We start from the raw sequence: 132,500 nt of genomic DNA on the forward strand, positions 1-132,500 counted from the left end.
AAAAAAAAAGATTCCAAAATATTCAAACTTTGAATTAAATGAAGATTTTCTACACAAGAATGTTTTAATACGAACGAAGAAAACAGGACACAAATAATTACTACGTGAAAAATTGGGGAGGAATTTTATTTGTGACGTTAATTGTAATTGTGAATGGATCTCTTTTGCTATTGGCAATATTTTTTGACCTAATCTTTGTGTACATACATTAATCCTAATCCAATAACATATAATAAGAGTTTTATATATTATTAGATGTTTTTTATACTCTAAATTTGTTATCATATTTTAACAGAAAAACAACTTTTATTCCATTTTGAAAAAAAAATTAATGCTTATTACATATGATTTTTTAAAAATTTTATTCTATTTTGAAAAAAGATTAATGCTTATTACATATGATTTTTTTAAAAATGTTATTCCATTTTGAAAAAAAAATTAATGCTTATTACATATGATTTTTTTATTTTAAATTGCTTTAAAAAATTTTATCCAAAAGTTATTTTCTAGTAAAACAAAAATAAATAAAATTACAAATAAAAAAAAATCCTGCATATTTTTCAAGTGATAACGGCGGATGATGGTAACTAAATAGTTAATGACACGGACTGTAAACCTGGGTGTGCCAAGTTCGAATCCAGTTCATTCCACAGAAACATTTTTATCAAACCCATGCTTAACCTTGTGTTGCACTTCCGGGAAAGGAGGTAAATAAAATTACTCCCAACATTCACACCTTTTTAAACTATTTGTAAAGCAAAAATTCTTGAAATATTTTTTATGAAACTTTTATGTGTCTTTGCATTTAAAAAAAATTATCATAATTATCTTAATTGCTTCAAAAAATAATCAAAGAAACATATTTATTTACGATCCAAAAGTTCAGGTACAATTGCCTAGCATGCAATTGTCAGAGGTGCAGCTGTCCAGTAAACAATTGTGTGATAATATTTCCGATTTTTTTTCTCTTTTTAGAACTTTAATTTCTGGCTTTTAAATTAAATATGTCAGCCATTTTTCAGACAAATTTTTAACTTGCATTACACTTATTTAAATTTCATGTTTTAGTTGTCATAATTTTTTTTTTTTTTTAATTCAAACGGTTGTGAAATTTAAATATCTATATTGGATAATAACTATTGGTATTGTTCAAATCTTTTATTTTTTTTACCAAATTATTATTTTTCATACAAATTATTATTTTTCATAGGATATTGAAAGTTAAATTTAATTGTAATATCATTGGTTATTAAGTTATTAATTGAAGTAAATAAAAAACTTTGTTTTTAACATATAAATCGATTTATAAATTAATAACACATAAAAAAAACAAAAAAACATTCAAACTTTGAATAAAATGAGAATTTATTACACTTTTTTTTTTGTAAAAATAAAATAAACAGCTTAAATGATTTTCTATTCGACAGTTTAAAGTTCTTTTGAATGGTCACAATATTTTTTTCCAACTTAATAAAAAGTTCAAATTGTTGGCTGACTTATTTATGAAGAAACCAAAATACATTCCTGCGTATTTAATTTCATAATCAATTTTTTTTTTTTTTTGTTTAAATTTTCAAAAAACTTGTTTTAGTATTTTACTCTATATTATTTTTGATTCAATAATTAGTGTCTGCATTGAGTAATCCCAAAAGGGTTGATATGCCATTAAAACCCAATCCAACCCTAATCTTAACCCTGCCCCGACCAAATTCTTTGTTTAATTCTATGTCCGTCCACCATAAACTTTTGCTTACGGTAATAATATTGTCAATCTAATTTATGATTTATTATTAAAAAAAAAAAAAAAAAAAAAGGTTATTGTGTCATTTGAACTTTGATCGTGAAATATTATTTTGAGGGCAACTTGGTTGAACAAGTTTTCTTTGTTTAATTTTTATATATATATATATATCTTTGTTTTCTAATCCAAATAAAATCAACAGAATAAAAAAATTTTTTTTTTAAAACTGTTCATCCGCATTTACTTTTCAGGTTGTCTGCATCAAAGCCAAAATTCATGCAAATTATAAATTTTCAAACCCTGAAAATAGTTAATAGCGAAAAAAAAAAAAATCATTACATTGATCGATTTTTTTTTTTTTCTAAATCTATACACTAGAACAAGATTTTAAGACGAATCGAGAGCAAGGAAAATAATTTTAGCATGAAAATTTATTTCCATTTCTCATAAAAAAAAAAAAATCATCAGTTTAAGCAACATTGGGCCTGGTCAGCACCAGATGGGCGACTATTTAGGAATAGCAGGTGATATATGTTGGAGAACATCAATACCTTTCTGCAATAACTGCAAAAACCTAATGTCGTCGTACGCCAACTGGGATATACATGCGACTGGGGACTGATTGTGAATTTAATATTTTCTTGACACTTCATCCTTTGGAGGAATTTTGTTCAAGTCACTTAAGGTGAATGTTGCTCACATACATAGATTAAATAATTTCAAAAGATTTGATATGTCATTAAACACACAACCAAATTCTTTGTTTCGTTTGATGTTAGTTGTAGTTTTTTTCCAATTTAAACACTGGAATCTGACTTTGAGACTAATCAAGAGTAAAAAGGAAAACATTTTATAATTTTAACAAGTGATATGAAAAATCTGTTTCCATTTCTCATACACTTGCCCCCGCCCCCTACCCAAATGTTACTCTTTTTATGGAGATTTTTTTTTTTTTTTTTGTGTAAAAACTTGAATTGTTTGATTTAAAATAAAATTCCACTCAGTTAACGACACAGATTGAAAACCTGGATGTGCCAAGTTCGAACCCAGTTCATTCCATAAAAATCTTTTCATCAAACCTGTGCTTGATCTTGTGTCCAACTTGGTGCAGATAAGATAAATAATAAAACTTACAGCATTCACACATTTTTTAATTTATAAATGAAATGAAAAATATTCACACATTTTTTAATTTATAAATGAAATTAAAAAATATTCACACATTTTTTGATTTATAAATGAAATTAAAAAATATTCACACATTTTTTAATTTATAAATGAAATTAAAAAATATTCACACATTTTTTGATTTATAAATGAAATTAAAAAATATTCACACATTTTTTAATTTATAAATGAAATTAAAAAATATTCACACATTTTTTGATTTATAAATGAAATTTAAAAATATTCACACATTTTTTAATTTAGAAATGAAATTAAAAAATATTCACACATTTTTTAATTTATAAATGAAATTTAAAAATATTCACACATTTTTTAATTTATAAATGAAATTAAAAAATATTCACACATTTTTTAATTTATAAATGAAATAAAAAAATATTCACACATTTTTTAATTTATAAATGAAATTAAAAAATATTCACACATTTTTTAATTTATAAATGAAATTTAAAAATATTCACACATTTTTTAATTTATAAATGAAATTAAAAAATATTCACACATTTTTTAATTTATAAATGAAATAAAAAAATATTCACACATTTTTTAATTTAGAAATGAAATTAAAAAATATTCACACATTTTTTAATTTATAAATGAAATTTAAAAATATTCACACATTTTTTAATTTATAAATGAAATAAAAAAATATTCACACATTTTTTAATTTATAAATGAAATAAAAAAATATTCACACATTTTTTAATTTATAAATGAAATTAAAAAATATTCACACATTTTTTAATTTAGAAATGAAATTAAAAAATATTCACACATTTTTTAATTTAGAAATGAAATGAAAAATATTCACACATTTTTAAATTTATAAATGAAATGAAAAATATTCACACATTTTTAAATTTATAAATGAAATGAAAAATATTCACACATTTTTTAATTTATAAATGAAATAAAAAAATATTCACACATTTTTTAATTTAGAAATGAAATTAAAAAATATTCACACATTTTTTAATTTAGAAATGAAATGAAAAATATTCACACATTTTTTAATTTATAAATGAAATGAAAAATATTCACACATTTTTTAATTTATAAATGAAATAAAAAAATATTCACACATTTTTTAATTTATAAATGAAATAAAAAATATTCACACATTTTTTAATTTAGAAATGAAATTAAAAAATATTCACACATTTTTTAATTTAGAAATGAAATGAAAAATATTCACACATTTTTAAATTTATAAATGAAATGAAAAATATTCACACATTTTTAAATTTATAAATGAAATGAAAAATATTCACACATTTTTTAATTTATAAATGAAATAAAAAAATATTCACACATTTTTTAATTTAGAAATGAAATTAAAAAATATTCACACATTTTTTAATTTAGAAATGAAATGAAAAATATTCACACATTTTTAAATTTATAAATGAAATAAAAAATATTCACACATTTTTAAATTTAGAAATGAAATTAAAAAATATTCACACATTTTTTAATTTATAAATGAAATTAAAAAATATTCACACATTTTTTAATTTAGAAATGAAATTAAAAAATATTCACACATTTTTTAATTTAGAAATGAAATGAAAAATATTCACACATTTTTTAATTTAGAAATGAAATGAAAAATATTCACACATTTTTTAATTTATAAATGAAATTTAAAAATATTCACACATTTTTTAATTTATAAATGAAATTAAAAAATATTCACACATTTTTTAATTTATAAATGAAATTAAAAAATATTCACACATTTTTTAATTTATAAATGAAATGAAAAATATTCACACATTTTTTAATTTATAAATGAAATGAAAAATATTCACACATTTTTTAATTTATAAATGAAATGAAAAATATTCACACATTTTTTTTAAATCTTTGTGAAACAAAAAAATATTTTTATGAAACCTTGTTAATTTGTTAAACAAAAAAACATTTTTTTTTCTTTGAAATTTATGATTACCTTAACAGCTTCAAAAAATGATCAGAATGCAACATATTCATCCATGAAGTAAATGTCGTTTGGGACGCAACTGTTGCATCACCGCGTAGATTTTTTTTCCCCCTTCCATGACAAATTGTAAATTTTTCTGGAAAAAAAATGTTATTTTCTGGAAGAAAGAAGAAAAAAACATTTTTTTTATTTTTTTTATTTACAATTTTTTTAAATTTACATTTTCACCCCAAACAAGGCACAGTGCCACTTTGATGTAGGGGGTTTACTATCTGCAGGGCTACTATGTAGGGAGTTGAGCAGCAAGTCTGTTTACATTACGCTTGAACTTCTGCAGTATGGTCAGGGAAGCAGGAATCCGGAAGTAAATTCAAAAGTCTAGCAGTTCTAAGGAAGAAATTATTAGAGTAGAAGACTTTCTGGCATCTAGGGATCTCTACTGTGTAGGGGTGGGACTTTGCTGGTTTGTCGGAATTTACGTTGAGGGGATACAAGGGCTTGCAGTTCATCAGAACATCCACCATTCAAATACTTGTAAAACAGGCCGAGGGATGCAACATTTAATTCACAGTGCGGATCTATTAGGTTGGCTATTCTCTTTTGAACCCTGTCTAAGAGTGAGAGACTAGTAGCAGATGCACCAGCCCAAATGTGACACCAATACTCCGTGTATAAAAGCGAATAATGGCCTTGTACTTCCAGAGAATTCAAGATGTGATTTCAGTTTCTTTGTGACGATTGTAACCCATTTTGTAATTTAACAAATCAAAAATGTTTTCCTGTCAGACTTTGTAGCTTCAGAAATTTAGCTCCAGAAAAAGAAAAACTTTCTATTTGTATAATCCAATATAAATTCTTGCATGTTTAGCATACACAACTCTTCCATCGCTGTCACGTAAAGTTGTTTAGTTACGGAATCTTCATTTCTTCACATATTTGGTTCAACCAACGGTTAAAGGTGCTTGTTCAGATTCCATCCTTATTAAAAAAAATAAAAATAAAGGAAATATCTGTGATGGAGAGAAAATATTTTATATCCAAAAATGATGTAAATTGATCAAGTAGTTTTATTTTTATAAATAAAGTAATTAATGGGAATTCGTGGGCATTACAAGTTGACAAAAGTTTACAAACTGAACTTTCAAATCGTACTAGTATCACCTCTTGACCCTTTGTAGTTCCTATGTTGTGTACATACATGGACAATATGTCTGTATAATCCGTTCACACCTCCATCGTTCTATCAAAAAAGATGTTTACTATCTTCTTGTCTGCGTGTCACTCCAGACTTCCTGTTCTTACGTTATATCCACACACGTTAGCTCTGATTCTAATCTACATTTGTAGTGTGATTTTGTTTTTGTTTTTTGTTTTTTTCATTTTTACTTAATTATACCTTCAGTGGAAAATTTGATTTTGTAACTCAAAACCAAGTTTTACTGCACATTGAGGGTGACCCCCCCCCCAAAAAAAACGGGGCCCAACTCTAATTAGGCCCTGTTTCTTAGTATTTTGTCCGAATGAAATGAAACTTTGGTCATAACTAGTTTATTATATTCAAAACATCACATCAAAACACTAGGGTCTTTGGCCTTTTTTTTCTCCGTTCTACAGCATATGTTCTAGATGGCCTCCATTTAGCTTTTGTTTTTTTTTGTTTTTTTGGTCACCCTGGAAGTTCTTAGCAAATGACATAAAAATCTTATATTTTTCATATCTCTTAAAAAAAAAAAATTAAAAAAAACTTGTCATTTCTTTTATTGAAATTTAATTATAAACTGTTGGTTTGCAATCACCATAAACGTTATTAGTTTTATTAAAATTTTCATGCCTCCATATTTGTTAAGAATTTATTTTCCATGATTTGAACTGGAAATTTGGGACCATTTATTTTATCTTGAACTACATCTAGTTGTATATGAAAGGTGATACTTATAATAGGACTGGCAACCATGTAACTAGAGTGTACAACAAGCAACAATTATATGAAAATCCAAGTTTCTACTAAACAACAATTACTGAGATCACAAAATAGCTGTCCCTTCCTGGTGCTGCCCGGTACTGTATTTTCAATTTTTGCTATTCTTATTTTTGTCATTTTTTATTTTTTAAATATTTTTGTTCCCATCAAAGGGAAGTAACCCTGCATGAACGAATAAAGTTGCTTTCATTTTTTTTTTCTTTTTTGTAAAAGATGGAGTCCATTTGAAAATACTTCTGGATAATTAAATCAAATTGCATTTTATTCTTTAAAAGAATGTCGTACCAATCCACAAGAAAAACTGACAAACCAGAATCAAATATTGATTTTGTAGGAAGAAAGCTATCAGTGGCAAAGAAATGATAAATAGCTAGAGTAAAGTGTAGTATCACAGATACTACACTTCATCTTTTCTATACTCAGTGGAGGAGAAATCCTTCTAGACCGACATTATTTTTATTCCAAATCAGAGTTCTTTTTTTGATGGAGCTGAATTTCTCCTAAAAAAAAAAAAAAAAACCCCCGACCTCTAACCCTCGCCAGGAGGCAAGTAAACAAAGAAAAAGAAATGAAGAAACTGACTTTATTTTATTTATTAGATTAGCAGGTAATGGCCATCGCAAAAGTGTAACATAACTTCTTCCCCCTCCCCCGTTTTCCTCCTTTTCCTCTTTCTTCTTTTTCCTAGCCTATTCCTCTCTCTGGACATATACACACATACATAACTCAAGTCTGCATAAAGAAAATATTTCTGTGAAAAAAAATCAACGTTACTTCCCTTTACGTGATAACATTAAAAAATCGTTTTTACTTCTTGATAACAATAAATGACATAAAAGATTCATCCTCAAAGAATGAATCTTTTTTTTTTTTTTTTGTTTTTTTCTAAATTTTAGATATTACTTTTCTAAAGTTATACCTGTTTTAAAAAATACCAATTTTATAGGGGTTTGTTGAGTACGTTTCAAGTTTTAGCAAGACGTTTGCTGTCTGTTTTCGAGATTAGTTAATTACCAATTTCACATTCTTGGAAACATGTTTATATAACTGTAACAATTATTGACTTATTTGCATTCATGTAACTGTACGAATCTTTAGCTCTAAAGTTATCTTGTCAGATTTTCAAAGTCAGACCCTAATAGCATTTAGGCCGAGAAATGTTTATTGCTTCTGACTAGCCAATTTTCGTTTGTTATTGTTATACCGTGTTATTGGCAATTTAGTAACATATTTTGATACAAATTATTTCAAATAATAGTCTAGCGAAGAACAACTCATAAAATGAAACCTTTTCTATTATCACGAAAAATCAAATTCATCAAGGAAAGGGAATTAATTCGTGTTTGTTTAATTTATGAAAATATGGATTGTCTCCCTTAGAAGTACAATTTGCATTCTTTTTTTTCTCACCCGCTATTTCATACATTCCAATCAAAATATCTTTTGAAGACTCTAACTGTCCCTTTAATTGCAAATGTTTGTATCTCTCTTACACTTGGTTCACCGGGTATATTTGCCAGATAGTTTTTGAAATTCTTTTTTGTGAGTCCTGTTGCTCCTATAATTACTGGAATGATGGAGATCTTCCTTAGATTCCAATTTCTTTTTATGTTGTATATAAGACATTGATGTTTTGATAACTTTTTTTTTTTCAGATTATTTTAATATAACATTATTGTTGATGCTAACTTCTAAGGTTGCTTCTTTCTTCTTTTTGTCCATATCACTATTTCACGTTTTATAATTTCGTTTTCTATGATACATAGCTGTAGGAATTGCAAAGTCATAATGAATGGTGTATGACTTATTTCCAACTGTTCTTGCTGGTAAACATGTTCCCCAAACTTGTTGCTGCATTTGTATAACTTCAAAAATGTAAAAACAAATGAATTTACTACATCCTGGGTAACGCCGGGCAGTTAGAGCTAGTAAAAAATGTAAATAATATCATCTGCCAAAAAATAATGAAATTTGTTAGAATCGCTTTGTTCGTCACAAATCATGAATAATTTTTTTAATAAAATTGTAGAAATCGATTTGTTTCGATTGATTAAAAAACAGAAACTAAATTTGTATGAATCAACATGGTATGACGTTTTGATGGGCTTGATTGCCGTCTCCCTGATTGTTTCTAGGATCAGGTGAGGCCGCATGAAGGTTGCGAACATCCATAAGTGAAATTGGTGCTATAGATCTGACTAGATTCAAACTTGGCACGCCTAGGTCATTGATCCGAATTGTTATCAACTGCTATCTCGCAGAGAAACCAGAATTGTAGAATACGATTGAAAAGTAAAAAATTGAACGAAATCGTATTTCAACAAAGCTTGAAAAATGTTTTCAGATAAAAAATAATTTGAATTTGAGAAAGTAATTTTTTTTATAATGTTTGCAAATTTTTATTCATTTTTTTTTTTTTTTTTCCGAGGATAAATAAAAAAAATGCATTTCTTTGTGATACTGTATGTTACGGACTTTTCTTGCATGTTTGCAAGGCCTCTTTTAGTTATAGCCTTTTGAAAACTTTTTTTTTTTTTTAGTCGAAAATACATGTTGACTTCAATGAAAGGGTCAGAGTCCCTACTTGCCTCCCCACGAGGGCAGAGTTAGACACAAGGTTGATTTTTAATGTGGGTAAAATCCAGCTCCCCAAAAAGGGGCACTCTAGATAGGAACAAAAATAAAAATTCCTTCAGTCAAGAAGGATTTCTCCTTCATTGACTGTGGGCAGAAGGTGAAGTGTAGAATCAGAACAGATACTACACTTTCTTCAGAGTTGCTGTGACAATGAAATAATAATCATTTATAGTCATTGCATCCACAACAGTAGAACTGTTTCCATCGTGCAATGTGTAACGTGGATGTTGTCATGGAATGGAATTATCTGATCGGATATCGAATTTATAAAAATGTATTTATTTCAAAAAGTTATTTAACCAAGTTTATTTGATAAAAAAAAAAAACTGCTGTTTCTAGTGATGTCACAACATATCGTATTAATAAAAGGTGCCTTTTTATGCTTCGACCACAGTTTCGAGCTGACTGTGGTCGAGGGGTTAATATGAAGCTCTCTATGCGTGTTATTTCTTAGCACCACCATATATCAAGACATATCATTGTATCATAACAAACAATTCTGTGGTTATGACCCAGAAGAGTCCTACCTGCTCCCCACCCCTCGGAGATTTGTCTCCTTTTTAATCAAACTTTTGATTAACCATTCCCATCCCATGATTTTTTTTTTTTTTTTTTTTTCAAATCTGTTTTTGCGTTGCTAGAAATTCTTAGTCATTTTAGTTCTGCTTTTTTTTTCTGAAATTTTCTATTATATGTTTTGGTAATTTTGTAATTTTCATCCAAGATGGCGGACGATTGTGGTGTCAATTAATCGTCTTCTATTTTAAAGAGTTCTATTTTGTTATATTTCGGATCCATTTATTAAAAAACAACAAAAAACCATTGATTTTATTTTCACAAAATTAAAAAAAAAAAAAAACGATTTTCTTATAGTAAATTGTTTTTTCAATAAAATAGATCTGAACTATAACGAAATATAATCTTTTAAAATAACATACAATTTGTTGACGTTACAGTCGTCCGCTATTTTGAAAGGGAAATGAAAATTACCCATTTTTTTTCTTTTTAAAGAGTGGAGAAGGTGTATTTGTAATTTTGTAATTGTATGAAAAAAAAATTTTTTCAAATAAATTGAGTGACCTTTATTAAAAAATTAAAGTGTTCAGTGTTTTTTATTTCCTCAAATTCAACAAATTTGTAGAAAAAAATGTTTACACTTTATTTTGATTATGCAATTGAACAAATAATTTGATGGAACTATTTTCCTGCATCATTTGCTAATTTACCAAAAAGAAAAAAACAAAATGAGATTCTACTATTTTTAGGCGATTACATGTAAAGCCTACATGTAAGCAGTAAAAAGAAATTAAAAACTATAAATATTTTATAATAGAGAACAGTTTCATATATAAATTTAATGTAAAATGATCAGCCACTTCCAGATCAGATAATATTTTTAAGGACTTTGAGTTTTGATGGGGCAGTAGCTTTTGCCTTCCATTCATATTCACACATCTTCCTTTCTCATAATATTTCTCAGTACTAGGATTTATACTTAAATCTTTGAGGCATACCATCAAGGAGTTGACGCTAAAAATATTAAAATACAGTCTTCTCATCAGCAAAACGATTGACACCAAATTAATGATGAACAGTTTTAAAAGTCTTCATCAGATTCTAACATTTTTTTTTGTGAATCATCTTTCCCGTCAAACTAAAACCCCCACGGATTATTATCCACGAGGGATTTTATATATATATGTAAAAAGTTGGTTACATTTCCGACACGTTTCCCAGACCAGCACGATCAACATGCCTCACTTCTAGATCTCTTTCTGACAACGGTTCCCAATGACTGTACAACAAATGCCCACAGCCCACTCGGGAATGCTGATCACGCTGTGATAATGGTAGAAATCAGCCTAAATTCTCGCCCTAAAACTGAAGACCCACTACTCAAAACAACGAGGTATTACAAAAAGGCTGATTGGGAAGCCATCAGGGAGCTCATCAGAGATGCCCCATGGCAAAATATCTTTACTCTTCCAGCGGAACAGTGTGCAAATGAGACAACTGAATGGTTCAAAACTGCTATTGAAGCACATGTTCCCGCACGGAAATTCTATAGCAAGCCCCACTCTCCCCAATGGTTTACTTCTGCTTGTGCAGCTGCCATTTGTCAAAGGCAGCATGCGTTCCGCAGATTCAACCGACATAAGTCCAGCTCAAATAAACAGAAGTTTATAGAAGCTAGAAATAATTGTAAGAGAGTGATAGAGACAGCTAAGGCAGATTACTCTGAAACCACCAGAAAGCGCATCGAAGCACAGAAATTAGGAACCCGGGATTTTTGGAAAATCTACAACAGCGTAGTTAATAATGGACAGTCAATTATTCCCCCACTAACAAACAATCATGAGGTTGCTTGTTAGCAACTGACAAGGCTAATCTGCTTGCCAGTCGGTTTGCCTCAAACTCCACACTGAACTCGGTACACCACTCACTCCCTGATTTTCCTCTGCGAACAGACGCCACACTTGACGATTTGAAAATCACCCCTTCTCAGGTACATGCTATTATAAAAAACCTAGACACCTCAAAAGCATGTGGACCAGATCTCATCCCGGCTGTGCTATTAAAACATGCTCTGCCGAGGTTGCTCCAGTTCTGTCCAAACTTTACAATAAATGCCTTAACGAATCTTGTTTTCCCAACTGCTGGAAAACCGCCTCTGTGGTACCAGTCTTCAAGAATTCTGGTGAAAGAACTGACCCACTAAATTATCGCCCCATTAGCCTCCTCCCGCTTTTCGCCAAAATATTTGAGTCCTTAGTTAATCAAGCCCTAGTCCAGCACCTAACAGCTGCTAAACTCCTGACTGACAAACAATATGGATTCAGGCAAGCCCGTTCAACAGCAGATATCTTAACTGTAGTTTCTGAACGTATATACCGTTCATTGGATAAAACAGGGGAGGGTAGAACGGTGGCCCTTGATATATCTAAGGCTTTTTACAGGGTATGGCACGATGGTCTTCTAAGGAAAATTAGATCATATGGAATCACTGGAAGAATTCATAATGTAATTAAATCCTTCTTAAGTAATAGAAAAATCAAAGTTGTCCTCGACGGACGTACATCCAAACAATATGACATAAATGCGGGAGTACCTCAGGGGTCTATCCTTGGTCCTCTATTATTCCTGATATTCATAAACGACCTCCCTGATAAAATTGTTTCGGAGATGGGTATATTTGCCGATGACACCACTCTCTATAACAGATACAAGGGGAAAACAAATGAACACATATCCAAGGAAATGGCAGAAACACTAGAGGATGACCTCCAATCCATAGTGGAATGGGGACAAAAATGGTTGGTCACATTCAATGCTGCTAAGACTAAGCTTGTTTCCTTCAATAACTACAAGAAACCTTCTCTACCACCAATAGCAATGGCCAAGAACACATTGCCTGAAAGTACTTTAAACTCCTCGGCCTAACGTTTACAGGGAATATGAACTGGAATAGATACATTGAGAGCATTGCCAAGGCTGCTGCAAGGAAGGTTGGCTCCCTCTACCGTGCTAGAGAACTACTTACGCCTGCCAGTATCCTATACCTCTATAAGGCAACCATTCGCCCATGTATGGAGTACTGTTGTCACATCTGGGCTGGTGCATCTGCTGCTTGTCTCTCGCTCCTGGACAGGGTTCAAAACAGAGTCGCCAACCTGATAGGTCCTGAACTGTCATCTAGGCTTCAACCTCTGTCCCATCGACGAGATGTTGCATCCCTCTGCCTGTTCTACAAATACTTTAATGGTGAATGCTCTGACGAACTGCAAACACTTGTACCTCCCCGACGTAACTACCCCCGACAAACCCGACAAGCTACTAAGTCTCATCCCTTTACAGTAGAGATCCCTAGGTGCAAGAAAGCCTTTTACTCCAATAGTTTCTTCCCCAGAACTGCGGATCTTTGGAACTCCCTTCCGGGATTCTGCTTTCCCAACTGCAATGATATGCAGAAGTTCAAGTGTAATGTTAACAAACATCTTTCTACTCATCTCCCTTCATAATGACCCCGCTAATTAAGTCCCTAATAGTAGCCCCCCTGCTTCAAAGTGGCACTGTGCCTTGTTTGGGGTGAAAATTGAAAAAAAAAAAAAAAAATGATTTACAAAATACTTTTTTATAAGTCGAAAACTTGTTTATTCTTTAAGATAAAAAGAAATTGTTTTTGAGAAAAACACTAACATCGTTATTTGGTTTTTTAATTTCTATAATCTAATTATATTTTCAATAAAATAGATCTGAACTATAACAAAATATAACCTTTTAATGAAAATTACCCATTTTTTTTTTTCTTTTTAAAGAGTGGAGACACACACACATACACACGCATACATATACATACAGACCCACACGCATACATATTACACACACATACACACGCATACACACGCACACATACATACATACACACACATGCACATATATATATATGCAAGCAGGGGAGACCAACGTTATCGACGATTGAATGATGATCAACAAATTTTTCACACTTCCATAATTTTTTTTGCCATCAAAATCGATGAAATCACAAATCAATCAAATCGATTGATTACCTGCTCTAGTCAGACTTACTGCGATACACTGGGAGGAAGCTTCACAAGCCTTCCCACAGTGACTTAGTCCACGATACATTGTAGTCTACATTGCACTGTAGAGAACCTACTATTGATTTTAAAAATTATTTTTTATATAATGGCTGGAATTGAAGTTTATAATGCAAAAGTCAAGTAATATAGTTAAATTGTGCTCTAAACAGAAACATCTATTTCAAACACACCCCTATCATATCAAAGAACCTACTGTTCATTTTATAGGCCAAGCCTTTCTGTTTGTGCGGTGATAAAACTTCTCAAATGCACTTGTGATGTTAGGCTGTATAAGGGTGTTAACTTTGGTTACAATCGGACTGTTCCTTCTTTAATCAGAATTTTTTTCGATTATCGAATTACAAAGAGCCATTCCGATACAAAACCTAAAAAACACTCCCAATAAAGAACATATGTGTGATATTTAAAAAAAAATCGGCAAGCTATTTCCGAATCCGTAGGGAACAAACTCATACACATATAGGCACATGCAAAGACAAAGTGCTTTTTATATACACACACACACAATTTGCTACATAGTCACCAGCATTCTCAATGCAATTTTGCCAGGAATTCAATGACGCAACTATTTCTGAAACACGTCCATGACAGAAGTTTGCTTTCTTAGTCTTACACTGTCAATATCTGTAACAGAGAGATTAAATTTTTAGGTTATGAATGCATAAGTTTAGTTATCATAACAATGCAATTTGCGATCCCCTCTGATCCATTCGAGAATAAAAATACGAGGCATTACTTTTAGAATGCCTTTCATATAAACTTTTAGAATGTCTTTCATATAAACTTTTAGAATGTCTTTCATATAAACTTTTAGAATGTCTTTCATATAAACTTTTAGAATGTCTTTCATATAAACTTTTAGAATGTCTTTCATATATATATCAAGAGTGAGTGCTGCAGCATCAGAGTTTAGTTTGGAAGGTGACCATTCTTAACATGATTTTTTGCAGAAATATTTAACGTTACTGTCAGAGAGTTTGGCATCAAATTTTGAATTTCCACACCAGTTGCCGCATGACATGACTTTGATGTTTATCAAATTGACATCTTTTTTTTTTTTTTTTTTTTTTTTTTTTTCAACAAAGATTCACTGATTCACACAAAGCTCAAATTCCATAAACATTTTTTTATTTTTCTATGGCTAAAAAAAAATAAAAATAAAAATTGGATTTCACTTTCCGCAGAGACAACGAGTCTGCAAGTTTTCTGCCTTTGTTTGGAATCGTAAAATCAGACACGTGCAAAAATCAGATCTGATAAATGCACTTTTAGCAGCAGATTTTCATGCAAAGTTTCTGAAATTATCAATGATACATCGATTCTAGTATTTTTTTTTTTTTATTCCAATACAATCACCGATTCTGTTCTAAATTTCTGATTCTGATTCAATTACCTATTCTGATTCTTTAAAAATGTTTGCATATAGAGTGCTTTTTTTTTTTTTTTTTTTTTTTTGAAAAAGAGAGAGGGGCTAGATTACCATAAAAACCCACATATGTACATATATTTTCAAAATCATAAAAATGATTTGTTTTGATATTCATAATGGGTTCTGAATTCTGTAAATAAAAACAAATTATAAATATAAATGGGTTGAAAATTCACCCCCATTGAGAACCTGGGATATAGCAAAATCAAATTCAATAGCAATATTGATTATTTATTAGGTTTTACAATAATGGTTGGGGCACTGAACATCCACAAACAAAACAGATGACGTTTTATTTTATTTTTATTTTTGATTTGAGAATAGGTTGGAATTCACCCTCTGAGAACTCTAAATTCACCATTGGGGTGATTTTTACCTTCATTGTGAATCTATGTCCAAGAAAGAATTCTTAACAGAGAGACATCAGAGAAATGAATGCCAACAAAATCATCATGACTGATGCTCAACAACAATAAGCAACAACAACAACAACAATTCGCTGTTTATGAGTTTGAATCTGTGTTTGGTTAATAAGCTCAGCACTGATTAGTGCAAGTATTCAATTTCCTTTCTGGCTTGACAAATCAAAGGCCATCTTTCAAGTGAGCTGAGCACGTGATATAAGTTGATAAGAAGGGTTAACACACAGGTTACTCCCTCTTTTCCGGTGAGTTGACCCCTTTCACGGCGCTTCTTTCAATCCCAATCGTCTCCCTTGGAGGTATAACCCCCCCCCCCCCACTCCCACATGGGTTGTCTGACTCCGGGATTCAACAAGAAGCACTATGGACTCAATATGGTTACTATAGCCGTAGACACTGTAGCACACACACACATTGATAGATACATACACACACATTCATAAATACATACACACATACCTACATGGGTTTGATTTCATCACTTGTATACAATAACACATTCTTCATAAATGAACACTTTTTCCTTTTCTTACAGAGAATTAATTCTTTTTTCATGTTGCGTGGGGGGAAGGGGTGTCTCTGATCTATCTCTTGCGTGGGGGGAAGGGGTGTCTGTGTTTATATTGTGTAAATGTTCACTTTCACGGCACATCAGCCCTTTTGAGGGGTTTATAAAAAATGAAGCAGAAGTACCTTTTATATCTTCTTCGCATCACTTCCCCATGTCCTCATGGGGTTTGTGTCCTCGACATCAGCTCACCTGGAACAAAAGCTCTCATGCATAACAACAGACACAAGTCTCATTTCTCTGGACAATTGGAACTTTATTCAGATTCACGGTTGAAGTCACATCCCTGTTCTCTGCTCATCCTTAGAAGGAAGGTGGGAATTTTGCTAGCACTTTATCTGCCATCTCTTGCCGTTTCCACAAAAAGTCTTTCATCTGCTCAGAATCATTAACTGTCTACAAATAGCTGTAGACTCTAGATTCTAGAAACGCATGTGCATCCTTATTTAGTTTAAGGTGTATGTGTGGGTTGGTGACCCTCATTAACTGGATTCAAAATGTACTGACCTGCCTCGTGACCTTTACTAGCATACAGGTGCATGCATTGACAATGGAAGTCAATGGGCTTGAAACCTGTCAGCCTCAATCCTTCAACCTCTGTGCATTTAACTTAGAACACAAACCAGTTGCGTTATTGAAGCACAACATTCATAAAAGCACACTTTCCTCTCTGCAACTGACAGTCATTTAACACCAAGTGGAGTTCCTAACCTTTTTATCTTCTTCATCCGTTACGAACACTTGTCTCTTCCATTCTTCTAACATTAACATTTTAACAAAGATAATTCAATAAATGTTAAGATTAGACTTTGTCTTTCGATTCTACAAATTTCCAAAAACAGAATACACACACACACACACACACACATACATACATACATACATACATACATATATATATATATATATATATATATATATATATATATATATACTAGCGAGGGGGAGGGGATGGGCATAAAATATGCTTACATATAATATTTTAATTTGTCCATATTTCTTAAATATTATTATAGAGTCGTAATTTCAAAAAGTAAAAAAAGTATTTAAGTGCCATCAGCTAATATTGAAACCGAAACTGTAGCATTCACAGCTTGTGACGTTACCACTGTACCAATGTGACAGGCATATGAACTGATTAAAAATTAAAAATAAACAGAGATAAATATACAAAATGTTTAACGATTTTTTCAATTTTGACCTTTTTTGGCCCGTTAAAAACTTTTTTAACTTTAGCTAAAGATCCATAAAAGAATGGTCCATAAAAAATCCAATCATTTGAGGTCCCCTAGCTTTGAGCTCTGCGACTTTTAGTTTCAGAGGAGATAAAATTTGAAAACATGGTGACAGACAGACATATAGCCTTTTATATATTAGATTTGGAAAATATGATTTATGTGTGAAAGTCCTGTAATTATGTATTGTTTTTGATCCAAATAATATATACTTAACCAAGTATCGCTAAGTAATGTAGTTTCACAATTTGTATCGTTATTGTGACACAAACTACAACTAACTATCAACTCATTAATTTACAATAAGAAAGAATCGACTGCCAGGTTACTTCTGATTCAATCTATATCTAATATATACAATTAAATCGATCGGATGTTCAGAGTTAGACATCTGACAAATGGATAATTTATTCTGAATCACAATTTGCTCTTGTGATACCACGTTCTTCAAAAAACTAAAGTGTAAAACAATTCAAGAAAACTTTATTGTCTTGATTATTTTTCGGGAGTAAGCCATATTGGTTCTCAAAAATAAATTGAAAACGGAAATCATTTAAATGTTAGAATGAGATTTTGTCATCCTATTCTACATTTTGCTGATCCCGACGTGATTTGAACAATTTTTTGATTTGAATAATTTTTTGATTTGAATAATTTTTTGATTTGAACAATTTTTTGATTTGAACAATTTTTTGATTTGAATGATTTTTTGATTTGAATATTTTTTTGATTTGAACAATTTTTTGATTTGAATAATTTTTTGATTTGAATAATTTTTTGATTTGAATATTTTTGATTTGAATAATTTTTTGATTTGAATAATTTTTTGATTTGAATATTTTTTGATTTGAATATTTTTTTGATTTGAACAATTTTTTGGATTTGAACAATTTTTTGATATGAACAATTTTTTGATTTGAACAATAATATTTCTGTGTTTGAATAATGACCTGAAATTTTTGTATTTATTTCATTTTTTACTGCATTGCTGTGTGGAACTAAAGTCTGCAATAGAATGCACTTTATGTTGTGATTTGATAAGTTGTACAGCCATGCGACGTACAAATAAGTTTACGATAACACACACACATACCTGCATGGCTTTGACTTCATCTTCGGTATACGATATACATTCTTCATAAAATAAAACTGTTCTCTCCCCCATTAACGGGAAATTCATTTGACACCACATGTCTTCACCCATAACATAGCTATATGGAATAAGTCAGAAAAAGTGGCAACCTTGGTTGAAGTCAGTGTCCCTAATGATGGAGGTCTGCTGTTCCCTTAAGTGCAATTGTTTGGATCTCTTTTGCACTTGGTTCACCAGGAATATTGGTTAGGTAGGACTTCAGGTTCTTCTTCATAAGCCCTGTGGCACCTATGTTAACTGGTATGATTGATATCTCTTTAAGATTCCAGTTTCTTTTCATATAATACATGAGACCTTGATATTTGGTCTGTTTCTCCCTTTCAGCTCTGTTCAGGCTTACAAGATGAAAAGCTACTCTACAACCCTTTTTCTTTTACATTTTTATTACTTCCTTCCATTTTTTCCTTCAACTTCTCCCGTGAACTAACCCTTCTACCTCAACTGTTCTACATCTACTAACCCAAGAGCTTTCATCAAAATTATCCCCCCCCCGAATCATCATACGTGATTTTAAATATTTTTCTTAATTCTCATTAAAAAAAAAAAAAAAAAAATGAAAACGTTTTAATCTGTCAAAGAAAGCATAATTTTTCGTCAAAGAAACAAGTCTGGAATATTTGGCGCTATTACCCAATTCCTTGAAGAGCAAAATGAATTTTAAACAAGTATCTGCAAAAGGCTTTTACAGTAATTAAAAAGACACTTCGGTCTTCTCTTTTCTGATTCAAGTGTAGAAATCAATAACTTCCAAATAAGATTTAACGGAAATAAATCCGATAAAAATTAATTAATTATTTTGATTAATTACAATTTGCAGGCTTTTCACAAATGAAATGGATTACAACCTTGTTTTTTTTTCTTTCTACAGATGTTTCGAAGTTCTCAAGTTGAAATCCAATTACTTCGGCTTAATCGGAAGGGCAGCCATTTTGTTTTATAATTTGACACAGACTGTTGTTCACTTCCGGCGAAAATGTCCTCATTCAAATGAAATGAATAAAATGGCGCAATTCCCACTCAATTGTTTTTACTAATGAAGAGACAAAACAGGTGGACGGAAAAGAAACAACCACGTCCGGCCATTATTTGTTGGAGAGATTCAGCTGTTTTGCAGTGATCGACAACTTGATGAAGCAACACCAACTAATAGTGGATGTACACAGAATTGGCAGGGTGTTAAAGATATTAGATAAAAAGTAAATGTGACCCGTTGGATCAACCATTGCATTCCGGTTAGATTGTTTGAATCAAGAAAAGGTTAGGTCACAAAACTAGTGTAACAGAGCGTGTATGAGTGCATGAGAAAATATCAGCAGGAGCTGTAGGATAGCTGATTTGCAAAGATATGAGCAGCAGTAGCTGAAAAAGCACATATGCAAATTAGGAAGTGTTTGTGGGCTTGTGTGACAAAAAAAAGAAAAAAGGACACCCCATGGTTGGGGAGAAGCAAAGCATGCGTCGGGGAAGATGAACGTGTAAAGTTGAAGGCGAGAAATGGCTTGTTATGGCCGGCGTGAGGTCGGAGAAGAAAAGTGTTTCACCAAACAAGATGGACATGTGACTGTGATAGTGACGAGAGACTTTTAAGCTGGTGTTGAAATGGTAGAGTTTTGTTAATCTCATGGCAGACGGAATGAACAGTTAGAAAAAACAAGAAGCAGGTATTGTTTGGAAAGTAACGTTAATAAAAGCCTTTTGCTAAAACAACAAAAAAAAGAAGCAGAGTCAGATTTATTTATTTTTGTTTGTTTCTTCCTTTTTCGACGGCACCAGACAGCGTGTGGGTATAAGAAAGGTTCAAACAGTGTGACGGTGACGTTACACTAGTTAAAAAGAAGAAAATTTTAAACAAAAGAGCAAATTCCAAAATTAGTTTATTTCTGCTTATTATATATACACATACACCAATCAATACTAAGCTTAGAAGTTAAACATGGATTTGAAATTCTAACATGTTGCTGCTCCTCCAGGTGGTTCGATAAGAAGTTACTAAGATTCCAACATGGCCGACACATATAGATTAAATAATGTAATCCACCATAATGCATCACAATGCACTACAATACATAATAATGCACCATAATGCATAATAGTGCACCATAATACATAATAGTACATAATAATGCACCATAATATATAATAATGAACCACAATACATAATAGTGCACCATAATACATAATAGTGCAGCATAATACATAATAATGCACCATAATACATAATAATGCACCATAATACATAATAATGCATCATAATACATAATAATGCACAATAATACATAATAATGCACAATAATACATAATAGTACATCATAATACATAATAATGCACCATAATACATAATAATGCATCATAATACATAATAATGCACCATAATACATAATAATGTACTATAATACATAATAATGCACCACAATACATAATAATGCACAATAAAACATAATAATGCACAATAATACATAATAATGCATCATAATACATAATAATGTACCATAATACATAATAATGCACAATAATACATAATAATGCACCACAATACATAATAATGCACAATAATACACAATAATGCACAATAATACATAATAATGTACCATAATACATAATAATGCACAATAATACATAATAATGCATCATAATACATAATAATGCACAATAATACATAATAATGCACCACAATACATAATAATGCAGAATAATACATAATAATGCATCATAATACATAATAATGCACCATAATACATAATAATGCACAATAATACATAATAATGCACAATAATACATAATAATGCATCATAATACATAATAATGCACAATAATACATAATAATGCACAATAATACATAATAATGCACAATAATACATAATAATGCACCACAATACATAATAATGCACAATAATACATAATAATGCACAATAATACATAATAATGCACCACAATACATAATAATGCACAATAATACATAATAATGCATCATAATACATAATAATGCACCACAATACATAATAATGCACAAAAATACATAATAATGCATCATAATACATAATAATGCACAATAATACATAATAATGCACAATAATACATAATAATGTACCATAATACATAATAATGCACCATAATACATAATAATGCATCATAATACATAATAATGCACCATAATACATAATAATGCACAATAATACATAATAATGCACAATAATACATAATAATGCACCATAATACATAATAATGTACCATAATACACAATAATGCACAATAATACATAATAATGCATCATAATACATAATAATGCACAATAATACATAATAATGTACCATAATACATAATAATGCACAATAATACATAATAATGCATCATAATACATAATAATGCACCATAATACATAATAATGCACAATAATACATAATAATGGACAATAATACATAATAATGCACCATAATACATAATAATGCACAATAATACATAATAATGCATCATAATACATAATAATGCACAATAATACATAATAATGCACCATAATACATAATAATGCACAATAATACATAATCATGCACAATAATACATAATAATGCACCATAATACATAATAATGTACCATAATACATAATAATGCACAATAATACATAATAATGCATCATAATACATAATAATGCACAATAATACATAATAATGCACAATAATACATAATAATGGACAATAATACATAATAATGCATCATAATTCATAATAATGCACAATAATACATAATAATGCACCATAATACATAATAATGCACAATAATACATAATCATGCACAATAATACATAATAATGCACCATAATACATAATAATGTACCATAATACATAATAATGCACAATAATACATAATAATGCATCATAATACATAATAATGCACAATAATACATAATAATGCACAATAATACATAATAATGCACAATAATACATAATAATGCATCATAATACATAATAATGCACAATAATACATAATAATGTACCATAATACATAATAATGCACAATAATACATAATAATGCACCATAATACATAATAATGCACCACAATACATAATAATGCACAATAATACATAATAATGCACAATAATACATAATAATGCATCACAATACATAATAATGCACAATAATACACAATAATGCACAATAATACATAATAATGTACCATAATACATAATAATGCACAATAATACATAATAATGCATCATAATACATAATAATGCACAATAATACATAATAATGCACCACAATACATAATAATGCAGAATAATACATAATAATGCATCATAATACATAATAATGCACCATAATACATAATAATACACAATAATACATAATAATGCACAATAATACATAATAATGCATCATAATACATAATAATGCACAATAATACATAATAATGCACAATAATACATAATAATGCACAATAATACATAATAATGCATCATAATACATAATAATGCACAATAATACATAATAATGCATCATAATACATAATAATGCACAATAATACATAATAATGCACCACAATACATAATAATGCACAATAATACATAATAATGCACAATAATACATAATAATGCATCATAATATATAATAATGCACAATAATACATAATAATGCACAATAATACATAATAATGCACAATAATACATAATAATGTACCATAATACATAATAATGCACCACAATACATAATAATGCACAATAATACATAATAATGCACCACAATACATAATAATGCACAATAATACATAATAATGCATCATAATACATAATAATGCACCACAATACATAATAATGCACAAAAATACATAATAATGCATCATAATACATAATAATGCACAATAATACATAATAATGCACAATAATACATAATAATGTACCATAATACATAATAATGCACCATAATACATAATAATGCATCATAATACATAATAATGCACCATAATACATAATAATGCACAATAATACATAATAATGCACAATAATACATAATAATGCACCATAATACATAATAATGTACCATAATACACAATAATGCACAATAATACATAATAATGCATCATAATACATAATAATGCACAATAATACATAATAATGTACCATAATACATAATAATGCACAATAATACATAATAATGCATCATAATACATAATAATGCACCATAATACATAATAATGCACAATAATACATAATAATGGACAATAATACATAATAATGCACCATAATACATAATAATGCATCATAATACATAATAATGCATCATAATACATAATAATGCACAATAATACATAATAATGCACCATAATACATAATAATGCACAATAATACATAATCATGCACAATAATACATAATAATGCACCATAATACATAATAATGTACCATAATACATAATAATGCACAATAATACATAATAATGCATCATAATACATAATAATGCACAATAATACATAATAATGCACAATAATACATAATAATGCATCATAATATATAATAATGCACAATAATACATAATAATGCACAATAATACATAATAATGCACAATAATACATAATAATGTACCATAATACATAATAATGCACCACAATACATAATAATGCACAATAATACATAATAATGCACCACAATACATAATAATGCACAATAATACATAATAATGCACAATAATACATAATAATGCACCACAATACATAATAATGCACAATAATACATAATAATGCACAATAATACATAATAATGCATCACAATACATAATAATGCACAATAATACACAATAATGCACAATAATACATAATAATGTACCATAATACATAATAATGCACAATAATACATAATAATGCATCATAATACATAATAATGCACAATAATACATAATAATGCACCACAATACATAATAATGCAGAATAATACATAATAATGCATCATAATACATAATAATGCACCATAATACATAATAATGCACAATAATACATAATAATGCACAATAATACATAATAATGCATCATAATACATAATAATGCACAATAATACATAATAATGCACAATAATACATAATAATGCACAATAATACATAATAATGCATCATAATACATAATAATGCACCATAATACATAATAATGCACAATAATACATAATAATGCACCACAATACATAATAATGCACAATAATACATAATAATGCACAATAATACATAATAATGCATCATAATATATAATAATGCACAATAATACATAATAATGCACAATAATACATAATAATGCACAATAATACATAATAATGTACCATAATACATAATAATGCACCACAATACATAATAATGCACAATAATACATAATAATGCACAATAATACATAATAATGCATCATAATACATAATAATGTACCATAATACATAATAATGCATCATAATACATAATAATGCATCATAATACATAATAATGCACCACAATACATAATAATGCACAATAATACATAATAATGCACCATAATACATAATAATGTACCATAATACATAATAATGCACCACAATACATAATAATGCACAATAATACATAATAATGCACAATAATACATAATAATGCATCACAATACATAATAATGCACAATAATACACAATAATGCACAATAATACATAATAATGTACCATAATACATAATAATGCACAATAATACATAATAATGCATCATAATACATAATAATGCACAATAATACATAATAATGCACCACAATACATAATAATGCAGAATAATACATAATAATGCATCATAATACATAATAATGCACCATAATACATAATAATGCACAATAATACATAATAATGCACAATAATACATAATAATGCATCATAATACATAATAATGCACAATAATACATAATAATGCACAATAATACATAATAATGCACAATAATACATAATAATGCATCATAATACATAATAATGCACCATAATACATAATAATGCACAATAATACATAATAATGCACCACAATACATAATAATGCACAATAATACATAATAATGCACAATAATACATAATAATGCATCATAATATATAATAATGCACAATAATACATAATAATGCACAATAATACATAATAATGCACAATAATACATAATAATGTACCATAATACATAATAATGCACCACAATACATAATAATGCACAATAATACATAATAATGCACAATAATACATAATAATGCATCATAATACATAATAATGTACCATAATACATAATAATGCATCATAATACATAATAATGCATCATAATACATAATAATGCACCACAATACATAATAATGCACAATAATACATAATAATGCACCATAATACATAATAATGTACCATAATACATAATAATGCACCACAATACATAATAATGCACAATAATACATAATAATGCACAATAATACATAATAATGCACAATAATACATACTAATGTACCATAATACATAATAATGCATCATAATACATAATAATGCACCATAATACATAATAATGCACAATAATACATAATAATGTACCATAATACATAATAATGCACAATAATACACATTAATGCACCATAATACATTTTTTTTATTTAAACAAAGTTTAAAGTTAAATGTGATTCATCAACATTTTTCTCTTTTTTCATTTTTTTTTTTTAATAGGAATGTTGAATACAAATTTGAATAAAAAACAATGAAAGATTGTCAGATGTGCAGTTAAAAAAAGTTAAATTCGACACTGCTGCCAAAACGCACTACTCCAAATCTCAACATTAAGCTGTCGCATCTCAACTCCAAATCTCGACGTTCTATCAAAACTCAACTCTAGAACACGACACACTGCTAACAACACTTGCTACTCTGGCATTCAAATTAAAAATTCTCGTCTCTGAAAAATCAAGCTTTTTATATCTAACTGGAAGCATCTCATTTGCATGTCATGCGACACGATTGCAAGCATATCATATAAAGAGAAAAGGCGGTCATTTAAAAAAATTTTTAATTCTTTTTGTCTACATGGAACTCACAGACTGCACACAAACATGTTGGTACTAATTTTTAATCACAAGATGTACCCCATGCAGAAATTTTATGCCCACAGCCCACTTGGGAACGCTGATCATGTATTGATAATGGTCGAAATCGCCCTAAACTCTAGGGTCAAAACTGAAGAGCCATTGCTCAAAACAATAAGATATTATAAAAAGGCTGACTGGGAAGCTATCAGGGATCTCATCAGAGACACCCTATGGCGAAATATCTTTTCACTTCCAGCTGAACAGTTTGCAAATGAGACCACTGAGTGGTTCAAAACTGCAATTGAAGCACATGTTCCTATGCGGAAATTTTATAGCAAGTCCCACTCTCCCCAATGGTTTACTTCTACTTGTGCAGCTGCCATTGTGCAAAGGCAGCATGCGTACTGCAGATTTAACCGACATAAGTCCAGTTCAAACAGACAGAAGTATAAAGAAGCTAGAAGTAATTGTAAGAAAGAAATAGTGACAACTAAGAGAGAATTTATTGAAACCACCAAAAAACGCATCGAAGCACAGAAATTAGGAATCCGTGACTTCTGGAAAATCTACAACAGTGTAGTAAATAATGGGCAATCAACAATTCCCCCACTATGCAACAGTCATGAGGTTGTTTGCTCTGCAACTGAGAAGGCTAACATGCTTGCCAGTCGGTTTGCCTCCAACTCCACACTGGACCCTCCTAACCACATTCCTCAGGTGTCAAATATTCTGAAATAATAATAATAATAATAATAATAATAATAATAATAATAATGATAATGAGAAAAAGAAAAAGAAGAAGAATCTGAGGATTCTATCATTGATATTGGTTTCCCCGATATTTTTCTAGTCAGAATTACTTCTAGAAAGATATCACATTTCATGTGAGGGTGCACGTGAAGGTTGCCAACATCCTAAGTGAAAGTATTTTTTTGTGAAACAAATTGGATTCGAACTTGAGACACCCAGGTCATCAGTTCATGTCGTTAACCACTGAACCACTGTTAGCTCCCATTTTCCAAAATATTTTGTTATAATAATTTCTTATCTGCATCATTCGCAAGCGTCTGCGATGGAATGAAAACCCCATACCCATTCAACGGTACAGGTGAACAAGCAAGAAAGAGGAGCAATTACGTACACGGCTCACCAATTTGGTTGTACTTATGGGTCAACTTGCTCCCCATCTTAGCATCGTTTTTACAATTCTGATGTGATTCTCTTTACTCATCACAGCTTGTAAATACATCGAGGACATTGCTAGAGCTGCTGCAAAGAAGGTGGACTCCCTCTACCGTGCTAGAAAATTACTCACACCAAAGAGCATCCCTATAAAATCACAATTCGCTTATGCACAGAGTATTGTTGCCACATCTGTGCTGGTGCATCTACCACTAGTCTCTCCCTTCTGGACCAAAGTCCAAAAAAGAGTCTCTAATCTAATTGGCCCCACACTATCAACTAAGCTCCAACCCCTATCCCATCACCACAATGTTGCATCATTGTAAAGTACTTTAATAGAATGTGCTCTGCTGAACTCACAGCACTTGTGCCTCCCGACCAACCTGATCAAGCAGCAAAATCACACCCCTTCACTGTTGAAGTACCTAGATGCTGGAAAGTCTTCTACTCTAATAGTTTCTTTCCTTGGACTGCTCTCTGTTTCCTGCTTCCTGACTGTATTAACCTGAAGAAGTTTAAATATAATGTGAACAGACATCTCGCTGCTCAACTCCCCACAGTTCCCTGTTAGATACGACCCTAAGTAGTAGCCACTTACATTCTAATATAATATGCTTTGTTTGGAGTGAAGAAGTGTAAAAAAATCGTATTAATTCCTATTTATATGTTTACCCTGGCAATACATGCATTTTCGATTGTGCATAGATAATTAGCATAATCCTTTAATTTAGCTTTTTGTTTTCACAACCTTTATCATGTTGCTTATGTCCCTCATACATAAATCATGAGAAATACACAGAAATACTAAGGGAACGATTCCAAAATATTCCCGATTCTGATACAATTACTGATTCCAATTCTGATTATTTTCAAATTTACAAAGATTGACTTATAGAGTTTTGTTTTCCATATTTTCATGTTACTGCAAAACCCGTGCAATAATGTGTGTGTTTAAAAGTATGCTAGAAATAGGGGATACATCTGTGGAAGATAATACCTTGTAGCTGCTTCTCAGTCTACTACAGCATAATCATTTTCAAGTCCAATGTAATGCAGCAAATGATACAGATGTCAAACTCGTACTCTTGCACTGAAGATCAACGAAAAAATATCAAAATAAATCCTGCATCGAATGAGGAGAACATTGCAGATCTTACTGCAATTTTTTTTTATCGAAATGAACTTAATGCAAAACTGATAACTAATCTTTTTACTATAATTTTTTTTGTTAATCTGTTGAATTTGAATTTTTCTAGTAATTAATCGTTTTACTGTAATTCTTCTGGTGATTCATTTGTTGAAGTGTTTCTCTTTCTCTCCCTTTCTCACTCTCTCTCCCCCCACTCTTTCTCCCTCTTTCTTTTTTTTTCTTTACTATTTTCTCATTATTACCAAAAATGGAAGATTTTGCTTGAAACAAAATCAAATAAAAAAGACAATTAAAAGAATCGTTTTGGTATCAGAAAATAGGCACCAATTTTTTCGATTCCGATGCCAATTCCGATACCTCCAAATTTATTGATTTTCCGATTCCGATTAATCATCCCAACGCTAATATATATATATATATATATATATAAATATATATATATATATATATATATATATATATATATATATATGCTCTCTCTCTCTCTCTCTCTCTCTCTCTCTCTCTCTCTATATATATATATATATATATATATATATATATATATATATATATACTTGCTCTAAGCCAGTCTGACGACCTAGTCCACAAACTCCAAAATTCCATCATGACAAGTTTCAAGAAAAAATACACAATTAAACCCGGATCTCCAACTTCCAACGCAAATCCCCACTACAATGTCTCCTTCTCCAACATCAGGGGTTTACGTTCTAACCTTCCAGAGGTTGAAACCCAATTACAGGAGACTAAACCAGACCTTTTATTTTTAAGCGGAACTGACATTGGACAGCCTAGATGAGTTCGTAATTAAAGGATACTCTAATTTAACTTCTAAATCTGACCCCCAAGATCGCCATAGGCATGGAATATGTGCCTATATTAAAGATGGCTTTCCAGAGAAGATCCCAACTTACCCTATATGTGCTTCCAGGTTGCACTTGCTCACACTACTGCGTTTATATTTACTCTCTATCACCCTCACAACAGCGGAGTTACTATCTTTAAAAGCATATTTGAGAAAATTAACCAAGTCCTATCTGCTTATCCTTCAGCTAACGTTCACATATGTGGAGACTTCAATGTTCACAACGTGGAATGGTTGACTCACTCAAACAAGACAGATGATGAGGGGAGGTTCGGGTTAGGGTTAGGGTTAGGGTTAGGGTTAGGGTTAGGGTTCTGTCATGATTTCTCTATTCCTTATGACCTCACTCAGATTGTTCACGAACCCACCCGTGTGCCCGACGGCCAGTATGCGAGTCTCTTAGACCTTTTTCCCACAACTTGCCCTGAACTATGTTCAGTTTCTGTTCTGTCGCCTCTTGGATCTTCCGACCACTCTGTTGTATCAATTAAGATAAAATTGGAATATGATAAGCCCCCAGACGTACCTCTCCATCGTACAGTATATCGATACACTATGGCTGACTGGGATAGCTTCTGTACATTTATATCGGATCTACTTCTGTGTCCCATGTTTCAAAAGGATGTGTCCTCTATAGTATCAGACCTGACGGAATGGTTAATTGTAGGTATTCATACCCTCGAAAAAGTTTCAGCAAAAACCTAACAGCCAGCTATAGTTCTCTCCAGAATGTGCTGCTGCCATTGCGCACAAAAATCAATTTTTCCACTGCTTCCAACATAATAGATGTATGGAAACTAAAGCCACTTTCAGGACTGCCAGCAACCATTGTAAGAAAGTAATAAAGAACGCAAGAGAGTTGTATGCTCAGTATGTCAAGTCCAAAGTAGCTGAGCAGCGGCTTGGTTCCAACCAGTTTTGGTAAATAGCAAACAGAAGCGTGTGCTCTATTCCAACTATCATCAATGGATCTGAGGTAATCTTATCAGCATCAGACAAAGCCAAACTCTTTGCCAAGAACTTTGCAGTTAATTCTACCCTTTGCGACCAAGGCCACCAACCCCCAATATTTCCTCCTGTGTCAGAAAACACGCTATGTGATATACATATATCTGTACGTGATGTTGCCAAGCTAATCAAAAACCTTGATTGCAGTAAAGCAACCGGCCCCGACGGTATTCCAATTATAGTACTCAAAAAACTTCAACCAGAACTAGCGGCCATACTTACAAAACTGTTTAAACGCTGTCTTAAGGAGAATTGCTTCCCATCACCCTGGAAAATCTCAACAGTATGCCCTGTATTTAAGAATTCAGGTGATCGCTCATCCCCCTCTCAGTACAGGCCAATAAGTCTCCTGTGCGTCATGAGTAAGTTGCTCAAATCTGTGTTAAATAGAGAAGTAATCAACCATCTCAGCAAAAATAACCTTCTTAGTGACACACAATATGGTTTCCGTTCTGCTAGATCTACAGCAGATTTGCTTACAGTTATATCTCATAGGATTACCGAATCTCTCGACGGAGGCAATCTTTCTAGGGCAATTGCTCTTGACATATCTAAGGCCTTTGATAGGGTATGGCATAAAGGTTTACTTCACAAGATCTCTAGCTATGGTATAGCTGGAAATGTCTTATCAGTTATTAAATCATTTCTTTCTGACAGGTTCATAAGAGTAGTAGTTGATGGGCAAAAATCAGAAGCTTAAAGGAAAAGAGTTGGGCCCAGGATGGACCCCTGAGGGACTCCAGCATATTAATGCTGGAGTCCCTTAGGGGTCCATCCTGGGCCCAACTCTTTTCCTGATCTACATTAATGATCTTCCAAATCACATCCTTACATCATTCGTAGACATTTATGCTGATGACACTATCATCTATGGTAGCACATCTAAGTCAGTAAACGACTAAGTTCTCTCCGATTCTCTCTCCTCTGATCTTGAGCACGTGGTACAATGGGGAAAGGAGTGGCTGGTTACTTTTAATGCATCTAAAACCAAGCTTCTCTCCTTACATCATCAATGCTCTGATCCCCATCTGGCATCAGTTGAAATGAACGGTTCTCATCTTGAGGAGGCCTCATGTTTTGACAAGCTTCTGGGCTTAACCTTTACTCCTGATCTTACATGGAACAGGTACATCAAATCTGTTGCCAAGGCCGCTGGAAAAATGGTGGGATTCTTCTATCGATCCAGTAGATATCTCACTGCTGATGCAATTCTCTACCTATATAAGAGCCACCAGGTATGTCCAAGGATGGAATACTGTTGCCACATCTGGGCAGGAGCTGTTAGAAAGGAATTGTCCTGCCTTGATAGAGTTCAAAATAGACTTCGTAGCCTTGTAGGAGATATCCTTTTCTCTTCCCTGCAACCTCTATCTCACAGAAGAGATGTTGCGAGTTTGTCTCTGCTGTATCGTTATTTTCATGGAAAGTGTTCCCCCTCGCTAAACTTTCACAAGAAAGACCCGTCTAACTAAAAACACTATCAATAATTCCCCCCACTCGTTATCTGTGCCTAAACCTAAACTTAAATTTCTGTAATGTCTTATGAAGTTACTGGATCGTTTAATACGATTTTGTAACCGAAACATGTGTAACTAAGCAGATAAAATGGTAATAAAAAAATAAAACATATATATATATATATATATATATATATATATATATATATATACATATATATAAAACGAATTTTGCGTGCCTGTATGTCTATGAGTTCATTCGTATGGGGACCTATCGCAATGCACCAGGAGAAAGCTCACATGCCCCTTGCAGTGACTTAGTCGACAATACATTGTAGTCTACATTGCACTGTAGTGAAGCTACTGATCTTATAAAATTATGTTTGGCGCTTCTACACTATTTGGACGAAATTTTGTAGTCGATAAATGGAGTTTTCAAATAAAAAACAATGGTTTCTACTGATTTTTTTTTTGTCAATTCTAATAAGTTACTTCCAAATTATATAATAATTATAATAAATATAATTATTATAATAATTATAATTATTATAATTATTATAATAATTATTATAATAATTATAATAATTATAATAATTATTGCACGGATTCAAAATACTTCTTCAAAATCCTTGGCTTAATGTTCACGAGGAACATGAGTTGAAACAGATACATTGAGAGCATTGCCAGGCCCGTCGGCTCTCTCTTTCGTGCTAGAAAGTTACTTACCCTGTAAGTATCCTGTACCTCTTTAAGGCCACCATTCGCCCATGTATGGAGTGTTGTTATCATTTTTGGAGTGGTACATCTGCTGCTAGTCTCTCGCTCCTGGACAGGGTTCAAAAGAGAGTCGCCAACCTGATATGTCCTGAACTGTCATCTAAACTTCAACTTCTCACTGACGAAATGTTGAATCTCTCTGCCTTTTCTACAAGTATTTTTATGGTGAATGCTCCAATGAACTATAAGCCCTTGTACCACCTTAACATAAATACCCCCGACAAACCCGACAAGCAGCAAAGTCCCAACCCTACACAGTAGAGATCCCTAGATGTAGGAAAGCCTTCTACTCTAATAGTTTCTTCCTTAGAACTGCTAGACTTTGGAACGCTCTTCCAGGTTCCTGTTTCCCCAACTCTACTGACATACAGAAGTTCAAGTGTAATATGAACAGACATCTTGCTGCACAACTCCCTACATAATATCCCTGCAACTTATGGCCCCGATAGCAGCCCCCTACATCAAACTGTGCCTTGTTTGAGATGAAAATTGAATAAAAAAAAACAACAAAAAAACAAATCTCTCGACATTCAATTTTCAAAAACTTTGACACGAATCGTTTAATATTTCTATCTCTCGATGTTTTTAATTTTCAACGTTCAATTTGAATCGGGTAATATTGTTATGTCGCAGCAAATAACATATCCAAAGATTATAAAAAACAATAAGCTGAAAAATTAATTATTAATGAAAATCAAACTGCTAAAAAATAAACCAGCGAGTTTGAATCGTTACAAGGGAAGTAATTATTTTCTGAAAACTAAAAATCTTAGGCCAATTTAGCAAAACTTAGTTTTCGCTAATTGACTTTGATTTTTTAAGACAATTAGCGAAAACTGAGTTTTTCATTAATAATTAATTTTTTACCTTATAGTTTTTCGTACATTTTGGATATGTTCATTACTGCGACACGACAATTAAGTAGATATCATTGGTTTTATTTAAAATTCAATTTTTTTATTTTAGAGTTTGTAGAGGACTAGGATATATAAATCCTAATCCCGTTACAAAAGAAAAATAATGAAACGAATGGAATTGAAGGAAACAAAAACTCAATTGATGGATAAAATAAACGTGTTGTTTATTTACTGTTGAAAGAATGAATGTTTTATGTGTAACACGTGTTCATGTCCGCGTTCGGGTGTAACCATCGTTTGTTGCGGGACTGGTGGTGTAGAAAGAAAAAGGAAATGTGTGTTCATCTCATGTTCGGGTCACTATCGTTTGTTCGCGCGCCGGAAGAGAAGTGAGTAATGTAATGGAACGAGAAATGGCAGTCCATCGTGTAAACAAAGAAAAGGATAGAGGGTTGACATCAGTTAAACTGTGCGCCATGTTAGAAGTCAGCTACGCGGTGGTGTTCTCTGGCACAAGTAGTAGATAGAGAGAGAAAGAGTGAGAATCTCAATCCAGTTCATGGAGAGAGAAAACGTATAAAGTGTACGTACGGTCTGTTAACTCTTTGTCCCACATAGTAGCAAGTGGTGTGAGGTACGCGCGTGCCTGCCAAAACGGTGGTGGTTGGTGCGCCGACCAACCACCTCGGAAAAACAGGTCGGAAAAGGAAGAAGCTGCTTATTGCTCTTTCTTTTATAGGTTTTCCGGTGGTCTTTTGCGCATGTGTGGATTTCTTTTGAAAGGAAGTGACGTCGTCCTTGTGTGCATACGTGTGCGCGTATGTGAGTACATGTATGTACGTTAGCGTGTGTGTATATACACGTGAATGTGAGTGTATGTACGTGAACGTGAATATATGTACGTGTGTGGACGTGGCCGCGTATGTCTGTGTGCGCGTATGTATATGACAAGTAATATAGCTTGAAATGTGAACGCGTGTTTTTGTGTGAGACTAGAAAAGGCTCGCGCAATTTCGCTCTTAAAATGAAGAAGCACCAATTTACGCAAATCCACGAAGCAATTTTTGTTTTTAATAAAGAAAATCAAATCACCCCCGTACAAATTTGGGAATCTATTTTTAACATGGAAGACGGGGAGGTTTTGTTGACAAAAAAAAAAAAAGAAAAAGGGGGGGGGGCATCTCCAGAATTCATCCTAATTAAAAAACAAAAATACAACAAATCCTTATAACGTATGTACCCGTCACGGAACGAACACGCCATATTCCAAAAATCGCATAAACTGATCCGGTGTTTTTTTTTTTTTTATTAAGAAAATAAAATTTTATTATGAAGCGAGACATTGTTTTGATCCGCCATATTTAATAAAGGGAGATAACTCAATTCGAATTACTGAAATTTAAAAATCAGTCTTGTAATGGCTATAATATATTCCTATTTACTTGCCTCCCCATGAGGGCAGAGTTAGACACAAGGTAGTTTTTTAATGTGGTGAAAATCCATCTCCTTAAAAAGGGGCACTCTGGATAGGAACAAAAATAAAAATTGTCTCAGTCATGAAAGATTTCTTCTCTACTGACCGAGGACAGAAAAGGTGAAGTGTAGTATCAGAACAGATACTACACTTTGTTCCTAGCCAAAAAACTGCTAAAAATCGTAAATAAATAAAATTATTTTTACTTGGTTTCCACCTTTAAAATGGCGACTATAATTGTTTTCGGGTATGCTGAAAATAAATATCGCATTTAAAATTTCCGCAAATAAGTAGTTTTCTGGATATTAAGCAATGTCATGTCTTATGTTATTGCTGGTGGCCATTTTGGTACACGTGAGCGCGCTCGCGCGTGTAAATGCAACCCCCAAGAAATTACGCGCGAGCACGCGCGTACCAAGATGGTCGACTTGAATAACATAAGAAATGACATTGTTTAATATCCGGAAAACTGCTTATTTGCGGAAAATTTAAATGCGATATTCGTTTTTAGCATACCTGAAAACCTCCCCAACATCATTTAAAGGAAAATGTTAAGGTGGAAACCAAGTAAAATTTACTCATTTTTATTTTACTATACAATATATATTAAAAAAAAAAATATATATATATATATATTTGATTAATTAACGTGATGTTATGTTTGGAACATGACATTTTCGTTCTATAACGTTCGGGTTTTATAATTAGGTTGAATTTTGGATGAGAATCCAAAAAAAAAAAAAAAAAGTTTATTTAAAATATTTTGCGTCGTAACTTCCTACTTAGTTTTGCAAAGCACAAGGAGTGTATTTTTTGGATAAAATCCGAGTGGCAAATTGGCTTCCTCTCACAATAAAGGATGGCCCATTTTTATTGTCTTTTTTTTTTTTGTTGCTTTCTTTCGTGTTAAACGTGACTTTTGTTTGGTTGTAAAAAAAGTACACAAAAGTAATTTAATCTTTCAAAACTCAGACTTTGATCGTCTCCCCCCCCCACACACACAAACACACCTTCGAAAAAATTGCGCACATGATTTGCTGCGGCTAAAAAAAAAAGTTCGGTTTTGTTTGGAGTTTGCGCTGCTTGACAACAACAAAAACGAAGAAATAGTAAAAAAACAAAAAATGACCCGACTTTACGAGGAGAATAATGGACCATGTTTACGTTTGAACGGCTTATTCATTTTTGCTTACGTTTAAAAACAAAACAAAAGTAAAAAAACAAAAAAAAATCACTAATGATGAACGAAAAAAACCGTTTTTCAATTCTTCTATTAACAGTTTTCCTGCTTCTTGGATTAAAGGTTAAAGAAATTCTTTCGGATAATCCGTCGCCGCTTTCAACAACTTCAACGGAACCCCGGAGCACTATAATTCCATCGGGTAAGTGTTTATTTATCAGTGTTTCCACGGAGATTAAATAAATATCCGACACAAGGTCGTGAAGAAATTGACTTTTCACGGCCCATAAAAATGTTATTCACCGTTTTTTATTTTCATTTTGTACGGGCCAAATCTTTTCTTTTCTGTGTATACTTACCGGTTATACCTCTAGATAACCCCCCCCCCCAAGACTTCCTTAATCCTCTCATTAACCCTAAGTGCAAGTGGCAGGCCCTCCCCTCTCCAACAAAACTAAACGGATCGCCTAACAAGATTTCTGGTAACCGCACGGTACTAAACTACCGGAAAGTGAATTATGGCGGATAAAGCGTCACACAATCGAAATATGGTATAAAAGCTACAATCTTTTCTGTCGTTCATGTAAATTATTTACTTTTTACGAAGACTTTTTTTTTTTTTTTTTTGATGCTTGTTAAAATAGTCAACAAATCGATTTTTAAAAAAATGTGGCTTAAAGCAAAACCAACGGCACTTTCGTAGACTATTTATTTATAGTTAAAACTAATTTTGGCGGTAGTTGTCGAGAGTGCCCTCCCCCTCTAAATTCCACAATTTTCACTTTTTTTTTTTTTTTTTTTTTTTTAATTTTTTTTTTTACCTTTTTCCTGTAAATATCATCGATTACAGACTTAAGTTTCAGATTATAAAAAAAAAAAAAATTGAAACAAAACCTCATAACTTTTCAGTTTTTAATTAAAACATTGTACTAAATTGAACACGAAATTTGTGACCACGATGAATAGATAGGTAGATTCATACATAGATGAGAGAGAGAGGTAAAGAAATAGGTAAAACTATACAAACACCGTGACAGCGAATTAACCCTAACCCTAAACCCTAACCCTAACCCTAATCCTAACCCTAACGCTGTCACGGTGTTTGTATAATAATACCAAGAAATATCCCCCCCCCCTTTTTAACCCCTCGGTTCTAACCCCTATCTTCCGGTCACATCAAAGAGAGTTGCCATTTGTTTTTCATCGTGATCACAAATTTCGTGTTCGATTTAGTACAACGTTATAATTGAAAACTGAACCCCCACATGAAAAGTTATAGAAATTTTACTGTACACATAGATTCGAAAATGTTGTCAAAACATATATAACAAATAAATGCTATTAAAGGCAAGATAAGTTACTTTTCTACATAACTGGATAATTTTCTAGTGTTTTTATTTAATGTAACATGTATTATTCAGCTCGAAAAACATAGTGTTTACCGATGTATTGGAACATTTAAAATGGCGCCTGACTCTCTCCTTGAGACGGTAAGTTTGGGAAAAGGAGTTATAAATAAAAAAAACTAGGCAAAATACTGTTAGAAACTCGCTCAATATAATTTACTGTAGCATAGACTGACATATATTCGATGGGTTTTTAATAGTATCTTGTATATATTTTTTTATTTTGAACTCCTTTTTCCAAATTTACCTTGTCAGAGTCGGGCGTCATTTTAAATTTTCCAATACATCGGTAAATACTGTTTTTCGGGTTGAATAAACATGTTACATTAAATAAAAACACTAGAAAATTATCCAGTTAGGTAGAAAAGTAACTTATCTTTGATAATATTTATTAGTACTAGTGCAGTGCACTTATTGATCCGTGCTGAAATAACGTTATTTAAAAAACCATTTTTAACATGGGGAGGGTGTTTTGTACCTATTTATACTTTAACCTTACAATTGAATAAAAAAAACACATAAAACTTTAATTAAACTTGGAAATACGATTTAAAAAATAACGCGGCTTAGTAAGTGCACACATTTATTTGTTTTGACAACTTTTTCGAATCTGTGTATAGTAATACAAACCCGAATTTTTTTTTTTTTTTTTTCAAATGTTTTTTTTTTTTTTTTTTCAAATGTTTTTTTTTTTGTACAGTTTAGTCAAAGTTGTCAAAAAACAAATATATAACACATAAATGTTAGGTACTTGTACAGTTTAGTCAAGACATTAAAAAATGAAAATATCGAAAAAAAACTTTAAATTGTATGTATCCGTTATGGAACGAAGTTCTCCGAAAAAAAAAGAAAAAAAAAAAATTCACTTCAAGTAGATTTTTTTTTTTTTTTTTTTTTTTTTTTTTACAGCGAAAAAACAATTTATGATACCGAGCAAAATGTTCGATTTTTAGGAAGAAAAGCTAGTATAACTGGAGTTATCTCCCTTGGGCATTTCTAAAATTCAAACATTTTTTTTTTTTTTTACTCCGAGATGTCTGTCTTCAACGCGCTCTCATTGAAACCTGTTTTTTCCGTTGTAAAAAACAACAAAAAAAAAAACTACTTGATGAAATTAAGTGAAATTTTTTTCGGAGAACTTCGTACTATAACGGATGCATACAATTGAAACTTTTTCGGTATTTTCATTTTTTAATGTCTTGACTAAACTGTACAAGTACCGTTTTTTTCTTTTTTTTTTTAATTTGAAACTAAAGTCTGTAATCGATGATATTAACAGGAAAAAAGTGAAACTTGTGGAATTTAGAGGTTGAGAGATGCAGTGACTCCCAACAACGTCCGCCGTAATTTTTACGAAAAATGGGGTGGAATTGCATTTCTCCAGATGTAAACACCTTGAAGATTGCGAATACGGGTGGCATATCTCCCTTTTCGCTACTTTAATGGCGGACGGGTTTCAGACCATAGTGATAGACTTTTTTTTCTTGTTTTTACTAAAATCTCAAAAGCAGTTGTTCTACTCGACGAATTTTCGTAATTTTAGGATAGATTACGATTGTCGACATGACAATTAAGTTAATGTTGTTGATTAAAAAAAAAAAAAATTAATTTTCATTTAAAATCGACGAGAGTGGAATGCATTAAAAAAAATTCATCTTTTAAGTTAACACCTCCAACAGTAGAATCTCATGGGGGAGAGTAACTTAGCGGATTACCTCTCCCCATTGTTTATTTTTTAAATTTAGAAAAATTATTTAACTACGAAGTGTCGAGAAATTAGTGATGGTCAGGAAGTGGGTAATTATTTTACATTAAAGTCACATAGGAAAGTGATCCTACAGTCTTAGATCTAAAATATTATGTTGAAAAAAAAAGGGGGGGTGCTCTGCTCCGTTGTTATTGGAGCGGACAAAGAGGTAAAACCTGCGGAGAACGCTCTGATTTATGGTTGTTATAAAAATAGAATGGAAATTTAACCCCCCCCCACCAAATAGAAAGTAATCCAAGGAATAACATTCAACCATTGTACTTATATATATATATATATATATATATATATATATATATATATATATAAATGAAAGATTTTTAAATTGTTTTATAAAATTTAACAAAAACAAAAATGTCAATTTGGTATATCTTTTTTTTTTTTTTACATAAATCCAACTCGCCGTTCACATTGGAAATGTCGACTTTCATAGGTTTTCGGGTATGCTTACAACGGATGAAGACCCCCCCACACACACACACACACACCTGTTAAGAACAGCTGTCGGAATAAATACCCCAACTTTGTCAACAGTTACTTCCCCTGATTCATGCTATTTAAGTATACCTAGCCTGGGTGTTTGCAGGTGTGTGTTGAGCAAAAATTTAAAAAAAAAAAAAAAAAGTGGTAGTAGGCAGGCTCGAACCCATACCGCGAAAGAGGAAAAGAATAGGAAAAAAAAAAGGTACTTGTACAGTTTAATGAAGACATTAAAAAATGAAAATATCGAAAAAAGGTTATATTGTACGGATCCGTTTTGAACTGAAGATCTCTGAAAAAAGAAATTCACTTAATTTGATCGAATATTTTTTTTTTTTTTACAGCGGAAAAGCACGTTTTTATAACAGCACGTTGAAGGCAGACATCTTGGGTTAAAAAAAATTGTTTGGAGTTTAGAAACGTCACGGAGATAACTCCAGTTAAAGCGCCGACACCCCCTCCCCATCTTTAATACTAGCTTTTCATCCTAAAAATCGAACCTTTTGTTCGGTATCATAACAAATTGTTTTTTCGCTGTAAAACAAATACTTGATGAAATTAAGTGAAATTTTTTTTCAGAGAACTTCATTCCATAACAGATACATACAATTTAATTTTTTTTCGATATTTTCATTTTTTAATGTCTTGATTAAGCTGTACAAGTACCAAAAAGAAAACATGACGTCTTTGCCGTTTCGTCCATCCATCGCCAAATTGGAAGTGGCGAAGGTTTAAATTAAGGCTAGTCAATCGAAAAGAGGCGATGGCTTTCGAAAGTAGCGGCAAAAAAGTAACCCTTTCCTGTAAAAAAAAGTGCTCAGTTGAGGGTGAAGGAATTAATGTTTTTAGCCAATTTTTCGTCCGAAGCGTCAAAATGATATTGATCTCGTGAAAATCCGTCGCCTCTGTCGAAAGTTATATACATACATACATACATACATACATTTAAACAGACAAGTGAGATTTATATTATAGAAGATGTCCAATTTATTTCGAAAACTATTTTCGGTATTTAAATTTTTATTTTTTTTTTTACATTTACCGTTAAATTGATGACCTGCTCAGGTTTTCGGATATGCTGAAAACGAATATCACATTTAAAATTGGGTCAGACAAGTAGTTTTCTGGATATTAAGACCTTTATTGGCCAATGTAATCCTTTTTCATAAACATTTTATAAACTAGCAGCCATGTTTTTTCACAACTGAACAAGTACTAATCCACATGCATGCTATAAAATACCCCCTCCCCCTCATGTTCAGAATGGCGACGGCCACTGAAATTCATTAAGTAATACATTGGAAAAAATGTCTTAATATTAGAAAACTATTTGTCTGCCCTCGATTTGAATGTGATATTCGTTTCAGCAAACCCGAAAACCCCTAAAAAGTCGTCATTTAAAAGATGAATGTTGAGTTGCCATTAAAGTAAAATTTTATCTGGTCCAGTGGTCCACCATAACATTTTCATTTATAAAGACGACTTAAGAGTTGTCGGGCATGCTGAATATGAATATCGCATTTAAATTTTCCGCAAATAAGTTTTCCGGATATTAAGCAATGTCACTTTATTGTTGCTGATAGCCATCTTGGCACGCACGAGCGTAGTTTCTCGGAGTGGCATTTACACGCAAGAGCAAGCGCGCATTCGCATGTATTAAGATGGCCACCAGCAATAACATAAGTGACATAGTTTAATATCCGGAAAACTACTTATTTGCGGAAAATTTAAATACGATACTCGTTTTCAGCATACTCGAAAACCTAGCGCAGTCTTTTTAAGGGAAAATGTTAAGGTGGAAACCAGGTAAAAATTTACCATTTATCCCTTTTTTTTTATTTTTTATTATTCGGAATTTTTGGATATGTATAATGACATGACAATTAAGTAAATTCCATTGGTTTATAATGAATTTCGATTTTCGCTCTTAGGAGAAACCATCTAACAAAAACAAATTGTCTAGCGACATAATTGGTAACTGGAACAGCAAATAAATACTACGTAAAAATACCAAAAACAAATGGGGGGGGGGGTAACAAAAAAAAACCTCCATAATGTTCCTTATATTGATCACCCCCCCCCCTTTTGTGTGTAGGTCACCATAAATTGGCACCACACCAAAGAAGGGAGGAGGGTTGAGGAGAATGGAAAAACTGAAGAGAGAAAGCACTAGACAGACCTCTGTTGGATGAAAGCAAAGAGAACTGGAACCATGGGGAGGCTTATTGCCAACCCAATTCCAGTGAAAACCAATGGTCGCTGCCAACGAGAAATCAATAGCGGCTGTTGCGATAACGCAAATTTATCTGCAAAGATTATCTGAAGTGGTGAGAGTTCTAGAAATCTGAGGAAACTTGTTGTCACTCAGATCCCAGATAATACTACCAGTTGTTCTCAAAGAACTATCTTTGATGATGGTTTGTATGACGACTTCTCGTAAGTTAATGATAATTTAACATGTAAAAGGCATTATGTCTGTTTCCATATTTTCAAACTTTATCTCTACCGAAACTAAGTCATAGAGCGACACTAGGAGCCTCAAATGATTGGATTTTTATGGACCGTTCTTTAATGGGTTTTTAGTTGGTTAAAATAGTTTTTAAGGGGTCAAAAAGGGATCAAAATTGAAAAAAATCATTATACATTTTGTACGTTCATCTTTATTTTTAATCAGTTCATATGCGTGTCATGTTGGTAGAGTGGTAACGTCACCAGCTTTGAATGCTACAGTTTTGCTTTTGGTTTCGATTCTAGCTGATGGATCCTACTTTTTTTTTTACTTTTAAAATCACAACTCTATAATATATATACGAAATCTGGACAAATTAAAATATCATATTTAAGCGTATTTTACGACCGGGCAAAACCGCCCCCCCCTGCTAGTAATAAATTAAAAGAATTAAAAGAAAGTGGCACTTGTGTATTTTAGTTCTTAACTAGTATGGGTGCCCAGCATTGCCCGGGTGTTTGGAGGTGTGTGTTGAGCAAAAAACAAAAAAAGAAAAGTTGCAGTAGGTAGGTAGGCTTGAACCCGTGACGCAAAATCAGAAAAGAAAATGGTGTTGTGTGTGTAAGGGTGTGTGTGTGTGTGTGTGTAAGGGTGTGTGTGTGTGTAAGGGTGTTGGTTGAGCCAAAAAAAAAAAAGGAAATGAAAATTGCTAGCGTAAAAAAAAAAGTAGAAGTAGTGCGCGCTTGAACTCTTACTGTGAAGGAGAAAAAGAAAGTAAAAAAAGAAAAAGAAAAGAAAACATGATGCGTTAGCTGTTGCGGCCATCACCAAACCGCAAGTGAAATTAAGTTAAATTAAGGCTAGATAATTGAAAAGGGATGACGACTTTCGAAAATATCAGCGAAAAAAGCGACCCCTTCCTGAAGAAAAGTGCTCAGTTGAGGATGAAGGAATTAATGGTTTTCGCCTATGTTGAAAGTTTTAGGCAGACAGACAGACAGGTGAGATTTATATTATAGATGACGTTTTACTTTTTTCATTTTGAAAAACTTCTACTCGAAACAAGGGGAGACCACTCATAAAAGTTCTTGACTGCTCAAATCTATAAATTTTAATGATTATTTTGATGTATTATGAAAATTCATTTTGTAAAAGAAGAGTCGGCGGACCTGAAGAATCTTGCCCTCCTCTCTCTATTTTTTTTTTTTTTTTTTCATCTTTTTCAATTTTTTCAGCGAATTATTATCAAATGGACACTAGTTTACCAGATTATAATAAAAAAAAAATGCAAAAATTAAATATTTAAATATTTGTAGAAGTGCTCAGTTTCTAAGGCAACGTTCTAATAAATCGATCACCCATTTTAAAACCACTTGATGTTTTTAGGCCAAACTTCGCAAATTTAGCCTTATTTAAGTAGTTTAGCTTTTGCTATTTATTTTTTTATTTAAAAATTTTTTTTTACATAGACATCACAGCTTATCAAGGCCCAGAGGTCACTCGAGGATAAGGGATAAAGAGTGTACAGTAGTAAAATTGAACAATATAGTAATCGTTAGTAAAAATTTGGTAAATTTAAGTGGAACGGCTCATCAAGAACTTGTTTACATTGGACTTGAAGACAACCATATTGTAGTCAGCTGGAAAGCAGGAAAAAGGAAGACAGTTCCATAGGCGTACAGTTCTAAGAAAGAAGCTTTGCTCATGGAATCTATGTTAAGGTTTTGGCACAGATAAAGAGTGGGAGAAATTATTGATAGTGTTTTCAGCTAGACGAGTGTTTCTTGTGAAAGTTTGGCGAGGGGGCACCATAGATTGGAGCTCAGTCGAACACTTGCGATGAAAATAATGATAATGCAGAGACATACTCGCAACATCTCTTCTGTGAAGTGGGAAGAGAAAGGACATCTCCTATGAGGCTACGAAGTCTATTTTGAACTCTATCAAGGCAGGATAAGTCCTTTCTAGTAAGTAGCTCCTGCCCAGATGTTGCAACAGTACTCCATCCTTGGGCGTACCTGGCTCTTATATAGATAGAGAATTGCATCAGCAGTGAGATATCTACTGGATCGATAGAAGGATCCCACCATTTTTCCAGCAGCCTTGGCAACGATTTGATGTATGTGTTCCATTTCAGACAGGTGTAAAGGTCAAGCCCAGGAGCTTGTCAAAACATGAGGCCTCTCCAAGACGAAAGCCATTCATTGATACCAGATGGGGATCAGAGCGTTGATGATGTAAAGATAAAAGCTTGGTTTTAGATGCATTAAAAGTAACCAGACACCTCTTTCCCCATTGTACCACTTGCTCAAGATCAGAGGAGAGAGAAAAATTCTAAAAAAGCTAAACTACTTAAAAAAAAAAAAAAAAAAAAAAAAAAAAGGCTAAATTTGCGAAATTTAGCCTGAAAACATCGAGTGGTTCTTAAGTGGGTGATCGATTTTTAAATTGTCAATAGATTTCAGAAAGACTTCTTTTTTTTTTTTTTTAAATTGTTAATAAATTTCAGAAAGACTTCTTTTTTTTTTTTTTTTAAATTGTTAATAAATTTCAGAAAGACTTCTTTTTTTTTTTTTTTTTTAAATTGTTAATAAATTTCAGAAAGACTTTTTTTTTTTTTTTTTTTTAACAAAAATTTGGTTTGCAAATGAGATTGTAAACTTTTTTTTTTAAGTAGAGGTTCCTCAGTACATCACTACAGGGTGTCTCAAAAAATATGCAAATGTACTCACACTTCGAATGACGATAAAACCTTTATAAATGACTTATTTCAGGACAATCTTCCTCTATTCCAAACTAAGTTGATTTTCTGCCATGCAGTGATTAATTTCACCCGCAACACACACACACAAAAGGCAGCATGTTAGCGACAGTTGAAATGTGAGTACATTTTTTTAGACGCTCTGTATTATTGGAAGAGTTCAACAAAGATAAAAAGGTTAGGAAACATTGATATAGAAGATAGAGATCGTTTTTAGTGCATTGAAGAGGCACAAAAATAACGGGAAAGGTTGGAGATGCCGAGTGACGTCACTGGAAAGTACGGCTGAGTACTGTCCCTGGAAAGGATGGAAGAACAGGATGACGTCCCTGAAAACTAGATAGTAGGAAGGTGATGACGTCACTGGACAGCAGGAAGGGTTGGAAGAACAGGAATTATAAGAGCTGATGTTATCAGGGAGGAATTAAAAGCAACTCCTGTAGTGTAAAACCATCGAAAGGAAAAACGAAACATTTTTTATAACAACAAAATGATTTCTTCAATTAACTACACTGTTTGGTATAGGCGGAATAAAGTTGGACAGCGTTTGAGTGTAGAACAGAAAGGCGGAAAATTCTTTAGGCTGTTGAATATCTGTCAGCAGTTATCTTGGAGCAGAGATAGTCAATGCTTGAACGTCCAGTAGACACGGGCAGGAGAGAAAGAGGACGCTTTTCTTTATTGCTTTCAGGGTTCTCTCTGCTAACCGCGAATCCCAACTTGAACAAAAATGAATTTGGAGAGGGGGATTTCAGAGTGGGGAAGAGTCATTTTCACATATGAATCACCCACTTACAGACCACCAGTAATGATCATCTACTTTCGGCTTTGTTAGGACACTAGTTAATACTTGAACATGGAGTGGCCAGAGACAAGAGAGGGAGAGGGAACATCGTTCCTTGTTCCTTTCAGAGTTCTCTCTGCTGAGTGACCATAATTCCTGAAGGGGCTAAAATAGTTCTTCAGGGTCCTGATGGAATCAATGTGCATGCAAGCTGATTGATCTGTGTGTGACCAAATCACCTAGCAGGGATATTGATTTGCAAGGGGAAATAAGTTTTTTTACATTTTTTTACACATAGGCATCACCACTTATCAAGGCCAAGAGGCCACTCGAGGATAAGGGTTAAAGAGTGTACAGTAGAAATTGGACAATATAGTAACCGTTAGTAATGGAGATTGTAAATTTGGAACGGCTCATCAAAAAACTTGTTTACATTAGACTTGAAGACAACCATATTGTAGTCAGTTGGAAAGCAGAAAAACGGAAGACAATTCCATAGGCGTGCAGTTCTAAGAAAGGAGCTTTGCTCATGGAATCTACGTTTAGGTTTCGGCACAGATAAAGAGTGGGGAAAAGTCTTTATTAAATCCCACCTCTACACAATGAAGATCCTTAAATGTAAGAACGCCTTCGACTCTAATAGTTTCTTCCCCAGAACTGCTACACTCTGGAATTATCTTCCGGATTCCTGCTTTCTCAACTATACTGACATGGATGAATAATGACACTGAAGTTCAAGTTTAATGTGAACAGACATCTTGCTGCTCAACTCCCTACATAGTATCCTTGCAATTACAGAATGACGTCACTGGAAATTGGACAGCAAGAAGAATTGGAAGAGTAGAAATGACATAACACAGTTTGATTTGGACATCCTTCAACTGTAATGATGTGCCTCGGGTAGATTTGGTCCGCATAGATGTTGCCAAACACTGAAAAGTGCAACGGATCAAAGGGAAACGCAGAGGGCTGGGGGAGTTTTTTTTTTTATTCTTATTCACTTCAAGCAAGGCAAAGTGCCACTTGGACGCTAGGGGTTACTATTTGTTATTTGGTCCCATATCTAAAGGGACACTATTTAGGGAGTTGAGCAGCGAGATGCCTGTTCACATTATACTTGAACTTGCGCATGTCATTACAATCAGCAGGGATCCAGAAGGGAATTCTAAAGTCTAGAAGTTTGAGCGATAAAACTATTAGACTAGAAGGCTTCCCAGAACTTTTTTATTACATTTTCACCCCAAACAAGGCACATTGCCACTTTGATGTAGGGGGCTATATCAGGGACATAATCTACAGGGGTACTATGTAGGGAGTTGGGCAGCAAGATGTCTGTTCATGTTACACTTGAACTTCTGCACATCAACACTTGAACTTCTGCATGTCAGTACAGTTGGAGAAGCATGAACCTAGAAGAGAATTCCAAAGTCTAGCAGTTCTTGGGAAGAAACTACTGGAGTAGAAGGCTCTCTTACATTTAGGGATTTCTACTGTGAAGCGGTGTGATTTAGCTGCTTGTTGGGTTTGTCTGGGTATTTATGTCGAGGGGGTACAAGTGCTTGCAGTTCATCAGAGCATTGACCGTTAAAGTACTTATAGAACAGGCAGAGGGATGCTACATTTCATCGATGGGCCAGAGGCTGAAGCTTAGATGCCAGTTCAAGACCTATCAAATTGGCGACTCTCTTTTGAACCTTGTCTAGGAGTGAGAGACTAGTAGCAAATGCACCGGCCCAAATATGACAACAATACTCCATACATGGGCGAATGGCGGCCTTATAGAGGTACAAGATACTTTACGGCGTTAGTAGCTTTCTAGCACAGTAGAGAGAACCTACCTTCTTCGCAGCGGTCCTGGCAATGCTCTCAATGTAATTGTTCCAACTCATGTTTCCTGTGAACGTTAGGCTGAGAATCTGAGGATCTTTATAGTAAAGGGGTGGGATTTTGCGGCTTGTCGGTTAGTCAGGGTATTTATTTTAAGGTAAAAATGCAATGAATTGTAAAATAGGTGCAGGAATGCAACGTTGTGTTGATGAGGCAAGGCTGGGGGGTATTAGGACACTGCAACCTATGTGACTACAGTGAACCCCATGTTGATTCGTTTTTTTGTTGATTCGTTTTTTTGTTGATTCGTTTTTTTGTTGATTCGTTTTTTTGATTCATTTTTTTTGTTGATTCGTTTTTTTGTTGATTCGTTTTTTTTTGTTGATTCGTTTTTTTGTTGATTCGTTTTTTTTGTTGATTCGTTTTTTTTTGTTGATTCGTTTTTTTTTGTTGATTCGTTTTTTTGTTGATTCATTTTTTTTTGTTGATTCGTTTTTTTGTTGATTCGTTTTTTTTTGTTGATTCGTTTTTTTGTTGATTCGTTTTTTTTTGTTGATTCGTTTTTTTTTGTTGATTCATTTTTTTTTGTTGATTCGTTTTTTTTTGTTGATTCGTTTTTTTGTTGATTCGTTTTTTTTTGTTGATTCGTTTTTTTGTTGATTCGTTTTTTTTGTTGATTCATTTTTTTGTTGATTCGTTTTTTTTGTTGATTCATTTTTTTTGTTGATTCGTTTTTTTGTTGATTCGTTTTTTTTGTTGATTCGTTTTTTTGTTGATTCGTTTTTTTTGTTGATTCGTTTTTTTTGTTGATTCGTTTTTTTGTTGATTCGTTTTTTTTGTTGATTCGTTTTTTTTGTTGATTCGTTTTTTTTGTTGATTCGTTTTTTTGTTGATTCGTTTTTTTGTTGATTCGTTTTTTTGTTGATTCGTTTTTTTGTTGATTCGTTTTTTTGTTGATTCGTTTTTTTTGTTGATTCGGTTTTTGTTGATTCGTTTTTTTGTTGATTCGTTTTTTTGTTGATTCGTTTTTTTGTTGATTCGTTTTTTTGTTGATTCGTTTTTTTGTTGATTCGTTTTTTTGTTGATTCGTTTTTTTGTTGATTCGTTTTTTTGTTGATTCGTTTTTTTTGTTGATTCGTTTTTTTTGTTGATTCGTTTTTTTTGTTGATTCGTTTTTTTGTTGATTCGTTTTTTTTGTTGATTCGTTTTTTTTGTTGATTCGTTTTTTTGTTGATTCGTTTTTTTTGTTGATTCGTTTTTTTGTTGATTCGTTTTTTTGTTGATTCGTTTTTTTGTTGATTCGTTTTTTTGTTGATTCGTTTTTTTGTTGATTCGTTTTTTTGTTGATTCGTTTTTTTGATTCATTTTTTTTGTTGATTCGTTTTTTTTGTTGATTCGTTTTTTTGTTGATTCGTTTTTTTGTTGATTCATTTTTTTGTTGATTCGTTTTTTTGTTGATTCGTTTTTTTGTTGATTCGTTTTTTTGTTGATTCGTTTTTTTTGTTGATTCGTTTTTTTGTTGATTCGTTTTTTTTTGTTGATTCGTTTTTTTGTTGATTCGTTTTTTTTGTTGATTCGTTTTTTTGTTGATTCGTTTTTTTGTTGATTCGTTTTTTTGATTCATTTTTTTTGTTGATTCGTTTTTTTGTTGATTCGTTTTTTTGATTCATTTTTTTTGTTGATTCGTTTTTTTGATTCATTTTTTTTGTTGATTCGTTTTTTTGTTGATTCGTTTTTTTGTTGATTCGTTTTTTTGTTGATTCGTTTTTTTTGTTGATTCGTTTTTTTGTTGATTCGTTTTTTTGTTGATTCGTTTTTTTGATTCATTTTTTTTGTTGATTCGTTTTTTTGTTTATTCATTTTTTTGATTCATTTTTTTTGTTGATTCGTTTTTTTGTTGATTCGTTTTTTTGATTCATTTTTTTTGTTGATTCGTTTTTTTTGTTGATTCGTTTTTTTGTTGATTCGTTTTTTTGTTGATTCGTTTTTTTGATTCATTTTTTTTGTTGATTCGTTTTTTTGTTGATTCGTTTTTTTGTTGATTCGTTTTTTTGTTGATTCGTTTTTTTGTTGATTCGTTTTTTTGATTCATTTTTTTTGTTGATTCGTTTTTTTGATTCATTTTTTTTGTTGATTCGTTTTTTTTGTTGATTCGTTTTTTTGTTGATTCGTTTTTTTGTTGATTCGTTTTTTTGTTGATTCGTTTTTTTGTTGATTCGTTTTTTTGTTGATTCGTTTTTTTTGTTGATTCGTTTTTTTGTTGATTCGTTTTTTTGTTGATTCGTTTTTTTGTTGATTCGTTTTTTTTGTTGATTCGTTTTTTTGTTGATTCGTTTTTTTGTTGATTCGTTTTTTTGTTGATTCGTTTTTTTGTTGATTCGTTTTTTTGATTCATTTTTTTTGTTGATTCGTTTTTTTGATTCGTTTTTTTGTTGATTCGTTTTTTTGTTGATTCGTTTTTTTGTTGATTCGTTTTTTTGTTGATTCGTTTTTTTGTTGATTCGTTTTTTTGTTGATTCGTTTTTTTTGTTGATTCGTTTTTTTGTTCATTCATTTTTTTTGTTGATTCGTTTTTTTTGTTGATTCGTTTTTTTTTTTGATTCGTTTTTTTGTTGATTCGTTTTTTTGTTGATTCGTTTTTTTGATTCATTTTTTTTGTTGATTCGTTTTTTTGTTGATTCGTTTTTTTGTTGATTCGTTTTTTTGTTGATTCGTTTTTTTTGTTGATTCGTTTTTTTGTTGATTCGTTTTTTTTGTTGATTCGTTTTTTGATTCATTTTTTTTGTTGATTCGTTTTTTTGTTGATTCGTTTTTTTGTTGATTCGTTTTTTTTGTTGATTCGTTTTTTTGTTGATTCGTTTTTTTGTTGATTCGTTTTTTTGTTGATTCGTTTTTTTTGTTGATTCGTTTTTTTGATTCATTTTTTTTGTTGATTCGTTTTTTTGATTCATTTTTTTTGTTGATTCGTTTTTTTTGTTGATTCGTTTTTTTGTTGATTCGTTTTTTTTGTTGATTCGTTTTTTTGATTCATTTTTTTTGTTGATTCGTTTTTTTGTTGAATCGTTTTTTTGTTGATTCGTTTTTTTTGTTGATTCGTTTTTTTGTTGATTCGTTTTTTTGTTGATTCGTTTTTTTGATTCATTTTTTTTGTTGATTCGTTTTTTTGATTCATTTTTTTTGTTGATTCGTTTTTTTGTTGATTCGTTTTTTTGTTGATTCGTTTTTTTGATTCATTTTTTTTGTTGATTCGTTTTTTTGTTGATTCGTTTTTTTGATTCGTTTTTTTTGTTGATTCGTTTTTTTGTTCATTCATTTTTTTTGTTGATTCGTTTTTTTTGTTGATTCGTTTTTTTGTTGATTCGTTTTTTTGTTGATTCGTTTTTTTGATTCATTTTTTTTGTTGATTCGTTTTTTTGTTGATTCGTTTTTTTGTTGATTCGTTTTTTTGTTGATTCGTTTTTTTGTTGATTCGTTTTTTTGTTGATTCGTTTTTTTGTTGATTCGTTTTTTTGTTGATTCATTTTTTTTGTTGATTCGTTTTTTTTGTTGATTCGTTTTTTTGTTGATTCGTTTTTTTGTTGATTCGTTTTTTTTGTTGATTCGTTTTTTTGTTGATTCGTTTTTTTTGTTGATTCGTTTTTTTTGTTGATTCGTTTTTTTGTTGATTCGTTTTTTTGTTGATTCGTTTTTTTGATTCATTTTTTTTGTTGATTCGTTTTTTTGTTGATTCGTTTTTTTGTTGATTCGTTTTTTTGTTGATTCGTTTTTTTGATTCGTTTTTTTTGTTGATTCGTTTTTTTGTTGATTCGTTTTTTTTGTTGATTCGTTTTTTTGTTGATTCGTTTTTTTGTTGATTCGTTTTTTTGTTGATTCGTTTTTTTGTTGATTCGTTTTTTTGTTGATTCGTTTTTTTTGTTGATTCGTTTTTTTTGTTGATTCGTTTTTTTGTTGATTCGTTTTTTTTGTTGATTCGTTTTTTTTTTTATTCATTTTTTTTGTTGATTCGTTTTTTTTGTTGATTCGTTTTTTTGTTGATTCGTTTTTTTGTTGATTCGTTTTTTTGTTGATTCGTTTTTTTGTTGATTCGTTTTTTTTGTTGATTCGTTTTTTTGTTGATTCGTTTTTTTGTTGATTCGTTTTTTTGTTGATTCGTTTTTTTGTTGATTCGTTTTTTTGTTGATTCGTTTTTTTGTTGATTCATTTTTTTTGTTGATTCGTTTTTTTGTTGATTCGTTTTTTTGATTCGTTTTTTTGTTGATTCGTTTTTTTTGTTGATTCGTTTTTTTTTTTTTGATTCGTTTTTTTTTTGTTGATTCGTTTTTTTTTTGTTGATTCGTTTTTTTTGTTGATTCGTTTTTTTGTTGATTCGTTTTTTTTGTTGATCCGTTTTATTTGTTGATTCGTTTTTTTTGTTGATTCGTTTTTTTGTTGATTCGTTTTTTTTGTTGATTCGTTTTTTTTCTTGATTCGTTTTTTTTGTTGATTCGTTTTTTTTGTTGATTCGTTTTTTTTGTTGATTCGTTTTTTTTGTTGATTCGTTTTTTTTGTTGATTCGTTTTTTTGTTGATTCGTTTTTTTTGTTGATTCGTTTTTTTTGTTGATTCGTTTTTTTTGTTGATTCGTTTTTTTTGTTGATTCGTTTTTTGTCTTCAGTCTTGATTCTCAGTTGTTACCGTTATCCCTCTCCACACACCCTAGCCCTGCGCAATCTGCTATACATAAGGCCCTGCAATAGCCAAGGCCGCCTCTGTACAGGGATTAACAAAAACTGGAAAAAGAACAGGACATGCAGAAGAATAGTTACAGGTGAAGGAGGAATGTCAATTACAAGAAATCTTCTCGACCACCAACAACTATGGCTAAAGATACATTAGCTGCAAGTACTTCGTTCAAACTCCTCTGCTTAACGTTCATAGGGAACATGAGTTGGAGCAGATACACCGAGAGCATTGCTAAGGCTGCTGCAAAGAAGGTGGATTCTCTCTACGGTGCTAGAAAGTTACTTACACCTGAAATGAGTGTCCTGTATCTGTAAAAGGCCAACATGTATGGAGTATTGTTGTCACATTTGGTGCATCTGCTACTAGTCATGGGCAGGGTTCAAAAGAGAGTTGCCAACCTAATAGGTCTCAAGCTGTCGTCTAGGCTTCAACCATCGACGAAATATTGCATCCCTCTGCCTGTTTTATAAATATTTATTTTAATGGTGGATGCTCTGACGAACTACAAGCCCTTGTACCCCCTCGACATAAATACTCCCGACAAACCCAACAAGCAGCTAAGTCACACCGCTTCACAGTAAAGATCCCTAGATGTAAGAGAGCTTTCAACTCGAATAGTTTCTTCCTTAGAGCTGCTAGACTTTGGAATTCCCTTCCGGGTTCTTGCTTCCCCAACTGTACTGACATGCGGGGGTTCAAGTGTAATGTGAACAGACACCTTGCTGCTCAACTCCCTACATAGTATCCCTGCAACTTATGTCCCAGATAATAGCCCCCTACATCAAAGTGGCATTGTGCCTTGTTTGAGGTGAAAATGCAAAAAAAAAAAAAAAAAAAAAAAAAAAAAAAAAAAAAAGAAATTATGGCGTCCAATGTAATTCATTTTTAGTAACCACAACATGATACGTTTGTAATTATTTTTGACTTGTCTAAAACCTGCCTCTTTATTATGCACCGTTCAAATTTCTAACGAACTTTGAACGGTCATAATTCAGTAGTTAATTGTGCTACAGAAATAAATTTAATACCATTGTTTATAGTTAAAAACAACAACAAAAAAATGTGATCACATTCGCATTCTTTGTGAACGTATATATATATATATTTTTTTTTTTTACAGTGATCACCACTTATCAAGGCCCGGAAGCCACTCAGGGATAAGGGTTATTGCAAGTACATTACGTTAGTGTGGAGATTTGATGAAGTGTTTACTTAAGGGGGCGATTCATTAGGAATTTGTTAACATAGGACTTGAAGACATCCAAGTTGTAGTCCAGTGGGAAGCAGGCAGACGGAACAGAGTTCCATAGGCGTGCAGTTCTAAGAAAGTATTTAGATATAATGTTATGGATGTTTTTTTTTGTTTTTTTTTTTTCAGATGATATCCTGATTTCATTTTGCTCATTACAAAGGAAAGATATACATCACAATTCCATTGACATATTGGTTCTCGTTAGATCACTGAAGTTAAGCAACATTGAGCCTGGTCAATACCAGATGGTGATCAATTTGGGAATTTAAGGCGCTGTTGCAAGATGTTGAAGCCTCCCTGCAAGAATTGCAAAAAACTAACATTGTCATCTCCCCTGACGGGAATATGCATGCGACTGGAGAGCGCTTGTGAATTTCATAATCCCATGAAACTTCCTCCTATGGAGAAAGCCGGTTAAACCCACCTAGTGTTAGTGCCGCTTTAGTATGGTATTACAAAGGAAATTAAAAATTTTGGTTTGGGTAGTTACTTTAATTGTCAAGAGACAATTTCCTGCTATAACGCAGGAACTTGTGTCTTGACATTTCTTTTCAACGTGTCTGTTACATTTTCTCAAACTCCAGGGGAGAGGGGCACCAACAACCTATTTGTCACAAACGTATCGATTAAATCATGCCGTAGTTTTATTTATATCTAGACACCCACGGTTCTCAAATCCTCCAATGACTGAGGACACTTCATGTTTGTCTCGGGAATCCAAAGTTTGTACAACAAAATAAAAAACAAAAATATCAAATTCAAACTTGAATTTGTAGAAGGACCATTTTAGTTGGCAGATAATGTTGTTTTGTGAGTCACCGTATATCAAGGCCCAAAAACCACTCAAGGATAAGGGTAAATGGGTGTATGGTGGTCATCAGAACATCAGCATAGTAGTAACTTATGGTGGAAATTGGGTATAATTTGATTAAGGGAGCGGCTCAACAAGAACTGGTTTATATTGGACTTGAAGACAACCATATTGTAGTCAGGTGGAAAGCAGGCTAGCAGAACAGAGTTCCAGAGGCAGGCAGTTCTAAGAAAGCTTAGGTCATGGAATCTGCGTTTTGATTTAGGCACAGATTGTGGCGGAAATTGTTGATAGTGGCTGTAGCTAGACAAGTGTTCTTTTGGAAAAGTTGGCTATGGGAAACCATAGATTGAAGCTCAGACGAGCACTTGTCATGAAAATAACGATGGAGCAGAGACAGACTTGCAACATCTCTTCTGTGAGAAAGATAAATACCATGAAAAATGAATTTTTTTTTTCTATGAAATTTGAAACATAAATCCATTTTTGTTATCGAAATACACTGATTATTCAAAACCGTACCCTACCTCACCCGAAATATTTTCTTTTTTGCCAAACTTTATCTTCGGGGGAAATTTTCTTGATGAACCCTGTAATATACATGAAGTAAGAGATAAGTGACAATAAACAACAGATGTTGGCATATTACGATGAAAATATTACAATGAAAATATTACGATGAAAATATTACGATGAAAATAAAACGATTCAAAACCATCTCTGTCCAGATTTTATCTTCCTCTGCTTTTAAATGTCGACATTTATCTAGTAACTTAAAAACTGACTTCCAAAGTAACCTATCTCTGGCCAGGTCTTTATCCTTCGTCTCCCAAATCTATTTTTATCGCTTCCTATAATGTTTTCCTTGGCTGCCACCTGTTAAACTGAACCTACTGCATCTATAGACTCAAGAACTTTTGATTCTTTTAATGTGCTCATATCATCAAAGTCTACTCTTCTGGGTCCTGGATGTGACCTTAAACTATATCTGATGGTGAGGCCCCAGCTTGCGGGCTTTGGGGAGTGTGGAGTCACCCTTTAATTGCCATTGCTCCCAGGCCCACTCTGACCCGGAGTGGTAGGACTTGTTAGAGTCCCAATTATGGGTTAAATAGAAATCGACTTGAAAAAAAATATTCTATTAAAAAAAAATTCTATTAAAAAAATGTTTCTTGAAAATAACTGGATTTGGCATTAAATGACCTGAAAAGGGTCGATATGTCATAAAACAAAAACAACTAACCAACTGCTCTTCTGCCTGCATCTCTCTTTATGCACTCCAGATTTAATCTTCCTCTGAGGTCATCAGAACTAAGTCTGCTCGTCTGAGCTCCAATCTTTGCCCCCCCCCCCTGGCCTGACTTTCACCAAAATCACTCTAGTTGAAACCATTATCAATAATTTCCCCCATTCTTTATCTGTGCCTAAACCTAAACGTAGATTCTATGAACAAAGCTTGTTTCTTAGAACTGCACACCTGTGGAATTCTGTTCGGTTTTCCTGCTTTCCAACTGACTACAATATGGTTGTCTTCAAGCCCAACATGAACAAGTTCTTGATGAGTTCTCCCCTTAATCGTAATCAAATTTACCAAATTTCCACTACTACCGAGCCTTGATAAGTGGTGATTCCTTTGTAAAAAAAAAAAAAAAAAAAAAAAATATTTGTTAGACCTTTTCAGATTCCAGGAGTTGGTCAAAGTTTGGGCGACTGACTTTGCAGACATGATTCTTATAGCTTATTAAATATGGTAAATTTCAAACGTCTTGTAGAGAACCGCTTCTGATGGTGTAGAAATTCTGAACACCACTAAGAATTCCCCATGATAGTGCCTGAAAAGGATCAGAGTATTAATTGTTGTCTGACCATTCCTCTAAGACTCTCAGAAAATGAAGTATTTAAGTACCCTTGTTAAGCAATGTTTCTAACTTAATAGTAGATATATATATTATTTTAATTGGAATTCGTTATTGAGACGAGTATTATTTATTAATTTATTTATTACGGACTATTATCCTCATCTGAGTTGTTATTTCACAACGTTTCGGCCAACTATTCCTCTGGTAGTAATTGTCTGTATTTTTGAGATAAGGTGTTTTCATTGATTGAGATTGTCGGACTGACTTCCTCACCTTGGTTGTTATTGTCACAACATTTCGGCCGTTTTGCCCTCCGGCCTTCATCAGGTGTTTTGTATCGAACTGGGGAACCGTTTGTTAGGAATCTCGAACCCAACCCTTTATTATTATTACGGGGGTACCGTGTTCGGACTCCAGCTAGGCTTTGGGACATAGTTGCTGATTCTCTGTTTTGAATGTTACTTTTTCACTGCCTTCGTTCAGGATTGAACTCAGCACCTTTGGGTAACTGTAAACTTTGTGATAGAGAAAACGTTGAATATTCCTCTGGTCTTCGTCAGGTGGTAATCACGACGGAATAGGAACTCTGAATCTCCTAACTGCATTCTCAGCAATTACTGCCTTCTGTAGTTGTTGTTGTCTTGCCACATTTTTTTGCCCTTGGCGCATTGGATAGAGACATTGAATCGCTACGGTTCCAGGTAAGAATTGTCTGAAGATAGTGTTTTTAATCCAACACAAAGCCGGCCAGAGCTTACTTGGCCAAAAAAAAACAAAAAAAAATGTGGTGAGATGACAACTACCAAAGGCAGTAATTGCTGAGAATGCAGTTAGGAGATTCGGAGTTCCTATCTCGTCACGGTTACCACCTGACGAAGGCCAGAGAAATAGTTGGCGAAAACGTCGTGAAACAACTAAAAAGATGAGGATAACAGTCCACAATCAATAAATTAATAAAATAATACTCATCAATAAATTAATAATGGTTAATAGTTCTTTAGTTTAGCCTTTTATTTTAATGATGGATATATTTTAATGGTGGATTTAATATTTGGAATATGTTTAATACATGAGCTGTGCAATAACGTTTATTATAACTAGTGATGGGACGATTCCGATACAATTAGTGATTCCGTACTAAATTCCCGATTCTGATACAATTACCGATCCCCATTCTTTATAAATCTCTAAACTATATATTTGTTTTTTTTTTTTTTTTCAGATTACCGTAAAAACATATGCTACATGTGCATGTATTTTCGCAAACGCAAAAACGCGTTTGTGAAGGTGATCTATAGATTTTTGTTTAAAATCAAATATTTATTTTATTATTGCAGTGGAAGATTTTTTTATTACAGTGGAAGACAATACAAAAAAGTCGTTTTTGGCATCAGAAAATAGACACAAATTTTCCCAATTCTGATTAATCGTCTTGACATTAACAAAATGCTTCTCAAACTGCTATCTAAACCTCATGAATTTGATGAGACATCTTAACTCCGAGCAACAACATGTATCATCATATTTGGTTTAGCGTCCATTTTGTACGCTGGCATGTGGAATGTCCCATTGAAAGTCCTCTCATATGATCGTGTCGATGACCCTCGTCACAGCCTCTTTCATCTCCTCACTTGTCTCATGACGACCTCTAAGCTTAAAGAATAACCAAAAGTCACAGGAAGCAAGGTTTGGACTATAGGGAGGGCGAGAAACTGTCTTGATGCCCATCTTTGTCAAATAGTTTGATCTTCTCTGAGAACTCTTGGAATAAACTGTGCGCAAAGCTTCCGCATATCCAGTTCCTCATGGATAATTGTGTGTACAGTTCCCACACTGACATCAAACTGTGCACTTATTGTCTCTATCGACACATGATGGTCCTTATCCATGAAATTCTTTATTTGGCCAATCAACTCTGGTGTTTTGACTTCCTTACTCCTCCCACATCTCTCATCATCCCTCACAGACTCCCTTTGAATCTCTTATGCCACTCATGAACTGATGTCCACTTCATATAACGGAATGTGCTTTAATGAACTCATAGTATTTGTGTCCCCTCGACGTACATACTCCCAACTAACCTTTCACTGTTGATGTCTCTGGATGTAAGATTTCTACTGCTTTAATAGTTTCTTTCTTCAGACTATTAGACTTTGGATTTCCCTCCCTGTTTCTTGCTTCCGTGACTGTACTAAATCTACAGAAGTTTAAATGTGAACACGTACAAGGTGCCTTCAATAAGTTTCCTGTTTTTTTTGTATGAACACTTTGCCCTTGTTGTACAGCCCCAACAACTTCCGGAAAGCCCCATGGAAATCTTCCCATGTGATCGTGTCGATGACCCTCGTCACAGCCTCCTTCATCTCCTCACTTGTCTCATCACGGCAGCCTCTAAGGTTTTCCTTGAGCTTAGGAAATAACCAAAAGTCACAGGAAGCAAGGTTTGGACTATAGGGAGGGTGAGGAACTGTCTTGATGCCCATCTTGGTCAAATAGTCTGTGACAAGGACGGAACGCCCTTGGGACAAACTTTGCACAAATCTTCAGCATCTTCAGTTCCTTGAGACTAGTTGTGTGTGCAGTTCTCCACACTGACATCAAACTGTGCACTTATTGTCTCTATAGACGCATGGCGGTCCTTACTAATGAAATTCTTTATCTGGCCAATCAACTCTGGTATTCTGACTTCCTTACTCCTCCCACACCTCACATCATCCCTCCTTCTCTGCTTTCCTTGAATCTCTTATACAATCAATCAAAAACTGATGCTCGATTCATGGAAGATGATGCAAAAGCAGTCTGTAACATTCCATACAGTTCTGTGACATTTTTTCAAGTTTAAAACAGAATTTTATTGCATATCTTTCTTGTAACGTGTCCTCACGTCCAGATTGCATTTTTGAAATTCACCAGCTGTGACAATCAGGCTTTGATAGGGTGTATTCCAATTCCTGCTGTAGCTGTTCATTTGAACCTGAAATCATAAAAATTGGTCAGTCATCTCATAAGATGTGTAGCAATAACATACTAAATTTTCAAGAGTCTATGACAATTTTAAATGCCTGTAGGAAAAAAAAATCTAGAAAATTATTTAAGGCACCTCATATGTTTTAATTTTAAAAAAATTACATTTTCACCCCAAACAAGGCACATTGCCACTTTGGTGTAGGGGACTACTATCAGGCACATGAGCTACTAGGATACTATGGAGGGAGTTGGGCAGCAAGATGTCGGTTCACATTACACTTGAACTTCTGCATGTCAGTAAAGTTGGGGAAGCAGTCTAGCGGTTCTGGGGAAGAAACTACTGGAGTAGAAAGCTCTCTTACATCTAGGGATCTCTACTGTGTAGGGGTGGGATTTAGCTGCTTGTCGAGTTTGTCGAGGGTATTTACGCCATGGGGGCACAAGTGCTTGCAGTTCATCAGAGCATTCACCATTAAAATACTTGTAGAACAGGCAGAGGGATGGAACATTTCGTCGGTGGGACAGAGGCTGAAGTTTAGATGACAGTTCATGACATTAAATACTGAATTTTCAAGAGTCTAAGACAATTTTAAATGCCTTTAAGAAAAACAAAAAAATTTGGAAAATTACTTAGGCAACTTGTATGTTTACTAGATGATCCGTGAATTAAAATAACATGTTCTAACAGTTTCTTTCGTTACATTTCAGGTCAATGCGGCGTATCCCTGACCGTCCATCCATCACCTGCCATTCTTGGATCTTTGATTCGCTTTCACGCACACCTAAATTGCTCTGTAGTTCCTCCGATTGAATACCAATGTTGCTATTATTTCTGGCACGACAACATCTCGGATAATCAAACTGTGACAGCTGGTCTCGTCGCTTCAATCCTTTCGAAGATCTATGATGAGAAGACGGTAAAAAAAAATAAATATATCATGGAGGTTACTGTTTGCTGGCTGAATATTAGTGACACTTTAGCTGTAAACACGAACGATATTACGTGTGATTTTAAAGTGGCAGTGAACACGACAACGTTTGAACTCACGGGTAAGAAGTTTGTTTTTCGCATTTCAAATAATTGAAAGTTGTCATTACATGAAAATGGATGACTTTTTCAAATTGATTAGCAGGTCGCCCGGCGTTGCCTGGTCGTAAGATACGCTTAAACATATTTTCATTCATGCAGATTACATATTTATTATTATAGAGACAATTCTATACCGATTATTATATTGAACCTAATATATGGTAGTGAGATCTAAAATATATATATGATTTGGGTGCCATCAGCTAGAATCGAAACCAAAGCATACAATTCTCCACCCTCATTCCTTAGCATCTGAACCATGCCCATACACATATATTTTTTTTCTTTCTCTCATATATACAGCACAATTACGTTGACACACCGGTTCTCGTCAAATCACCGAAGTTAAACAATGTTGAGCCTGGACAGTATAAGATGAGTGACCATTTGGGAAGTCTAGATGCTGTATGTACTACGCCAAGTCGTAGAAATATCCAGGTTGGTATCTTGGGGTGCATTAATTCATTGGAAGAGATGCACTTCCAGTCTTCATTAGCACATGCATCTAGGAGAAGGAAACTCTGATACAAAAACCTGCAATTTACTGTATGCTCTGTCCCGTGGCAGTCGCTTGCACTGGCAAAGATTAGCAGTAATACCAAAAAGTGTGGTTGGTTCTACACAAAGCCTTCACCACTATACACAAATCATCTGTGTGGATTTCCGAGCAACTTAATTGTTGTGGCGGAAGCTCAGATGTCAAAATCGACAGGAGAGTCCATCATCATAATCATGTATGTATGTGTGTGTATATATATATATATATATCTGTGAAAGTGTCTGTCTGTCTGTGTACATTTCCCTACGCAATAACTCTGTCAAATTTTCAGTCTACAGACTCGAAATTTGATATACAGGGTGCTGAGATTTGGGAAAATCTTTGTAATCCATTTTCGGCCAGAAATTTGACTGTTAAGGGGTCAAAGTTCAACGATTTGACCTTTGAGAACTCTAACAAACTCCTCCGCCAATTTTGGGTATAAACAATTAAAATTTTAGATATAGGTTACTTGGACATGGATCCAACTTAATAACTTGATTTGAGCCCAAAAGAATATATGTTAAGGGGTCATAATAGGGGTCAAAGTTAAAAAAAAAAATTTAGCCTCTGCGGTCTCTACCAAATTACTCAGACAATTTCTGGTCTAAACATTTGAAATTTTACATAAAGTGTATTCAGAGATAAGGCAAGCTTTTTAATCGGTTTGGGTCGAAAATTTGAGTTACCAATATATAAATATATGTTTGCATGTCTGGCTAAAACCTTTGACAGAGGCGACGGATTTTCACAAGATCAGTATCGTTTTGAAGCTCGACCCTTCAGACGACAAATACCGAAAAATTGGCAAAAAACATTAATTTCTTCACCCTCAACTGGGCACTTTTCAACAGGGAGGGGTCGCTTTTTTCGCTGATATTTTCGAAAGTCATCCCCTCTTTTCAATTATCTAGCCTTAATTTAAACGTACGTCACTTCCTGTTTGACGGTGGTCTTAACAGCAAAAACGCCAGGGTTTTTTCCCATTCTTTTCCTCATTCGTGGTATGGGTTCGAGCTTGCCTTCCTACTACTACTTTTTTTTTGCTCAACACACACCTCCAAACACCCGGGCAACGCCGGGCTGAAATGCTAGTGTATATATATTTCTGTGAAAATGATTTTTTTTTTTCAATTATATTTAACAATTTTTTATTTATTTTTACATACTAATCCTTAATTTATGAAGCTTAATATAATTACAGAACATATAACAAATAAATGACAGTCTTTATTCCAAATTTCCTGATGTTGACCATCTTACAATTTATTCCTTTAATTACGTTGACATTTATAATTCTTGACAGTATCTTTTTCGTAGCACAAAATCATTCATTTAATTATTATATGAATCCATGAATCTATTCTGCCTTTAACACATCAGAATAAATATATATATATATATATATATATATATACACACACACACACGCACACACATATATAAATGCATTTGTCATCTCTTTTGTAAGAGATGGAATTGTCCGATCATTGAAGATCAGACGCAAGCAGAAGATCGGACGGTCCACAGTTTTATCATTAAGAACATCTAAAATGTGACTTTTCTTTTTTTTTTCTTTTTTATTTATATTCATTTATTTTCAAAATTTTACTAAACTTAAACTTTCATAATAAATGAAAGCACTTTGAAAATTTTAGTTTCATTTTAATTCAATAAATGTTCAAATTAATGTTTAAATAATTAATGTTCAAATAATTAACGTTTAAATAATTAACGTTCAAATAATTAACGTTTAAATAATTAACGTTCAAATAATTAACGTTTCATTTTGTGTTATTGTATTACATTAGTGTATTTGGATAGATTTTACCTAAAAGTTACTCAAAACTTTGACATTTTCGGATAGGATCTTCTTGATTTGTCCCCCCATCCTGTTCTGAAAGGAGTTGTTCAAAAATTGAAAACAATTAAATTGTCCAAAATAACAGAAATGCACTAGTGCCTTTAATTCCTTCCAACCACAGATGTGACACAAGGTTGGAAGGTCGGAAAAAATCAAGCCAGTGGTGTTTAAAGGAGGAGCAGTCTGGCCTATTAAAAATTGTCAGGACAAATCTGTCGGCATTCTTCAATCAGGTAACCTCAGGCAGTAAGCAATAAATTTACTTTACTCAAAAAAACGGAGGCAAGATCTGGGAAGGTGGACGTCCTAGGACGACAAACAAACAAAAGAAAGAAGGAAAAAAAATATATGGGTCAGCATTTTTTTTTTTTTTTAACAAAAACATTTATTACCATTACTCTCCCGTCTTAGTTCATCTAACTTGACTCGCATTTCTCCTTCCTCCAACCACATGCCGGCCACAGCGAGCCCATTTTTATCCTCGATTATACACATCCATTTTTTTTTTTTTTTTTTTGATACGCACTTTCTTCTCTCTGAGTATGTGGTGCATTTTTTCTCCTTTTTTTTTTTTTTTTCTTCTCGCACTTCCTTATTTGCATCTGCGCCTAGTTCGGCTTTTTTTTTATATGGAGGTCATCACTTATCAAGGCCCGGAGGCCACTCGGGGATAAGGGTTATTGCGTGTACAGTAATCAATGGGATAATATCGTACTAATCGCTAGTAATGGAGATCTGATAAAGTGTCTTAAGGGGGCGAGTCATCAGGAATTTGTTTATGTTGGACTTGAAAACCTCATGTATTGTTTTGAGCTCAAATTAAATTAAAATGTTTGACCCATGTCCAAGTAACCTACATCTAAAATTTCAAGTGTTTAGACCCAAAATTGGTGGAGGAGTTTGGTAGAGTCTGCAAAGGTCAATTCTGTAAACTTTGACCTCTTAGCAGCCAAATTTTCGCTCCAAAACTGATTAAAAAGCTTGTCCTATGTCTGAATACCCTTTATATAAAATTTCAAATGTTTACAGTAAAAATTGGCTGAGTAATTTATAGTAGAGACCGTAGAGATCAATTTTTTTTTACTTTGACCCCAATTTTGACCCTTTAACATTTATTGTTTTGGGTTCAAATCAAATTAAAAAGTTTGATCCATGTTCAAGTAACCTACATCTAAAATTTCAAATGTTTAGACCCAAAATTGGCAGAGGAATTTGGTAGAGTTCTCAAAGATCAAATCGTTGAACTTTGACTCTTTGACAGCTAAATTTCTGGCTGAAAACTGATTAAAAAGATTTTCCCAATCTCAATACTCCTTATGTCAAACCTCGAGTCTGTAGACTGAAAATTGACAGAGTAGTTTGGTAGGGAAATGTACACACACACAATTTCACTTTTCTAGATATATAGATGACATGAATTTGCATAAGAGGGAAATTGTGACTATAAGGAGGACGAATTGGAAAGGACAGGAGTTAAGTTTTTTGACAGTCAAGAGAGTGCAGATGTTGAGAATTACAGTTTCAAAGTTGGTACGAATTGCGGTGTTGGTGACAAGGTTTGAGAATTTTTTTTTTATACATGTTAAATAGGATTTGTCTTGAGTACGGAGCTAAACTACCTTGGACATCCTTAGGCAAGGTGTTTGTCTGCAACGAATTATACCATTTCAAAATCCATTTTCTTAGCCCTTTTTATCCCCTTTTTTATTTACCCAATTTCAAAACTCTGTCACGTATTTGACCCAAAAGAGAGTTTCTTAATGTAGAAGCCCCAGCTCCCCCAAAAGAGTTTCTTAATGTAGAAGCCCCAGCTCCCCCAAAAGAGTTTCTTAATGTAGAAGCCCCAGCTCCCCCAAAAGAGTTTCTTAATGTAGAAGCCCCAGCTCCCCCAAAAGAGTTTCTTCATTGTGCGACAATGCTGATCCTGACTGGATTAATGTAATCCTTTTTTTTTACTTGGAATTCTTTACCATTCAAAGCTTTTCTAATTGGATTGATTTTTGCGTTGGATCAACTACATTTAATATTCGAAATTGGATTGTTCCTAGTTACAATGCCTCCCCACTGGACAGAGTTAGACACCAGGGTCGTTTTGTAATGCGGAGAAAAGGATTATTTTCTTCACGATAGTTGTTTCTTTACCAATTCATTTTTGGATCATTTTCCTATTAAGACAATGGCTTTTCACTCAGGATTCTTTGTAATAGAGCACTTCCGTTTAATGTTGATCTGTGTGCGGATGGGGGTGTTTTATCAATAGAACTATTAGTAAAGAGATATTGTAGATTTGCAATAAAAAAAAAAATAATTCCATTCTCTTTTTTACAGTTTCACAACTTTCTAGACAGCCCCACCCCCCATAAATTACAAAAGTGTGTAGCCAAAGTCGGGTTATTGGGTAAAGGGATGAAGTGGGGCAAAGCAATTTGAGTGGGTAACACTTGGATCTAAGAAGAGGGCCAATTGGCACCTAAGAGCCAGACTCTGCAAATGAAGGAGCATTTTCAAGAACTGATCCTGAAATTAATTTGAGGAATTGACAAATATTTTCATTAGATTTATAAGAAAATATATAATCAGTATTTCACATCATCGTTTGGCATCCGATACCAAATTAATTAAGCAGCTAATTTTCTCATTCTAAAAAGAATATATATAAATAAACAAATGAAAAACTTTATCTGTTCAATTTTTAGCAGGGGGTTCAATTCTCTATTTAAGTTTAACATAAAATGGTCCCTCTATGATTTTTTGACTAGTTTTTAGCCTCCAAAATCATATTTATAAATATGTCGATGCATGTGGATTTTTTTTTTTTTTTTTACACAGTGATCACCACTTATCAAGGCCCAGAAGCCACTCAGGGATAAGGGTTATTGCAAGTACATTACGTTAGTGTGGAGATTTGACGAAGTGTTTACTTAAGGGGGCGGTTCATTAGGAATTTGTTAACGTTGGACTTGAACATATCCAAGTTGTAGTCAGGTGGGAAGCAGGCAGACGGAACAGAGTTCCACAGGCGTGCAGTTCTAAGAAAGAACCTTTGTTCATGGAATTCGCGTTTTGATTTAGGCACAGATATAGAGTGGGGGAAATTTTTCACAGTGGATTCAGCTAGACGGGTGTTTTTCGTGAAAGATTGGTGAGGGGGGACCAGAGATTGGAGTTCAGACGAGCACCTGCCATGGAGGATGGAGGTGTTTTATCAATGGATCTATTGGCAAGGAGATATTGGAGATTTAAAAAAAAAAAAAATGGTCCTAATTCCTTTTTCTTTTTTTTTTTCTTTTTTTTCCTTTTTTTTTTTTAGTTTTACAACTTCTAGATAGACGCCATATGCCTGGAACATGTATATTTAATATTCACAATTAGATAATTTTTTTGTTCTAGAATTATTTCTTTTGCCGTTTTAGATTATGGTTTTTTTTGGGGGGGGGGTTCTTCAAGATTTGGTCACAAAATAAAAATATTTCTACACAATTTAATTGATATCTTGTTAGCTGTTATTGTGCTAATACTGGATTTTTTAAAACCTAAACTAATTTGTACAAACATATTTTCTTAAATTGACCTTGAGATCAATTTTTTTTTTTTTTCATAGGTTAGCAAGTAAATAAATAAGCATTTTTTTGTACTGATCTAGAACCTGACTGAAGGTCATATCAGGATCTTTTGACAGTTACGGTAAACAACGATAAATCTATGCGCTTATACAAATAGATGTCAGCAATTCATGAATAGAAAAAGAGATAACTTTTCTGACACTATTCTTGGGAAAAAATGGTTTTAATTATAGTTGTTTCCATGGGGGGAAAAACAGTTTTTACCGTTACAAAATTAAAAAAAATTTTATTGAAACTTTGTTGAAAAAAAAATTCTTCGATACTTTCCATGAAAATAGCATGTAACTATTGTCGATGTAAAAAAATAAATTTTACGTTTTGCCTTGTTTTTAGCATAACCGATTTACTTCCCTTGTGATTAAATTATGTCTTTCCAAAGAAATATGGCAAGGGTTTTTTACGATAAGGATTGAAAACTCGAGTTTTTTTTTTTTTTTTTAATAATGCAGTAATATCTAAATACTTCTGACATGTCAATTAAGTAACGATTGGTTTTTGTTGAAATGGACACATAAAGTCAATAGATACCTTTTTTTTACAATCGATTTTTTTCGTTTTTCGAATTTTACTATTATAGCGTAGTTGCACTCATATTTTTTTAATGTTTCACTCGTATTTTTTGTTAATATTCTTCCTAAGTCTGAAAGAAAAACTTGTTTATTTTTGACAAAGATTTTTAGTGAAATTGTTAAAAAAAAAAACAACAAAAAAAATCCAGCAAAATCCATTTGTCATGCCTTAAAACATATAAATAGTAGAATCTGAGTGGCTTCCGGGCCTTGATAAGTGGTGATCACTGTGTAAAAAAAAAAAAAAAAAATGTAGAAGAAAAACAAAAAGACTTAACTTTTCTAAATGGCGAAACAAACAAAAACTGATTATATTGTGAAATCATAAAAATGTCTCTCAGACATTGTTAATTATCTGAAAGATGACGAGAAATAATCGCCTCGGGTTTCGTCTGTTTCTGATTTTCGTGTGATTAAATTTCGATTTTTGGTCGCAACAAATACATTTTTTTAGTTTTTCGTTAGGTGAATACGGGAAGTGGGGATTAAGGTTAGACAGGATTCCTTCCAGTTTGTTTTTTTAAAAAAAGCCTTTTATTAGAATTTAACTTTATTATGTTCTTTAAAATTTAGAGTCTATCCCCCCCATTTATAATAAAGACCAATGTGTATTTCTTTTTATATAAATATTAGTGATGGGACGATTCCAATATTTGTTCCGATTCTGATACAATTATCAATTCCGATTCTTTGCAAATCTCTAAATATTTAGAGATAAACTTATTTTATCCGATTACTGTAAAAACGCATGTTAAATGTGTATATATTTTCTCAAAGGTGTAAACACACTTGTAAGGAATGATGAAATCAATATTTATTTTATCATTACTATCAGCAATGGAAGATTTTGCTTGAAATAAAATCAAATAAAAAAGATAATTAAAAGAATCGTTTTTGGTATCAGAAAATAGGCACCATTTTTTTTTAATACCGATTCCAATACCCCCAAAAGTCCTGATTTTTCCAGTTCCGATTAATCATTCCAGCACTAATAAATATATGTACTTTCATCCCATCGTGCATAAAACATATGTCTTTTTTGCGGCCGCCCAGACGAAACCATTTCATGTGGTGAGGGGAAGTGAGAAAGCAAATAGAAAATCAGGCAATCACTGCCAAACTGACGCTGCCACCTGAAATAAATATGGAGAGAAATAATAAAAATCAAAAGGCAGCAGTTTTTTTTTTTTAGTTTTTTAGTTTTATTTATTTATTTATTTATTTTTTTTTTAGGTCATCAGAAATGAAAATAATTAATATATGAAAATAATTAATATATGAAAATAATTAATATATGAAAAAATTAAATTAATGATGTAATTCTATGATTTAGTTTTATTATTATTATGGAGTTGGCAAAGTTACAAAATCCCGGGATGAATTTATTGCAAGAAAAAAATTTCTGTGTAGACATAAAAAAAAACAAAATGAAATATTATTATATGAGGAATCCTTTTGGAGTTGAGAAATACACATTTTGAGAAATTCATGCTTTCAATATTTCTCCCACTCTCTATCTGTGCCTAAATATAAACACAGATTCCATGAACAAAGTTTCTTTCCTAGAACTGCCCGTTTTAAGAAAACTGGAATCTTCAGGAGGCTTGCTGCCACACAAATTTCAATAAAAGCTAATGGCTACTATCGATGAGAACTAAACAGCTGTTGTGAGAACGAAAACTTATTTTCAATGATTATTGAAAGAAACGGAGAGTGTTAGAAATCTGGGAAGATGTATTGTCACTCAGACTCCAGGTAACATAACCAGTTAGTGAACATTGATAAATGACTTGTGTGAAACTTCTTAGTGAGTAAATAATAATGATAAAATAATGATTATAATAACAATGATAAAAATAATAATATTGATAATAACGATAATGATAATGAAAATAATAATGATAAAAATAACAATGATAAATCTAAGTTATCTATATTAATACGATAACCGGTGTGCTATTTTCTGTGTCATGCTTACATCTGGGGTTCTGGATATGACCTTAAACTATATCCGATGGTAAGGCCCCAGCTTGCGGGCTTTGGGGGAGTGTGGAGCCACCCTTTAATTGCCATTGCTCCCAGGTCCACTCTATTAAAAAATTGTTCTTCAAAATCACTGGATTTGGCATTAAATAACCTGAAAAGGGTTGATATGCCATAAAACAACCAACTAACCTTACATCCGGGGTCGTTTAATTGTTATGTACTTCCATTTCTTTACCAAGAATTCTTCATAAGTTTTGGTTTTGGTTTCGATTATGGCTGAAGGAACTCAAGTTATATAAATATATTTTTTTCATAAGTTTTTATTTCGGTTTCGATTCAAGCTAATGCACCCAAGTCATATATATATTTTTTTATTTTTGAAATGGGAACTTTATAGCCTACCCTGCCTTGACAGAGTACAAAATAGACTCCGTGGCTTTGTGGGGGATGCCCTTTTCTCTTCCCTGCAACCTCTCTCCCACAGAAGAGACGTTGCGAGCCTGTCTTTGTTTTATCGTTATTTCCATGGCAAGTGCTCGTCTGAGCTCAAATCTCTGGTCCCCCCTCGCCAATCTTTTACGAAAAACACCCGTCTAGCTGAAGCCACTGTCAAAAAATTTCCCCACTCTATATCTGTGCCTAAATCAAAACGTGGATTCCATGAAAAAAGCTTCTTTCTTAGAACAGCACGCCAGTGGAACTCTGTTCTGTCTGCCTGTTTCCCACCTGACTAAAACTTGGATGTCTTCAAGTCCAACATAAACAAATTCCTAATGAACTGCCCCTTTAAGTAGACACTTTATGAAATCTCAACACTAACGTACAACGTACTGTACACGCAATAACCCTTATCCCTGAGTGGCTTCCGAGCCTTGATAAGTGGTGACCTCCTTGTAAAATAAATAAAAAAAAAAAAACCCCCAAAAAAAAACATTAACTCTATAATAATATATACGAAATCTGTAAGAATTAAAAAAAATATCTAAGCAAACTTTACGACCAGGCTTTGCCGGGCGTTCGTGCTAGCTAAAATAAATACTTTTGCAGTTTTAACAAAAGAGCTACAATAATATCAGAGCGTCTCCATTTACGCTGAACATCTACAGAATGCCAACATCAATATATTACATATTTTTTTTTTTTTTTTTTTTTTTTTTACAAAGGCATCACCACATTATCAAGGCCCAGAGGCCACTCAAGGATAAGGGTTAAAGAGTGTACAGTAGAAATTGGTCAATATAGTAATCATTAGTAATGAAAATTTGGTAAATTTAATAACTTATATGGGACGGCTCATCAAGAACTTATTTACTTTAGACTTGAACGCAACCATATTGTAGTCAGCCGGAAAGCAGGAAAACGGAAGACAATTCCACAGGCGTGCAGTTCTAAGAAAGAATGAGTTTCTTGTGGAATTTCCACAGGTCCCGTTAATTGTTATTAATTTTAGTTTTTACATTGATGCATCAGAAGTTTGGCACACTTGAGCTTGGAGTAACATGTTCCTCAGATTTAGTAAGGCATGAAACAGTATTTTCCTTGAATGTCACACTTAATCGTGAAATAGCATGTTTTTTTGGTCTAATATGCTAAACTTTTATATAAGTTTTTCTTTGGACTGTCACGTCAAAGTTCTAGATAGCTTTCTTTTTTTTTTTTAAGTCTGTCACAGTTGAACTTGAAATAGAATATCTCGTTTGCTATCCACACAGATTCTATGGACGTATCTGAAGAATTAACCCGTCCGCATTTTGTTCCGATCTAAAGAATTTGAAAAAGAATGTCATCGTTTTCAATCCTCATAAAATAACAAATATGAAAAAAGATCAGAATTTGTGAAGTCATAAAAAATTGTCACGTGATCAGACATTGACAGATCAATAATATCAAATTGAAAAAATAATTAAAAAAAATAAACATTAAGAAATAATTTTTTTCCCGTTATTAAAAATAATCTCTATTTTGCCAACGGGGTGGGGGTGCATTTTTAATTTTTTTTTATTTTTGTGATTTTATAATTGAAAAAAAAAAAAAAAAAAAAAAAACTTGTTCTTACTGAACATCTTTAAAAAAAGATTTCAATGAAGTCTGAAAGAAAACCCAAAACAAAGGAATAACAAAAACAAAAAAGCAATTTATTTTTTGCCGAAAACAGATATTTATGAAGAATTAAAAATAGCTTATTTTTTCATATATGCAAATACTTATGGCTGATTTGAGCTCGTATTTCTGTCTTTCTGAATTCTCACTTTTTCTCCATATCCACTTGTCTTTGTACCATAAGTTATAAATATATATATGGCAATTAAGCTACACAGAATATTCCACGTTTCATTCTCGTGCGAATTCGTCAGGCTTATGTGAAGAGTTGTGCTTACCGCGCATTTTTTTATGTACATATACATATTCACGAGAATGGAACGCAGAATATTATGTGTAGCTTAATTGTCATATATATTTTTATAACTTACTACCTAGCTCTACCTATGTATTGAGCACTGGAAGTAAATACTGAAAATGTATGCATAAAATTATATTTTCGTATACTAATTTATGGATTAAATGAAGTAGTCATATATATGTGTGTGTATGTATGTATATATATATATATATATATATATATACACACACACACACACATTACTCGCGTTCACCCCTCCCAAGACATATTGCCACTTGGACGTAAGGGGCTACTATTTGGGACCATGCCTAGAAAAGATTAACAAGATGTTGGTTTACATTACATTTAAACTTGCTATATGAGTACAGTCGGAGAAGCAGGCAGCAGGAAGGGAATTCCAAAGTCTAGCTGTTCGAGGGAAGAAAGTATTAGAGAAGAAAGCTTTCTGGCATTTAGGAACCTCAGCAGAGAAGGGGTGTGATTTTGTTGCTAAGCAGGTTTGTCAGAGATATGTAGTTTAGGGGGCACAAATGCGATAAGTTTATCAGAGCATATTCCATGAAAATATTTGTAAAACAGGCACAGTGATGCAACATTGCGGCGATGGGACAGGGGTTGGAGCTTAGTTACCAAAGTGGGACCTATTAGATTGGAGACTTTTTTTAGACCCTATCCAGAAAGAGGGAGAGTAGTGGCAGATGCACCAGCCCAGATGTGGCAACAATACTCCATGCATGGACGAATGTTGGCTTTGTAGCGGGACAAGATACTCTCGGGTGTGAGTAGTCTTCTAGCTCGATAGAGGGAACCCACTGTCTTTGTAGCAGCCTCAATGTATGTTAAGCCGAGGAGTTTGAAAGAAGAATCCTCAGGTAGGGTGTTATTTATGGATATATATATATATATATATATATATTATAAACATCTATTTTAATTAATTCCCTATTATTTTTTTTCGGTTTTCTAATGGGATAATCATCTTTAGTTAACTACTACCATGGGTGCCCGGGTGTGAGATGTACGCTGAGCAAAAAAAAAAAAAAAAAACGGTAAATGTTTTTAATTTGGACCCCTATTATGGCCCCTTAACATTTATTGTTTTGGGCTTAAATCAAGTAAAGTTAGATCCATGTCCAAGGAACCTATATCTAAAATTTCAAGTGTTTAGACCCAAAATTGCCAGAGAAGTTTGGCAGAGTTCTCAAAGATCAAATCGTTGAACTTTGACCCCTTAACAGCCAAATTTCTGGCCGAAAACCGATCACATAGATTTTCCCAAATCTCAGTACTCTGTATATCAAATTTCGAGTCTGTAGACTGAAAATTGACAGAGTTATTGCGTAGGGAAATGTACACAAACAGACATACAGACACGTTCACTTTTATATATATATAGATAGATAGATTTGTTTAACAAAAATATATACGTATACATAAATATATATGGAAACAATTTTGTGTTTACTATAAACATTTTCCGCAAATATTATGCAAGTATAAATCATATAGAATATCTGCATGAATATAATTGCAGGTAATAGTTAACTAAAGATAATTATCCCATTGAAAAACCGAAGCAACTAATAGGGAATTAATTAAAATGAATGTTTAAAAGAATATGCAAATTAGTTAGATCGTTTGCTAGTGAATGCAATTCCACAACCAAGATATAAGAAAATTGTATTTTCTTTTTAAATAAATAGAAAAGGTTTTTAATATGAATATCGATACACACAAAAGAAAACAAACAACAAATATTGCAACAATATTTTTCTCACTCTTATAATTGAAAAATGATCCTCGACAATAAGTCCTTTTTTTTTTCACTTTTATTTTTCTTAATCTGTAAATTAAATTTGTACTCGATGAGATTAACGTGAAAAAGAAATGTAAATTGAGAAATTTAGAAGTGGGGGGGGGATTTCATAAATGTCCACCGATTCTCTTAATAAGAGTTGAAGTAGCCCCCGACATCAAAGTGGCACGAAGCCTATATTGGGGTGATTAGGTGAAAAACAAAAAATTATTTTTCACTTTCGAAATAATAAAAACGATATATATATATAAAACGAATTTTAAGCCGTTATTTTCATTACTTTTCATTCAGTTTGTATTTGACAATTTACATTTACACCAGTTTTTTTTTTACTTTCTTTGTATATCAAATAATTTATGCCACTAAAGTACAGATTTCCCCTTCATTACATTGCCTACGGATATACTTATTTGTTATATATTGGTTTTGTTTAGTTCTCTTTTCAGACATTCATTTTTTTTTTTTTTTTTTTTTTTTTTTTTTAAGGTACTTTTTTTTTACCTTAGCACCAACTACACTATTTCCTTTAAACTGATGACTTGCATAGATTTTAGACTCTGCTGAATATGGCAAGCTATTTTAACTTTGGCGAAAACAAGTAGAAATATAATGACATTCATTATGCACTGTAATTCACTATTCTGCACACACACGATAAAAACGTATACTCCTCTCTGCATGACACTGCCACCCACCCCTACTTTTTTTTTTGGTTTATAGTCTTTGCGGGTGGGTATGCTGACAACATATCAAGGTTTAACTTGGAGCAAATACTTTGACAGTCCTCTCCCCACTCATAAAATGGGGTGTCTATTCCGACAGCCATTCTTACCATGACGAGGTTGGTTGTGTCCATTCCGAAAGCCGTTCTTAACATGAGAAGGTTATGGGTGTCCATTCTGAAACCCATTCTTAACATTAGGACGTTGGGGATTGATCACCAACAACCGTAGTTCATTTTTTTTTTTTTTTTTTTTTCCACAAGGAGGAGCATGCTTCCATCGGGCAACGCCGGTTAATGGGTCATGCTAGCGAATATTAACTTTGCATATTTACAAGTGAAATACCCGAAAACGATTAACTGAAATAATTTATGTGGCTAACATGTTTATGTTAATATAAACCTGTGAGAATTATTATCGTAATTGATTTCTAGCAATAACTATTTTATTCCGATGTTTTATTTTTTGCTAAAATTTCCATGGAATGACTTTTTGATTATTTTTTCCAGACACGTTAAATGGCATTCTGAAAATTGAACAAGATCGAGATTTCCACGGAAACCCATCCGTATTAATGGTAGGGAAACCGGCATCTGCTGTATTTGTTCCGACTGACGAAAGACTCGAAGTGTTAATCTACAAGTGGAGCATCAATGGCACCAACTATCTTGATACCGCCAATTCTTCAATCCAATTCATTCCTCCTAATGTTGGTCTGCTGTCCATCAAAGTCCATGTCTTTGACAATGTGTCGCACCAAGTTGGAGATTTTAACCATCTCGTTCATTGCAAAGGTAAAGTTGACTTGCTTTGAGTTTTTATTTGTTGCAATATTTTTTCATATAAAACGAGGGTATGATCACCGAAATTTGGAAGGTTTTCCTTATCGGCACTAAGGATAGAAACTGACCAATCAAATGGAGCTACGTTCCGCTAGTAACCAATCAGAAACCAGAATTCTTTTAACATTCCAGCATATAAGTTTTTTTCGTGTCAACATGAGAATGATCTTTTGCAAAATTATAAAATCTGAGACTAATGTAACCACTAAAAACTCTTCATCTCCAAGACTTGTACAGAAGAGCTACCCATTGTAAACTCTTCTGAAATTAAACATGGTTTTCAATTCAAGATTATTTTGTTTCTCCTTGGTTTGAATGTGCAGTGGACAAGGTGTAATGAAGTCCTGTAAAAGCCATAAGATTATGCTTTTCCTTTTATCTGTACCTCTCCTCTCAGAATTAGATGTGACACAAGGTCAAGCATAATGTGGTATATGACCATTATTAAATAACATAGGGATTTCTTGTAACAACTACAAAACACAAATTGTCATGACAAATAACATTCTACCTGAGAGCTCATCCTTCAACCTCCTCAACTAAACATTCGCAAGCAACATCAATTATAACAAATACATTGAGGACATTGTAAAGAAGGTAGGCTCCCTTTACCATGCTAGAAAATTACTCACACCAGAGAGTTACCTATATCTTTACAAAGCCACAGTTCGCCCATGCATGGAGTATTGTTGTTGGTGCATCAATCATTAGTCTCTCACTCTTAGACATTGTCCCCCCTCCCAAAGTCTCAAACTAATAGAATCTGCACTATCAGCTAAGCTTCTTAATTTATTTGTGTTGCCTGTGAATGTTAAGCCAGGAGTTTGAACGAAGAGTTTCAGATGATGTAGTATTAGTCATAACTAGGGCTGTGACAACAGCATATTCTTTTCATTCTTTTGACTCTCAAGTATATATTCGACACAGTAAGACACAGTCAATCAACCGAGAACAACATCCGTCTATATAAAAACATAAGATATTAACAGATATATACTCAAGTGTGTGTGTGTATGCTAAAACAGAATACCATGTTGGAGTTCTGTCGTCTCCACAGTACTACTTTCATGAGTGATATTGTCAACATTGACGTGGTTCTTCTCATGAGCAAACCAGGGAAACCAATGTCAACAAAATATCCCTAACAACTTTCCTCCCAGATTTCAAGTTCTTAGGTCTAATAACGTAAAATTGTCTAATAATTACGACTGTGACAACAGCATATTCTTTTCATTATTTCAAGGAAGGTTATGAATTCGCCTAGAATTACTCTTGAAGAGCTGCAGAAGGACTTAGAAAACAGTGAAATTAAAGTTAGCAATGAGACAATCAGTAGAACTGTTCATGTTAAAGACATCTTCTCTAGATTAGCAAGGAAAACTTCCTTTCTTAAGCCAAAGCATGTTCCTGCTAGACTTGATTTTGCAAATGAGTATGCAAGCAAGCCTCTAGAGTTTGTTGCATAACGTGCTTTGGTCAAATGAGACTAAGATTGATTTGTTTGGCACTTTAAAAACACCGAAAGTTTGGAGAGAAAAAAGGTGCTGAATACCAGTCAAAAAAACAACCCATTCCAGCAGTAAAATTTGGAGGAGGATCCCTTCTGATCTGGGGTTCTATTAGTGCAAGAGGTGTAGGAAAAGTGTAAATAATAAAAGGAAAAATGAATGGAGCACTTTATAGAAGTATCTTGGAGAAAAATCTTAAAGAAAGTGAAGTTGCTCAAATTGAAATCAGATTGGATCTTTCAACATGATAATGATCCAAAACACACTGATAAACTCACACAAAATTGGTTTAACTCAAATAAATTTTAAATTGACCGAGTTTTAAATTGACCGAGTCAATCTCCCGATCTCAACCTTATAGAGAATTTATGGGGAGAATTGAAATTATGGGTCCATAGAAGAGAACCTTCAAATGTGTGAGAATTAGAGAGAATTTGTGTGGAAGAATGGAATAAAATAACACAAAGACACATGTAAGAAGTTCGTAGGAGATTACTCAAAACGTCTGCATGCTGTAATCAACAATAATGGTTATGCTACAAAATACTAGCTATTATTTTGTAAATGTGTTGTGAACTTTTGCGTTGCTAATTATTGAGGTTTTTTTTCGCGTTGTGTTAAATTATTATTTTTTTATTTTTCCCACTGTTCCTATCTTAGTTTCAATACATTTTCTATGTTTTAAAAAATTTCATTACCGTTTGGAAGCTAGAAATACAAAAACTGACAGTTTCAAATGTGTATTGTATCTCCAAGTGTGTTTCCGGTATTTCTTCCAACAAATCTCGGATGAACTTATATTTGCATCATCTATTGTCAAAGCAAGACATGTTCAGTTTGCAGGCTGTTGTTTTAGAGCAGTAAATGAAATTATTCCTTCCATACTTCTATGGAATCTTACTAGCCAATCCAGAAGTAGAATGCTCACATACCCAGATGTCATTGCAATAAATGCCAATGTTGAGAGGCGGGACCTGGAAGTAGTCATGCGGGATGGGGAAATCTGGTGCGAGCATGTGAACTCCATCATCTTGACTAGAGATGCTGATGATAATTATAAAAGTTTTTTTTACAATTGTACATTCAAATCATGACATTTGCATTGATATAAATTTTTGTATCATTTACATGCAAGTCGACATATTGATGAACCTTTATGATAGACATTTTTATTTTGTTCACGACTTAATCTTTACTTTTTCTTTATTATCTCATAACTAGCCTGGGTACCCGGCGTTGCCTGGGTCTTTGGAGGTGAATGTTGAGCAAAAAAAAGTGGTAGTAAGCAGGCTGGCTTAAACCTGTACCGCGAAGGAGGAAAAGAATGTGAAAAAAAAAAGAATGTGATGTCTTTCCATGGCGTCTATTGCCAAACCGGAAGTGGCGAAGGTTTAAATTAAGGCTAGTCAATCGAAAAGCGGGGATGACTTTCGAAAATATTGGCGAAACAAGTGACCCTTTCCTGTAAAAATGTGCTCAATTGAGGGTGAAGGAATTAATGTTTTTAGCTAATTTTTTTGATATTTGTCATCCGAAGGATTGAGCTTCAAACTGATACCTGATGAAAATTTGTCGCCTCTGTTGAAAGTTTTAGGCATACATACATACATTTAAACAGACAGGTGAGATTTATATTATAGATGACACATCTCTATATAAATAAAATGAACTCATTTTTTCCCGTCTGATTTTGACCTTAATAGGATTAAAAATCAAGATATTTCATGCAAATATAATATGCACAAACGGCAGAACAATATCTGAGGTGTGTTATAGGCTTATTATTTCTCAAATTCCTCAATAATCTTAGATTTCTATACTTTTTCTGCTGAGAAGTCACGGCCAAAATCGGTTAAGATCAATGGAAGTGGTAAAATATTTTCTCTCTTATAAATTCCTCCTCCCCCTGCCACCACTTAACACCGTTTCTGGTTCGTTCACAAGGAACAGTTTAGAAGAGAACACCGGTTTGGCTTCGTAGTTCTTTCATGTGAAGTTATTTAAAATCACTAAACTAAGCTGCAGTGCTCTGTGGCGTAGTGGTTAGCGTGCTGGACAATTCACATTATATTTTCACGTTCGCGCCGACCTACCTTGTCGTTTTTTTTTTTTTTTTTTTTTTTTTTTCTAAACAACTGGAATGGACTTTTCTTGGTGGCCGAACTGTTAACGTTGCAGATGTTTTTTTTGTTGTTTTTTTTTCACACTTTATTTTCCTACTTTTACTCATGACTCCGGGTTTGATCCTTCCTACTTACCTACCATAACATTTTTTAAAACTCCCCCCCCCCCGTCCCGGAAACAAACACTCGGGCAACGCCGGGTACCCCCGCTAGTTTATAATAATAGTAATCTAGAGAACTCTGTTCGTTTTACAGAAATGTATTCTTTAGCGTGCGAATGACACCACCAGCACATATCCTCAAAACACCAACAGGAGGGCACTGATATTCAACTTAGGAACAAAACAACAAAAAGAAAGGATTCTTCAGTGTCTGATGATGGATTTTCTAAAATCCGAAATTAATAAATACATTTCAATTACAAAAAGAGAGAAAAAAAAAATGTAAAAAATAAAGAAGAAAAAAGATCAAATTAATTTTTTTTTCTTAATAAAATGTTTGCATCATCAAGTGGTTCTTATCTTATATTAACCACCTTGAATGCAAAGAACAAACTGTTACAAATTCATCAAGAAATGAACTTTTATTTTTCATTCAGAGCATACAATTGTTTCGGCCTACCACCAAAATGTTCACAATGTTTTTGTGTTTATCTCTTTATATAACAGCCAATCTTCATGTAAATCAATCAAACTGTATTGCATTCTACGTTCAATTTATTCACACATTTTTGTACCACGTGCCCTGCATAAGAAGTACTTGTATCATGTGCCATTAATAAAAATTTTCCTATCATTTACATATAAGTTTATGATAAACATATTGACGAATCTTTCATGGGTTGGTCTTATCTTTTCCTCTTTTTTCAGGCTTTATCTATTCTTTTTTTTCTTTTTTTTTTTATCTCATAATTACACATTTAAAATTCACAATTACATTATTTGATAATAGATAACCGTACAGATGGTTCATATTATATATACAGGGTGGAACGATAAAATTGTCGCCATAGAAAAGACGACATGATTCCATTTCCATTTGATGAAAACCGGTTTTCTTTTGCTGCAGACCATTTACTAGTTGCCCGGTTCTGTATAAATCCCAAGAGCAATAGAGGCCTTCTATCATGTCTGAAAGTGACGCAATATTCAATGAGTGAGATTGGAGATGTACTACTGTACAACTTATGTTCTCTACCGATCTAAGTTATGACAACAGGACCATTGCCAGCATCCTCAAAATGCAAATCCGAACGGTTCAATGCTTGAGGGTGTGCCTAGGATGATGAAAACAAAGTTTCTGGCTACAGTTATAGTTTTGGTGTGGTTTCAAGTGAGGGCCACATCATGCCACCTCACATCTTCGAAGTCAGCTTAAAAGTCAACACCAAAGTGTACATAGATATGCTGAAGAGTGTGGTGATCCCCTGGTGCAGTGAGGTGGCCGCTGGCAGACCCTGGTTGTGGCAGCAGGATTCTGCACTGGTCCACAAGTCCAAAGAGATCCAGGCTTGGCTTCAGAAGGAGTACTATGACTTCACACCCTCCTCTCACTGTCCCCCTCCTCCCCTGACCTGATGCTGAACTACTTCGTTTGGTCATACGTCGTGAACATCACCAACATGACCTCCCACAACACCAAAGCCAACCTGATCACTGCCATCCGTCGAATATTTGCCAAACTCCTGCCGGTGTTTGTGGAAAAGGCATGCTCCCAGTTCCGGACCCATATCGAGGCGGTGATTGAGGCTGAAGGTGGCTACATTGAATAGATGTCAGCTCTACTACATAATCAAGTTACCTGAATTGAGCTTTCTCAATAAAAGTTTTAAAATAAAACCCTAACCCAATTCTCTCCTTTTTAGATCAGGCTCTTTTTGTTTTGAAACTTTTTGTTGTGTGTATATTCGTTTATGTATAAATGCATACGTGTGTACATATGTATTTATTATTTTTAGTAATGTATTTTATTATCTATATATATAAAAGCGAAAATGTGTGTATGTATGTTTGTTTTTATTTTTTTTTTATTTTTCTTCCTTTGAAGATTGTAATGCCGGGTATGGGGCAGCCAAACCAGCTGCCAACATTGCCCCACTTTTTTATTGAAACCAACCGAGATCTCTTTTTAGTATCCTCGCTGTTCCCTTAAGTGCAATTGTCTGAATCTCTTTTGCACTTGGTTCACCAGGAATATTAGTTAGGTAGGACTTCAGGTTCTTCTTCATAAGTCCTGTGGCACCTATGATAACTGGTATGATCGATATCCCCTTTAGGTTCCAGTTTCTTTTCATATCATACATGAGACCTTGGTATTTGGTCTGTTTCTCTCTTTCAGCTCTGTTAAGACCGCCATCATTAGGAACACTCACTTCAATCAAGGTTGCAACTTTCTCTGACTTATTCCATATAACTATGTCAGGTTTCACAGCAGCATTTTCAAGGTAGGTGGCTGTAGGGATTACATGGTCGTAATGTATGGTATATAAATCATTTCCAACTGTTTTTTCAGGTTGATGTTCCCAGGACTTGCTGCTACACTGGATGTTTAATTTTTTACAGATGATCCAGTGGAGGTACTTGCATACTCCATCATATCTCGCTGTATAGTAGCCGTCCCCTAGAAGAACTTTGCAACTTGATATCAGATATTTTTATTTTTTTTGAGAAACATTTGTTTGTGTGTATGTATGTTTGTGTGTCTGCTAAAATCTTTCGACAGACACTACAAAAATTCACAAACTTGATCTCATATGAAAGCCCCACCTTCCGGACGACAAATATCGAAAAATTGGCCCAAAGTGACCATCAGAAGTGTGTCAACTGATCGATTTTCTGCATGAGGGGCCCCCCAAAAAAGTGACATTTAAATGTTAAACATTACATATTTTTAAATCGATTTATAACTTCCCCCCAAAATACGGCTGCCAACTATTCTACATAAAGTATACACGCGCCCGTTTATTTTGGGTCAACTTGTATTTAAAACCTGCTGAGTCATGTCACGTGATCTTGACGTCAGCAAGCTCTAATGGCAGTCTTAATTTACAATTTAAAAATGTTGTTATCGGTAAAAAAAAATTAATTAAAGCTAAACTATGAACTTCTACGCTATGGCAACGTTACCAAAGTTATTACGACATTCAAAATAGGTAGATACGATAGTTAAACGAAAAATAACAAGACAAACATGTGAAGTAAAAAAAAAATACGCTTACAAAAAATATTAACGAACGAAGTTTTTAAAAATAAAAACAGCCAGACGCCATTTTCCAGTCTTTAGAGTAAGGAAGACGAAGTGAGAGAGAGAGAGTGAGAGAGACGCAAACAGAGAGAGAGAGAGAGAGAGAGAGAGATCCGAAATCGACAGAGGGGAGGGTCAACAACGCATGCATCAGATGACGTCGTGACCTGATTTTCTTTAAATAGTTGATAAACCGAACAAAATTTATATACGCCGCTTTAGCGCAGGTAGTTAAGGCCTTGGTTCATTATCTAAACGTTTTGGATTCGAATCGTGGTGTGAGATGTCTTTTTTTTTTCGATTTTTTAAATTTAAATATTGAACCCTGTATTATTTAAGCCATTTTTCACGTAACGTTCATTTTTCTGTTTTAATCGTTTGTTGTTTTACCCCCCCCCCCCCCGGCTTAATTAAAACGTTGTTTTCTTTTCTTACTTCGCTTATAACAATGCTTACATCGTAATCGTCGTCGTCTTGGCCGATTTTATTTTCAAACTCCGCCTCAGGGGTTCGGCTTCGATCCTACCCCCACCCCCCCGGTTTCTTTTTTATTTAACACCACACACCCCTACAAACACACGGGCAACGCTGGGTACCCCTCGCTAGTATATATCTATAAAAGTGAACGTGTCTGTGTGTGTGTGTCTACGCAATAATTCTATCAATTTTTAGTCTACAAACTCGAAATTTGATATACAGTGTACTGAGATTTGGGAAAATCTTTGGGATCGGTTTTCGGCCAGAAATGTGGCTGTTAAGGGGTCAAAGTTCAACGATTTGACCTTTGAGGACTCTACCAAACTCCTCCGACAATTTTGGGTCTAATCACTTGAAATTTTAGATATAGGTTCCTTTGCCATGGATCTAACTTAATAACTTGATTTGAGCACAAAACAATAAATGTTAAGGGGTCATAATAGGGGTCAGAGTTTTAAAAATTTGACCTCTGCGGTCTCTTCCAAATTACTCAGACAATTTCTGGTCTAAACATTTGAAATTTTACATAAAGGGTATTCAGAGATAGGGCAAGCATTTTAATCGGTTTGGGTCGAAAATTTTTAGTTACCAATATATAAATGTATGTATGTATGTTTGTATGTGTGCCTAAAATTTTCGACAGAGGCAACAGATTTTACCAAGATCAGTATCGTTTTAAAGCTCGACCTTTCAGACGACAAATATCGAAAAATTAGCTAAAAACATTAATATCTTCACCTTCAACTGAGAACTTTTCTACAGGGGGGGGGGTCGCTTTTTTCGCTGATATTTTTGAAAGTCATCCTCTCCTTTCGATTGTCTAGCTTAATTTAAAAAAATGTCACTTACGGTTTGGCGGTGGTCGTAACAGCATAGATGTCAAGTTTTTTCCCCCGTTCGCAGTACAGGTTCGGGCCTGCCTTCCTACTACCACGTTGTTTTCCTTTTTTTTTATTTGCTCAACAGACACATCCAAAAATCTGGGCAATGCCGGGCTGAAATGCTAGTATATATATATATATATATTATGAAAAAAAATTTAAAAAACTTTTTTTATAAGTACATAATTTTCGACCAATCCTTCAGTCTTCATCGGTGATATATATACACTAGCAAGGGTATCCGGCGTTGCCAGGGTTAACATGAAGTTCCATTTGAAACATGCCTGCTATACCAATCATTTTCATCATGAGCAACGTGGATACCCCCACAACAATTTCAAAAATAAAAGAACGGATAAAAACATGTAAATGTAATCGCCCACAAAAAGAAGTATCTGATATCGTCTCGACCAGATATTTCGGCAGAAGGGATCACTGTCCTAAGAAAACTCATGATTTTGTGAATCTAAAAAAAAATGTTTATAAACATTAATGGGTGCATTTATTTTTTATTTTGGTAAATGTGTAGTTTAGCGGCGTAAATTATTTGCCAGACAAAAAATATAAAAACTATTTTTATATAAACACATTGTTAGACCCAAAGGCTAAAATACCCCCACCAAAATTTCATTATTATTATTTTTTCATCATTTATATTTATTCAAGGCTGCTATATTGATTTTAAAATTTGCTCTTTCTAAGGTTTGGCAGATTGACATTTTTAAGCTCTTTCATGAACTATGTTTTTGGCCGCCATATTTTTTTTTGTAATAAAAGAGCGCAAAAAGGCCAAATTTGGCCCTAAAAAGGCCAATCTGCCAAACCTAAAAAAAAAAAGGCCAAATTTTAAACGTGTTAGTCTAATAAAAAAATGATAAAAAAAAACATAAAAATGATTTTTTGTTTTATTTCAGCCTTTGGGTCTAATAATATTTTATATAAAAATAAATAGATTTTATAATTTTTTTGTCTGTCAAATAATTTACACTGCTAAACTACACATTTACCTTTATTTATTGTACGGGTACTGTTTTTACTGGCTTTTTTTTTTTTTTTTTTTTTTTTTTTTTTTTTTGTAAATAAAGAAAAGTTTCAATTTGCTTTTTTTTTAGGGGGGGGGCTTTTCGATTTGCTTTTTATTTGTCGTTTTAGGTTTCTAATGTAACCCCCCCCCCCAAGAAAAAGAAAAAATTGAATTTGTCATATTTTTGGCTTTGTTTTGTTTATTAAATTGTTAGTTGAAAGTAGAGAATGGTCTCATAAAAATAATTAAATTATTTTGTTTCCAATGTAATTCCCCCCACCTCATCAGAAAAATGACCGATTTCTGCATAGCCGTTTAAAGAATAAAATAAAACAAACAAATGAAATCTGTTCATTTTTCTCGTAAATGTTTTTTTTTTTTTTTTTTAATATTAAAACAAAAAAATAAAAGCCAAATATTTTCCTATCTACACAGAATTATTTTTCCAGCTAGAAACTTAATGAAATGATTTTATTTGGCGAACATTTATTTTTTTTATGCATAACATCTAGGGGAAAATAACTCTAAAAATAGTTTTTAAAAAAGGTTGCTGTTAGAAATAATAATTCCAAATGAATTAAATTAAATATATTATCAATATAATTGTTATTTAAAGTTTATTAAATAACTATTTTAAATAGAATACTTAAAACAATTTTCTCGCTAAAAATATTAACTAAAATACCGCTATTTAGTAAAATCGATTTTGTTTATGTCATATGCAAATAAGGTGATCTTTTAATTTTATATTTTTGCAAGAATCATACTATATATAGAAATAACTGAAAGATTAAAGTAAGACACGTTTTTTTTTTTTTTTTACACAGTGATCACTACTTATCAAGGCCCGGAAGCCACTCAGGGATAAGCGTTATTGCAAGTACATTACGTTAGTGTGGAGATTTAATGAAGTGTTTAATTAAGGGGGCGGTTCATTAGGAATTTGTTAACATTGGACTTGAAGAGATCCAAGTTGTAGTCTGGAGGGAAGCAGGCAGACGGAACAGAGTTCCACAGGCGTGCAGTTCAGTTTTGTATATAGTAATCAAATTATGAACAAACAGGAATACGAATTATATATATATATATATATATATATGAACAAATGATTAATAAAACATTTTAAAAGACATCTTGAAAAAGAGTTAAAAACATATTTAATTTTAAAATTCCTGCCCTCTGATGAGAAGGAGAGTATTTCTTCGAAACTCCGCGGATTAAGGACTATCCACTTATCTTGTGCTTCCTTTTTTAAAATTAAATATATTCTTAACTCTTTTTCAAGATGTCTTTTAACATGTTTTATTAATCATTTGTTCATATTATAAGCTCTATTTCCGTTTCGGTTTTATTGCGCTTTTACATCTGGCTGAGTTTATTTTACTTGTAAATATTAACTCTTTAATATTTATAATATATTTTAAGTTTACCATTTTGATTACGTTGGTAAACTTCTTGTAATTTTTATTTTTATTTATATATATATATCTTGTTTAATTTTTTTTTAACACTTTTTTTTTTTTTTTTCAGATCCGATTTTAGATGCTTTCATCAAAGGGGAGAAACATTTACTCGTTGAAGAAAACCGGAAATTTGTTCTTATGTATTTGGGAAGGTAAAAAAACATCTTCAGGGTTTTTTTTTACTTTACATTCATCAAGGCCCGAAGGCCACTCGAGGATAAGGATGAATAAATGTAAGGTGGTAGTTTAGTAATTGTTTAATGGTGTAAATTGAGTGGAATTTGATTATTTATGAGGTTATAACAAGAATTTGTTTACATTAGATTTGAAGGCTATGTTGTATTCAGCCAGGAAGCATGCCAGCGGAACAGTGCTCCAAAGGAGGGCAGTTCTGGGAAAGAAGCTTTGTTCATGGAATTTGCGTTTACATTAAGGCATAAAGAGTGGAGAAAATCATATAGTGGTTTTAGCTAGTCGAGTGTTTTTGTGAAAGTTTGGCAAGAGGGAACCATAGATTAGAGTTCAGATGAACACTTCTCATGAAAATAACGATAGAGCAGAGACAGGCTTGTGACGTCTCTTCTGTGGGGAAAGAGGTTGCAGGCTACTTCAATATCTATCCTATGTCTTTCTGTTAATAAGCTTCACGATATTAGACCTTGGAACATGAAATTTGGTAGGAATGATCCTTTATTTATGCAGATTTTTCTAAGCAGAGTCACGATCCATGGAAGTACATCTCTTGGAGATTTTTATCTTAATTTTGCATATTTACAATTGCTGTTTTTGAGTATGAAACAAGTTTTGAAAAATTTGATTAAAATAAATATATAACCCGTTTCTAAGCGGTTCATCTAGTAATATATATATATATATATATATATATATATATATATATATATATATATATTACCCAAATACGATGTTCAGCATGTTAAAAATATACCTTTTGTTGTAAAAATCTAATGGATAAACATCTGAAGAAGTTGATGGGGACAGGATATTTTTACGGAAACATAAATCGTAAAATTGCCTACTCATTAATGAAACAGCTGTAATGGAAAAAATCCAGGAAATAAACGAAGGTTATAAAAAAGAAAACGTGAGTCTTTGAATTTTCAACAAAATTTTACACTATATATATATATATATATATATGAGAGGCTGTTGTAGTTTGTTTGAAACATTGTGCTTAGTATGAATTGTGGTAGCATAAGTTTGTGTTGTTGATGAGGTAATTTGGTAGAATGCAAAGATCGCTGTTGGTTTGTCTTTTAGTTATGGATAAATGTTGTTTCAGTGTTTGTCCAGAGTGTGTGAGTTGAATATCTAATTATTCTTTGCGTGTACGTAATATATATATATATATATATATATATATATATGAGCAAACAGTTAATAAAACATGTTAAAAAACACTTTGAAATGAGTTAAAAACATTTAATCTGAAAAGGAAACACTAGATAAGTGGATAGTCCTTAATCCGCAGAGTTTCGAAGAAGTTATACATTTGGATTTTACCGTCACTGGATTATTTATCTTCCACCAGACTATCCATTCACGTGTAATCACCTTTTTCTTCACCATATTCCCTCTGCTTCACTTTTTTGTTTTCAAGTAAGATCTTTGACTTACTTGTTGTTTCATCAAATACTTTTGCATGCAAAATCCGATCCCGCATTTTGCTAATTCCTACCCTCTGATGAGAAGGAAAGTATTTCTTCAAAACTCCGCGGATTAAGGACTATCCACTTATCTAGTGTTTCCTTTTCAGATTAAATATGTTTTTAACTCATTTCAAAGTGTTTTTTAACATGTTTTTTAACATGTTTTATTAACTGTTTGCTCGTATTATAAGCTCTATTTTCTATTTGGTTTTTATCGAGCTTTTACATCTGGCTGAGATAATTTTATAAATATTAATTCATTAATACTTTAATTTTACCATCTTGGATCATTTTGGAAAATTTAATTGTAATTTTTATTTATATATATATATATATATATATATATATATATATATATATATATATATATATACACACATATATACAAAATATTGTGTGTTTGTATGTGTGTGTTTATATATATTATATTAATTATTTTTATATCTACAGACAGTAGTGTTTCCTGCTTTTGCAATCATCAGAGATAGGAAGTGATAATTACTGCTGGTCAGGAGATTCAAACTCAGTTATGAAGTCAACCTTTGACTCCATTGGCTAGGATGTAATGTTTGTAGAGTTTCTTTGTTCATGTTTATCCTATGAAACTACAATGCTTATAGATAGTGCTCAATAATAAGTAGAGCTATGTTTAAAAATATATTTTGGCTATACATGTTTATACATTTTGTTTTATTCAAAAGTCTGGTCCCCACTAAACTGCTGCCAGCGAAAACTCTGGAAGATTGTTTGTATAAATGAAAATCTACTTATAAAATACGTAGTGAAAGTGGGGACAATTAATTGAAATCAGGAATCGAAAAAATAGGAACTTTTTAAGGAATCTGAAAATATTTTTTAGTCTAATTTCCGATTCCAAAAACGATTCTTTTAATTTTACATTTTTGTTGTTTGAAACTTTATTTTCCACTGCTAGTACGGATGAAAAATGAATATTTATTGCTTTTAAATTGTCAGTAAAACAAAATATTTACGTAACGACTTTAGATGAATATGTAACCAGAGGAAATTACACAGTAAAAATGGCACAGGTAAAATTGCATAAGTGGATTAGCAGGGGAAAATGACACAATCGAGAAATATATAAATGAAAATTTCATAATGAGTTTATTGCATGACCATTTTGCAAGCAATTTTTATCAAGAAAAGATTTGTCTAATCGACACCACTCTCCTTAAGTGTATTTTTACTTGTGCCCATGTTACACGGGTTTTTACCTGAAATTGAAAATTAAAAGCAAAGTAACTTTCTATCTAAATATTTAGAAATTAGAGTTATCATCTACTTTTAAATTTATATATTACATAGTGCATATGAGTGTGTTAGGAAAATATCGGCAGCAGCGAAGTATAGCTGGCTTGCAAAGATATTAGCAGCAGCAGCAGCCGAAAAACATGCATATGCAAATCAGGAAGTGTGTGCATGAGCAGAAAAAAGAAAAAAAAGGAGAAAAAATGCACCATATGGTCGGGAAAAGTAAAGTGCACATCAAAGAAAATGGACGTGTAAAGTCAGAATGAGAATGGGCCAGCTGTGGCCAGCATGCGGTGGGAGGAAAGAAAAATGTGATCAAGCTAGATACACATGTGGCAGCGAGAGACCTTTTAAGTGGTGTTAAGATGGACGAGTAACGGTAATAAATTCTTTTGTTAAAAAAGGAAAAGATTTTATATCTTTTCAGTGTAATTTTGATGAATTAAAAAAATAAATTTTAATTTTGATGAATTACAAAAATAAATTTTAATTTTGATGAATTACAAAAATAAATTTTAATTTTGATGAATTACAAAAGTAAAATTTAATTTTGATGAATTACAAAAGTAAAATTTAATTTTGATGAATTACAAAAATAAATTTTAATTTTGATGAATTACAAAAGTAAAATTTAATTTTGATGAATTACAAAAATAAATTTTAATTTTGATGAATTACAAAAGTAAAATTTAATTTTGATGAATTACAAAAATAAATTTTAATTTTGATGAATTACAAAAGTAAATTTTAATTTTGATGAATTTCAAAAGTAAATTTTAATTTTGATGAATTTCAAAAGTAAATTTTAATTTTGATGAATTTCAAAAGTAAATTTTAATTTTGATGAATTACAAAAGTAAATTTTAATTTTGATGAATTACAAAAGTAAATTTTAATTTTGATGAATTACAAAAATAAATTTTAATTTTGATGAATTTAAAAAGTAAAATTTAATTATGATGAATTACAAAAATAAATTTTAATTTTGATGAATTACAAAAGTAAAATTTAATTTTGATGAATTACAAAAATAAATTTTAATTTTGATGAAGTACAAAAGTAAATTTTAATTTTGATGAATTACAAAAGTAAATTTTAATTTTGATGAATTACAAAAATAAATTTTAATTTTGATGAATTACAAAAATAAATTTTAATTTTGATGAATTACAAAAATAAATTTTAATTTTGATGAATTATAAAAATAAATTTTAATTTTGATGAATTACAAAAGTAAATTTTAATTTTGATGAATTACAAAAATAAATTTTAATTTTGATGAATTACAAAAATAAATTTTAATTTTGATGAATTACAAAAGTAAATTTTAATTTTGATGAATTTCAAAAGTAAATTTTTATTTTGATGAATTTCAAAAGTAAATTTTTATTTTGATGAATTTCAAAAGTAAATTTTTATTTTGATGAATTTCAAAAGTAAATTTTAATTTTGATGAATTTCAAAAGTAAATTTTAATTTTGATGAATTTCAAAAGTAAATTTTAATTTTGATGAATTTCAAAAGTAAATTTTAATTTTGATGAATTACAAAAGTAAATTTTAATTTTGATGAATTTCAAAAGTAAATTTTAATTTTGATGAATTTCAAAAGTAAATTTTAATTTTGATGAATTTCAAAAATAAATTTTAATTTTGATGAATTTCAAAAATAAATTTTAATTTTGATGAATTACAAAAATAAATTTTAATTTTGATGAATTTCAAAAGTAAATTTTAATTTTGATGAATTACAAAAATAAATTTTAATTTTGATGAATTTCAAAAGTAAATTTTAATTTTGATGAATTACAAAAATAAATTTTAATTTTGATGAATTACAAAAATAAATTTTAATTTTGATGAATTACAAAAGTAAATTTTAATTTTGATGAATTACAAAAATAAATTTTAATTTTGATGAATTACAAAAATAAATTTTAATTTTGATGAATTACAAAAGTAAATTTTAATTTTGATGAATTTCAAAAGTAAATTTTTATTTTGATGAATTTCAAAAGTAAATTTTAATTTTGATGAATTTCAAAAGTAAATTTTAATTTTGATGAATTACAAAAGTAAATTTTAATTTTGATGAATTTCAAAAGTAAATTTTAATTTTGATGGATTACAAAAGTAAATTTTAATTTTGATGAATTTCAAAAGTAAATTTTAATTTTGATGAATTACAAAAGTAAATTTTAATTTTGATGAATTTCAAAAGTAAATTTTAATTTTGATGAATTACAAAAGTAAATTTTAATTTTGATGAATTTCAAAAGTAAATTTTAATTTTGATGAATTTCAAAAGTAAATTTTAATTTTGATGAATTTCAAAAGTAAATTTTAATTTTGATGAATTACAAAAATAAATTTTAATTTTGATGAATTTCAAAAGTAAATTTTAATTTTGATGAATTACAAAAATAAATTTTAATTTTGATGAATTACAAAAATAAATTTTAATTTTGATGAATTACAAAAATAAATTTTAATTTTGATGAATTACAAAAGTAAATTTTAATTTTGATGAATTACAAAAGTAAATTTTAATTTTGATGAATTACAAAAGTAAATTTTAATTTTGATGAATTGCTAAAATAAAGTGTAACGGCTACGTTACACACACACACATGATTTTTTTCATTTAGTAAATTACTTAATGTTAACTGTCTATGTATCGTCTGTAAGATTTTGATAAACTCATTGTGCGATTTTAAGTTCTATTTCACACTTATACCATTTTTTTCTTATTTCTCCACTCGTGCCATTTTTACCTAAATTCGTTTTTATTACCTATAAACGTTAATTTTTACTAGTAGTTTAAAATCAATAGATATTTATCATTGGTACCTTTTTGTTTAATTTTACTTCAGTCGAAGTTCTAAAAAAATCAAGGGGCCTTTCCTAACAGTTGATCTCTATAAAAAACATAGATATTTGAATATTTCATTAAAGCTTTCCTTTATATCTCGAACATTGAGTTGATAAAGAAGTTTAGAATATAATTTTCCTCTCCTCAATTAAGCGTTCAAATATGTTATTGTATATCATTCTTGTGATCTCTTGGATTCCAGGACAAAAATTTATCTTGTCTGGTGGAATATCAAGCTTTGTTCTCTTACTTGAATGAAAATCACTTGGAGAGGATGCACGATTACTTGTAAAAGCCAGCGTGGATTAGCTCTACGGAAGAGATCTTATTTGTGTCGTGAATTCGATTTTGAATATTTGATCAGGGTTTACTTGTAGGGAAAATTATCTGTACAGGAGTTTGTGAAGACAACTTGGCCTGAGGAGAGACTTTAGACTCTCGGGGATAGTGTTAAATTCTCTCCAGTACCAGTAATAGGAAATTAAGTTTTAAACAAAACAAAAATTTAAAAGAATCGTTTTTGGAATTAAAAAAACTATGCTCAATTTTTTCAGATACCGATTCTGATACGGAAAACGTTCTGATTTTTCTTTTAGTAAAGAAGTTGAACATAATTTTCTTCTACACAATTGACAATTAAAATGTTATAGCATGTCTTTCTTGTGGTTTCTTAGTCTTATTGGATTCCACGATAAGAATTCATCTAGTTTGGTGAAGTATCCAGTTTGAAGCTGTTACTGGAGATAACATCATTTGGAGAAGGTACACTAATCCTTGTAAAAGCCAGTGTGTTTTATCCATACTGAAGAGATCTTTTTTGAGCCGTGAATACGGAGTTATTTGGAATATTTAGTCAGGGTTTATATGTAGGGAAAAGTATCCATATGCTAAGTTATCCTGACAAAGTCCTGTACAGAGAGACCTTAGACACTTGTAGATAGTGTTTAGTAGGCATTCAAGTTCTCTCCAGTATTAATAATCTAATTTATAAAATTCACTATGTCTGTGTGTCTCCATATTTTCAAACTTTATGGATCGTTCTTTTGTGAGTCATTAGCCGATTAAAATAGTTTTTAAGGGGTCAAAAAGGGATCAAAATTGAAAAAATCATTATACATTTTTTACATTCATCTTAGTTTATTTTTAATCAGTTCATATGCATGTTACGTTGGTACAGTGGTAACGTCACCAGCTTTGAATGCTACAGTTTTGATTTCGGTTTCGATTCTAGCTGATGGCACCCAAATACTTTTTTTTTTTTTTTAACTTTTGAAATCATGACTCTGTAATAATATATATGAAATCTGGACAAATTAAAATATCATATTTAAGCGTATTTTACGACCGGGTAAAGCCACTCCCCTCCCCGCTAGTAGGACATTAAGTAGTAGGGTATCATTAAAAATTGAACCTAGTTTCCAATGCCAATAACGATTCTTTTAATTTTTTTTTTTTTTTTTTTAAATTAAAATAATCGTTTTTGGCATTGGAAACTAGGTTCAATTTTTAAGGATACTCAAAAAGTTTTGGTTTTCCCAACATGGGTACCATTTTAGTGTAAGGAGGCATTCTACAAACTCTTCAATTTATCTCTTTAGTTATGTGAGTGATAATTACTAGGGCTATGACAAGAGAATATTCTTTTCATTATTTTTTATTATTTTCTCGAGTATATATCAGTTAATATCTTATGTTTTTAGATATTGACGTGGTTCTCAATTGATTAACTGTGTCTAACACATACTCGAGAGTCAAAACAATGCAAAGAATATTCTCTTGTCATAACTAATAATTGTATATATGGCCTTCTCATTTAATGAATTGCACATTTTGAAAAATTCTTAGGGAAACAAACGTTGATTAATTCTGCTTTATTATAACAAGATTTATAAATTGTTTGTTAATTCTATATTTTGTTTTTGATAAACTTTGTTAATTTTTATCGAAAATTTTTTCATTTAATTATTATTATTATTATTATTTTATTTATTTTTTTTTTTAGTGCTCCATTTACATTTTGCTGGTTAGTTGAACCTTCGGATTCCCCATATGTCGATCCGCATTGTCTCTATGATTTCAACAGCACCTATGCCAATCTTGTTAGCCGCAGAGATTTTTACATTCAAACCAGGAGCAAAAGCGGCAAACAGAAAGTGATTGGCAATTTGACAAATGATGTCAGCAAGAGTGTCCTTACTTTCGAATTCAATGTTTTTGCAAGAGGTAAGAGTCACTAATACCCCACCACCACCAAAGCCCACAGAACTACCCCCAATCCCAACAAAATAAATTTAAATAAACGTGGCAAGGGGTTTAATAATTAGCATAAGGCTGCTAAAAAGATAGTGGGCTCCCTCTATCGTGCTAGAAAATTACTTATACTAAAGACTATCCCATACCTTTACAAAGCCACCATTCACCCATGCATGGAATATTGTTGCTACATATGAGCTGGTACCTGTACCACTAGCCTCTCTTAGAGTAAAAAAAATCATTTCAAATCTAAAAAAAATAATTTCAAATCTAAAAAAAATAATTTCAAATCTAAAAAAAATAATTTCAAATCTAAAAAAAATAATTTCAAATCTAAAAAAAATAATTTCAAATCTAAAAAAATAATTTCAAATCTAAAAAAATAATTTCAAATCTAAAAAAATCATTTCAAATCTAAAAAAAATAATTTCAAATCTAAAAAAATCATTTCAAATCTAAAAGGTCCTGCACAGTCAGCCAAGCTCTAAACCGTGTCCCATCACTGCAGTGTTGCATCTCTGTGACTGTTTTCTAAATATTTTAATGTAGTGTCCTCTGCTGAACTCACTTGTGCCTCTTCGCCAGACATACTCTTGACTAACCTGACAAGCAGCAAAATCTCACTCCTTCACTGTTGAAATGAGCAGACAAAAGAAAAGGTGGAAGGACAACATCCCAAAATGGAAAGGGCTGAAAATCTGGAGAAAACTGGTTGCCAGGTCATCTTTGTTGCCCCAACAGTCATCCAGACCACAGGAGAGATGAGACATACACGGTGGAACGATAAAGTTGTTGCCCTAAAAAAAAACACTACAGTTTTAAAACTTTTATTGAAAAAAGTCAATTCAGGTAACTTGATTATGTAGTAGAGCTGACATCTATTTAATGTAGCCGTCTTCAGCCTCAATCATCGCCTCCAATATGAGTCCGGAACTGGGAGCTCAAACACTGGCGGAAGTAGTAGATGGTCTGCAACACAAAAAAAGAAGACTGGTTTTCATCAAACGGAAATGGAATCTTGTTGTCTTTTCTAGAGTGACAATTTTATCATTCCACTGTGTACTATCTGAGAAAGGAAGGAAAAGCAATGAAAAAAAGAGTGAAAAGAGAGGGACGATGAAGAGGCAGAGAGAGGGTGAAAATAGAGATTTGCCAGTTTGCCAGGTGGTATTTGTAATTTTACGTTTTATAACCGAAAGTTTTAAAATGCAAATTCTTCCAAATTTTATTACATTTTCCGACCCAGATTTTACAAACATTATCGTTTCATTTCAATATCCTCACCAGACAAAATTTAAAATGAAATGGAAAAATGGAAACGGCACTAATTGTATGCAGGTTTAACCAGCTTCCTCTAAAGGAGGAAGTTCTATGAGGGTATGAAATTCACAAGCGGTCCCCAATCGCATTTATATCTCCGAGAAGAGATGACGACGTTAGGTTTTTGCAACTCTTGCAGGAAGGTATCGATGTCCTCCCATATACAGGGCCTGGAAATTCCAAATTGGTCACCCATCTGGTACTGATCAGGCTCAACATTGCTTAACCTCAGAGATCTAACAAGAACCCGTGTATCAACGTGATTTAAAATACTCTACTATTATCCGTCGATTCTATCATAAAAAATATTCATATCGTCTTAATTCCAATCTCAATAACAACCAATTAAATTTCAATTTATTTGTGGTAAAAAGAAAGTTTCCAAAAAAGTCTCAAATCTAATCTGTCCTGCACTATCGGCTGAGTTCCAATCTTTTTCCTACCACCAAAATGTTGCATCCCTGTATCTGTTTTACAAGTGCTTTAATGGAATATGTTCACAACTAACCTGATAAGCAACAAAATTCCACCCTTTCACTGTTGAGGTCCTTAGATGCTGGAAAACCGCCTACTCTCACTGACTGCTAGACTTTGGAATTCTCTCCTTGTTGAAGAAGTTTAAATGTTCTGTGAGCAAACATCAACTCCCCACAGGTTTAGATATGATCCCAAATAATAACCTTTCACATCCAGGTGGCATTATGCCCTTTTGCTCCCCCGACAAAGGCGGATTCAACCTAAAATTCACTCTTGTTTGTTCATTTGTTTGTTCGCACTTTTCTCAATAACCACACCTTGGACTTCATAAAAATTTTGCACAAACATTAGTCATGGTGAAAGTAAATTTTTGCCAGAATGGATTTTCCGGGATAACTCTGGTTGCCTCCATGGAGGGGGGGGGGCATTATAGAGGTAAAATTGCCTCCAAATAATTCGTTTGCACTTATTTCAATAACGAAGCCTTGAATTTTTTTAACTGGTTGGAATTTTATGATAAATAGGCAAGCATAACATAACTCAGATGTTAACGCATCAGACTGAGGATCTAAAGATCCTGGTTTCAATCCTGGATTTCGGAATCAGATGTTTTTAATTTTTATTTTTAAGAAAACAATTTATTACTTAACTAAAAATACATAAAATTCTAAATCCAATGAGTTTTTATTTCTTCTAAAAATAAATGCACTTTTTTATTATTTTTTATTTTTGTTAAAAAAAACTGAATTTGTTTGAATTTAATGATGAAACATGAATAAATTTAAATTTTACAATGAAATGTGAAATAACTTCAACGTTTTTTTATATTTTGTGTAAAAAAAAAAAAAAATTTTTTTAAACATTTCTATTTGTTTACTATTTTCGTTTCTACAGAAAATGATTTACATAGAAATAAGTTGGTGATAATGTTAAAACTCATTCTCTATCTCTTTCTACAATCTCTTTCTCAAATGATCCGTCTCTCTCTTTTTACCCTCCCTCTCTCTCTCTCTCTCTCTCTCTCTCTCTTCAAACACTTCTTTTCTCTCTCTCTCTCTTTGAACGACCCTTTTTTCTCTCTCTCTCTCTTTTTCTCTCTCTCTCTTTTTCTCTCTCTCTCTTTTTCTCTCTCTCTCTTTTTCTCTCTCTCTCTTTTTCTCTCTCTCTCTTTTTCTCTCTCTCTCTCTTTTTCTCTCTCTCTCTCTTTTTCTCTCTCCCTTTTTTTCTCTCTCTCTCTATCTCTCTCTTTCTATCTCTCTCTCTATCTATCTCTCTCTCTCTCTCTCTATATATATATATATCTATCTCTCTCTCTATCTCTCTCTCTCTCTATCTCTCTCTCTTTCCATCTCTCTCTCTTTCCATCTCTCTCTCTCTTTCCATCTCTCTCTCTCTTTCCATCTCTCTCTCTCTTTCCATCTCTCTCTCTCTTTCCATCTCTCTCTCTCTTTCCATCTCTCTCTTTCCATCTCTCTCTCTTTCCATCTCTCTCTCTTTCCATCTCTCTCTCTCTCTCTTTCTACCTCTCTCTCTACCTCTCTCTCTCTCTTTCTACCTCTCTCTCTCCCTTTCTACCTCTCTCTCTCTCTTTCTACCTCTCTCTCTCTTTCTACCTCTCTCTCTCTTTCTACCTCTCTCTCTCTTTCTACCTCTCTCTCTCTTTCTACCTCTCTCTCTCTTTCTACCTCTCTCTCTCTTTCTACCTCTCTCTCTCTTTCTACCTCTCTCTCTCTTTCTACCCCTCTCTCTCTCTTTCTACCTCTCTCTCTACCCCTCTCTCTCTTTCTTTCTACCCCTCTCTCTCTCTTTCTTTCTACCTCTCTCTCTCTTTCTTTCTACCTCTCTCTCTCTTTCTTTCTACCTCTCTCTCTCTTTCTTTCTACCTCTCTCTCTCTCCCTTTCTACCTCTCTCTCTCTCCCTTTCTACCTCTCTCTCTCTCCCTTTCTACCTCTCTCTCTCTCTCTTTCTACCTCTCTCTCTCTCTCTTTCTACCTCTCTCTCTACCTCTCTCTCTATCTCTCTCTCTACCTCTCTCTCTCTCTTTCTACCTCTCTCTCTCCCTTTCTACCTCTCTCTCTCTCCCTTTCTACCTCTCTCTCTCTTTCCATCTCTCTCTCTCTCTTTCCATCTCTCTCTCTCTCTTTCCATCTCTCTCTCTCTCTTTCCATCTCTCTCTCTCTCTTTCCATCTCTCTCTCTCTCTCTTTCCATCTCTCTCTCTCTCTCTTTCCATCTCTCTCTCTCTCTTTGAACCCTTTTCCCTTTCTCTTTTTCCTCTTCTCCCTTTCTTTTCATCCTTCTCCCCCCTTTCTCTTTCACTTCCAGCTCTTTCTTCCCCTCTCTCTTTTCATGCCCCCTCTCTCTTTTCATGCCCCCTCTCTCTTTCTATTTCCTCCTTCTTTCTCTTTTTCCCTTCTCCACTCTCCCTCTTTTCCTCTTTTTCCATTTGTCTCTATTTTTTTTTTATTTACTTCATCCATTCCTCTCACCACTTCTCTTATCATTTGCATTTCATTTACGTAATTTGCCCTTCCTCCCACCATCTAAACAATTCACGTACAGATAATCTGTGCACGTGACCAGCAAGCAAGATAACACATCAACATCTTTAGTTTTAGACTAATAAATCTTGCGGGGGATTATTTGGATTATTCAGACTGCTGTTCTCATCTGGAGTATTTGTTTCACAACGTTTTCGCCGATGTCACCTCCAATCTTCTTCGGTTGTATTTTGTCGAACTCTGTAACCTTGAAGGTCAGAGGTTACATAGCCAAAACATTGTAAAAACAACACTCAAGATGAGAACAATAGTCTGAACAATTCAAATAATCGATCCTCATCTCAAAAATTCAGAAACGTTGATCATTTTTTGTTTTGTTTTCCTTTTCAGTAAACATCCGATCCGGAATTTTGGTTGTAATTCTGATTGTGGGCGTTTTGATGTCCTCCTTGTTGACATACATGATTTTCCGGAAGCAGCCAGAACGAAGACGCATTGAGGTTGCAGACTTTGACTTTTATCCAGAACTTACAGCGAGAACAGACTATTCTTTACGTGCAAGAATGAGCCGTTATTACGAATTCACAGTTCTGCCATTTCTGAACAACATTTTGCGATTCTTCAAGTCGGCTGTGCCGAAACAAGAGATGTACACGCCACTGCATAGATCCACTGTGGAACAAGAAGCGAACGATGAAGATAAAGAAATAACGCTGTCGCTAAATTCTTCGACATCTGAAACTTCTTCAAAGAGTTTACCAATAGGAATAACGGAACCAATTGTTAACTTCTCTCCCAAATCTTCTTATGGTAGTCTTTGATTCTTTGTTTAGAAAACTTAGACTACTCAAAGAACTGCCGTAATTTTGGAAAGTGCTGTTAACATTTCCGAAAACAAAAACGTGGTCGACTATTGATCTCATTCAAGCACGAGTTTCAAATCTATGACCTTTTCTGGTTTTCAATTTGTTTGGGAATTTTTTTCTTTTCTTTAAGTAAAGCATCGTTCCATGCAAAGAAGGGAAAAATAATACAGCTATGATCTGACCAACTAATTTTGCCAACTATTAATGACACGCCAATTCTATATGGAATCCTGTTTTGCAAGCATAGGGTTTCAAGGTTTGTTTTACAATAGAACAAATGTTATGATAACGAATATATAGCAAATAAATGTTACCAAAGGCAAGATAAGTTACTCTTCTACCTACCTGGAAAAGTTGTAGTGTTTTAACTGATTTTAAAATGTGCTTTAAGTGTGAAACGCAAGTTGTGCTGAGCGCTAAAATTAAAAAAAAAAAAAGCAAACATGGCGCCATGACGCTCTTGAATTCCCGAGAATTGGTAAAAAAAAAAAAAAATTTAAATACTGATAGAAATCTACCCATTAAATGTCATGGTGATATTTATTCGATTGAATCCTGTCAGTATTTTTGAGTTTTTGACCTATTCTTGGAAAGCCAAAGGCAAGAGCATCATGGCGCCATGTTTGTTTTCGTCTTAATTTTAGCGCTCAGCACAACTTGCATTCCACACTTAAAACACACTTTCAAATCTGTTAAAAAACCAAAACCTTGTCCAGGTAGGTAGAAGAGTGACATAGCTTGCTTTTTGTAATGCTTATTCGTAATATAAATTTCCTTACCACTTTTTCATACCTTAATTTATATAACAAACCCTGGTTGCATAGTGGCTCCGTAATTTATCACTTGATTCATTATCATTTACTCACTCACTCACTTGGAGTTTTTTTTTTTTTTTTTTGCAATTCATAACAGTGATTGCTGATTGACAATAACCACTGATGTTCTCTGGAATCCGAGTGACAACAAATCTTAAATTTCCAGTATCCTCGGCTTCTTTTGATAACCATTGACAATCATTATTGCGTTATGGCAATAGCCATTTACCATTGATTTATTACTGACAACAACTGTGAAATTTGAGTGGCAATAAGCCCCTCCAAAGCTCCAGTACTCTACGTACACTTCTTGTGGATGCCTGGTACTATCTCTCTTCAATTTCTCCATCCTTTTTGACTTCTCACAACTGCTTGGTATATATGTGTATGTGTGTGTGTGTCTTTATTATTTATTTAGTGGCAAGTGTATTTCAGCCTGCAGATTTTGTAGATGTCTCTGCATCAAATCACCAGATATTTATTCTTCCGGCCAGGTGGGTGTCTGTGTCAATTAGCTTCTTTTTTTTTTCTCTCCTGTCAGATGCTGTCACCTGGTGCTACCAGATCAGGCTGTCTGAAGATACTGGCTTCCTGACCTAAAATGTATCAAACATTGTTATTTTTTTTTTTCCTTTCCACTTTGCAAAACTCTGTAAAGCAAAAACAATTTTTCTATACAAAACAACCAAACTAAACACCATGAATAAATATTTGATGATATAAAAAAAAACTTGAAGCATAAAACTTCTTTCCAAAATTACTGAATTTAGCATTAAATGACCCGAAAAGGTTTGATATGCCGTAAAACAAAACAACTAATTGTTCAGCTAAGAAATATATTGTTTGTCTTTATATCTACCTTGCGTATATACAACGTTTGCTTATCGAACAAAGAATGAGATTAAAAGTTTAAAAACAAACAAACAACCAAAAAAAATCTTTGACACCCAAAACTTGCGTTATTTATTTTTTAAACCAAATTCCATTTTTTGTGATAACCTGTTGAAGTATTTGTTTACTCCTGTTTCTCAAGGTTTCTAAAGCTTTAAAAAAACACTTCTTGAAAATCATCCAAGAATTGAGAGCAGATTGCAAAAATAAGAAAATCAAATTTTGTGCATTATTAGTTCTCAGTATTATTTGTAAAATCTTTGTTTCTTTTTTTTTTCATGATAAAATTGAAAATCAAGGTGAATGTACAGATTTTATTATTGTCCAAAATTTGTTAAATAAAAAATATATATTTTTTTATGCCTCGTGTTCAGTTTATAAATGCAATTGATCCTAAAGCCAGATTCCAGTGTTTGGATAAAAAAATCTTTCAATTCCACGATGGGCAGCATGTTGTTACCATTTTATTTTTTTATTTTTGCGATAAACCATCCTTAATCATTTTGCTTTTCTGACGCGTTCTACCTTGCTAAGAATACTGTGTTTATCTTTGAGATCTTTTCAGTTCTTTAATAAATTCTTCTTCTCACCCGAATTTGAAACGTGAAACTGACTTTTCAAATGCTTCTTATTTCTTAGATCTGTCATCTCCCGATGTTGTATGTTTTCATTGACTGCTCGTCTAGTTGCTTTCTCTTTCTCTCCATGCAATAAAAATTCGCTATATAACACGACTACATCCTTTTTTTTTTCCTATCTATTTTTTATGTGATGCATTGTTTATTGTATGGTCGACCATGCACAGTTCTACCAAATTGTTTGTCAGGGGAAATTTGGAATCGAATTTTAAAAACTCAGAAATAAGTGACTGTGAAAGTGACAAATTCGGGTCTATACGATTTTTAGAATTAAATAGTCTGTGACAAGTATGGAACATCCTTGGCACGAACTTTATGCACATCTTTTGCATCTTCAGTTCCTCACGAATAATTGTGAGTACAGTTCCCACACTGACACCAAACTGTCCACTTATTGTCTCAATAGACATACGACGGTACTTATCCATGAAATTCTTTATTTGGCCAATCAACTCTGGTCTCCTAACTTCCTTACTCCTCCCCCTCAAACCTCTCATCATCCCTCACAAGCTCCCTTCTTTCCTTTAATCCTTTATATCATTCAAGACCTGATGCTCGATTCATGCAAGATGGTCCCAAAGCAATCTGAAACATTCCATAGTTTTCTGTGCATTTTTCTTTCAAGTTTAAACATAATTTTATTGCCTATCATTCTTCTAAAGTGTCCTCACGTCCAGCTTGCATTTTTGAAATTCACCAGTTGTGACAATCAGGCTTTAGTAGGATGTATTCTTATTCTTGCTGTAGTTGTTCGTTTGAACGTGAAATCATAAAAACTGGTCAGTCATCTCATAAGATGTATAGCAATAACATACGAAATTTTCAAGAGTCTTCGACAATTTTAAATGCCTGTATAAAAAATCTGGAACTTATTGAAGGCACCTCGTAACACGATTGCATTCTGCCAACCGTAGATCATCCCTCTTTCTGTCTAGTTCTTTACGTAGTGCATTGCTTATTGCATGATCAAGCATGCATAATTCTACCAAATTGCTTGCCAGTGGAAATTTGAAATCAATTAAGTTTTAAAGACCCCACTCCCGCCCCGAAATAAACGACTGTGAAAGTGAGGAATTCGGGTCTATACCTTTTTTTCCTTAGAATTATAAAAGTTTAAATATAAATTATGAGGGGAGAGGGCGCCCGGCTTTTACCCTGTGGTAAAATACGCTTAAATATGATATTTTAATTTGTCCAGATCTCGTCTATATTATTAGTCATGATTTAAAAAGTAAAAGAAAAAGAATTTGGGTGCCATTAGCTAGAATCGAAACCGAAAACAAAAGTGTAGCATTCAAAGCTGATAACATTACTACTCTAACAACGTGACACGCATATGAACTGATTAAAATTAAACCAAGATGAATGTACAAAATGTATAACAATCTTTTTTCAATTTTTGACCTGTTAAAAACTATTTTGACCAGCTAAAGACCGATAAAAGAACGGTCTATAAAAAAAATCCAATGATTTGAGGCCCCTAGTGCCACTTTGCATCTTTTAGTTTTGGAAGAGATAGTTTGAAAATATGAAGACCAATAGACATAGTGAGTTTTATAAATTGGACTTGTATAATTCCTTATCATCGCTTAGAAGTGTGTATAATTCCTTATATCGCTTAGAAGTGTGTATATAGCCCCTAGATAAACATAAAATATTGAATTAATTTTCAATTGACACCTCAGACTGGCCAGACAATCAGCAAAATCTCACCTTTTCACTATTGAGGTCCCTAGATGCCAGAAAGCCTTTTGCTCTAATGGTTTCTTAACCTCAAACTGCTAGTCTTTGGAATTCCCTCTCTGTTTTCTTGCCTGTACTAACACGTGGAAGTTTAAATGTACTGTTAACAGATCTTGCTGCTTGACTTCTTGTCCCGCAGTTTCTTGTTAGATATGATCCCAAATAGATCCTTATATTCCAGGTGGCAATGTGGCTTCTTTTTTTTTTTTGGAGGGGGGGGGGAGAAAAAGAATAAAGAAAAAATGTTTTTCTGTTTTTGGAAGAAGGGGACATGATGAGGTTTAACCCCAAATAGTAAAGTACATTAAAAAAAAAAAAAAAAAAATCTCTATATATATAAAAGGCAAATATGCGCACACGCATTTTTGTATGTCTTGAAAAGGTTTTTTTCGCCGACGGTCCCCGACTATCGCTTAGAAGTGTGTATATAGCCCCTAGATCATAATATGTACGATTTGTGAACGCGCGTTGTGTCTAGATTTATTTACGTTGATTTTTACAAAATTATTGCTATTTCAGCCCGTCTTGTGTTCGTTCAACTTTTTTGTATAAAAAGTGAAACTAATTCAATCGCACCGGGAAACGTCCAGAAGCAATCAGTTTTGATCAATGTGGGGCCAAACTCCTTATATCAGACAATTGCTATTCAATCTTGACAATAGGGAGCTGGTTTCCCTCCTCCCCAACATCTTGGGGAAAAAACCAGCCAAAGTTGGGTAAACAAGCCCAAAAGCTGCCCCGCAGCAAAAGTTAACACCGCTACTTCTATTTGACCTCATTAATGAGGTCAAATAGAAGTAGCGGTGTTAACTTTTATTGCGGACACGTGTCAATTGTTTTTAATACTTAAATAAATTCAAACATGTTTCAGTTGCTCTTTGTTGGCTGAGCGGGTCACGTGTCAGGTTTTTTTTGCATGTTTTCTTTTCCACCTTCGCCTCAAGGTTTCGGGTTCGATCCTAACTACTTACCAAAACTTTTTTTTTTAACCCCCCCCCCACCTCACCCTAACACAAACACCCCGGCAACGATTTTTTTTTTTTTTAAGAAGTTTTAACATTGTTGTTTTTTAAATATTTAAACAGGGTTCTTACTTCGCTTATTCTTTTGTTTTGATTCCCCTCCCCTGCCCGTGCCCAATATGCACACCTCTAAAACACCCGGGCAATGCCAGGTACGCCCCGCTAGTAATAAATAAAAAAATGTATCCATGTTTCTTACCCACAAATCCGGACTTTCATCTTCGATTTTTTACCTCAATTCATGTTGCCTGTGAATGTTCAGCTAATGAGTTTAAATGATATCTATCTATCTATCTATCTATATATATATATAATGTTTGTTTGTTTGTCTGTCTCCATAGTTTCAAACCCTTCCTTTTGAAACTAAGTCGTAGAGCGGCGCTAAGGGGCCTCAACTGATTGGGTTTTCTATGGACCACTTTTTTATGGGTCTTTATCCAATTAAAATAGTTTTTAATGGTTTAAAAATGGGTCAAAATTGAAAAAAATCGTTATACATTTTGTACATTCATCTTAGTTTATTTTTAATTTTTAATCAGTTCATATGAGTGTCACGTTGGTAAAGTGTAACGTCACCAGCTTTGAATGCTACAGAATTTTGTTTGTGTGTCTGTGTATGAGTTGGTTTCCTATGGACTCCAAAACAATTGAGTCGATTTTTATGAAATTTCACGCAAATGTACTTTATGTATCTGGCAATGTTCTTAGATAGGTTTTGAATCGGAATGTCTTCGATAATTATCGATAATCTAAAAAAAATCCGATGAAAGAAGGAACAGGTGATTTTTGACTAAAGTTAACACCTTATTCAGCCTAAAATCACAAGTGCATTTTAGTATTTTTATTGCCACACAAGCCGAAAGGTCCGACATAGAAAATCAACAGTAAGTTCTTTAATATGACAGGGGCGAGTTCGGAATAAATGTTTGTTTAAACTACAATTCATCCATGATACTTGTCTTTTTCATTTTTAACTTTAAGTCAAGCCATTACATACATAAAAATGATTTAATAAAATCAACAATAGGTTCTCTACGGTGCAATCTAGACAAACATGTATTGTGGACTAAATGATTGAGAGGAGGCATGTGAAGTTTCCTCTCAGTGCACTGCGATGGGTTCCCAACTAGAGCAGGCAATCAACTGATTTGATTGAAAAATAGGCGTTTTCACCGATTTTGATGACAATAAAACTATGGGAGCGTGAAACATATGTTGATCATCATTCGATCCTGGGCAACATCTGGTCTCCTTGCTAGTCTCAAACTAAAAGCGTCACAACCTGACAAGCTATTTAAAAGTGAAAGCATTGCAGGAAGATAGAACGACCGACCGACAAAGCTTCTCCCAGAGTGATGAGGTCACCTTCAAAAAAACAAAAAAAACAAACATTCATTTTAAAAAGGCAAAAATCTGTCTACTCAACTTGCCGTAGGTGAATGTTTCTTTTTGTTTTCTTTCCATTCAAAAGTGCTAATTTTAAAATTCTCTTCTGGAAAAAAAAAATAATAATAATAATAAAATGGAGCCACTTGTGTCTGAATATTTTTTTCACTTAAAATAGTTTGGAGTTTCTATTTTTCTTTCTTCCAAATCGTATTTGCTATCCATGCAATATTGTGTTTAAAAAGAAATCCCACGGGATATGATTTCCAAGATTTAAAAATAGATGCTTCGCGTACAAGAAGGTCAGAAAGCTCAAATCGGTTCCAGAAATCTAAATCAACTTTCGATATGTGGGGACGCCATTTTAATCATCTTAAACAATTCTAACAAAATTGAAAAAAAAAACAAAACAAAAAAAAAACGATACAAATTCAAAGATAATAACTCTTACAATCAATATCCACACTTAAAACTTTTTATAAGTAAATTTTATTGCGTTTGGTAACAGTTATTGGTTGTATATTTGTTTATAACTCCGTATTTTCATTGTTAACTATATTACATTCCCCCCCCCAAAAAAAAAATTTGATTACATTAAAAATCTATTTTTTTTTTTCATGGAAATCGCTCCAGACAAGGCGTGAAGCCACGTGATGTAAGGAGCTAATAAGAACAAAAGATGATTATTGAAATGAGAAAAGATGCCTATTGATTTTAGTTTGGAAAAAAAAAATGCTTTAGATAGGAGGAAAACAATGAGCAGGAAAAGAGTTCCACAAAAAGCTGTGCTTCTTGGAAACAAGTTACTGGAATAAGAAACTGTATTACAATGAGGCATCAAAACAGTGAATTGGTGGAGACCACTAGACCAACGAGTTAAATGAGCTGTAACAAAGGAAGCAGGGAATAGATCAGACGATTCTGAAGAAGACATGTCATAATAGTGTTTATAGAAAAGACTGAGACTAGCAACATCACGTCTGTGAGAGAGAGGTTGAAGAAGAAAGAGTGGGGACCAATCAAATTACACATAACTTTAGTATCTTATCAAGAAACCCCAAATGGCACAGAGATTCACCAGCCAAATATGACAAAATACATATTTTTTTTTTTTTTACATGGAAGTCACCACTTATCAAGGCCCGGAGGCCACTCGGGGATAAGGGTTATCGCGTGTACAGTAATCAATGGGATAATATCGTAGTAATCGCTAGTAATGGAGATCTGATAAAGTGTCTTACTTAAGGGGGTGGTTCATCAGGAATTTGTTTATGTTGGACTTGAAGACATCCAAGTTGTAGTCAGGTGGGAAACAGGCAAATGGAAGAGAATTCCACAGTCGTGCACTTCTAAGAAAGAAGCTTTGTTCATGGAATCTACGTTTTGATCTAGGCACAGATAAAGAGTGGGGAAAATTATTGCCAGTGGTTTCAGCTAGACAGGTGTTTTTCGTGAAAGATTGGCGAGGAGGGACAAGAGATTAGAGCTCAGACGAGCACTTCCCATGGGAATAATAAAACAACAATAGGCTCGCAACGTCCCTTCTGTGGAAGAGAGGTTGTAGGGAAGAGAAAAGAGCATCCCTCACATTTGATAGTAGATTTGTCAAGAATATTCTCGTGTGATAAAGTGTCTAGGACGATTGAGAGAACTGACTTTAAAGGAAGCAGAAAGAGCAATGGACCGAGAAAGATTTGGTAAGAAAGATTAAAAAATTTAAAAGTTTATTTTTCCTCAACAACAAAGCCATCCACGAGAATCTTAGGAAGAAAAGGGACACACCTACGATTGAAAGACACAAGCTTTACATTGTTTTTATATTTCGGAGTGTTTCCCTCGTTTTGACTGCTGCCATTTTTATAACATTTCAGTCGTTCTACTCTCTGGCTTTCTTTAGTTTTTTTTTTTTTTTTTTTTTTTACATCACTTATCAAGGCCCGGAAGCCACTCGATGATAAGGGTTATTGCGTGTACGGTACGTTTGTATTGGAGATTTGATAAAGTGTCTTATTTAAGGGGGGGCGGTTCATCAGGAATTTGTAAGAGTCTGTAACCTCCTGAAATTTTTCAGAGCAAACCTAAACCGTTTCTCTGTAGAAATGGACACCTCTTATTCAAGGTCACATGTCTCTAAGTATTCATGTCCCTCTGACTGAAGTAAGATGTGGTACAAGGTCAGAAGTGAAGGAGAATAAGCCAGCGTTTATTTTATCCATTAGTTCTCACATTCTATGAGCACAGTTTCTGACAAAGGGATTATTCCTCCCAACAAGATACTAAAAGACAATGGCTGAGGGTCAATCGTATTGAAAACAAAGAAGATTACCAATACCAAGGAGTAATATTTTGAAGAGTAACGTTTTCTAAGTATATACAGGGATATAACTTAAAAATAGTTCAAGGGACATAACTCTGAATACATTAGCTCAGCAAATTGTAAGATCTTGAAATTACAATAACAGTTATGAGAGCTGACACGTTTGTGCATTGAAGCGAGACAATCTCTAAATCCTTTCATAATTGTTAATTAATCCATTTTTAATTAGCGTCATCTCAACTGAACAAAGTTGACCGCTATTTTGTCATCTATTTTGATTGGTTGACAGGCCTTCATTATTATCCAATCAGAAGAGGCCAGTTTCTACAAGAGGAAAATATAGAGCAAGACTTACACATAATCCCAAATTATCTCACACGAGTTGAAACACTTATCTGCTGGAATACATTATAATTTTAGTATAAAGAATTGCAGCTCTTACAAGTGCTTTCTATTACTAATGGACATTTGTATCTGTCTGTCTGAAGCCAAAACTATACTATTATTTCTATTAATTGTAGTACTGTAAGTCTATATTAGTGATGGGACGATTCTAATATTTTTCCTGATTCCGATACAATTACAGATTCTGTACTAAATTCCCGATTCTGATACAATTTCCGATTCTAATTCTTTATAAATCTCGAAATATTAAGCTATAAAATTGTTATTTTCCCCGATTTCTGTAAAAACACGTTAAATATGCAGATATTTTCCGAAACATAAAATTACACGCATGGGGGATGATCTATAGATGTTAGCTTTACTGGCATTTTAAAACCAATAAATATTTATTATTTTATCAATGTTATCAGTAATAGAAGATTTTGCTTTAAACAAAATTAAATAAAAAAAAAGACAATTAAAAGAAGTGTTTTGACATCGGAAAATTGGCGCCAATTTTTTCGATTCCGATACCCCCAAATTTGTTGATTTTTGTGATTCGTGATTCCAATTCCAATTAATCGTCCCAACACTACTCCATATATTCGTTAGTAATGGAGATTTGGTATCTGTTTGTCTGATGTCAAAAGGTTTACCATTACTTGTATCGATTATACCATTCTTTAAAGAAAGCAAGAAATTATAAACTCAATTCTTCAAGTTCAAAGTAGCAGAACAGCTGCTTGGTTCCCACGAGTTTTGGCAAATAACAAAGAAGGTCCTGAATAGATGGATGCTCTCTATCCCAACCATCAATAGACTTGGGGTAATTTCGTCAGCATCTGACAAAGCCAAACTCTTTAAGAACTTTGCAGCAAATTCCACCCTTTGTGATTAGAGCTGCCTACCTTCTTGTATTTCCTCCTGTGACTGAAAACACGCTGTGTGACATCAATATATCTGTGTGCAGTATTGTACGGCATAATCATGTTGACACCGGTTCCTGCTGGATCACCAAAGTTAAGCAACGTTGAACCTGGTCAGTACTAAATGGGTGACCATTTGGGACTTCCAGGTGCTGTATGTGCTCTCCGCTTATCTCGGCATTGTTTCCAGTCGTCCTGGACTTTTCCTTGCCACTGGACTCAAACAGTGCCGATTCACAAGAGGTGCGGTTAGGGATTGTGCAACCCTTGCCTCACAATTACACGCGCTACTGCCCCTAAGGGGTATCCTTTGTCTTTTGAGATTGAATGGAGGCATCAGGCATTGCCAAACTTACCAAAAATCTAGATTCCAGTAAAACAACTGCCCTGATAGTATTCCAATCAGAGTGCTCAAAAAGCTTCAACTGGAACTAGCTCCTATATTTACAAAGCTGTTTAGACGTTGTCTTAAGGAGAAATGCTCCTCAACACCTTGGAAAACTTGAATGTTTGTGGCGTTGTTTTTGAAATGGTGGAAGAATGCGTTTGAAGTCAGACTTCCGGCATTTCAAAAACAACTCCACAGATAACAGCATGCGGATTCTTTATTAACTTTTTTTTCTTCAATTAACGTCATAGCGAGGGGAAAAAGAAAAAAAATATATAAAATTCTGACGAAGGAGTCTAAGTCCGAAATATAAATTCTAAACAAGTAAATACTTGTTTATTTCATAACTGCATTGTAATTCGGCTTTCCAACGTATCATATGCGTGTTTCATTTTAAAATTCAAATTCAATCAACATTTATATCACGGAAAATACTTCCCTGGCTTTCAATTTTAGCTATTTTTTTTTTTTAAATTATTTTCATTGATAATTAATTTTCTACCTTATCGTTTTCTGTAATTTTTGGATATGTTCATTATTGCGACATGTCAAGTAGACAGCATTGGTTTTACTTAGAATTCAATGTTTCGATTTTCGAATTTCGGTCTGATAAAAAATAAGCACAGAAAAGTTTTTTTCATTGTTATTCTTTGACTGGTCGCACTTTGATAAATGCAAATAATATAATTTCGCAGGCAACATTGGAGAGATAATGATCTTTGTCCGATCGTTTCTCTTATCCGTAAGAAGTTCCGAGTTGATGGATTGGAAATAATTTTGGAATTTTCAACAAGTAACCATGGAAGGAGAGATGATGCGTTAATGAGAATTTGCAGGTGTAGATTAGTGGTTATGTCTCTGCACTTGAAGGTAGCAACGTGAATAATTCAGTTATTGGAAATTTGTTGCGTGTACGAAAAGAAAAGATAAAGAAATATATCTAATACTAGCGGTGGGCTGGAGTGGCTTTGCCCGACCATAAAATACGCTTAAATATGATATTTTAATTTGTCCCGATTTTGTATATATTATTATAGAGTCGTGATTTCAAAAGTAAAAAAAAAAGTATTTGGGTGCCATCAGCTAGAATCGAAACAGAAAGCAAAACTGTAGCATTCAAAGTTGGTGACGTTACCACTGTACTGAGGTGACATGCATGAACTAATTAAAAATTAAAAATAAACCAAAATGAATGTACAAAATGTATAATATTTTTTTTTTTTCAATTTTGACCAGTTTTTCAACCCCTTAAAAACTATTTTAACCGGTTAAAGGCCGACAAAAGAACGGTCCATAGAACAGCCAATCAATTTGACGCCCCTAGCACTGCTCTGCAACTTTTAGTTCCAGAGGAGATAGAGTTTGAAAATATGGAGACAGACAGACAGACATATGGCCTTTTATATATTAGATATAAAAGGCTATATTATACAGGTAGAGTTCTGGAGTGGTAGAACGATCCCACCATTTTTCCATCAGCCTTGGCAACAGATTTGATGTAGGTGTTCCATCTCAGACCAGAAGTAAAAGTCCCACCCAGAAGCTTGTCAAAACATGGAGTCTCCCCAAAACGAGAGTCATTCATTTCAAGTGATGCCAGACGGGGATTAGAGTATTGATGATGGAAAGATAGAAGCTAAGTTTTAAAATTAACCAGCCACCTCTTTCCCCATTGTACCATGTGATCAAGATCAGAGGAGAAAGAATCAGAGAGAACTTGGTCGTTTATAGCCTTTGAAGTGTTGCCATAGATGGTAATGTCGTCAGCATAAATATCTACGAATAATCTTAGGATGTGATTTGGGAGATCATTGATATAGATCAGAAAGAGAGTTGGGCCCAAGATGAACCCCTGAGGGATTCCAGCATTAATACTGTGAGCTTCTGATTTCTGCTTGTCATCTTTTACTCTTATGAAATATGAAAATATATATAATATACATTTTGTACATTCATACTCGTATGAAATATATATATATATATATATATATATATATATATATATATATATATATATATATATATATATATATATATATATATATATATATATTAGAAGGATTCATTAACCAGCGTGGAAGCATAACCCCCTCCCCTCGTAAAAAATTAAACTGGTTGTTGTTGGTGGCCAACCCCTAACCTCCTCATGTTAAGAATGGCTTTTGGAATAGAAACCCTTAACATTCTCATGTTAAGAATGGCTTTAAAAATAGACAACATCAGCTTTCTCAAGTTAAGAATGGCTTTTGGAATAGACACTCCCAACCTCCCCATGTTAAGAACCGCTTTCGAAATAGACACCCCTTACCTTCTTATATCAAGAACTGCTTTTGGAAAAGACACCCCCAACCTCCCCATATTAAAAATGGCCTTCGAAATAGACAACCACAACCTCCTCAAGTTAAGAATGGCTTTCGGAATAGGCACTCCATGTTAAGAACGGCTTTCAGAATAAACACCCCATTTTTTTAGGGGAAGGAGGCTGTAAAATTATTTGCCTTAAATTTAACCCTGATATTCGTTGTCAGCATACCCATCTGCAAATATTACAAAAATAGGGGGGGGGCTTTCAGTCGAAGAGAAATAGATTTGTTTATCGTGCGTGCATACTAACCTGTAAGGATCAGCAAGCCAATCCAAAATCGAAAAATAAATAAAGGTACCCGTAAACGTTTTTTTATTTCAGCGCTGTTTTTTTTTTTGGAGGGGGGGATAGTGACGTGTAGATATTTTGTGCATAGCTAAGTGTAAGGTTACCAGTAATTAATTTCTGATTATGAGCGGTTAATATGTTTGCATTTTGTTTATCACTTAGTACTATTGGCTCCTGTAGAGAGCGACGCCATATTGTAAAATTTCTGGAGCATTTGTTTATGTATTGAAAGCATAGATTCTGGAATATGTGAATTGTCAGGTCGCAGCTAATCAAAATGGTCGGACTATGAGAAAGAATGTATTATTTATGAATCGGGAAATGGAAAAATGATGCTATGTGTAGGTATCTAACAACCAGTTACGATGGGTGTAATAACAGTATCGTCAGAAAATATAGAATTGGTCCAGGTGTCAACTGGTAGCAGTGGGTGGGATAAATATCTATAGAGAAAAATAGGGACTTCTTCCTCTATAGATGTTGCGATGGTATTGTTCATAGGATGCAATGTGGCAGTTTATTATAACGACTTAATGTGTCTAAAATTGTGTTCGGGAATGACATAAGATAGTGGCTAATAGCTTAGATATAATGAATTAGTTTGTGGCATCTGCTATTGCAGACCTGCGGTACTTTGGTCCAAAGGGGAATTTCTACAGTCAAAATATTATATGTAGGAGATAATAAAAGTATATATATATATATATATATATATATATATATATATATATATATATATATATATATATATATATCGTAGCCTCGTAGGAGATGTCCTTTTCTCTTCCCTGCAACCTCTATCTCACAGAAGAGATGTTGCGAGTTTATCTCTGATGTATCGTTATTTTCATGGAAAGTGTTCGAATGAGCTTCAGTCTATGGTCCCCCCCTGGCCAAATTTTCACAAGAAACACTCGCCTAGCTGAAAACACTATCAATAATTCCCCCCACTCTTTATCTGTGCCTAAACCTAAACGTAGATTCCATGAACACAGCTTCTTTCTTAGAACTGCACGCCTGTGGAATTGTCTTCCGTTTTCCTGCTTTCCAGCTGATTACAATATGGTTGTCTTCAAGTCTAGCGTAAATAAGTTCTTGATGAGCTGTTCAATATAAGTTAACAAATTTACGGAATTTTCATTACTAATGATTACTATATTGTCCAATTTCAACTGTAACTCTTTAACCCTTATCCTCAAGTGGCCTCTTGGCCTTGATAAAGTGGTGATGCCTGTGTAATATATATATATATATATATATATATATATATATATATATATATTCATGAATTTAGACAAAAATGGTATGGTAAAAATGGGACTGGTAAAAATGGCACTTTAAGGCCTTCCGACATACTCCTCGAGACATTTCGGTAAAGGTGCAGCATCTTTTGACCCTAAAAAAATCCTCTCAATATAGTTGTTTTCCCTTTCCCCTCCCCCCATTTTTCTTTGTGGCGTCGAGGGCTCAGGATCGCCTGAGGAAGTTTCATTTACTGAAACAGATGGCTGTTTGTAGTTGCCATATGTAACTGTTTACCCTCAAATAATATATATATATATATATATATATATATATATATATATATATATATATATATATATATATATATATAGAAATCGATTACTGCAATATATTACAACTTGGATTAGGGGTTAATAATTGTGAAATTATCAAGTTTACATAGAGGGAACATAACAAAATCCAATTTTTTTTATGTACGATCGTTTCGGAAAAGATATCCTTTTATTTATTCGATATATATATATATATATATATATATATATATATATATATATATATATATATATATATATATATATAAGGCAAAATGTGTTTGTGTTTGTGTGTTTGTATGTCTCGCAAAAACTTTCGTCATGGGCGACGGATTTTCAAGCTCGAACCTTCCGACGACAAATATCGAAAAATTGGTTCAAAACATTCATTCCTTCACCCTCAACGAGAAACACTACGGGAGGGGTGGAAAAAATCGTTCCTTCATGACAAGATACCTTCTACGCATACGTCAACATGCGCAAAAGACGTTGTCCCTTGCATTCGTTTAAATATTATAAAAACTGACCTACATTCGCCCACGCGTTCATGGCACAATGGTTAAATAGCGTCGTTAACTTAAGATTGCAAGTTCGATCTGAGGTATGGGATATTTTTTTTTCGATTTTTAAACTTTTAATATTGAAACAGGGTTATTTATGCCGTTTTTTTTTCGTTTTGTTTTTTGTTTTTGTTTTTCCGAACACGTTCATTTCCCCCCCTTTTTTTTTTGCTTTTTGTTTTTCCGATTTTTAAAAATAAGTTTTACGTTCGTTCGCTGTTTTTTTTTTTGTTTTTGTTTTTCCGATTTTTTAAGAAGTGTAAACAGGGTTCTTACTTCGCTTATTCTTTACCCCCTACACACACATCTCCAAACACCCGGGAAACGCCGGGTACTCCCCGCTAGTCTATATATATAAAAGTCAAAATGTGTGTGTTTGTGTGTCTCGCAAAAACTTTCGACATAGGCGACGGATTTTCGATCGGTATCATTTTCAAGCTTGATCCTTCCGACGACAAATACCGAGAAATTCGCAAAAAGCATTCATTCCTTCACCCTCAACTGGGCAGTTTTGTACAGGGAGGAATAGCAAAAAAAAAAAAAAAAAAAAAATCTTTCCTTCATTTTCTCTTCTACTACGACGATGACGTCATATTTGACCTAGAAAATGTTGACGTTAGTTTAAACCACCGTTTTTTTTAAACATTTAATTTATCGCTTCTCAGTTGTTTGTCTCTCTGGCGTCGGGGTGATGTGTTATACCTTTTTTCCGCCTTATTCTCGAGGATTCGAGTACGAGCCTACCTCCCTACCAAAACTTTTTTTTACATCTCTAAACATCCGGGCATTATTATTCTTTAGTTTACCCCCTACATGTACACCTCCAAACACGTGATCATCAACGTTGTTATCTTATTTTCTTTCTGCTTTTCGCTTATTTTATTTTATTTTTGTTTTTCGATTTTCTTTCGCTGTTTTTGTAGTTTTGGTTTCCCCGATTTTTTTAACATCGTTTTTTCTTTTATAATATTTAAACAAGGTTACCCCCCCCCCTATACACACACCTAAAAACACCCAGGCAACGTCGCCCCCCCCCACCCCGCTAGTTTGCAAATAAAAATAAAAATTAAATGCATCGAGAAATATGTAAAATATTTCGCATATAGTCTCCTGATCAGCTTAAAAGGTGGGGGAGGGGGACATCAAAAATTTTTAAACAAGCTTATCGAAGTTAATTGTTGTTGAATCTTTGTGAGATAGTGTTTTCGTGTGGCTTTTGTGAAAAACCATTCATTGGTAAAGAAATTTTTTTTTTAATCTAAAAGATATCGTTAGTATTTGCAGCCGTTGTTTTAAAATCTAAAATGCCGAATGAATCCAAAATGCTGGATAAAAAAAAAAAAAAAACACCAACATGGAAACATTATCTCACATTAATTTAATTTGATAAGCTTGTTTAAAAAATTGGTTTCTTTTCTTCTCCACCCCACCTTTTAAGCTAGCGAGGAGACGATATCCGAAATATTTTCAATAATTCCCGATGCTTTTATTTGTAAATATCAAATAAATAAAAGGATATCAAGGTACGCCCAAGGATGGAATACTGTTGCCACATCTCGGCAGGAGCTGCTAGAAAGGACTTGTCCTGCCTTGATAGAGTTCAAAATAGACTTCGTAGCCTCGTAGGAGATGTCCTTTTCTCTTCGCTGCAACCTCTATCTCACAGAAGAGTTTGTCTCTGATATATCGTTATTTTCATGGAAAGTGTTCGACTGAGCTTCAGTCTATGGTCCCCCCTGGCCAAACTTTCACAAGAAGCACTCGACTAGCTGAAAACACTATCAATAATTCCCCCCCTCTTTATCTGTGCCTAAACCTAAACATAGATTCCATGAACAAAGCTTCTTTCTTAGAACTGCACGGCTGTGGAATTGTCTTCCGTTTTCCTGATTTCCGGCTGAGTACATTCTTTAACCCTGATCCTCGAGTGGCCTATTGGCCTTGATAATGTAGGGATGCCCGTGTAAAATATATATATATATATATCGTTTCCGAAACGATTGTATATGAAAAAGAGTTGGATTTTGTTATGTTCCCCCTTATGTAAACTTGATAATTTCCCAATTATTAATCGCTCACCTTTTTTATATATAGATCTAGGTTAACAAGGCCTATTCAATAACTGCAATACTCCTTGATCTTATAAACCTTGTCTATAACGCTATATATATATATATATATATATATATATATATATATATATATATATATATATGTGTGTGTGTGTGTGTGTGTGTGTGTGTGTGTGTGTATATTGTATTTAATAATTATTATAGTAAATAATTATGTTAGCCCCTTTAAGAAACTCGTTTATTATCGTTGAGCACTTTCAGTTGAAATTTTTAAAAAAGTCGATCGATTTAGCTCTTATGCGCAGATCATCATATAATGATTAGATCACTCTGACTGCCGTTAAAAAGCATTAAAAAAAATAAATGTTTAAATTTGAACAATATTTCTAACGGTAGCCGAATGGATTAGGTCCTTGTTAATGAAGCCAGACTGACGAGTTGATGAGAAAGAAAATTTTTATGAAGACATAAGATCATGAAATTGTCATCCCATTAACGAAACGGCAGTAATAAAGAGATCCAAGATGAAATAAACAAGAGTTATACAAAAGAAAATATGTAAGTCCTTTGTAATATATATATATATATATATATATATATATATATATATATATATATATGTATATATATATGTATATATATATATATATATATATATATATATATTCAAAATCATGTCAACAAAATATGAAATGAAAACATCATATGGTGTATTTCCTTATGTGTTACAATAGTTTCATAATAACTATTTGGACAATTTAAACATTTAAAAATATTCCAAATATAGCAACTCGTCAGACACTAAAATACATTTGTTATACATATATGAATATATTTATAATTCTTATTTTAAGGGATCAAGCAGCTGGACTCAACTTTTACCCATCAATTATATATATATATATATATATATATATATATATATATATATATATATATATGTTCTCAGCAAAGTGTAAAAAAACTTAAAATATTGCTAACTTATCATTCCCCCTCTCATCAAGACCTCTTGTCAAGAACGGTAAAATCGAATATCAAATATTCTTCTTCGATTAAATGTTTGACCAGTGCATCTGGAATTGCTTTTACAATCATTTCTAGAAGTTGTAAATAATCGGCAAGTTCAAGTGTCTCCTATCGAAACACGCACACGCGCACACGCGCGCTCACACACACGCGCCCTCACACACACACACACACACACACACACACACACACACACACACACACACACACACACACACACACACACACACAAACCAATTGGTCCCTTGTATCCCACACATTTCCTGACAGAAATGTCACCGGTGCTCAGAAGGTTACGGAAAGAATAAACAAGCATTAAACGATTTTCTACACTTGATAAAGTCTGCAGTCTATGGAAGGATGAACGGATCAATTGCTTCTAATGGACAACTTAATAAATTCTTTTGAAAAAATCTCCATCGGTTGCACTTTGAATTGAATAATAGAACATTTAACTTGCATCTTCTTACACAGATGCACTTTGCCGCCCTTAATCGTGGTGCTCGGAGGCCCAGAGGCTCCGACGCCAGCCCTCGTCCACCAAGGCCTCTTCCCACAAAAATGTATGTACATGTAGATGCGCGTGCGCATGGGTGTGTATTGTAGTAAAAGTATCATTGCATGACACGTACCAATTGTATAATATAATGAAGCATTACCAGCAAAAAGAAAAAAAGAAAAAAAAAAGAAGAAAAGAAAAAAAGAAAAAAAAAGAAGAAAAGAAGAAAAAAAGAAAAACAAGAAAGAAAAAGAACAAAAAAGAACAAAAAAGAACAAAAGGAAAAAAACAAAAAAAAAACAAAGAACAAAAAGGAGAATAAAAGAAATAGAAAAAAGAAGAAAAAAGAAGAAAAAAAGAAGAAAAAGGAAAATAAAGAAGAAAAAGAAAAAAGAAAAAGAAAAAAAGAAAAAAAAAGGAAGAAAAAAAGAAAAAAAAGGAAAAGAAAAAGAAAAAAAAGAAAAAGAAAAAAAAAAGCACCGGACATTTGTAACTCTTATTTAAAAACGACTAAAATTGCTTTTCATATTTATAATAATAATATAATAATAAAATGAAGTTGTTTTCCCCTCTATGATCAGAAATTATAGGACGATAAACGTAGGTGTCACACATGTTTTCGTTATGATCATCGTTTCCGGCAATTATTAATATTATCAGTCAGTTTTATTTAACTTCCTAATTTTCTACATTAGTTCCAACCCAACTGACTCTCCCCAAAAGTAAAAATTTAAAGAAGTAGATTTCACTCTGTCAAAATATCTGATACCACTCTATCTGTCATCGAGAAACCTGATTCATTAGAGCAATTTAAGAAAAGACCGTCATTGTTTCATTTTTTTCCATTCCGTGCTATTATCTCTGACTCATTACCATAGGTAACTACCCATCTCTGCCCTATGAATCCATTTTTACATTCCAGGCAATTTGATTGGCTGTTCACACACTTTTAAGAGAATACCGGAATATATTTGTTACACGCTTATAACGACCTTCCGCAAAAACAACACAACAGTTATAATCCTTATTTAAAACAAAACAAATTACATAGAATGTTTTATTCTAAAACATTTTTAAGAATATATCGATTTTTTTTAATTTTTCGTTTGTTTTTTTAATAAATTTAAGCCATATTATTCTTTTTGTTTTTACTTTGATAACTTTTAAAACTTGTTGTGTTTTTTCTTTGGTTATTTTAAGACGGATTGTTTCTCTTTTTTGGCCAATTTAAAAATATGTTGGCAACTTGAGATGTGTTTTTTAATCTTTCATTAATTTGAAAACTTTAGCTTTTTTCTTGTGTAATTTTGAAATTTGTTATTTAAAAACTTGTAAGGTTTTTATTTTTCAAGTCATATTAAGTTGTCACTTTGATGATGATGACGTTGAGCATCATCAATTCATTTCGAATGAATCATATGATTATTGTTGGCATTCGTTTCTCCCGATATCTTTCTAATTAGAATTCTTTCTAGAAAGATATTGGGTATTATTTCTACCTCTAATTTCCTTGAACCGTTTATCTTTGGAATTCCTCCCTGGTTTCTGTTACCTTGATTGTACCAACATGCAGAATATTAAATGTAATGTAAACAAACATATAACTCCCCACTTAGGATGTTCTGGTTCCTATTCTGCAATATGCCAGTGTTTTCCAGTTGTCTACGATTTCCAGCTTTCAAACTCACAAATAGTGTTGTATTGTCGGTATATATATATATATATATATATATATATATATATATATATATATATATATATATATATATATATATATATATATATATACACCGACAATATATATATATAATTTTCCCCAAATCTCTTACGTTTTTTCTTTAGTTATTGTATGACACGTTTTTTATTTTCAACTAATTGTAGATCAGGTTTGGGTGTTGTTTGGTATTTTAAAACATACTGTTATTTGTTATTTGTTGTTGTTTTTTTTTGGGGGGGGGATATTTAAAAAAAGTTGAGATTTTATCGTGGGTCATTTAAGAAGATATTTTAAATTTTTTTTGCAGTAATTTTAAGTTATGCTTTGTTTTTTCTTTGGTAATGGTAAGACACGGTGGAGGTTTTCCTTGGGATATTTTAAAATTTACTGGACTTTTATCTTTCAGTACTTCAGTAATCTATAGTCATGTTTCTTTTTTCTTTCGTCGTTTTAAAAATGTTTATTTTTTGGTCTTTTAATAATTTAAAGTCAGTTCGTTTATTTCTTTGCTTATTTAAAAACGTGTTTCCTTTGGTAATTTTTTCCTTTTATTCTTATTTGATAATGTAAAAAAATGTTTTCTTGTGATATTTAAAGACATGCTGGGGCTATAGAATAGATGCATTAATGAAACGAAGCCTATTTAAACAAAATTCGGCATTAATACCAAAATGCTTTACGATTTACCTCCCCCCCCCCCCGACGAGTATAAAGTACAGCGCAAAAATCGTTTTTCTAATGTGAAAATTAACGACTTACTGACAAATAAGTAACCGCGTAAATGATGGCAACGCGGCAAGCTTAAACAGACGAGTAAGTTAGTCAGCTGATGAAGTCAGTTCGAGCTATAGAAGAAATTTTGTCTCTTGCATCTAATGGATGCAATTAGAAGATGTAGAAACTAAAAAGAATGTTGCAAAACTCCGAGTGTGAAAATGAAGTTTTATGTAAAATAACCTCGAAAATTAATTTAAACATTAATGAAAAATACCGCCATTGTAGCCATCTCATACTGTAACCTGCGCCATCATAGAAACCTTGCTCATTCGCATAAACAAATCGATCAAGCAGGCTCATATATATATATATATATATATATATATATATATATATATATATATATATATATATATATATGTATAGTAAGTTATAAAAATATATATGGCAATTACGCTACACAGAATATTACGCTAGGATTCGTCAGGCATAAGCCTTTTTGTATTTAAATCTCTTTGAGAAAATATAATTTTCAAAACAAAAACTTTAATTTCCTTGATCCATATCAATTACTAGTAATTTCCTTGGTCCATAGATGGCGTCGAAGCTCCTGGGCCCTGAGCTCATCTTCCCCCAAGGAAAGTCATTAACAAAATATTTGAGGAAAAAGGTACGCTTAAGCTCTTTTAAACATTTTTAATCGACTTTTCAATAAATTCACTAAACGCAATTATTAATTCATGACTCGACTGAAGACGACTCATGGAAGTAGAAAACATTCGCGGCTATAGCGGATTCCTATTATACTCGAACAGAACGTTCGAACATTGTTTTGTTATAGAATGGATCAAGAGAGAGGGGGGAGAGGAGTGTGAGTTATAGTGTAGACACGTTGAGCGGAAGCCAATATCAGCTGATCGGATTGCATGTGAGTCATGCGATCAGGTTAGCTGAATCGGGAATTTGGTTGGGACTTGGAAGAGAGCAGACGGCTTCGCCGTTGTCTCCTCCCCTTCGCTGGGGGAGGGGGCGATGCTGACATGGTAGAAATAAGATATAGAAGAAGAAACCACAGAGGCCAACTTCACTTTCCATTCTGCGATCGATATGGGAGGTGAATAAAAAACTATAGAACCAATTTCTTGTCTTGGAGCGAAATAAATCTTCGTCCCCAAAAACAGGTACCAGTCTCCCTCCCAGACGAGATGTTCCAGATGGACCAACAAAATTGCAGAAGGTATGTTGAGAATGCATGTCACACACACAACGACATTAACTCTGATAAGATAATCAAACACTCAACCTTTTATGATACGACAACGTAACAAACACTCAATTTGGTGCTCATGTAGTAGAATGTACCATGTTTCTAGATGAAACACTAAGACTCTTCCTAAGACGAACAACAACAATAATACAGAATATACGTCATCTTAATAATACCCAGTATATAACAGTTTGCCAAATGGAAAAAAAACGGATCGCAAAAGAAATAAACAGACATTATCCCTGTTATTCAATGAAATATGCATAAGAGAAAAATTTCTGCCCATATATATATATATATATATATATATATATATATATATATATGGGCAGAAATTGCCTGTCTAGCCGCACTGATGAGCTGTGAAACAGCGAAACAGTACTGTATGTGGATGACTATAGTGCTCCTCACCTTGAGTTGAGCATATTGAGAAGTGAAACACGAATTACCATTAGCATATAAGCGACGCTCTTCGTGTAAACAAATCGAGCGGAGGTATTTCGGACGATATCAAAACATCGTTAAACTCCATACTCGTTCAAGCAGCCGCCAATAGCGTAATGGTTAGGAGCCTTGACTGCCGTACAAACGGTCGGGTTTCAATCCTGGCTTGAGGTAGTTGCCTGTCTAGCCGCACTGATGAGCTGTGAAACAGCGAAACAATACTGTATGTGGATGACTATATATATATATATCTTATATATATATATATATATATATATATATATATATATATATATATATAAGATGTACTAAACTCCCTTTGTATTACAACTACTACCATAATTTATTGTACTTTAATTTCGTTTGAATACTCATAAACTGCGACATATCCTTGAAGAATAAGAACCCGAAATTGAAGCTCGGTCGAGCACCTTAGATATATATTTTGCAAATAAATAGCCTGTAAACAGTGGATGCTATTTAACCATTAAATGGGATACTGGCTGATGCTCCCACTTCGGATCCAATTTGCAATGTAGTTAGGTTATCTATGAGAAAGAGAGAGAGAGAGAGAAAGAGAGAGAGAGAGAGAGAGAGAGAGAGAGAGAGAGAGAGAGAGAGAGAGAGAGAGAGAACTTTACTTTGTTATCTGCTCTCGTCTATCTGCACTGGACCTTTTGCCGTGTATTTGCACCAATTTGATCCCCATCAAGTCTCACTGGAGAAAGAGACCACGACCCTCTCTCTGGAACCTGGCAACATGTCTGCCTTGATTTCTGTCATCCCATGTAGTCATACTCGGACCTCACGTCCGTCAATAATTCAGCAAATTCGTCACTTATTCCAGGAGCTCCTTTAATTAATCCATCATTCTTTCTATTCCAAAATAAGATACTTTGACTCTCACCCTACATCATAACAGTATTTGAATTTATTTTTTGTACCCAACAAATCGCTGCGCTAGTATTAAAATATTTCAGAAAACTGAAAAAAAATGTCTTCGAAAAATAAAATTTGGATACATTTAAATAATAGAATAAGAGCGCAAATAAACGCTTTTATGTTGGTCAGCTAAATAACTGTGTTTGTATGGTTGCCAAAAACAATAGGGGATACGCGTGGGTGGAGGTGAAAGGTAGTGGATGGAGTCTGTTTCTTTTATTAAATGCGGTTTATACAATGAAGTAGCCCTTCACTTCAGGTGCAAGGGTTATTAAGGAAGACTTTTATTTCCACAAGTATAACAAGATCATTGGCAACAATGGAGTTCTAAGAACAAAGGGAGCGGCAGATGAGAGAGGGGGGGATAAAGAAAATGTAAGGAGAAAAAGAAAGAAAGAGAAATTGAAGAGAAAGAGGGCAAAAATACGAAAGAAATAGAACACCCCCTCACTATATATATATATATATATATATATATACATATATATATATATATATATATATATATATATATATATATATATATATGTATATATATATATATATATATATATATATATATATATATATATATATATATATATTATGTTTATTACATTTTCACCCCAAACAAGGCACATTGCCACTTTGGTGTAGGGGGCTACTATCAGGGTCAGCAACTACTGGGGCACTATGTAGGGATTTGGGCAGCAAGATGTCGGTTCACGTTGCACTTGAACTTCTGCATGTCAGTACCGTTAGGGAAGCAGGATCCTGGAATGGAATTCCAGAGTCTAGCGGTTCTGGGGAAGAAACTACTGGAGTAGAAAGATCTTTTACATCTAGGGATCTCTACTGTGTGGGGGTGGGATTTAGCTGCCTGGCGGGTTTGTCGAGGGTGTCTGCGTCGTGGGGGCACAAGTGTCTGCAGTTCGTCAGAGCATTCACCATTAAAATACTTGTAGAACAAGCAGAGGGATTCAACGTTTCGTCGATGGGACAGAGGCTGAAGCTTAGATGCCAGTTCAGGGCCTATCAGATTGGCGACTTTTTTTAACCTTGTTTAGGAGCGAGAGACTAGTAGTAGACGCACCAGCCCAGATGTGACAACAATATTCCATACATGGGCGAATGGTGGCCTTATAGAGGTACAGGATACTTTCGGGTGTCAGTAGTTTTCTAGCACAGTAGAGAGAGCCCACCTTTTTTGCAGCGGCCCTGGCAATGCTTTCAATATAATTGTTCCAGCTCATGTTTCCTGTGAACGTTAGGCCAAGCAGTTTGAAAGATGTACTCTCAGACAGGGAGTCACTGGCCATTGCTATTGGTGGCAGAGAAGGTTTTTTGTAGTTATTGAAGGAAACCAGTTTGGTCTTGGCAGCATTGAATGTTAACATCCATTTATGTCCCCATTCCACTACAGATTGGAGGTCATCCTCTAGTGTTTTTGCCATTTCTTTAGATATGTGTTCATTTGTTTTCCTGCCATACCTATATATATATATATATATATATATATATATATATATATATATATATATATATATATATATATATATATGATTAGTTTTTTTGGAAAAAGAATTCCAGCAGAGTGCTCAATTAAAAGGAAAATCCAAATTTTAAGAGCGTACTTATATTTTGTGTACAGAAAGTTGTTAGTTGAGACAGGTCATTGGTACCGTCGGTTTCAAGCCCGATAATAAGGCCCGTTTAAGGTATCCTTATCGAGCTCTCTTCAGCCAATATTCGTCTATCTTATAACCGGAAGTGTGAAGTATATATACCTCGCGAATCCACGTTCAAATCTCGTTTTGTTTAATCCCCCCCTTTTTTTTTTTTTTTTTTTTTTATCTATATATATATATATATATATATATATATATATATATATATATATATATATATATATATATATATATATATCGGGTAATGTAATACCTAATTTTCAACTTTGAATTATTTAAATTTAAGATCTAATTTCGAAAAAATGTTTTTTTTATATGAATCGATTTTAATTTGAACCCCCTTTAATTTTAAAATCTCTTTCCTTATGTATAAAAACTTTAAAATCTGTATTGGTATCGGTTAAAAACTTAAAAATTCGTTTAATTATATCGAACATTTAAAAATTTCCAAAAATACGTTTAAAGTTTTTAAAAATATATTTTTAATTATATCGAATCACGTTTAAAAATTTCGAAATACGTTTAAAAATTATTTTTTAAAAACCCAAATCTTTCAAGGTTTGGGGAAGTGAGTATTTATCTATCCTAAGTGATTTCCCTAGTTTATTAACATTATTATATTTTTCTATAGTTTTAAATTCGAAATAGATTATAAATTACATTTATAAAATATAATATATATATATATATATGACATTAATTAAAAATCTATAATATAATTGCGATTAAAATCCAAGTTTACCGACTAATTATTTATGTATTTACAATTTTTTTTCCTTATATATATATATATATATATATATAAAAACAACATCTAAGTGTTGTTCTTTTCATTGATCCAATTTATTAGGAGACCCTTCCTTCTATGTATGCAACTTTTCAAAGCTTCACTCCTCACATTTAAACATTTTATTTTTGGGTCATGAATGGACCGGAGGATGTAGTATTTCTCTGCGTTACAGAGTGAGCATTGACTTAATTCCGGGACGTAGGCTGGTCTATGCTCTATTTTTCTCCATTTTATGGAAAAGGGTGTATTTTTTTCTTTAAGCTCCCACACGCGGGTAGCTAATGCTGTATTCATCCTTGTTTTAGCTCTAAAGGAGCTCATATGTGCATAATATCTTTGTTTAAATTGGCCTTTTGTCATACCTATATATATTTCCGGTATATTTGTGGATTGTTCCGTTACTGTGGCCTCATAGACAAGGGATTCAGCTTTACAATTACCCTCCAATGGACAGCTATTTTTGGTCCTGCAAGAGCAGCCTGCGTTATCTATCTTTTTTGGTTCTTTGGATATTATCGACTTTATTGATGGAGCTGTCGAGTAACTAACTTTCACCGTGTTTCTATTAAAAAGTTTATGTAGTCTATGTGTTCTTGGAAAATGTTTATCTAGAAGGCTAAGAAAACAATGCCCTACTCTAGTTTTAGTGTTCAATGAAAACGGAGGTAAGAACCAGATTATTTTCCGTTTCCTCTTTCGTTTTATATTTTCTTTATTCTGGGTTTGTTGAAATTTTATGTTTTCATTGAACCCACTTTGATGCAGTGCGTCATTATAATATGGTGCTGCTTTCTCGAACACTTCAGCGTTCGAAGAAAGCCGTGAAATCCTTTGGCTAATGTTCGCTACCATATTTTTAAACACTGTGGGTGGGTGGCATGAACCCTTATTTATATACATGAGTTTTTCATTTAGTTTGTGAAAGGGTTTGTGTATTTTCTTCTCGAGATCTAGAGTGGCATCTAAAAAATCTACTCTATCTAAATTTGTCTGTATTATTATTTTAAAGCCTAGTTCCTTAAAAAATTCAGTTAGGTCTTTTCTAAGCCTGTCTAGTGCACATCCATTGTAGTCACGCGATAGGCAAAGTCCATCATCTCTATATAATCCAAAAAAGTGATCTGGGAATTTATATTTCATGGTCTCCAGTAGAAAAAGTCCAACCAGATCGCAGATATCAGCACTGTCATACGCCCCCATCGCGACGTCAAAGGGGTCTTCGGGGTTTGATTTTTTGACCCACGTTTTATCGTCAAAAAATAAAAGGGTCTGTCGAGCTTGCATGATTGTTTCCTTATCGAGCTCACTTATCTTTCTATATTTTGATGCGAAGATCAACGATTTTTCTAGGATTTCCTTAGTGATTGAAGGGTAAAAATCGACGATATCCAGTTGTGTAAACTTACATTTGTGTGGTTCAGTTATGTTTTTAAACCAGTCCAGTACCGCGCTAGTGTCTGCCCACAAATTAAGATTTGATTTTCTTTTTATCTCTTTTACTATTTCTCTAAGTATAGACTTGCTAGCTAGACCGATTTCGCTTTTAGCCGGGTTTATTAACCTGCAGGTTGGCCTATTATTAAAATTTTCCTTGTGGTCTGGGAATATGAGCTAAATTGACCGACTTTATTTCAACTGAAAGTGCTCAACAATAAAAAACAAGTTTCTTAAAGGGTCTGGCATTATTATTTACTATAATAATTATTAAATACCTACAGACACTAGCGTTTCATACTTTCGGGAATCATCAGTGCAGAGTGTCACGATTAACGCTATATATATATATATATATATATATATATATATATATATATATATATATATATATAGAGAGAGAGAGAGAGAGAGAGAGAGAGAGAGAGAGAGAGAGAGAGACTTGTATGTAATATACTGAGTTTGTGTAATTCAGTAAGTTTTCATATACCAATGAGTTTTAAGCCAAAAAGAGTTGACTTAAGGAGTAAGCTACAAAATTATCATATTTCATGATTGAGCATTAATATACTGTGGAAGCAAAACCAAGACTTCAAAAAAGGTGTTGATGGCAACAAAAAGTGTATTTCATTTTACGTTACAATTGTTTCCATGTCTAATCGACAATTTCAGTATAGATTCTAGCAACTTAATTAAATTGCTAATTTAATTTTTAATAATAACTAGTTTATTGTTAAATTGTTTTAGGGTATCACTTATTTCACCATCAATACTGCTACAACTGAATACAAAAATGCTCATCGTTATGGAAAACAATTCCATTCTTAGATGAGCTTTATACTTTATTTATATTTCTTACTCGGTTTAGAATAATAAAAACTATATTCGCATGTCAGATTTGGAACCTTCATTTAGATTATAACAATTCTAGCTATTTAACTCTACATTAAAATTTAATCCTAGCATCCGATGATCCTTATTGTTGTATTGTTGTTATACCTCAGTTACATTTAAGGCGTGATAGCAGAATTCTATTCATGTGAAGACATCCCTGTATGGCATCTAGTCTTTTATTCAAAATTTAAAGAGTGTAGTCATCAACAATTGTGGGGGTTTCAGCCTTTTATCATATTTTTATTAAAAAATATTTTTATAACACGTTTCAAGCTTTGCTTTGCTCTCTTCAGATATTTTCGTAAAAGGATTTGAAATGATACTAAAGGTGTTTTTCAGAGTGATGTAGTCTCAGACATTCTGTCCCCAACAGTAAGTGTTGGTAGTGTCCAGTCAGAGTTGAGTTCAAAGAGGGAGCTTTTGGTCCATTTGGTGAAGGTTTTTATGTTTTTTTTATGACTTTCTTTCCCCATGTATATCACACACTCACACACAATCACACACACATACATACACATACATGTACATATACATATACACACGCATACGCACGCACGCAGGTATATACATATACACAGAAATATATGTAGGAGCATACATATATACATACCCACCTACACACACACACACACACACACACACACACACACACACACACACACACACACACGTACTCACACACATCATGCACTAATATATCACACACATATTGGTTAAACTTTTTTTGTCTTTCCCAATCAAAACACGCATGCATACATGTACTTAATCATTCAAACATAAGTACACACACACCAGTAAGATGGAGAATAGGTAGGAGATCATATATATATACACACACAAACGCACAATCACACACATACATATACATGCACACCCACATATATATACATACATGTATGCACATACACACTCACATACATCCGCATATGTATACAGACACACACATACATACGCACACATGCATATATATAGAGACGTATGCAGGAGCTCATGAATACGCATACATCCATATACGCACATACACACACGAATGCATTTACCCACCCATATATATGCATACATATATATATATATATATATATATATATACATATATATATATACACACACGCATATACTGATGCGTATACATCCATCCACCCATATATATATATATCGACATACGCACCCAGAATCACACACACATACATATTCATACACCCATACCTTACATATATATTGGTTTCAGTTTTCTTTCTTTCCTAATCCAAGCACATATGCATACATAAGTGCATGTACCCACAAAAACAAGATGGATGATAGATAACAGATGATATATATACATATACACACACACACACACGTATACACAATCATACACATACACGCATACATATACATACACACATATATATACATACACACATATGTGTGTACATACACATACACATACATACGTATAATTTTTAATTGTTTAGTTTAGGGAAACGGTATTATACTGGATATTGATGTGCGCGCTCGTGAAAGTGTGTGCGTGTTTAATTAAGCTTGTTTTGTTTCGTGTGTGAGGGTGCACATTTACCTAATATGCCTGCGTGTAAGTGTTTTGCCTATTTATGTGTATAATTATTGAGAGATGTTTAAGGCGGAGTTGAATTTTGCTATGAAGTTTTTTTTCTTGTGTTAGTAAGTAGAAGTAGTTGCCAGTTTGGAAGATGGGCATTATCTCGAATCTGCCTCCACTGCATGTGTGTATATGTTGTGATACATGCAGGTGTCTATTTTCCGCGATTTTGATGCTGGATCAGTGTAGGGCTACTCTATTACTAAGTTTTTTGTGGCACCTATGTAGGATTTATCGCATGCTGCACATTTTATTACATAGACCACGTTTTTGAGGTTCAATCTAGTTTTTTTTTTTTTAATTTTCAATGTTTGTATGGGGTTCGTGAATGTGTATGTGTTTCCCTCTAATATTATGTTGCAGACTCCACATCGTTGTTTGTTGCATTTTGTGACTCCTTTTGTTGCGTCTTGATTGAGTTTGGATGAAATAAGAATGTGTTTTAGGTTTTTGGGTTGGCGTTTGCTTTTTATTATTTTTGTTGTTCTAAGGAAGTTGTTTAGTTTGCTGCTTTGGTTAAGTAGGACGAGGTTTTTCGTTATCTCTGTGTTGTTTGTGTTGTGTGTGGAGACGTATGTTAGGATTTGTTCTTTGTTTCGTTCTTTAGGGATTCTCAAATCTTCTACTGGTATATTTGTCGCAAGTTGGATCCATTTGTCTATAAGTTGTGGTGGTATTTTCTTTTTCTTAGATTTATTCGTAGTTCCTTGAGTTGGATTGTCCGAAGGTATTTGTCCGTGATTATGGTGCATATTCTACGTGCTAGGGTGTAGGGAATGGCTTTTATGCAGCTTTTAGGGTGGTGACTTTTAAAGTGTAGGTATTGTTGGGTATCTGTAGGTTTGCGGTAAATGTCTGTGATAATGTTATTATATTTAATCTTTATCAACATATCTAGGAAGAGTAATTCTGTAGAGCTTTGTTCTATGGTGAATTTAATTTTTGGGTGTAGGTTCTGCAGTATGGTGTATAAGTCTGTGATGTCTCCCCATGTGGGTTTCCATAGGATGAAGCAGTCATCTAAGTACCTTTTCCATGATTCTACAAACAGTATTTTAGTGCTGTGGCCAAATTTTTGTTCTATCTTTTTATATAAGGTTTCTTCTAGGTAGGCTAATGTAAGGGTTGCGTAAGTCGGTGCCATTTTCGTTCCCATTGCTGTACCTAGTGTTTGAATGTAGTTGCCATTGTTGAATTCGAAGGAATTATTATTTAGTATTATGTCTATACTATCGATAATGAATTGCTTTGTGAATCTAGCGTGTAGTATTTGTGCGTGTCTGTTGATTCAAAATGTTATTGCTTCTTTTCCTAATTCATGGGGTATATTACTATATAAACTGCTAACGTCAAATGTAACTAATAGTGTCCCGTTTTCTACTGTATGTGGTAAGGTAGTAAGAAAGTGAATGTCGTCCCTTATGTAGCTCTTAACTTGATCTGTGAAAGGTTGTAATAAGATGTCTATTAAGTTGCTAAGTCTGTTTGTTGGACACGTTGGTCCTGCTGCAATGGATCTAAATGTAAGGTCACTAAGGTTTGGAGCGCTAATATATTCTGAGTTTTGTGTATCGATGGCAAGTTTTGTTACGTCAGATTTGTGTATTTTGGGCAGTCCGTAGAAGTTGTTGGTCTTTGTAATGAAATTCGTGAGGAAGTCCTTTTCTTTTTTTTGTAATATTTTGTTGTGTGTTGTACAAAGTTTTGTGATTTTTGAGATGGTGGTGTTATCTATGTTGGTACTAATGGGTTTATAGTAGTGTTTGTCATCTAGTAATTCTGTAATTTTTGTTTCATAATAAGTTTTGTCCATGATTACTACAGCACAGCCTTTGTCTGCTTCTTTTATTATTATGTCATTATTATTACGGATCTTTTCGAGTGCTTGTTTTTGCTTGTACGTGAGGCTGCTTGTGGTTTTGTCTTTTTTTTTTGGAGGTTAAGGTTCCAGAGATTTTCGAAGTAGCTGTTTAGTTCTTTTGTGTTGTTCTGTTTGTTAGGGAAATATGTTAATTTGTTTTTTACTAAAGAATCATCTTTGTCCCCTTTGCTATCTAGTGTTTCTATTAGTCTAAATTTCCGTTCGAATTATTTAAGGTCCTATTTAGTTCCGCTATATTGCTTTTAGGGGTGGGACAGAATTTGAGGCCCAGCTTCAGTATTTCTCTTTCGTTCTTTAATAAGGTGTATGTGGATAAATTGATGATTTTGGGTCTAATTTTTTTCTAACCTGGAATTGTTGTTCCATGGGTGTTTTCTAAACAATGGTGGGGGTTGTTTTTTTCCTTGTTTTGAGAGGTTGTGTGTTTTAGGGTGATGTGATGTCTCCTTGTAAAATAAGTGTTGCGTGCATTATTGTGAGGGTTCAGTGATAAATGATTGAATGGGTTGTCATTATATGTTGTTTGTGTTGGATAGTTGTGTTTTAGTTGGAATTGGTGTTGCTGTTGAGAATATATGTATTGTTGTATAGGATTGTGTTGCCGGGGTTTGTTGTAGGGTAGGTTTGTTTGTTAGGATTGGTGTTGCATGGGATATTCTAATTGTTCCCGTTGATGGGGGAGGTGCCTTGGGGGTTTGCTTCTTTGTGTGGAATATGAGGGGTGAGTGTTGTAGGCATTGTTTTGAATTATGTGATGTCTGTGTTAGTTGTTTTGCATTGTGGGTATATTTTGGTAAGGGTTATTTAGTAAAGGTTTTTTTGTTGTTTGTGTTGGCGATGTAGCGTCTGTGGAAATGCATTTTTGATTGTGTTTGCTGATGTGGGTGGTAATAGTTTTGTTTGT

At 32.9% G+C, this 132,500-nt stretch overlaps 1 protein-coding gene across 1 annotated transcript; it reads left to right on the plus strand.

The window, feature by feature from the left end:
• Positions 1–36,346: 36,346 nt before the first annotated feature.
• On the plus strand, positions 36,347–101,304 carry LOC145252451 (uncharacterized). Its single transcript, XM_080111853.1, has 6 exons — positions 36,347–37,083; positions 60,675–61,016; positions 75,085–75,369; positions 86,204–86,288; positions 93,949–94,169; positions 98,888–101,304. Exons 1-6 carry the CDS (start codon positions 36,939–36,941, stop codon positions 99,316–99,318), a joined length of 1,509 nt encoding a protein of 502 aa, XP_079967979.1. The 5' UTR covers positions 36,347–36,938; the 3' UTR covers positions 99,319–101,304.
• Positions 101,305–132,500: the final 31,196 nt, after the last annotated feature.

Source organism: Euprymna scolopes, chromosome 29, assembly GCF_053919585.1.
Source record: "Euprymna scolopes isolate OS-2025 chromosome 29, ASM5391958v1, whole genome shotgun sequence".
Classification (NCBI taxonomy): domain Eukaryota; kingdom Metazoa; phylum Mollusca; class Cephalopoda; order Sepiida; family Sepiolidae; genus Euprymna; species Euprymna scolopes.

Coding starts and splice junctions, on each gene's coding strand:
- LOC145252451 (XM_080111853.1), top strand. CDS start 36,939: ATGATGAACGAAAAAAACCGTTTTTCAATTCTTCTATTAACAGTTTTC. Junction 37,084..60,674: donor GAGCACTATAATTCCATCGG/GTAAGTGTTTAT, acceptor GTTACATTTCAG/GTCAATGCGGCGTATCCCTG. Junction 75,370..86,203: donor CCATCTCGTTCATTGCAAAG/GTAAAGTTGACT, acceptor TTTTTTTTTCAG/ATCCGATTTTAGATGCTTTC.